Source organism: Pristiophorus japonicus, chromosome 3, assembly GCF_044704955.1.
Source record: "Pristiophorus japonicus isolate sPriJap1 chromosome 3, sPriJap1.hap1, whole genome shotgun sequence".
Lineage (NCBI taxonomy): Eukaryota > Metazoa > Chordata > Chondrichthyes > Pristiophoridae > Pristiophorus > Pristiophorus japonicus.
Genome location: NC_091979.1, coordinates 316,199,427 through 316,329,229, shown reverse-complemented (window position 1 = coordinate 316,329,229; position 129,803 = coordinate 316,199,427). Strand labels below are relative to the sequence as shown.

General features: G+C 47.3%; 1 protein-coding gene and 1 long non-coding RNA gene across 2 annotated transcripts; one reads left to right on the top strand and one right to left on the bottom strand.

Annotated features, from left to right (window-relative positions):
- Positions 1-10,572: 10,572 nt before the first annotated feature.
- On the bottom strand, positions 10,573-43,086 carry LOC139260368 (uncharacterized). The gene is made up of 2 exons (XR_011592785.1): positions 42,696-43,086; positions 10,573-13,316 (listed from the first exon to the last, which is right to left on the bottom strand). It is a non-coding gene; the product is annotated as an uncharacterized lncRNA (long non-coding RNA).
- Positions 40,410-101,415, top strand: LOC139260367 (solute carrier family 35 member G1-like). Its single transcript, XM_070876911.1, has 3 exons — positions 40,410-40,673; positions 79,364-79,544; positions 98,477-101,415. The coding sequence occupies exons 1-3, from the start codon at positions 40,448-40,450 to the stop codon at positions 99,222-99,224; spliced, it is 1,155 nt and encodes a 384-aa protein (XP_070733012.1). The 5' UTR covers positions 40,410-40,447; the 3' UTR covers positions 99,225-101,415.
- The last annotated feature ends 28,388 nt before the right edge of the window (positions 101,416-129,803 follow it).

Here is a 129,803-nt window from a genome sequence, read left to right as displayed (position 1 = left end):
TTCTCTTTTTCCCACGGCAGCTGGTGATGGCTCCACCATTCACACCCCATCTCGACTCATCTTTTGTTTCCTAACTTGTGCCATTACCATCTCAAGTCGGCCCATCATCCCTGTTGTCTCTCTAATCTCTCCTGCCTCCCACCCCATCACAGATCTTCCCTTTTGTTCCCCCTCCCCTCCCCCTTTCAGTGCCCCTGAAGAATCTGTTACATCGTGAACTTTCCGCTTCTGGCGAAGGGTCACAGACCCGAAACGTAAACTCTGTTCCTTTTCACAGACGCTGCCTGACCTGCTGAGATTTCTAGCATTTTCGGTTTTTATTTCAGATCCCAACATCTGCAGTATTTTGCTCTTTTATTGGCTGTTTTATTTGTTTCCCCTTGGAATCTGAAAAAATTCAGGTGTTTTCATACTTTCTACTCTCTCAACAGTTCAAGAGCAGTTCTCATAAATTGACCCTGCCCTTACGACGCATAATATGGAAATTTCCCATATAATGTCTTCACAGTGATGGCTAACAATGGGGGTAACAATAACCCCAGTTGCAGTAACCATATTCAATGGATTTACATGAGATAACTTTCAGCATCAAGAATGGATCAGCTGCACAATATATACACGTTCGATTTTCCTTTCCATTGAAGTCAGTAGAAAGGAAAATCAGGCAGAGTGCATAACAGGCCCCGATCCATTCGCACCTGCATTGCACCCCTGCTGAAGTTGAATGTTACCCCCACAGTCTCGTGCTACACTACAGGACTTGGTTAGGTTCAATGTGAAAATAGAAAAGGCTAATGAAGAGTGAAAGATGGGGTGCTGGACTGCAAAAAGGTAACGTTCAGCAAAATAAGAAGTGATCTGCTTTGAATTAACGAGACAGAAAGTTAACAAACAGAATGATGAAGCTACAGGCCAGTCAGCCATGGGTGGAGCGGAAGTTTTTGGAAATCATTATCGCAGACAAAATAAACTTTCGTTTGGAAAGGCCTGGTTTAATCAATATTAAAGGCAAATTGAGTCTGACTAACTAGAGTGATTTTGTTGATGCAGTAACAGAGAAGTTGATCAAGGTAGTGCAGTAGATGTTGCATAGATTGACTTTTGCATGGCATTTGACAAAGTGCCACATAGGAAGTTTGCTAAGAAGATTGAAGCCCATGGAATTGAGAGGAAAGTGTCAGCATGGATGCAGAATTGGCTACGCAACAGGAAGCAGAGGGTGGTGGTGAATGGATATTTTTCAGACTGGGAGATGGTCTGCAGTGGTATTCCCCAAGGGTCAGTTTGGGGTCCATTCGTTTTTCAATTTTTATAAACGACCTAAACTCGGGTGTAAGAAGCAGCATTATAAAGTTCACCGATGATCTGAAACTTGGCAACGTAGTTGATAGCAATAAGGATAAGAACAGAAGAAATAGGATCAGGAGTAGGCCATACGGCCCCTCAAGCCTGCTCCGCCATTCAATAAGATCATGGCTGATCTTGACCTCAACTTCACTTTCCCACCCTATCCTCATATCCCTTGATTCCTTTAGTATCCAAAAATCTATGCAAGGCTCTGCCTTGAATGTACTCAATTACTGCGCATCCTCTGAGGTGGACAATTCCAAAGATTTACAATCCTCTGAGTAAAGAAGTGTCTCCTCAATAGCCAACTCCCTCTCCTGAGTCTATGGGCTAGACTTTCCCTAAAGGCCCTCAACGCTGGATTGCCTGCTGAGAAGAACTGCTAACGTTTGGCAAGAAAAGCTGGTGAGAATTTCCATTTTTATGTTTAAAGTAAGTAAAACTAATCACCCGGTGAGAAAATGGGCATTGCACACTCATTGGCGGTGGTGTTCTCGGCGGGTAAGTGGAAAGCTAGCAACATGGGCGGTGGTTACCGGAATGGACGGGAAGTACTAAAATTTAGTCTGAGGCTGCGGTTGGGCCTAGGGGAGGGAGGAAATTTTTTTTTCAATTGTCATTAAAAAAAAATAGAAAAAATGTACAAAGCATTCCCAAGACAGTTTTAAACCTAATCGTCATTTTAAAAATTAAAAATAAATAAATAAATAACCTCTCACTTACCTTTCTGTGTAGGGTACCCCCTTACTGCCCTGTTTAAGCAGCTTTTACAGGGCGGTTCCCTCGGCGATCTGGACGTTGGCGGTTGAGGCCAAACTTACGCCCTGGCAGTTGTTCTTGGCATTGCATGTGGGCGGTTTGGTCCCGGCGGGCATTTTCAGATGTGGGCGATACCATGAAGAAACTTAAGTGGAAACTTTCGCCGGGCGGAAAAACAGCGGTACCACTGAAACAATCGCCGGCAATGAAGACGAGAGTCGAGCCCTATGACCCCTAATTCTAGACTCCAGCCAGCTTCCCAGCAACTACCTCTCAGAATCCTTATGTCTCAATGAGATCACCTCTCATTATCCTAAACTCCAGAGAATATAGCCCATTCTACTCAATCTCTCCTCATAAGCCAACCCTCTCATCCCAGGATTCAACCCAGTGAACATTTGTTGCACCCCCTGTAAGAAAGTATATCCTTCCTTAGGTATGGAGACCAAAACTGTATAAAGATGTGGTCTCACCAAAGTCCTTGCTCTTGTACTCCAACCCCTTGCAATGAAGGCCAACATTCCATTTGCCTTCCTAATTGCTTGCCACACATGCATGTTAACTTTCTGGTTTCGTGTTCAAGGACACCCAAATCCCTCTGAACACCAACATTTAATAGTTTCTCACCATTTAAAAAATATTCTGTCTTTTATTCTTCCTGCCAAAGTGAATAACCTCACATTTCCCCACATTAACTCCATCTGCCACCTTATTGCCCACTCACTTAACCTGTCTATAATCCCTTTGCAGACTCTTTGTGCTGTTCTCACAGCTCACTTTCCCACCGAGCAAACTTGGATACACTACACTCAGTCTCTTCATCTAAGTCATTAATACAGATGGAAGACTTCAGGATGACATAGACGGGATGGTGAAATGGGAAGAAGCGTGGCAAATGGAGTTCACTGCAGAGAAGTGTGAAGTGATGTACATTGGGAGGACTAATATGGAAAGACAGAGCATCCGAAATCCGGAAACCTCGGGACCGAGGCCGTTCCTGATTTCGGATATTTCCGAATTTTGAAACGTCTTTCCGACGTCCCGAATCCGGAAACGCCCGGGCCAAGGTTCGGGTATTTCCGGATTTCGGAACGTCTTTCTGACTTCCCGAATCAGGAAATGCCTGGGCCGAGGTAAGAGGGAAGTGGGGTGGAGGATAAACGGAGCGGGGATTGATGGAGCGGAGGGTCAGCAGTGAGGGATCGGCAGTGAGGGATCAGCAGTGAGGGATCAACAGCGAGGGTTCGGCAGATAGGGTTCGGCAGTGAGGGATCGGCAGTGAGGGATCGGCAGTGAGGGATCGGCAGTGAGGGTTCGGCAGTGAGGGATCGGCAGTGAGGGATCGGCAGTGAGGGATCAGCAGTGAGGGATCGGCAGTGAGGGTTCGGCAGTGAGGGATCGGCAGTGAGGGATCGGCAGTGAGGGATCGGCAGTGAGGGTTCGGCAGTGAGGGATCAACAGCGAGGGTTCGGCAGATAGGGTTCGGCAGTGAGGGATCGGCAGTGAGGGATCAGCAGTGAGGGATCAGCAGTGAGGGGTCGGCAGTGAGGGATCAGCAGTGAGGGGTCGGCAGTGAGGGTTCGGCAGTGAGGGATCGGCAGTGAGGGATCGGCAGTGAGGGATCGGCAGTGAGGGATCGGCAGTGAGGGGCCAGCAGTGAGGGATCGGCAGTGAGGGATCGGCAGTGAGGGATCGGCAGTGAGGGATCGGCAGTGAGGGATCAGCAGTGAGGGATCGGCAGTGAGGGGTCGGCAGTGAGGGATCGGCAGTGAGGGATCAGCAGTGAGGGGTCGGCAGTGAGGGGTCGGCAGTGAGGGATCAGCAGTGAGGGATCGGCAGTGAGGGGTCGGCAGTGAGGGATCAGCAGTGAGGGATCGGCAGTGAGGGATCGGCAGTGAGGGTTCGGCAGTGAGGGGTCGGCAGTGAGGGATCGGCAGTGAGGGATCGGCAGCGAGGGATCAGCAGTGAGGGATCGGCAGTGAGGGATCAGCAGTGAGGGATCGGCAGCGAGGGATCAGCAGTGAGGGATCGGCAGTGAGGGTTCGGCAGTGAGGGATCGGCAGTGAGGGTTCGGCAGCGAGGATCAGCAGTGAGGGATCGGCAGTGAGGGATCGGCAGTGAGGGATCGGCAGTGAGGGATCAGCAGTGAGGGATCGGCAGTGAGGGATCGGCAGTGAGGGATCAGCAGTGAGGGATCGGCAGTGAGGGATCGGCAGTGAGGGATCAGCAGTGAGGGATCGGCAGTGAGGGATCGGCAGTGAGGGATCAGCAGTGAGGGATCGGCAGTGAGGGATCGGCAGTGAGGGATCGGCAGTGAGGGATCGGCAGTGAGGGATCGGCAGTGAGGGATCAGCAGTGAGGGATCGGCAGTGAGGGATCGGCAGTGAGGGATCGGCAGTGAGGGATCGGCAGTGAGGGATCGGCAGTGAGGGATCAGCAGTGAGGGATCGGCAGTGAGGGATCGGCAGTGAGGGATCGGCAGTGAGGGATCGGCAGTGAGGGATCGGCAGTGAGGGATCGGCAGTGAGGGATCGGCAGTGAGGGATCAGCAGTGAGGGATCGGCAGTGAGGGATCGGCAGTGAGGGATCGGCAGTGAGGGTTCGGCAGTGAGGGATCGGCAGTGAGGGATCAGCAGTGAGGGATCGGCAGTGAGGGATCAGCAGTGAGGGATCGGCAGTGAGGGATCGGCAGTGAGGGATCGGCAGTGAGGGTTCGGCAGTGAGGGATCGGCAGTGAGGGATCGGCAGTGAGGGTTCGGCAGTGAGGGTTCGGCAGTGAGGGATCGGCAGTGAGGGATCGGCAGTGAGGGTTCGGCAGTGAGGGATCGGCAGTGAGGGTTCGGCAGTGAGGGATCGGCAGTGAGGGATCGGCAGTGAGGGATCGGCAGTGAGGGATCGGCGGCGGAGAGTGGGCGGTCGGGAGAAACCTGCGTTGAAGACCAGCTAAAAAGGTAAGTTAAAATGTTTATTTTTAAATTATCTTTCAGTGATTTAGTAGGTAAGGGTTTTGTGAATTTTTATTTTTTGTTTTTTGGAATTTTTGGGGGATGCTTTTCCCCCTTACAGCGGTAATCGGTTGAAAAAAATGCCTGGATTTCGGAACATTTTCCAGATTCCGGACGACCCCGCCACGGATTGGCCTGGTGTCCAGATTCCGGAACGTTTCGAATTTCGGAACTCCAGATTTCAGACGCTCAACTTGTACCAGGTAATGACTATCTCCTACAAGGGAGAGTTTAACCACATTCAACAGCATTGCCATCACTAAAACCCCATCAAGAAAAAAAATCAAATAGCAAGTTACTATTTAAATGGAGAAAGATTGCAAAGTGCTGCAGTACAGTGGGACCTGGGGGGTACTTGTGCATGAAACACAAAAGGGTAGTATGCAGGTACAGCAAGTGATCAGGAAGGCCAATGGAATCTTGGCCTTTATTGCAAAGGGGATGGAGTATAAAAGCAGGGAAGTCTTGCTACAGCTATACAAGGTATTGGTGAGGCCACACCTGGAGTACTGCGGCAGTTTTGGTTTCCATATTTACGAAAGGATATACTTGCTTTGGAGGCAGTTCAGAGAAGGTTCACTCGGTTGATTCCGGGGATGAGAGGGTTGACTTATGAGGAAAGGTTGAGTAGGTTGGGCCTCTACTCATTGGAATTCAGAAGAATGAGAGGTGATCTTATTGAAACGTTTCAGATTATGAGGGGGCTTGACAAGGTGGATGCAGAGAGGATGTTTCCACTGATGAGGGAGACTAGAATTAGAGGTTTGTATCCTCTCTCTCTCTCTCTCTCTCCACTTCTCAATCTCTCTCTCTTTCTCTCTCGCTCTCTCTCTTAGGGCCCGAAATTGATGACCCTACCGCCGGGTACTGCCGGGTTGTTTGCCGGTATTTTTTGGTTTTGGTATTCCATTCATTGGAAGTTTCATCAGGGCCTTTCGCCGGTGGTTTCAAAATACCGCTGGGGAGCAGACCGCCAGCGTGCAATGCTGGGAAAACTGCTCCCGTCCGAGTTTGGTGGGAGCGGTGCTCCGTACGTCTTGGAAAAAAAACGTCCAGTCGGACCAGCCTCTTGATGGATGGTAGGTATGAAACCCTGCCAAAAAAGGTAAGTGAACGTTTTTTTTTCTAATTCTTTTGCAGCTGTTCAGTGGGAAAGGGTCCTCGGCATGTTTTCCGATGTTTTATTTTTTGAAAAAATATTTTTTGTGTTTTCCCCCCCCCACCCCTCCCTAGGCCGACTCAACCCTCGGACTTAATTTGACCCAGACCGCCGAGAATCCACATGCAATGCCCATTTTTCCTGCTGGGCATTTTTTTTCCTATTTTTTTCACCAAACTTCCGCCCAAAGTACTGTCAAGATCATAGCGGTCTTTTTGACGGTAAATGGGCAGAACATGCCTCTGATCAATTTTGGGCCCATATGATTCTATGTCCAAAATTATAGCATTCATAATTCAAGATCAAATTAGTGTAAACTTGGAGCTGCATGGAACAATCAAGGACAGTCAGCCTGGATTTGTTAAAGGCAACTCAATTTGACAAATTTAATAGGTTTTGTTGAATAAAGTAATTGCATTAATAAAATAAATGGAGTAGTTGTACTTCATATGGATTTTCAGAAGCATTCATAGGATGCATGTTACTTAAGATGGAAGTGAAATAAATCATGTAAGATCCCAGAGGAACCCGAGTTCTGAATGATTCAAAGTTGACCCGTATTAGTGACAATGATTTCACTTTATTCAGCATAAGCAAGTATTCGAGCAGCAGTTTACAGAGTATAATTGAGATTTATATTATCCCGTTATGCTCTGGGTAGAAATTGCAGCTGTGAGCTGCACCCTGTGTCTCTTGTGTCTCACTTTATCTTTCGGGTGTCTTGTTGATTCCTCCTGAAATCTTCTACCCTTTGTGGCTGTCGAGACACCCTTCTTATACTCTCATTCAAAACCAATGGAGTCCTCCTGAATCAATCATTGGCTTCCACCCAATTCCTCAAAATCCAGTCATAAAGATGCCACGTCTCTGCTTACTCAGGTCCTGGTCTACGACCCCCTTATTTTTGACCACCAAGACTCATTTCTGGGGTAGTTATGGCACCCAAAAGAACAAGTCTGAATACTGTAGAGATACTGCACCCTTGGTGGTCCTGTGAAAAGGCCTATGTTTTAGCTCACTGCCAGACATCATGACATTCCAGCATAGTTGCTTGCATCTGCAACTGACCTTGGTTCCCAGGCTAGCTCCAATCAATGCCTTATCTTCATTGTTGGCTAATATCCAACTTTCACCAACAGCTCCAAGCAGCCCACCAACTTTACATTTCATGATGTTTTCTTACAGCATCTGATGCATAGCTTTGTGGCCTGTTCTGGCTCTATTTTAACCCACTGATTAGTTGCCCATTGATGGAAAGGTGTGCTTTACTCCATTTTAGGAATATCTTCCTCGTTCAAGGAGCATGTAAGGTTCATTCTCATCCCAGACCGCCTGGGTTGTGACTTAGTCACAGACTATTAATTATAAGCAGAAGTGTTACATGTCAAATATAATTCAAGTTATCATTGCATACAGTCGATGATCACAGATTTTTATAAATAATTCTTAAACACGATTATAAATTTGTTACTGATGATTATATGACACTGTTGTTTATAAGATAATTTTTATAAAATAATAAAACAAGCATTCTAAAAACTCAACTCATCCATCATAATCTTAGTCTCCGGTTCGATGGGGAGGAGGTCCTGCTCCTGCAACTCACTTAGTTTCTTTTTTAAAATTGCAACCCTTAAGAAAAGGCTGCCTTGCTCCAGGGATGTTGCAGCCGCGTTACATTGGGCCACCTGCTGAGTGCATAGCCCGAGGCAGCGTGTTCCACACCAGGTTTATCACTGATCATTCATTTCAGCTCTCAGCACCAAAATAACGGTGCTGCCTGCGATCTTTTTACGGGTGTGAGTAAACCTTGCCCATGGTGACACCGCCTGTTTTCGGGCCTTATTGGATTTCTAGGCCTATGGGCTAGACTTTTCACTTTTGTGCAGATCGCCCAAAAATGGGCGTTATTTCCAGCGTGGGCGGAAAAATAGGTTTTGAGATCGCCGGATTATCGCCCATTTTCAAAACCCTAACTTTCCATTTTTTAAAACGGGCGTTACTGCGAGCGATCTGAAATGGACGTTAGCGTTAAATTTTTTTGACCTACTGTCGTAAAGTGTCACCGTCCATAGCAGCGGCATGGCAACACTCGTTTCCCGCGTTTACAGAGGTCAGGGGTCATCATTACATGCGCAGAAGAGGAGACAGAGATAGAGGGAGCAGAGAGGAACTGAAAGCATGTGTGGGTGTGGTGTGTGCTTGTTTGGCTGTTTTGGGAGGCTGGAGGGAGATTTTCGATCAGCAGAAAGAATTCTGAGCAAAAATTAAGTTGTTCCCACTGAGATATTTGCGGAAATGTAGTTGTTATAATGGAAGGGATGGAGCAGGCGAAAACAGTGAGCTGGGAGAAGAACAATTGGGAGGATGAAAAAGAGTGAGGAGATTCCCGGATGAGGCAAATGTCTCCCTCATGCAGAGGTCGAGTCACGTTGGGGTCAATTGACCCAGGGTGGCCGTGGGAAACCCACCCCAAAGGCCTACCAGAAGATATGGGCTGACATAGCCGAGGTGGTCTCGTCGGCGACCAATGAGGTGCATGAGGGCAACCAGTGCCACAAGTGCTGGAATGACCTTGTTGGACCCGCCAGAGTATTACATTTATTTACATGTACTTATATATTTATATAGTTTGATATGTAAGTGTAATGAGTGATTAAAATCAGATGTGATGTCTTGCACTTATACCGAGAATGTTGTACTCAAAGCTTGCATTCACGTTGTACGTCTTTAGCTAAAGAATGAAAAGATTCATCATAACCATGATTACATTTGTTGGTTATGTGTTGTATCAGTCTCTGTGATAGTACCTAGCAATGATATCACGCAATGATCTCACACCATGTCGTGCTGGTGTTACCTTTTACAGAAGGAGCTTTCCAAGAATAGGGCCAAGCAGAGGCGAACGGGTGGCAGGTCACCAGTCATCATCGAGCTGACAGACATCGAGGAGCGGGTGCTGGCACTAGTGGGGAGCCACCCCCGGTTGGCCATGCAAGCAGCAGCAGAACCTGATGTGATGCCACGTGAGTAAAGTATACACCATTGCGTAATGTAAAGTCAATAGATGCCACACCCATAGCCAACCAATAATATATGATAGATGATTGATAAAAGTGTTCTCTAAATAATGATGGCCTCATGAGAATCATTGCAATGCAGAATTTGGTGATGGTCATGAAATGTCTGTGATGATTTTGATAACAGTGATGCTTTTGTCACGCATATGCTGCATATGCACACCTTGTGACCCTAGCACCCCCTTCTCCTCTAATAACCTCATTTGTGTTTTGCAATTCAGCCAGCAGTGCGGCCCCAGGCAAGACCACCGAGGCCAGAAGCTGGGGGCCGGACTCGCTGGACGATTGGACACCTGGTGCTGAGGAGCACCGATTCTCGCCCATGGATCTGCTGGGTCCATTCTCCACAGACGATAGTGCGGACTTTGAGGAGCCTGCATTCCACCCCAAGGCCATCTAGTGCTCCTGCGGCTATTCCCAACTCCACGTGAAGGTACCGGGCCCAAGCACCTCGCCACAGGGCACCCGAGGCGTCTCCAGGACGGCGCCGACCAAGCGGAGGTTGGTTAGATGCGGCAGGTCTGCTCCACGGGTGGCAGATCTGAGCGGGGACATGGTAGACTTGTCCAGGAGGAGTGTTGACATATGTCAGCAGATCCAACAGTCAACGTGGGGCATATCCCAACAGCTGGCCAGCATGTCCGCCACCATGAAGTTCCGCGGATGGCGGAGGCCCTGGAGGCAATAGCCAGGAACACTGGTGGCAGAGGCCTCCCAGTGGTCCCGGAGCACGGCACTGCACCCCAAGGTGCCGCACCCCCATTGCCAACCACACATGCAAGGCAGGGGGAAGAGCTTGCTTCTGGCTCAGAGCATGTTCCCATCTTGGGACCGTCCTCTCCCGTATCCGTCCAACCACCAGATCTGCTGTCATTCCCCCCCCCTCCCCAATGAAGCAGTGCCTGAGGAGCTCCTCGGCCAGGCAGCATGGAGTCAGGAGGGGAAGGGGTAGAGGTGGGGAAAAGAAGGGGGGGAGAGGGAAAGTGAGGTGCATGGCCGCAGGTGATGGCTTGGTAATATTTCCAAGTTGTTGTAGCAATTTGGTTGGGAGGTTTGGGGGAAGGCGGGAGGGGCTACCTTGTTGGTTTGCATTTGCGTTCTGTGTTGCTGGAAATGTTGACCATTTGATTGATGTAAATGTGATAAATTTGTTGCATGGTGGGGTGGGGTGGGGTGGTGTGGGTGTTTTTTACAGTTATAATTATGATTTCACACAAATGTATGGATTAAATTCTTTTTTATTTAACATAACCTTGTTGCGCATTGTCTCTGATAGGTGCACCGTTACACACTGGTGATTCCTTAACATGAAAGGGTATAATTAAACTTAACTTGAATCAACTTAAACTTTAACTGTCACCAAGGTGATGCTCACCATTGATGTATGAGCTGCACACACAGCAGTGTTGCAGCTTTGTAAACACCAACAACGTTCTTTTAAGCAAAGCTCTCATTTATGACGTAAGAGTCTTGCAGTATGTAGCTATGCGGTCTAGAGGGGAGCGGGGACATAGTTTCAGCATCAGCCTGATTGTCTGACCCGAGGTCAGCGTCCACCTCCTAGTCCTCCTCTTCCTCTCTCTCCTGAGGTGCACCATCAGTCCCTTCTGGCAAGTCTTGTCCCCTCCTGATAGCCAAGTTGTGCAACATGCACAACAGTGTGCACCACCACGAATTGAGCTACCTGATCAGGGTGGTATTGTAGCTCGCCTCCTGAGTGGTCCAGGCATCGAAAGTGCTGCTTAAGTACGCCAATGGTTTTCTCGATGATATTGCGTGTGGCTCTTTGGCTCTTGTTGTATTGCTTCTCAGCTTCTGTCTGGGTGTTACACAGGGGGGGTCATCAGCCAGGTGGCGAGGCCATATCCTTTGTCACCAAGCATCCAGCATTGACCTTGTGACTGATTGTTAAACATGTCAGATACAGTGCACTCATGCAGGATGTGAGCATCATGGATGCTGCCCGGAAATTTGGCATTCACTGCCAGAATAATTTGCTGGTGGTCGACAATGAGCTGCACATTCAGTGAGTGGAATCCCTTTCGGTTCCGACAAGCTTCTGCATCCTGAAAAGGTGCCCGCATTGCGATATGCGCACAGTCTATTGCTCCCTGCACCTTGGGGAAGTTTGCAATTCGGTAGAATCCTAGAGCCCTCTCAGTCTGAGCCTCTGTGGTCAATGGGAAGCTGATAAAGTCCGTCCTGCATCCGTAAAGGGCTTCAATGACCTGTCGAATGCAGCAATGTGTGACATGCTGAGATATAAAGAAAATGTCGCCAGCTGAGGCCTGAAAGGAACCTGACTCGTAGAAAGAAAGTGCCGCAGTGACCTTTACCTCAACAGAAAGTGCGGTCCTGATGGTGCTGGCGGGTTGCAGATCTCCCCTGATGAGCTGGCATACCTCACTGATAACCTCTTTGTGGAAGCGCAGTCTTCTAAAGCAGGTGTTATCAGACAAGTTGAGGTAAGACCGCTTCTCCCTGTAAGTGCAGGGGGTTTAAGGTCTCATCCTCCTCAGCAGTCTGGCACATCTTAGATTGGGCACATAATGCTGTTGAATATATCTTCTGCCAGCTCTAGTCTGCAGCATGTGCGTAGTCATCAAGACAGGCTGAGAAATGACAGGCCCCATTACAAGAACAATCAGTATTATATCTATTGTTCACAAACATTACATTTCCCACTAAGACACCTAAAGTAAACTCCAATCGTCCACAGTATGATAAGATGTTTGTTCAGATATTCACATCACCTTAAAAGAACTCCAGAGTACATCAAAACTCCCCAGAAGTTGAAGCAACCTTTTCAATGAAGCAACCTGCGATTTAAAAAATGGTATCCATACCGCTGTGTGAGAGCAATTTTTTCACAGCGTTTTTTTCGGTGAGCGAGATTTTTGGCGATATTTTGGCCGTTAGTTTCGGCAAATCTGATCTTTATGATTAAAAAAAAGTGGGCGGGCGGTATTATTAAATCTCGTCGTTAATTATATGTTGAAAGTAACGCTGGCCGATATTATGGCCGTTGGTTTCGCCCATTCTGATCTTTCCGCCAAAAAAAAGTGGGCGGGCGGTATTATCTTTTATCGGCATTAAGTACATGCCGAAACTAACACTCGGCAATAAGTGACCGAGATAGGGGCGTTAGTTTCCATTTTGTGGCCAAATTGGCGATATGGGCATTATACCTCATTTCAGCGTTAAAATGAACGTTAACTGGGAGGTGTGCATTCAAAAATAATGGCAGTCTCGCCCACAGTCTGTTGCAATGTGAATCGGCAATAATGACAGCAAAACACTACTGAAGATTAATTCTGATGAGATCATGTCTAATTTCCTGATTAGTGTACTGAAAAATAAATGCAGTCAATGTTTGAAAATACAGCATTCTAATTGGCTGATGCTCAGGTCTGAGTGAAGGGTACCTCAGATCTGAGGTACAGGTCATCAGCAGACTTCTTTGCCACAGCTTTGGGGCCAGTCAGTAAAAATGCTACAAAGACCCACAAAAACAAGGCTGTGATTATTTGAATAACAGAAGGGTGATTGTGCTATATTCATTAATAATACCGTGGGCCGCCCCGACTTGTGTGAGACCATCACCGCAGGTCGGGGCTATAAATAGAGCTGGAGCGCTGGGCCCTGGAACATCATGGCAGAGGTGCGGCGAATGAGGGTATGGGGCCCAGAAGAGCCCAGGGCCCAGGGGCAGCACGGACCTGCCCACACTGCGATATGTGTGCGCATTAGGTCCGTGCAGCAGAGCAGGTCTCCAGTCGTCCTGGTTAATCCTTGCCACTGTCAAGCCCGTGTGGTGGCTGATGTGCAATGGTCACGACACGTTAAAAAAATCCAGGCTCAGGCATCTTCCACCCCGCTCTAGAGTTCAGGACTGGAACATCGGGTCCTTCATTGAAACATCTGTGAACTCTCGTGGAAGCAAGTCATCCTTGTTCGAGGGACCACCTATGATGATGATAATTAATAATAATATAATTGTGTTATGTTTAATAACAGGGTGATGGCATTATGTTTAGTAACAGAGTCATTATGCTTTATGATGATGCTTTGTTTAATAAGAGGGTGATTTTACACAAAATTCCTTGGTATTTGCGCCCAGAGATACATGTAACCGGGCTGCAAATCATTTATGTGGCCTAAAAGATTGTGGACTTTTGAGAATAAGTGATTCAAGTGCGTAAGTACAATAATCCCAAATCTCCGTGATCTTTTACAGCCTTCTATCGATCCCTCTGCCCGAACACATCTTTGCCCATAAAACTGGTGCCGTCCCAAGTTAACAGAGCCTCATTTATGAGTTTCCAGCAATTGCACTTGCTGAAATACTTTCTTAAAATTACGGCCAGATTTTCAAGCGCAGCAGGAAACAATCATTTTTCTGGTGTTTTAATGCAATTCTTTGTTTTAAAAAGTATATTATTCTCACTGTCACCTGCACTATATTTTCTATTTCTTTTAATGCATTTTTATAGCATAAGTTGCATTAGAAAACTTTAATTTTCATATTTAAAGAAAGTAAGGGCCCAAGTTTGCCCCGATGCTTAGAATGGTGCACAGGTGCACCGACTTTCTGGAACAAAAAGAGAGGCTAAATCTCCCCGCTCCTCTGGACGTCTTCGGGCTCAGCGTAGCACACCACATCCAGTGGGGGGTGGAGGCAGGTCCCGGCGCTGAGAACAGTGCCGGGACCTCTGCACATGAGCGCTAGCGTGTGCGCGCATGTGCAGTAGCTCCTCGCCCCCAAATCTCTACAGGCTGTGTGGGAGGGGCCCGAAGCACGCCGCCCCTAGCCCTGGCCGAATGGGCTCCCTAGAGAAGGAACTAGGTAAGAAGTGACTCCAGGCAGTGGGATCGAAGATCAAGCAGCAAGGGAACGATCAGGGCAACGGAATGGAAAATCAATCAAAGAGGGAGTAATTGAAGATAACAGGGGTCAGCCTACACATCAATTTAAATTTCCCAGTTGCATTGTGAAATTTTCCTGTGAATATCACAATTCACGCATTCAAACAAACAACTGGATGAGTTTATAATGGCCTCTGACGCACCTCCCCTGGCTGTCGGGTGGGTAGGCCTGCCCCCACCTCCTCCTCCCCCCCTCATCTCCCCCCTCCTACACCCTCCTTCCCCCTCCTCACCCCTCCTTCACCCCCCCCTCCCCCTCCTTCCCTCCTCCCCTCTCCTTCCCCCTCCTTCCAACTCCTTCCCCTTTCCCCCCTCCTTCCCCCTCCTCCCCCCTCCTTTCCCCCCCTCCTTCCCCCTCCTACCCCCTCCTTCCCCCTCCACACCCCCCCCTCCCCCTCCTTCCCTCCTCCCCTCTCCTCCCCCCTCCTTCCACCTCCTTCCCCTTTCCCCCCTCCTTCCCCCTCCTCCCCCCTCCTTTCCCCCCCTCCTCCCCCCTCCTTTCCCCCCTCCTTCCCCCCTCCTCCCCCTCCTTTTACCACCTCCTACCCCACTCCACCCCCTCCTCCCGCTCCTTCACCCCTCCTTCCGACCCCCTTCCCCCTCCTTTCACCACCTCCTCCCCCCCTCCGCCTCCTCCTTTCCTCCACCACCCCCTTTCCCCCCTTCCCCCCACCCCTTCACCGATGCCGCGTTGAGCCTAGCCTCCTGGTGTGCATCTTACCGTCCCTAGCCCTGGCTGAATGGGCTCCATTATAGGCGGCCCGCTGCCTACCCTTCACATAAAGGTAGGACTTCTATTTTTTATTTGTTATTGATTGATTGATTGATTGATTGATTATTACTTTGGTCTTGGTGCTTTAGGTGCAGGGTTCTTTCTATTTTTTATTTGTTAATGAATTGCTTATTATTTTTTGTGCTTTGTTTAGTGCTTTGTAAGTCTTGGTGCTTTCCTTGTATTTTTCATTTATCATTGAATGCTTATTTTTGTGCTTTGTTTAGTGCTTAGTGCTTTAAATGTACTTATGCTTCTTTAATGTTGTTGTGAAGGTGTTTAGTGCTTTGGAAAATCCTCTAACATCCCTTCCCCCACCCCCCACATCTCTGGCTACCTGCGCTGATATCTTCAGTCTCCGCAAGGTTTTACTGAGCGGACACATACGCTGGCTTAAGTTAGTTTAGAGTAACTTTTCGCTGGCTAAACTTGCTTAAATGGCCAAAATAGGCGTAAGTGGCTGGTAACGCCCCCTTTCGAGAAAATAACTGAACTAAAAAGAAACTGAACTAACTCACTTAAACTGGAGCAAACTAAATGGGGAGAATTGTGATTTTTAATGATACTCCAAAAAAAACTAGTTGCTCCAAAAAAAAAATAGGAGCAACTCCTGGGGAAACTTGGGCCCTAAATCTGGTAGTGAGTTTGGTGTTTTCCAATTGTTTCTGCTGATTTATGCCCATTTTTATGTTCAGATCTATTCTAATGAGATTGGCAGGAAATTTGATCGTAACTTGACATTAGTATATTATATTAGTAGAATGAGCCTGGGATTGAGCATATTTTCAGATCTAACTTCTGGTTTGGGTTCACAGAGGAAATTCTCGGCTACTATGTTTAATAACAGGGTCATTATGCTATGTCTAATAATGGGATTAGTGTATTATGTTTAGTAACTGGGTGATTGCAGAATGTTTAATGACATCGGGTGATTGTACTATGCTTTAGTATATTATACTATATTTAATAAGGGGACTATTGTACCATATTTAATAACACGTGAATTGTACTAAGTTTAATAATAGCATGATGGCGCTATGTTTAATAACAGAGAGTGATTGCATTATGTTTTAATAATGGAGGGTGATTTCCACTGTGTTTAATGACAGGGTAATCACTATATTTCATAATAGATTGAGCACTTTGTTTAATGCAGTGTCAGCTGTGGCTCAGTGGGTAGAACATTCACCTCTGACTCTGAAGGTTGTGGGTTCAAATCCCACTCCAGAGACTTGAGCACATAAATCTAGGCTGATACTCCAGTGCAGTGCTGAGGGAGTGCAGCACTGTCAGAGGTGCCATCTTTCGGATGAGATGTTAAACCGAGGCCCCGTCTGCCCTCTCAGATCCCACGGTGCTATTTTGAAGAAGGGCAGGGGAGTTATCCCCGGTGTCCTGGCCAATATTCATCCCTCAATCAACACAACCAAAACAGATTATCTGGTCATTATCACATTGCTGTTTGTGGGAGTTTGCTGTGCACAAGGTGGTTGCCACGTTTCTCACATTACAATAGTGACTACGCTCCAAAAGTACTTCATTGGCTATAAAGTGCTTTGAGACGTCCGGTGGTCATGAAAGGCACGATATAAATGCAAGACTTTCTTTCTTTATCTCAACAATCCAGGTGATTCCAGGCTAGATGCCCTCCGCTTTGATCCCCTACTCCTTCGGCACCTTTTCCATCCTATTCCACCCCTCTCACCTATTTAAAATTCTCATTCTCTACTGCCTACCAAAGTACCATAAAAATGTTATGACCGATATTTCTTCACTACTTTCCTCCCTGTGCCTCTGCATCGAACGGACTTCTCATCCTCGGTGTTTTCAACCTCCATCTCAATTCATCATGGTCTTTCTCTGCTGAGTTCACTCGCCTCTTATCCTTCTTAATCTCTCCCTCCACGTAAACTCCCCAATCCATATTCACAGCCACCTCCTCGACCTTGCCATCTCTTATGGCCTCGCCACTCCCATCATGTCAATCGCAGATAAGGCCACCTCTGACCACTTCCTCATGTCATAGAAACATAGAAATTTACAGCGCAGAAGGAGGCCATTACGGCCCATCGTGTCCGCGCCGGCCGACAAAGAGTCGCTCTCTTTCCACATCCCCCTTCCATCACCTCACCAATCCTATCTCCTTCTGTGTCCCCCCTGGAAAAGATGCTCTCCCGACTCTCTTACAACTGCACTTATGAACTCCCAACTGTCGAGCCTTTGGCCCTCCATTCACCACGACATTCTGCAGCTACCCATCTGCTCAAACTCACCCTCACCACCACCTTTGATGCCCTAGTCCCTGTTAAAACCATTACTCTCTCTCACCCTGGCCATTCCCCCTGGTACAGCCCTGATCTTCACTCCCTTAAGTCCAAGGGACGCAGACTTAATTAAATATGACGGACAATTGGTTTCACCATTCATCGCAAGGTCTGGCTGGACCATATAAAGCATTAACGGGTTCTACTCTCGTCTGCCAAAATTGCTCACCATTCCAGAATCATTCTGGAATGTAAAGATAAACCCTGGATTCTATTCTCCACTGCTAACCATCTTTTTTAAACCCCTCTGCCTAGTCTCCACCCTCACCTTGGACAATAAGTGTGAGGAGCTTACGGGCCTCTTTGTCTCTCGGATTGAGACCATCCATTCAGCTGCCTCTGCCTCTTCCCTTCCTTCACCTAGACAATGGGCCAAATTTCCTCTAAGGAACCCCATGCCCTAGCCCTGACCTCCCACCTTTCTCCAGTTTCTCTCCGATCTCTCCTCATGATCTTTCCGAGCTCATCCTGTACACTGGAGAATTGCTTTCAGGTCAGGGACAGGGTGGAATTGGGTGACCAAAGTGAACCACTGATCTTAATGCTCCCACTTGGAGAGGTAATTCTAGTTGTATCTCAGTAACATTATGTTGATAGGCTCATGACAGTACCTAGCCTCCAAACCTAACAAGTATTCTAAAAATTCTAATCCATGATAATTAGATTAAATGATTCATCTGGTCACTTTCAAAATTCAGAAAAACCCCAGTCTTATTTCATATGAGGAAGAATAGATGTCTGAGGTACAGCTTATCCTACAAAATGTAATCCTTTTTGCGTGCAGGGACAAATATAGATGTCGTAATCTATACAATTGAGCAGAAACATTTAATTACATCAAATCTGTCTGAAGTATAATTTACATGAGAAAAACAATTCACACTTTGTGATGCTGCTGATAATGTGGGAAGCAGAGAAGCTTCATAATTATCACACTGAACACTGGTTTAAAGTATTTGAACTAAGATCCAGCAAGCAGTTCTGTTTTGTAGTAACTTTGGTGTCCAGAAGTAATATAGTTACAGTAAGCAGTGTGCATTGCATTGAGATGTACACAACAATTGTGTTTCAACAAGGAGCATGTTTAAGAGACACTTACATTATATCTGTGTTAGTGAGGAAACCATGTGCGTTATATTAGATGACTATATTTCAAAACATTAATGTTAACAGTTATTGTGAGCTACTCCCTATATTTAACCAGATCACTGTTGCTCATGTTCATGTCTGCTCGAGCCGAATGGCCTTCTTCCATGCTGTAACCATACTATGGATCCGAACTTGGTGAAAGCCAAGGCCTGCCCAAGTGCTGACCAATGGACCACCGAGAGACCTGGCGGTACTTTGCCAGGATGATTTCTTTGAAAGATATGCCAGTACCGCCCGGCGGCAATAAAATGACTTACACCATGAATCTGGGCGGCAAATGCGATCCTCGCCAAAGTACTGCTGAGGATTGAGTGGGGCCCAGGGAGGGGGAACAGCTAAAAATAAAAATTTAGCCACAAAAAAACCCCCCCACCTTCAGGGGACCCCATCCATGTAAATCGCTGAAACAAAATAAATAAAAGTTCGCAAACCTTTTTTTGCAGGTCTTCTTACTTACCATCGCGGTTAGACCTGCCTTCACTGCAGCAGTCCTTCTCCCTGCTGCCGCTGACTCCCGCCCGCACCAAAATGGCAGCTCGGTGGGCGGGAGGTCACGTATGTGCCTTGCGCACCAGCGGCTGTCAGTGGGTGGTTCCCAGCGGTCCTTCCCTCCTGCCGGCGGGAGGCCTAGAGGAAACTGGCACCGAGGGGAGACTGTCCAAAAAACACGGCGGCAGCCAGTAACAGTGCTGCAGTAAGGCCACCAAGTTCGGGCCCATATGATTCTATATACTAAAGATGAAGAATTGCACTATTTTTTATTGTTAATGCATATTGTAGGTCCTTAGATGCTCTGATAATGACTCCACGAGGCAATGTGTTGTACTTGAACTGTCGTGACCTTAGCCCTTTATTGCTAACTCCAGAGTGAGGATCACACCTGGTGGCCTGCCTTTTATACTAGGCCAGGCACACCTGTACAGGTAACCTACAAGTCTCCCACTGCGGTGCCCTCTGGTGGTACACCTTGTAATAGTACAAACACTAACCATGTAGGATACATGACAGTAGCTTTCAAGAAATTACTGTGAGTTTGGAGACTTTAGCGAGTCTGAGACTTGCTTTTCAATATCTATGCAGAAGGATGGAGGGAGTTGTAGTACATTATTGCTATTTAGTAATGGCACTGGGTATCTTGATGCATTGCATTGACATCAGGTACATGTTTCTTCTCTTCAACCTCTGACGCTTTGGAACTTCTTGTACAACCTGTGTTACTTTTAATGGAAGATAATTTTAACTTTATTTTTTTATAGCACTGATCTACCATATTTTACTTTCTTTGTTGGTGAATAGGTGGATCAAAATGGGGGAAAAATCTCAAAAAATTAAAGTACAGAAATGTGTTCTTTAATATTTAATTTTATGTTCATCTTATCCCAAGAGTATTTCTAGTTTACAGTGACTGAAACACCCAAGCACTTAATTCCTTTCCCCTCTCCAATGACAATCATAAATTTAAATAATCCAAACCAGTTAGACAGATTTGAAGTTTTGTAGCAAGCCATCTGTGGAATATGGAACATATAATGCAGAATAAGCATTGCCGTTCTAGACTACTTGCTCCAATTTCATTTCAGTTGTACTGGACTGTCTATGTGCGAAGTGCACAAAGGCTGATGAGAATTTGGTTTATCAAATTACAGATGCCACATGTTCATGGGAGTTGGTGATAAACAATGCTCGCCACGATCTATTTTGAGCAGGGCACACAACACACAATTTATTTTTGTTCTGAAGCACCACAATGCTATTTATGACCTTGACCTTTGCAAATGTTTGAGATCTCAGAATATGTTTTGGGCATGAAATCTTCTGCTCATTGAGACAGCTGCCATTTTGTAAAAAATGCTACCTTTTTTTATGTGACCAGCTGCTTTCAATTGAATGGACATTATCAGCATTATCAGCACCTTGGCTTATATTTCCTTTACTATTTAAATTCCAACTGCAAAATCATTGTTTAAATAAGTATCTTTACATATGTAAATAATTAGTGAAGGATTATAGCTGAAAATGATATCCAATTACATAGCTGTAGCAAGATCGGAAAGTATCTGGGAGCCATGGTGGCGGGCGGTGCATTGTTCGGGAGGGTAGCTGGGCTCTCGGGGGCGCTGGCGGTCGGGCTCAGCGCCGATGGGGCGCATGGTAAGTCGGCCTTCACACTCACCCCCCCCCCCCCGGTGGTGGTGGTGGTGGTGGAACCCGAGTGGTGAGGGCCCGCTGGATATTTGGCCATGGATGGCAGCACTGCATCCTCCATTCTCTCCTCCCCAGTGGGGACTAGGTCATCCTGACTCCCCCCCCCCCACCCCCCACCCAACAACTGTCCAACCCTATAGTCACTCCTGGATATTCGGCTATGGGTGGCAGCACTGAATTCCCCCAATCCGTCCTCTGCAGTGGGGACTGGGTGGCCTGATTTCCCCCCCCACCACCCCCATTTTACCTTCTCTTCCCCTCCACCTCCCCCAACAACTGTCCAACCCCTTGTGGTCGATCCTGGGTGGTGGGTGCCAGCTGGATATTCGGCTATGGGTGGCAGCACTGCTTCCCACTTTCCTTCCATCTCCCGTGGGCGGGGGACTGGGTCATCCTGATTACACACCTTCCCACAACCCCCCCCAAACAACTAGCATATCCCCTGTGGTGAAACCTAGATGGTGAGTGCCCTCCGGGTATTCGGCTATGAGTGACAGCACTACTTCCCCCTTTCTGTCCTATCTATTGGTGACTGGGTCGCCCTGATCCCCTCCCTCCCTTTCTCTTCCTTCAGCACCTGTCATACCAAATGTCACAATTCTTATCCTTGTTTACAAATCCTTCCATGGCCTCGCCCCCTCCCGATCTCTCTGATCTCCTCCAGCCCCACAACCTCCCCCCCCCCCCCCTCGAGATGTCTGTGCTCCTCTAATTCTGCCCTCCTGCGCATCCCTGATTATAATCGCCCCACCATCGGTGCCCGTGCCTTCTGTTGCCTGGGCCCCAAGCTCTGGAACTCCCTGTCTAAACCTCTCCGGCTCTCTTTCCTCCCTCGAGACACTCCTTAAAACCTACCTCTTTGACCCAACTTTTGGTCACCTGCCCTAATTTTCTCTCCTGTGGCTCGGTGTCAGATTTTTGGTTTATACTACTCCTGTGGGACGTTAAAGGCACTATGTACAAAATACAAGTTGTTGAATGTGAAAGATCCTGCGACCACTATTTTGAAGAAGAGCAGGGTGGGGGTTACCCCTTGGTGTCCTGACCAATATATATCCTTCAACCAACATCACTGAGAAACAGGTGATCTAGTCATTATGTTTGTGGGAGCTTGCTGTGCGCAAATTGGCTGCTGCGTTTCCGACATCACAGCAGTGACTACACTCCAAAAGTACTTCATTGGCTGTAAAGTGCTTTTGAGTGCTTTGTGAAGGACTCTGTGGAGATGCAAGTCTTTGTAGGATCAGCGGGCACTCCCCAGGTGGTTATCAACCAGTGCATTGACCCACTTTGACTCCATGGGTAGCACACTCACATCTCAGCTGATTCTACTTGTGGCCGTTAAACAGGCCCTGTGCTTGTCTAGGTGGATGTGAAAGATCCCGTGGAACTCTGTGAAGAAAATCAGGACATGTTCCTGGCACTCTCTCGCCTCCTGAGTCAGAAGGTCGTAGGTTCGAGTCCCACTCCAGGAACTTGAGCACAAAAATCCGAGGGAGTGCCGCACTGTCGGAGGTGCCGTCTTTCGGATGAGACGTTAAACCGAGGCCCCGTCTGCTCTCTCAGGTGGACGTAAAAGATCCCACGGCCACTATTTCGAAGATGAGCAGGGGGAGTTCTCCCCCGGTGTCCTGGGGCCAATATTTATCCCTCAACCACTATAAAACAGATTATCTGGGTCATTATCACATTGCTGTTTGTGGGAGCTTGCTGGGTGCAAATTGGCTGCCGCGTTTCCCACATTACAGCAGTGACCGCACTCCAAAAGTACTTCATTGGCTGTAAAGCACTTTGGGACGCCCGGTGGTTGTGAAAGGCGCTATATAAATGCAAGTCTTTTTATCATTGCTCCCATCAACTAAAACCGACCTGGTCATTCATCTCATGTGCTGGTTGTGGGATCTTGCTGTGCGAAAATTGGCTGTCGTGTTTCCCTGCCTTACAGCAGCCACCGTACTTCAAAACGTACTTGGTTGGCTAAATCGTTTTGGACCGTGGAAGGTGCGATTTAAAAAAAAAAATGTAACCAAAGCGAAAATAGTGGAAATCTGAAATAGGAAACCGAAAAAAAGTTTGGAAGTATTCAGCGGGTCATGGCATCATCTGTGGAGGGAGAAACGGGGTTAACTTTTCGGGCCGATGACCCTTCGTCAGCACTCTGTAAATGCAGGGCTGTTTGTGTCTGAACCAAGGTCTTCCAGGCATCTGTGTCAATGGTCCACGTAAATGGCCCATTTATTAAGTCCTGGATTGGGAGTTTGGAGTGCGGACGGCTTGCTCTGAGCCCTGTGGTGTCTTTTTGTGTCAAAATTGAGTTTGAAAGAGCCTTTGAGAGGGAGGAGGGAGGTTTGCTCAGTGACGGTGTTGCAATGTCGTTGAAGGTCACATTACAGGAAGGACGTGATTGCACTGGAGAGGGTACAGAGCAGGTTTACCAGGATGTTGCCGGGACTGGGGAATTTTAGCGATGAGGAAAGATTGGATAGGCTGGGGTTGTTTTCTTTGGAACAGAGGAGGCTGAGGGGAGAGCTGATTGAGGTATAAATTATGAGGGGCCTGGCTAGAGTGGATAGGACGGACCTAGATCCCTTAGCAGAGGGGTCAACAACCAGGGGGCACAGATTTAAAGTAATTGGGGGAGGTTTAGAGGGGATTTGAGGGGAAATTTCTTCACCCAGAGGGTGGTGGGGTCTGGAACTCACTGCCTGAAAGGGTGGTAGAGGCAGAAACCCTCACCACATTTAAACAGTACTTGGATGTGCACTTGAAGTGCCGTAACCTGCAGGGCTACGGACCGAGAGCTGGAAAGTGGGATTAGGCTGGGTGGCTCTTTGTCGGCCGGCACGGACACGATGGGCCGAATGGCCTCCTACCGTGCTGTAAATTTCTGTGATTCTCTGTGATTCGATCATTTCTGATCAGCAAAGTTCACATATGAATGCTTAACACACTTCTACCACGTTCCTGGAGGTTAACCCGTTTATTTTAAATGTGACCTTTACTGATGGAGAGCTCTTCCCTCTAGTATATAAATGCTGAGCAAATGTGGAATTCTCGACCACAGAAAGTTGTTGAGGCCAGTTCGTTAGATATATTCAAAAGGGAGTTAGATGTGGCCCTTACGGCTAAAGGGATCAAGGGGTATAGAGAGAAAGCAGGAGTGGGGTACTGAGGTGAATGATCAGCCATGATCATATCGAATGGTGGTGCAGGCTCGAAGGGCCGAATGGCCTGCTCCTGCACCTATTTTCTATGTTTCTATGTTTCTATGTTAATGCTGTCATTATAGTCAATTTAATGATGTTCAATGATATGCAGCAAAAGATAGTACAATTCATTCAGCATTTTAACTAACTGCTGATCTGTAATCAAAATATTGAATACTGACTAAAAATTAAAGATTCAAATAGTAAAATAATGGGGTGGGTCTTGCTGGAGTGGGGCATAGCATGCCCCATTAGTTAGACTCCTTTCTGTACCCTTCAGTTCAAAAAATTATACACCATAACTTGCTGGAAGTGCGAGATGATAATGGCATGGAGAGATCAATGGAGCATCTGGAACCTTAGTGAATGGCAGGATCAAGAGTGTATCTGCTTAACCAATGAGATTTAAGGATCGAAAAGGCAACAGAGAATGACGGAGAAGGGGATAGGGTGAATTAGAGTCAAATCAGGTACAGAAAGAGGGAAAGTAAGATTGGATTAAATGAGAGAGTAAAATGTGACAGGAAGGAAAAGTAAGAAAAGACATTTACATTTAAAAATTGAAATGTTTAAAAGCTAACAACAATTAGCGTCATTCAGGAATGAGATTAAACATTTTAAATTGTTCCATTTCTGGGCAGAGAGATTGATTGGCATTGCATTAACAATGATCACATCTTTAAAATGGTGCGCTGTTAATTACCAAACTCAACTTTCGGTGGCGAGTTTAATGGGCAATTAATGGGCAAATTCAGCAAGTTCTTAAAAGTAACGGGGAGGCTAATGGCGAGATGCCGTTTGTGCGAAGCAAGTTCTGGAGACTCGCAACTCACGGCATATCTCTTAATCCCCTGAACTTGCTGGCTGATTTGCGCATTAATAACGGCATGCGACATTAACACACTGTTATTTTTTCACTAAGGTCCGGTGCAATAAATTTACTTTAAAAAAAAAAGAATAATTTTATTTATTAGTCACTTTTTATCTAATCAAATAATTTAGTAAATGATTAATATATTAATTGATTTTACTATAATTTGTTACATTGGTCTAATTCTGTCTCTTTGCTCTTTCCCCCTTTTTATCAACCTCTCTTTCTCTATCACCCTCTCTTTATCTCTTTCCACATATTGTTGTCTTTCTATTCTATCCAAGCCCTGACTTATAGCACATCTCATGTAGTAAAATGTTCCAAGGCGCTTTACGGAAATGTTAGCAAAACAAAATTTGACACTGAGCCACGTAAGGAGATAGTAGGACAGATGACTAAAAACTTGATCAAAGAGTTAGATTTTAAAGAGCATTTTAAAGGAGGAAATAGAGGTAGAGACATGGAGAGGTTTAGGGAGGGAATTCCAGAGCTTAGGGCCTTGGCAGCTGAAGGCATGGCCACCAATGGTGGAGCGATTAAAATCAGGGATGAGCAAGACGCCAGAATTAGAGGAGTGCAGATACCTTGGAGGTTTGTGGGGCTGGAGGAGATTACAGAAATAGGGTGGGGCAGGGCCATGGAGGGATTTTAAAACAAGGATAAGAATCTGAAAATCGAGGCGTTGCTTTACCGGGAGCTAATGTAGATCAGCAAGCACAAGGATGATGCGTGATCGGGACATGGTGAGAGCTAGGACACGGGCAGTAGAGTTTTGAATGACCTCAAGTTTGCGGAGAGTAGAAAGTGGGAATCCGGCCGAGAATGCTTTGGAATAGTCAAGTCTAGAGGTAACAACGGCATGGATGAGGGCTTCAGCAGCAGATGAGCTGAGGCAGGACGGAGTCGGATAGATATGTGGGCAGAAGCTCATCTTGGCATCAAATACGGGGTGGAGTCGGTGGCTAGGGAACGGAGTTTGTTGCGGGGACCGAAGAAAATGGCCGGAATATTCAGAGGTAAGAATGGGTGAATTGGAGCCATGAGGGGGATGTGAAAGTTGGAAAAAATGTGAAACCCGAGTCCAAACCGCCTCCAACCTGCCCACTTTCACCTTTATCACAGGAAGGATGGGGGTGCGGGCTACCTCGGAGTCGAGGATGACTTGCTTCCACACTAACAATGAGTTCTCAGGTGACTGATGAGTCCAATGCAGAACCTACAGTCACTGTCACAGGTGGGTCAAACGGTGGTTGAAGGGACGGGTGGGTGGGGTGCTTGGGTTGTCGTGCGCTCCTTCCACTATTTGTGCTTGGCTTCCGCGTGCTCCTGACGAAGAGACTCGAGGTGTTCTCCACCTTCCCGGATGCTTCTCCTCCACTTTGAGCGCTCTTGGGCCAGGGATACCGAGGTGTCGGTGGGGATGTTGCACTTTTTCAAGAAGGCATTGGGGCTGTCCTTGAAGCAAACTCGCTTGCCGTGTTGGAGCTCTGAGTAGAGCGCTTGTTTTGGGAGTCTCGTATCGGGCATGCGGACAATATGGTCCATCCATCGGAGCTGATCGAGCGTAGTTAATGCTTTGATGCTGGTGATGTTGGCCTGAGCGAGAACATTAACATTGGTGCGCCTATCCGGCCAATGGATTTGCAGGATCTTGCGGAGGCAGCGTTGGTGGTACTTCTCCAGTGTTTTGAGTTGCCTGCTGTACTTAGTCCATGTCTCTGAAGCATATAGGAGGGTTGGTATCACTACTGCTCCCTGAGCTTGGTGCCAGGTTTGAATTCCTGGTCTTCAGACGATCGAAGACTGCATAGGCATACTGAAGGCGGTGTTGGATTTCGTCATCGAAGTCTGCCCTTGTTGACAGTCGACTCCCGAGGTATGGAAAATGGTCCGTGTTGTCCAAGGCCTCCAAGGGCTGCCAACCGACTGCCAAGAGGCGGATTGAAAATGTGAATATTATAATGAGGCTTGATGCCTCCACTTTAACCCGATTTGCAGGTTGTATTGCAAGCGGCCGGGGATCTCGGGGCTCGGTATTCTGGGAGCTGCAACGATGCGGTCTCAGCCTCGGGCAGCAAAGCCCAAGCTCCCTCACCATAAGCCTGGTCCTCCTCGGGTTGGAGATCGAATGCTCCTCCCAGGCTTGAGGAGAGGGAAATGACGGCAAATTTGAAGGAGAGTGGTGTAACAAAGACAGTTATATCATAGAATCATAGAAATTTACAGCACGGAAGGAGAGCATTTCGGCCCATCACGTCAACGTCGGCCGACAAAGAGCTATCCAGTCTAATCCCACTTTCCAGCTCTTGGTCCGTAGCCATGTAGATTACGGCATTTCAAGTGCACATCCAAGTATTTTTTAAATGTGATGAGGGTTTCTGCCTCGACCACCATTTCCGGCATTGTGTTCCAGACCCCCACCACCCTCTGGGTGAAGAAATTTCCCTCAAATCTCCTCTAAACCTCCTACCAATTCTTTTAAATCTATGCTGTCTGGTTGTTGACCCCTCTGCTAAGGGAAATAGGTCTTTCTTATCCACTCTATCTAGGCCCCTCATAATTTTATACACCTCAATCAGGTCTCCCTCAACCTATGCTGTTGCAAAGGAAATAAACCCAGCCTATCCAATCTTTCCTCATAGTCCAAATTCTCCAGTCCAGGTAAAATTCTTGTAAATCTCCTAACACCCTTTCCAATGCAATCACATCTTTGCTGTAATGTGGTGACCAGAACTGCACGCAGTACTCCAGCTGCGGCCTAACCAGTGTTTCATACAGTTCAAGCATAACCTCCTTGCTCTTGTATTCTGTGCCTCGGCTAATAAAGGCAAGTATTCCGTATGACTTCTTAACTATCTTATCTACCTGACCTGATACCCAGGGATGTGTAGACCTGCAGCCCAAGGTCCCTCTGTTCCTCTACACTTCTCAGTGTCCAACCATTTAATGTGTATTCCCTTGCATTGTTAGCCCTCCCCAAATGCATTACCTCACACTTCTCTGGATTAAATTCCATTTGCCACTGTTCTGCCCACCTGACCAGTACATTGATATCTTCCTGCAGTCCGCAGCTTTCTTCTTCATTATCAACCACATAGCCGATTTTAGGATCATCTGCAAACTTCTTAATCATACCCCCTATATTCAAGTCTCGATCATTGGTGTATACCCCAAAAAGCAAGGGACCTAGTACTGAGCCCTGCGGAACCCCACTGGATACAGCCTTCCAGTCACAAAAACACCCATCGACCACAACCCTTTGCTTCCTGCCTCTGAGCCAATTTTGGATCCAACTTGTCACTTTGCCCTGGATCCCATAGACTTTTACTTTCGTGACCAGTCTGCCATGTGAGACCTCATAAAAAGCCTTGCTAAAATCCATATACACTACATCAAATGCATTCATTGGCCCTCCTTGTTACCTCCTCAAAAAACTCAATCAAGTTAGTCAGACACGACCTTCCCTTAACAAATCCATGCTGACTGTCCTTGATTAATCCGTGTCTTTCTAAATGAAAATTTATCCTGTCCCTCAGAATTTTTTCCAATAATTAGCACATTGCTGTTTGTGGGAGCTTGCTGTGCGCAAGTTGGCTGCCGCTTTTCCCACATTACAACAGTGACTACACTCAAAAAGTACTTCAAAAGTGCTTTGAGACATCCGGTGGTTGTGAAAGGCGCTATAGAAATGCAAGTCTTCCTTTATTTAAATTGTTACACCACCGAGGTTAGGCTGACTGGCCTGTAATTACTTGGTCTATCCCTTTCTCCCTTTTCAAACAAAGGTACAACGTAAGCAGTCTTCCAGTCCTCTGGCACCACAGCTGCAGCCAGAGAGGATTGGAAAATGATGGTTAGAACCTCTGCTATTTCCTCTTTTGCTTCTTTTATCAGCCTGGGATATATGATTGTAATGTCTCCTCCCTGGATGCAATGTCTGCATCTCCCCTCTCTTGTGAAAACACGCAAAGTATTTGTCATGTATTCAACCAGCATTGTAACCCATGTATAATCTGACCTAAGTTGTACACTGTGAGAACAATGACCACTAGGTGGGAGACATTCTTAACCTGGACCTTCAGGTATAAAAGGGGAAGCTCCACCCACCTTGATCACTTGAGTGCTAAGGAATAAAGGACAGGTCACAGACTGACCTTCTCTCAAGCATGGGCCTCGTGTGCATTTATACTGTATAGTAAGGACGTATCAATGGCGACGAGAAACTGGGATTTCAACCACGCGAGCATGGCCACGAGCAGAACAGACGAGAGGTATTGTGTTAAGGAATGGTTGGGACAGAGATTCAACATTGTTAAAGAAGCACACGGTTCTCCAGGCAGACAAGGGCAATCGGGTATGCCCCAACATGTAGTCGAACCCAGAGGGCGAGTTCGACAGAGACAATGGCAAGCTGAACGGTGATTCATGCCATTGCAAGGGACAATGCGGCCAGTAAGGGGGCCATCAACATCTGTTAATGGCGCATTCAAGGACAGTCACAGGGGCAGTCAGGGACGATCGACTGGCAAGGGACGTTTTCTTTCAAACAGCAGCTCATGTTGGAGGCATGGAGGCACACACTCAGCCGGAGTTTGCAGAGATGAGCAAAATACCTGCAGAAATTGCAGAAGTGAACGCTGGGGGAAATCGCTGGAAGCTGAAGTTCAACGAGTTCATATGGAGCACGTATACAGTTCATACACCAGGACGCCACCGATAATGATGAAAGTGCTCCTCAATGGCATCCCAGTATTAATGGAGCTAGACATGGGGGCCAGCCAGTCCCTGATGGGTATCAAACAGTTCTAAAAGTTGTGGGTGTCCAAGGCCAGGAGGTCAAAATTATCGCTGATTGATGCACAGCTACGAACTTACACAAAGCAGATCATTCCGGTGCTAGGCAGCGCCATGGTAGTCGTGACCCACAAATATTCGGAGAACAGACTGCCACTCTGGATTGTCCCAGGGGACGGTCCCGCACTACTGGGGAGGAGTTGGCTTGCTGTCATGAACTGGAAATTGGGCGATGTCAATGCAATTTCCTCTGTGGAGCGAGTATCATGCTCACAGATCCTGGACAAATTGGACTCATTATTTCAACCCGGGGCCAAGGTAGTAATTCATATAAACCCGGATGCCAGGCCAGTACACCACAAGGACAGAGCGGTGCCGTACGTGATGCGGGAAAAGATAGAAGGCGAATTGGACCGCCTGCTGAGGGAAGGCATCATCTCGCCAGTCGAATTCAGTGACTGGGCGAGCCCGATTGTGCCGGTGCTCAAGGCGGATGGGTCGGTCAGGATATGTGGTGATTACAAGGCCAGCATCAATCAGGTGTCACTCCAAGACCAGTACCTGCTACCGAGAGCGGAGGACCTCTTTGCGACGCTATCCGGTGGCAAACTTTTTTCAAAATTGGACCTGACCTCAGCTTACATGACCCAGGAGCTGGCGAGTGAGTCGAAGAAGCTGACCACCATCACGACACACAAGGGTTGTTTGAGTACAACAGATGTCCGTTCGGGATTCGCTCGGCCGCCGCGATCTTCCAACGAAATATGGAAAGCCTCCTCAAGTCGATTCCAGGGACGGTGGTTTTTCAGGACGACATCCTCATCATGGGTTACGATACTGAAGAACACCTCCACAACCTGGAGGAGGTGCTACGCAGACTGGACCGGGTAGGACTGCGACTGAAAAAGGCGAAGTGCGTCTTCCTAGCTCCAGAGGTAGAATTCCTGGGGATGAGGGTAGCAGCAGACAGGATCAGCCCTACTGCGTCCAAGACGGAAGCGATCCAGAGAGCACCCAGACCCCGTAACACGATGGAGCTGCGTTCGTTCCTGGGTCTTCTAAACTATTTTGGTAACTTTCTTCCCAAATTGAGCATGTTGCTACAGTCGCCACACGTGCTCCTACGCAAAGGTCGCGAATGGGTCTGGGGGGACAGCCAGGAAAGGGCTTTTAATAGAGCACGCAATTTGTTATGTTCCAATACTCTGTTAACACTATACGACCCATGTAAGAAACTTGTGTTAACGTGCGGTGCGTCGTTCTATGGTGTCGGGTGTGTGTTGCAGCATGTCAATGCCAAGGGTCAGTTACAGCCGGTAGCTGATGCCTCCAGGAGTCTGTCCCAGGCAGAAAGGGGTTACGGGATGGTAGAAAAGGAGGCGCTCGCATGTGTATATGCTGTAAAGAAAATGCACCAGTACCTGTTTGGCAGGAAATTTGAGCTGGAGACAGATCACAAACCCCTAACGTCCCTTTTGGCCGACAACAAGGCCATAAATGCAAACGCATCGTCCGGCATACAGAGGTGGGCACTCACGTTAGCCGCCTATGACTATACAATTCGGCACAGACCGGGCACCGAAAACTGCGCCGATGCACTCAGCAGGCTCCCACTAGCCACCACTGAGGGGGCGACCGAGCATGATGCTGAGATGGTCATGGCTGTTGAAGCTTTCGGAAGTGAAGGCTCACCCGTGACAGCCCATCAGATTAAAGTCTGGACAAAAAGAGACCCGCTATTGTCTCTAGTCAAGAAATGTGTCCTGAATGGGGACTGGGCAGCCACGTACGGGGCATGCCCTGAGGAATTTAAACCATTTCACAGGCGCAGGGATGAACTCTCGATTCAGGCTGATTGCCTACTGTGGGGAAACCACGTAGTCATGCCCCAGATGGGCAGAGAGGTGTTCATCAGAGAACTCCACAATGAGCACCCGGGCATTGTCACGATGAATGGCAATTGCCAGGTCACACGTTTGGTGGCTCGGGATAGACGCAGATCTGGAACTTTGTGTTCGCAGGTGCAACACGTGTGCCCAGCTGGGCAATGCGCCCAGGGGAACCCTCCTTAGCCCCTGGCCATGGCCCGCCAAGCCTTGGTCGCGCATCCATGTGGACTACGCAGTTCCTTTCACGGGGAAAATGTTTTTGGTTGTAGTAGACACCTACTCCAAATGGATCGAGTGTGTCATTTTAAATTCAAGCACAGCCTCTGCCACGGTAGAAAGTCTACGGGCAATTTTCGCCGCCCACGGTCTACCGGACATCTTGGTCAGCGTCAATGGCCCGTGCTTCACAAGCGCTGAATTCCAGGACTTCATGGCAGGCAATGGAATTAACCATGTTAGAACGGCACCGTTCAAGCCGGCCTCAAACGGCCAGGCAGAACGAGCAGTGCAGCTAATCAAACAGGGGATGCTCAGAATCCAAGGGGGTTCTCTACAAACCCGCATTATCACGCCTCCTGTTGGCCTATAGATCCCGACCACACTCGCTCACAGGGGTTCCACCCGCAGAGCTGCTAATGAAAAGGATGCTCAAAACCCGGCTATCCCTTATACACCCCACCATGAAAGAAATTGACGAGAGCAGGCGCCAGCCACAATATGACTACCATGACAGGAATGCGAGGGCGTGATGTATTGATGTCAATGACCCTGTTTTTGTCCTCAACTAAGCTGCAGGGCCCAAATGGCTCGCAGGCACTGTGATTGCCAAAGAGGGAAATAGGATTCTGGTAGCTAAACTTACCAATGGACAAATCTGCCGCAAACACATGGATCAAACAAAAAGGAGGTTCAGCAACCCCATAGAAGAAGCAGAGGAAGAACACGATGTAAAGTTCATTCCACCACAAGTGACCGAACACCGGAACCAAAGGGAGGCGAGCCCAATCACTGTGGGCAGTCTGGATAGGCCTGAGGCACCGCAAACAGCAGACACTCAGGCCAGCGCCCAACAACCGGAGCCCCAACTCAGGCGCTCTACAAGAGAGCGTAAACCACCAAGAGACTCAACCTGTGATCCCAATAAGACTTTGGGGGGGAGGTGATGTCATGTATTCAACCAGCATTGTAACCCATGTATCATCTGATCTAAGTTGTACACTGTGAGAACAATGACCACTAGGTGGGAGACACTCCTAACCTGGACCATCAGGTATAAAAGGGGAAGCTCCACCCACCTTCATCGCTTGAGTGCTAAGGAATAAAGGACAGGCCTTCTCTCAAGCATAGGCCTCGTGTGCATTTATACTGTATAGTAAGGACGTATCAGTATTCATTAAAAACCATTACAGTATGAGAGGAAGCTTGCTGCGAACATAATAACTGACTGCAAAAGCTTCTATGGATATGTGAAGAGAAAAAGATTAGTGAAGACAAACGTAGGTCCCTTGCAGTCAGATTCAGGTGAATTTGTAATGGGGAACAAAGAAATGGGGGACCAGTTAAACAAATACTTTGGTTCTGTCTTCACAAAAGAAGACACAAATAACCTTCCGGAAATACTAGAGGACCGAGGGTCCAGTGAGAAGGAGGAATAGAAGGAAATCCTGATTAGATGGGAAATTGTGTTTGGAAAATTGATGGGATTGAAGGCCGATAGAAACATAGAAAATAGGTGCACCATCTTTCAACAAGAACATGGCTGATCTTTCACCTCAGTACCCCTTTCCTGCTTTCTCTCCATACCCCTTGATCCCTTTAGCCATAAGGGCCACATCTTACTCCCTCTTGAATATATCCAACGAACTGGCATCAACAACTCTCTGCAGCAGGGAATTCCACAGGTTAACAACTCTCTGAGTGAAGAAATTTCTCCTCATCTTAGTCCTAAATGGTTTACCCCTTATCCTTAGACTGTGTCCCCTGGTTCTGGACTTCCCCAACATCAGGAACATTCTTCCTGCATCTAACCTGTCCCGTCCCGTCAGAATTTTATATGTTTCTATGAGATCCCCTCTTATCCTTCAAAACTCCAGTGAATAAAGGCCCAGTCGATCCAGTCTCTCCTCATATGTCAGACCAGCCATCCCGGGAATCAGTCCGGTGAACCTTCGCTGCACTCCCTCAATAGCAAGAACGTCCTTCATCAGATTAGGAGACCAAAACTGAACACAATGTTCCAGGTGAGGCCTCACCAAGGCCCTGTACAACTGCAGTAAGACCTCCCTGCTCCTATACTCAAAACCCCTAGCTGTGAAGGCCAACATACCATTTGCCTTCTTCACCGCCTGCTGTACCTGCATGCCAACTTTCAATGACTGATGTACCATGACACCCAGGTCTCGTTGCACCTCCCCTTTTCCTAATCTGCCACTATCCAGATAATATACTGCCTTCGTGTTTTTGCCCCCAAAGTGGATAACCTCAGATTTATCCACATTATACTGCATCTGCCATGCATTTGCCCACTCACCTAACCTGTCCAAGTCACCCTGCAGCCTCTTAGCATCCTCCTCACAGCTCACAACGCCATCCAGTTTAGTGTCATCTGCAAACTTGGAGATATTACACTCTCTTCCTTCATCCAAATCGTTAATGTATATTGTAAAGAGCTGGGTTCCCAGCACTGAGCCCTGCGGCACTCTACTAGTCATTGCTTGCCATTCTGAAAAGGACCCATTTATCCCGACTCTCTGCTTCCTGTCTGCCAACCAGTTCTCTATCCACGTCAGTATATTACCCCCAATTTCTTGTGCGGGACCTTGTCAAAAGCCTTCTGAAAGTCCAAATACACCATATCCACTGGTTCTCCCTTGTCCACTCTGCTAGTTGCATCCTCAAAAAATTCCAGAAGATTCGTCAAACATGATTTCCCTTTCATAAATCCATGCTGACTTGATCCAATCCTGTCACCGCTTTCCAAATGCACTGCTATTTCGTCCTTCATGATCGATTCCAACATTTTCCCCACTACTGATGTCAAGCTAACCGGTCTATAATTACCCGTTTTCTCTCTCCCTCCTTTTTTAAAAAGTGTTGTTACATTAGCTACCCTCCAGTCCATAGGAACTGATCCAGAGCCGATAGACTGTTGGAAAATGATCGCCAATGCATCTACTATTTCTAGGGCCACTTCCTTAAGCACTCTGGGATGCAGACTGTCAGGCCCCGGGGATTTATCGGCCTTCAATCCCATCAATTTCCCTAACACAATTTCCCGCCTAATAAGGATATCCTTCAGTTCCTCCTTCTCACTAGACCCACTGTCCCCTAGTACCTTCGGAAGGTTATTTGTACCTTCCTTCGTGAAGACAGAACCGAAGTATTTGTTCAACTGGTCTGCCATTTCTTTGTTCCCCATTATAAATTTACCTGAATCTGACTGCAAGGGACCTACGTTTGTCTTCAAATCCCCGGGGCCTGATAGTCTGCATACCAGAGTACTTAAGGAAGTGGCTCCACAAATAGTAGATATATTGGTGATCATTTTCCAACAGTCTGTCGAATCTGGATCAGTTCCTATGGACTGAAGGGTAGCTAATGTAACACCACTTTTTAAGAAAGGAGGGAGAGAGAAAACGGGTAATTATAGATGGGTTAGTTTGACATCATAGTGGGGAAAATGTTGGAATCAATTATTAAAGATGAAATTGCAGCACATTTGGAAAGCAGTGACAGGATCAGTCCAAGTCAGCATGGATTTATGAAAGGGAAATCATGTTTGATAAATCTTCTGGAATTTTTTGAGGATGTAACTGGTAGGGTGGACAAGGGGGAACCAGTGGATGTGGTGTATTTGGACTTTTAAAAGGCTTTTGACAAGGTCCCACACAAGAGATCGGTGTGCAAAATTAAAGCACATGGTATTGGGGGTAATGTACTGACATGGATAGAGAACTGGTTGGCAGACAGGAAGCAAAGAGTCAGGATAAACAGGTCCTTTTCAGAATGGCAGGCAATGACTAGTGGGGTGCCGCAGGGCTCAGTGCTGGGACCCCAGCTATTTACAATATACAGTAATGATTTAGATGAAGGGATTGAGTGTAATTTCTCCAAGTTTGCAGATGACACTAAGCTGGATGGTGATGTGAGCTGTGAGGAGGACGCTAAGAGGCTGCAGGGTGACTTGGACAGGTTAGGTGAGTGGGCAAATGAATGGCAGATGCAGTATAATGTGGATAAATCTGAGGTTATCCACTTTGGTGGCAAAAACTTGAAGGCAGAATATTATCTGAATGGTGGCTGATTAGGGAAAGGGGAGGTGCAATGAGACCTGGGTGTCATTCGTCATTGAAAGTTGGCATGCAGGTACATCAGGCGGTGAAGAAGGCAAATAGTATGTTGGCCTTCATAGCTAGGGGATTTGAGTATAGGAGTAGGGAGGTCTTACTGCAGTTGCACAGGGCCTTCGTGAGACCTCACCTGGAATATTGTGTTCAGTTTTGGTCTCCTAATCTGAGGAAAGACGTTCTTGCTATTGAGGGAGTGCAGCGAAGGTTCACCAGACTGATTCCTGGGATGGCAGGACTGATATATGAGGAGAGACTGGATCAACTGGGCCTTTATTCACTGGAGTTTAGAAGGATGAGAGGGGATCGCACAGAAACATATAAAATTCTGACGGGACGGGACAGGTTCGATGCAGGAAGAATGTTTCCGATGTTGGGGAAGTCCAGAACCAGGGGACACAGTCTAAGGATAAGGGCTAAACCATTTAGGACCGAGATGAGGAGAAACTTCTTCACTCAGAGAGTTGTGAACCTGTGGAATTCTCTACCGCAGAGAGTTGTTGATGCCAGTTCATTGGATATATTCAAGAGGGAGTTAGATATGGCCCTTACGGTTAAAGGGATCAAGGGGTATGGAGAGAAAGCAGGAAAGGGGTACTGAGGTGAATGATCAGCCATGATCTTATTGAATGGTGGTGCAGGCTCGAAGGGCCGAATGGCCTACTCCTGCACCTATTTTCTATATTTCTATGTTTCTAAAGCCATGTCTTCTGCCGCCACACAGATTACCTTGATGGTCTCTAATAGCCCCTAATCCTTAAAGGGGCACACCTTTTGCACACAGATGCACTTTAGTGCTAGAATTGTTTATCACATGGTATAACATTCATGTACTTAAACACTGAGCTACCGTGGACTGCCCCATTTAATAATTAATATCAAAATACAAATGACTGGGCAAAGTGTATATCATGGTGTTGTGGCACATAGAAACATAGAAACATAGAAAATAGGTGCAGGAGTAGGCCATTCAGCCCTTCTAGCCTGCACCGCCATTCAATGAGTTCATGGCTGAACATGCAACTTCAGTACCCCATTCCTGCTTTCTCGCCATACCCCTTGATCCCCCGAGTAGTAAGGACTTCATCTTACTCCCTTTTGAATATATTTAGTGAATTGGCCTCAAATACTTTCTGTGGTAGAGGATTCCACAGGTTCACTACTCTCTGGGTGAAGAAGTTTCTCCTCATCTCGGTCCTAAATGGCTTACCCCTTATCCTTAGACTGTGACCCCTGGTTCTGGACTTCCCCAACATTGGGAACATTTTTCCTGCATCTAACCTGTTTAAACCCGTCAGAATTTTAAACGTTTCTATGAGGTCCCCTCTCATTCTTCTGAACTCCAGTGAATACAAGCCCAGTTGATCCAGTCTTTCTTGATAGGTCAGTCCCACCATCCCGGGAATCAGTCTGGTGAATCTTCGCTGCACTCCCTCAATAGCAAGAATGTCCTTCCTCAAGTTAGGAGACCAAAACTGTACACAATACTCCAGGTGTGGCCTCACCAAGGCCCTGTACAACTGTAGCAACACCTCCCTGCCCCTGTACTCAAATCTCCTCGCTATGAAGGCCAACATGCCATTTGCTTTCTTAACCGCCTGCTGTACCTACATGCCAACCTTCAATGACTGATGTACCATGACACCCAGGTCTCGTTGCACCTCCCCTTTTCCTAATCTGTCACCATTCAGATAATAGTCTGTCTCTCTGTTTTTACCATCAAAGTGGATAACCTCACATTTATCCACATTATACTTCATCTGCCATGCATTTGCCCACTCACCTAACCTATCCAAGTCACTCTGCAGCCTCATAGCATCCTCCTCGCAGCTCACACTGCCACCCAACTTAGTGTCATCCGCAAATTTGGAGATACTACATTTAATCCCCTCGTCTAAATCATTAATGTACAATGTAAACAGCTGGGGCCCCAGCACAGAACCTTGCGGTACCCCACTAGTCACTGCCTGCCATTCTGAAAAGTATCCATTTACTCCTACTCTTTGCTTCCTGTCTGACAACCAGTTCTCAATCCACGTCAGCACACTACCCCCAATCCCATGTGCTTTATCTTTGCACATTAATCTCTTGTGTGGGACCTTGTCGAAAGTCTTCTGAAAGTCCAAATATACCACATCAACTGGTTCTCCCATGTCCACTTTACTGGAAACATCCTCAAAAAATTCCAGAAGGTTTGTCAAGCATGATTTCCCTTTCACAAATCCATGCTGACTTGAACCTATCATGTCACCATTTTCCAAATGCACTGCTATGACATCCTTAATAATTGATTCCATAATTTTACCCACTACTGAGGTCAGGCTGACTGGTCTATAATTCCCTGTTTTCTCTCTCCCTCCTTTTTTAAAAAGTGGGGTTACATTGGCTACCCTCTACTCCATAGGAAATGATCCAGAATCAATGGAATGTTGGAAAATGACTGTCAATGCATCCGCTATTTCCAAGGCCACCTCCTTAAGTACTCTGGGATGCAGTCCATCAGGCCCTGGGGATTTATTGGCCTTCAATCCCATCAATTTCCCCAACACAATTTCCCGACAAATAAAGATTTCCCTCAGTTCCTCCTCCTTACTAGACCCTCTGACCCCTTTTATATCTGGAAGGTTGTTTGTGTCCTCCTTAGTGAATACCGAACCAAAGTACTTGTTCAATTGGTCTGCCATTTCTTTGTTCCCCGTTATGACTTCCCCTGATTCTGACTGCAGGGGACCTACGTTTGTCTTTACTAATCTTTTTCTCTTTACATATCTATCGAAACTTTTGCAATCCGCCTTAATGTTCCCTGCAAGCTTCTTCTCGTACTCCATTTTCCCTGCCCTAATCAAACCCTTTGTCCTCATCTGCTGAGTTCTAAATTTCTCCCAGTCCCCGGGTTCGCTGCTATTTCTGGCCAATTTGTATGCCACTTCCTTGGCTTTAATACTATCCCTGATTTCCCTTGATAGCCACGGTTGAGCCACCTTCCCTTTTTTATTTTTACGCCAGACAGGAATGTACAATTGTTGTAATTCATCCATGCGGTCTCTAAATGTCTGCCATTGCCCATCCAAAGTCAACCCCTTAAGTATCATTCGCCAATCTATCCTAGCCAATTCACGCCTCATACCTTCAAAGTTACCCTTCTTTAAGTTCTGGACCACGGTCTCTGAATTAACGGTTTCATTCTCCATCCTAATGCAGAATTCCACCATATTATGGTCACTCTTCCCCAAGGGGCCTCGCACAATGAGATTGCTAATTAATCCTCTCTCATTACACAACACCCAGTCTAAGATGGCCTCCCCCCTAGTTGGTTCCTCGACATATTGGTCTAGAAAACCATCCCTTATGCATTCCAGGAAATCCTCCTCCACCGTATTGCTTCCAGTTTGGTTGGCCCAATCTATGTGCATATTAAAGTCACCCATTATAACTGCTGCACCTTTATTGCATGCACCCCTAATTTCCTGTTTGATACCCTCCCCAACATCACTACTACTGTTTGGAGGACTGTACACAACTCCCACTAATGTTTTTTGCCCTTTGGTGTTCTGCAGCTCTACCCATGTAGCAACAATACCAACAAGTGAGGGCAGCCTGTTATATGAATGTGAGGCTGTCAGTGGATGAGGAAGTCTTTTATTGCTTCCGTTCCTGTTCAAGGACTGAGCTATGGATTTACATTTATGGTCCTTGCTTCCTGCAACCTTCAGGGTAATTCAGTCAGAAGCCATGTTGTTGGTAAGTTCCGCCCCTCAACATCATTCAATGTGAGACCAGGCCAGTGGGGACAGTGTTTGAACATCTCACCGTGCCAGCGGGGCGCTGTGCGGGGTGCTGTGCGGGGCATGCCCTGGGCGAGCGCTGTGCGGGGCGTGCCCTGGGTGAGCGCTGTGCGGTGTGTGTCCTGGGCAGGTGCTGTGCTGGGCTCTGTGCTGGGCGCTGTGTGGGGCGCTGTGTGGGGCGCTGAGTGGGGTGGGCACTGGGCGGGGCGCTGTGCGGGGCGGGCGCTGTACGGGGCGCTGAGTGGGGCGGGCACTGGGCGGGGCGCTGTGCGGGGCGGGCGCTGTGCGGGGCGCTGAGTGGGGTGGGCACTGGGCGGGGCGCTGTGTGCGGCGCTGTGCGGGGCGCTGTGCGGGGCGCTGTGCGGGGCATGCCCTGGCCGAGCGCTGTGCGGGGCGTGCCCTGGGCAGGCGCTGTGCTGGGCTCTGTGCGGGGCGCTGTGCGGGGCGCTGTGTGGGGTGCTATGCGGGGCGCTGTGCGGGGCGCTGAGTGGGGTGGGCACTGAGCGGGGCGCTGTGCAGGGCGGGCGCTGAGTGGGGTGGGCACTGGGCGGGGCGCTGTGCGGGGCGCTGTGTGGGGTGCTATGCGGGGCGCTGTGCGGGGCGCTGAGTGGGGTGGGCACTGAGCGGGGCGCTGTGCAGGGCGGGCGCTGAGTGGGGTGGGCACTGGGCGGGGCGCTGTGCGGGGCGCTGTGTGGGGCGGGCCCGGGGCGGGGCACTGGGCGGGGCGCTGTGCGGGGTGCTGTGTGCGGCGCTGTGCGGGGCGGGCCCGGGGCGCTGTGCGGGGCGGGGCGGGCCCGGGGCGCGGTTTGAACAGCTCACATTGCCGGACTATGGCCCAGGAGCAGGCTGGTGCTGTGCTGGCGGCCGGTGAAGTGGTGGCGGTGAAGCCCAGCGGAGCAGCAGCGAGCCCCGAGTGCGGCGCTCCGGCCACAGGAAGCAAACACTTTCATTGTCACTGTAACTTTGTGTGTTGCGGCCAGTCTCGGGCAGTCGGACACTCCGCTGATGAGGGGGGCTCGGGCCCGGGCCCGGGGCCGGGGTCGGCCGCTCCCCCAGGTACTGTGCCCAGGGGCTTCTCCTCACCAACTCTTTGAGAACTTTTATTTTGTGTCGTGTGGATAAAACTCTTTGAATGGACGAATCATTTGTTTAAAATCTCACAATGACTCTGCAAAATGTGTAGCATTTTAGCAATAAATCTTGATGTGCCAAGGGGCTTTGGGGGATAAGGTTACTTGGCAGCAGAGCTCTGGCTCTGTTTGTGCAGAACCTTCTGTCACCACCATGACCCTGTCCCTGCAGGAAGCTGCATTCAAAGGGAGCACAAGTCACATTTCTTCCCTACCTTTGAGAGTGACTCCGCACTGGGAGCACAGGATTGTTGAAATTGCCCCACTATTTACAACTGTCTTTTCTCTCACTCCCTTTTGTTTGTATGTGGTGGTGGTGGGGGTGAATCCTCTCCAAATTTTAAAGCGTTCTTGAGGACCAACATCCAAACTTTTGAAAGACACTGACAGTTACCAAATGGAAAATAGTGTCATCGCGCAGACCGACAAGTGTTGACAGCGGAGGCGACAGTATTTAAACCGAGCAGGACCTGAGGACCTCTTTGTACCATCAGCAAACTCGGCTACATTACACTCGGTCCCTTCGTCCAAGTCATTAATATAGATTGTAAATAGTTGAGGACCCAGCACCGATCCCTGCGGCACCCCACTAGTCACTGTTTGCCAACCGGAAAATGACCCATTTATCCCGACCCTCAGTTTTCTGTTAGTTAGCCAATCCTCTTATCCATGCTAATATATTACTCCCAGCCCTGTGAGCTTTTATCTTGTGTAGTAACCTTTTATGTGGCACCTTATTGAATGCTTTCTGGAAATTCAAATACACCACATCCACTGGTTCTCCCTTATCCACCCTGCTCGTTACATCCTCAAAGAACTCCAGCAAATTTGTCAAATATAATTTCCCTTTCATAAAACCATGCTGACTCTGCTTGACTGCATTATGCTTTTACAAATGTCCTGCTACTGCTTGCTTCCTTAATAATGGCCTCCAGGATTTTCCCAATAACAGATGTTAGGCTAACTGGTCTATAGTTTTTTGCTTTCTGTCTGCCTCCTTTTTTTAAAAAAAAGGGGTGTTATATTTGCAGTTTTCCAATCCACTGGGACCTCTCCGGACTACAGGGAATTTTGGTAAATTGCAAGCAATGCATCCACTATCTCTGCAGCCACTTCTTCTAAGACCCTGGGATGCAGGCCATCAGATCCAGGGGACTTGTCCACCTTTTAGTTCCATTATTTTACCGAGTACTTTTTCTTTGGTGATTGTTTCAAGTTCCCACCCTATAGCCCCTTGATTATCTATTATTGAGATGTTTTTAGTGTCTTCTACTGAGAGAAAATATTTGTTCAAAGTCTCTCATTTCCCTGTTCCCCATTATTAATTCCCCAGACTCATCCTCTAGGAGACCAACATTTACTTTAGCCACCCTCTTCCTTTTTATATACCTGTAGAAGTTCTTAATATCTGTTTTTATATTTCTTGCTTGTTTACTCTCATAATCCATCTTCTCTCTCTTTATTATTTTTTTAGTTGTCCTTTGCTAATTTTTAAAAATGTCCCCTTATTATTTATTATCTCCACCTAAACGGATTCTACATCTTGATCTTCTGAGCCAATATAATTTCTCACTGTTGCCCTGATCGCGTCTGTTAGTAACAGAGCTACTCCACCAACTTTTCCTTTCTGTCTGACCTTCTGAATTGTCAAATACCCTGAATATTCAGTTCCCAGCCTTGGTCACCTTACAACCACGTCTCTGTAATGGCTATCAGATCATACCCATTTATATTTGTTTGTGCGATGAACTCCTCTATCTTGTTACGAATGCTGTGTGCATTCAGATAAAGAGCTTTTAATTTTGTCTTTTTGCCATTTTCCCCTGCTTTGACCCCATAATCTGATTCTACATTCTGTCCCTTCCTGTCACGCTCTGGTTACCATTTCCCCCAACGCTGCCCTGCTCTATTGTCGCTTTTGTCCTTGCCTTTTAAAATTTCCGCTCACCTGAACCAGAGTAGGGCAATGATTGTTGATCCGATGGCAAAGTCCGCAGGGGTGGTGCTCGGTGGGATGGGAAGGCTGGTGACAATAATGCTCCTGAGTTGGAAAGTCGGCAAGAGAAGATGGGGTTGCTGCTTGAAAGGTGACTGTCCGGAGCCTCGATGGGCTAGTTGACGAATGCTAGCAGAGGGTCGCTGTGATTTTATTCGAGGGATTTAAGCCTGTAATGGGGGCAGGAGAGTAGGAAGGTGAAGGTAGGGATTTGAGGGAGTCAAAGTACCTGAGAGGGGAGAAATAAAAGATGGCAGGACAAAGGGTGATGAATTGGAGGAGACAGGAAAGGGGGTCCAAGAGAAGAAAAATGGGATTGAATTTAATGAGCTTGGATTTGATGCAGCACCCAAAAAGCACATGTGAATGGACACAGGGAATTTGTGTTACATAAATGTGACAGAGTTTAGATTAGACATGTCCTGGTCGTAAACACAGGGCCGACTCCTTTCCCCCCCCCCCCCCCCCCCACCTGCTCCCGATGCATTGTGTTGACTAGATCAACAACTGTTACATAATGGTACAGAGAGTACAATAAATATTACAATATTTAATCAATCAACTGTCAGCCCACAGGTGCCAACATTTCACTGGATCAGTAACATCAAATACTAAAGCACAATGCTCAGAAATTCAACAGAAGTTGTTTTGTTTAGAAGTTTCTCCCTCTGTCTCTGATCCTTCAGTGAATCAATCCCTCTGTCACCGACTATTAAGTGAGTCTCTCCCTCTTTCCGATTCTTCAGTGAGTCTGTCTAGCTCCAGAAATAACGATTACAGATGGAGAGCTGCCAATATAAGTTAGAAAAATGGAGTATCAGGATAGCCTTGGAAACTATAGACTTGAGCATGACCTCAATAGTAAGTAATATAGTAGAACAACTAGAGTCTCTTCATCGGGAGCAAGCGGAAGTCAAACGCGAACAGTGGAAGGAGCGCACGACAACCCAAGCACTCCACCCACCTGTCCCGCGAACCACCGTCTGCCCCACCTGTGGTAAAGACTGTAGGCTCCACATTGGACTCATAGAAACATAGAAAATAGGTGCAGGAGTAGGCCATTCGGCCCTTCGAGCCTGCACCATCATTCAATATGATCATGGCTGATAATTCTTTCAGTACCCCATTCCTGCTTTCTCTCCATACCCCTTGATCCCCTTAGCTGCAAGAGCCATATCTAACTCCCTCTTGAACATATCCAGTGAACTGGCATCAACAACAACTCTGCGGCAGGGAATTCCACAGGTTAACAACTTTCTGAGTGAAGAAGTTTCTCCTCATCTCAGTCCTAAATGGCCTATCCCTTATCCTAAGACTATGTTCCCTGGTTCTGGACTTCCCCAACATCTGGAACATTTTTCCTGCAGCTAACCTGTCCTGCCCCGTCCCTTCAGAATCTTATATGTTTCTATGACATCCCCTCTCATCCTTCTAAACTCCTGTGAATAAAGGCCCAGTTGATCCAGTCTCTCCTCATATGATAGTCCAGCCATCCCTGGAATCCAGTCTGGTGAACCTTCGCTGCACTCCCTCAATAGCAAGAATGTCCTTCCTCAGATTAGGAGACCAAAACTGAACACAATATTCCAGGTGAGGTCTCACCAAGGCCCTGTACAACTGCAGTAAGACCCTCCCTGCTTCTATATTCAAAACCCCTAGCTATGAAGGCCAACATACCATTTGCCGCCTTTACCACCTGCTGTGCCTGTGTGCCCACTTTCAGTGATTGATGAACCATGACACCCAGATCTCGTTGTACCTCCCCTTTTCCTAGTCTGCTGCCATTCAGATAATATTCTGCCTTTGTGTTTTTGCCCCCAAAATGGATAACCTCACATTTATCCACATTATACTGCATCTGCCATGCATTTGCCCACTCACCTAACCTGTCCAAGTCACCCTGCAGCCTCTTAGCGTCCTCACAGCTCACACCGCCACCCAGTTTAGTGTCATCTGCAAACTTGGAGATGTTACAGTCTATTCCATCATCCAAATCGTTAATGTATATTGTAAAGAGCTGGGTTCCCAGCACTGAGCCCTGCGGCACTCCACTAGTCACTGCCTGCCATTCTGAAAAGGACCCATTTATCCCGACTCTCTGCTTCCTGTCTGCCAACCAGTTCCCTATCCACGTCAGTATATTACCCCCAATACCATGTGCTTTGATTTTGCACAACAATCTCTTGTGCGGGACCTTGTCAAAAGCCTTCTGAAAGTCCAAATACACCAGATCCACTAGTTCTCCCTTGCCCACTCTGCTAGTTACATCCTCAAAAAATTCCAGAAGATGCGTCAAGCATGATTTCCCTTTCATAAATCCATGCTGACTTGGTCCGATCCTGTCACCGCTTTCCAAATGCTCTGCTATTTCATCCTTAATGATTGATTCCAACATTTTCCCCACCACTGATGCCAAGCTAACGGGTCTATAATTACCCGTTTTCTCTATCCCTCCTTTTTTAAAAAGTGGGGTTACATTAGCCAACCTCCAGTCCATGGGAACTGATCCAGAGTCGATCGACTGTTGGAAAATGATCACCGATGCATCCACTATTTCTAGGGCCACTTCCTTGAGCACTCCGGGATGCAGACTATCAGGCCCCGGGGATTTATCGGCCTTCAATCCCATCAATTTCCCTGACACAATTTCCCACCTAATAAGGATATCCTTCAGTTCCTCCTTCTCACTAGACGCTCGGTCCCGTAGTACATTCGGAAGGTTATTTGTGTCTTCCTTCGTGACGACAGAACCGAAGTATTGGTTCAATTGGTCTGCCATTTCTTTGTTCCCCATTATAAATTCACCTGAATCCGACTGCAAGGGACCTAAGTTTGTCTTTACTAATCTTTTTCTCTTCACATATTTATAGAAGCTTTTGCAGTCAGTTTTTATATTCCCTGCAAGCTTCCTCTCGTACTCTTATTTTCCCCCTCTTAATTAAACCCTTAGTCCTCCTCTGTTGAATTCTAAATTTCTCCCAGTCCTCAGGTTTCTTGCTTTTTCTAGCCAATTTATATGACTCTTCCTTGGATTTAACACTATCCTTAATTTCCTTTGTTAGCCATGGTTGAGCCACCTTCCCCATTTTATTTTTACTCCAGACAGGGATGTAAATTTGCTGAAGTTCATCCATGTGATCTTTAAATGTTTGCCATTGCTTATCCACCGTCAACCCTTTTAGTATCATTTGCCAGTCTATTCTAGCCAATTCACGCCTCATACCGTCAAAGTTACCTTCCCTTAAGTTCAGGACCCTAGTTTCCAAATTAATTTTGTCACTCTCCATCTTAATAAGGGATTCTACCATATTATGGTCACTTTTCCCCAAGAGGCCTCGCACAACAAGATCGCTAATTAGTCCCTTCTCATTACACAATACCCAGTCTAGGAGGGCCAGCTCCCTAGTTGGTTCCTCGACATATTGGTCTAGAAAACCATCCCTAGTATGGTATGTAACAGCGAGGATATCTATAGCATTAGGTAATTACGCAAGTTACAATTAACACATGATGATAGATTGATACATTGGTACACCGTTGGCTTCCGTGTGCCTTAAATGGCAAATCCGGAAAGTTGCTTGTAGTGTCCATGTCTATTCAACCCTTCTCTTGTTATTTAGTTCAATTTCTATGTTATCTCTGTGTGCTCGCCTCCCTAGGCCTTGGTCTGTGAACTAGAACATTTGCTTTTCTGTGGAATGTTCCCACAGTCTGTAACCCAGCCGTTGTGGGTTCCATTTTAAAACCTGTTAACTCCATTTTAAAATGGCACAATTAATTAATATTAAGAATTTACCTCTTCAGTCCCTCCTGTTGGTCCCTGATTATTTCTAAATAATCAGGCGACCACATATATATGTTCTGAGCCATCTGCTGGAAATGGTGATCAAATCCATGTCCTTGAGATCGCTCGCAGTTCCGTCTTTTAACGGAGGCTTTACATACTATACCCGACCATTTCCCTGGGATTATTGGCAAGCTATTTATATTTGTTTTTGTACATACAGAGCATAAGCTTGGGGGTCTTGGGGAAACAACTAACTTGTTACAAAGTCATTCGCCTCCCTATCACACCTACATTACATAGTTAACAAGGCTGTTTGCTGTTCGGCTAGAACCACGCGGTTGTGTATCCCTGGGATCTTACACATCAGATATAGTTGGATCACGACGCATATCCCTACCACTACTATTATTACCACAATTGGGTGCCACATCAATTTGAGGACCGCGTAGGTCTTGGGTGACCAGCCCTTAAAAATGTCCCACCAGTGGTGAACCGTGAGGTCACTTAGTTCCTCTGTCACTCGGATCAGTTCTTGTTTTGTGCAACTCATCTCGACCTTTTGTCTGAGTAACCGTTCCCGTTCTTCTCCCAGGTACTTGGTCACCTGACTGTGTTTGTTTTTTCAAAAAGGCCCTTAACTTCCTCAAGTCCACCAGTGGGGGTAGTACGGATAGTCCTTTGGTGCTCCTGTGTTGTGCGATATTTTCCCATTGTCCTATTTGGCAGGACTTAGTTGTTTTAACGTCGAAGATGACATATATTTCCTTCCGGCATTCATTTACCGGAGGTTCCAATCGATCCGCGTTCAAATATACCGTGTGGGTTACTGGTTACACATGTAGTTTTGTCCGATTTCATGTATTATGGTATAGTTTAACGGTTGCAGCTGCCATTCACGAGCCCCTGCTGTGCTTTCCATGCTGCATGGTTCCACCACTGGTGTATGTCGTGGGCCCTTTACACAGTCCATCCCGTTGTGCATTTTATTCTTTGGGGTTTATCCATTGTCCGTAAAACTGTGGCTTCCATAAGTTTTTACCGACTAGCTGTGGTAGAGTCACAAACTCACACCATATCTGACTGTTGGTAACATTAGCCAACACCATAGTCACATTACATCCCTCTTTATCACATCTCATATGCTTCATATCTGGCCTGAGTGTTAGATTTCGTTGGTCAAACTGAAACAGTTTAGCCCATCCCAGAGAAAGCTTTCCTTTCTAATTCAGCATGTTGTCCTTCCTTAATCAGGCCCATTATAAGGCAGTGAGTCTTATTGGCTTCTCGCGTTAAATTGGCCGATACCTGTTTTTGTTCCCAGTTAGTTTTGTTTGCCCACTGCCATATCATGTTGTCTGACAGCCATCCCCGCAGGCTATCCCTGTGTGGGTTCCTGCCACACATCTGACAGCCTTATGGCATCTAGTCAATTGTCCTGCTTTCTGTATTTTATTCTGCAACGTTTCGATAGCCATTGAATTTAATGCTCCTAGTCCCATTCCTAACCCATCTAGTACGTTTTGCCAATAACGAGCTTTGGTTATCTTTAGAGCAAAATCCGGGTTCTTACAATACCTGGGTACCATCTTTCGGTCATACTGTATATTTATTACATTTATTATTGAAGAGGCTATCCGTGTGCTCAGACACGTATCGTGCAGCCTTTCTCGGTGTGGCATCCGTTGCTGGTTTGGGGCGGGGGGGGGGAATATTATCATGATCAGCCATGTCTGTGAATTATTCACACACACCACCCAGTTTCCGTCTCCCAGGGGTGCCTGTCCCCACTCTATGGGCCCAAGTTTCCACACGATAAAAAACGGGCGCCCCTCCGAGCTGGGCGCCCGTTTTTCGCGCCTAAAACGGGCGCCTAAAAAAAACTCGGGAGTCTGGAGCGTTCTGCAGCTCCTTGTCTGCCTGGCGCGGCACCCAGGAGGGCGGAGCCTACACTCGCGACGATTTTGTGGGAGGGGGCGGGTACTATTTAAATTAGTTTTTTTTCCTGCCGGCAACGCTGCGCGTGCGCGTTGGAGCGTTCACGCACGCGCAGTGTGAAAAAAACATTGGCACTCGGCCATTTTTGTAGTTCTTTGTAGCTGTTTAATTTTTGAACATTTTTTAAATAAAAGCACATTGCCATCAGCACATCAGCACTTGTAGCCTTCTCACTGTCTCCTTCCCCCCCCCCCCCCCGGCGGGAAGAACGGGCGCCTCAGGCTGACTGCAGCATTCTCCGTGCCTTCACACAGGTAGGAAGATGGTTTATTTAATCTTTTCTTTGCTTCTAAATGTTTATTCAGGTTGGATTTATTTGTATAATATTTGTAGAAGTATAAATAAGGATTTATTGTCGAATTTAATGACTTCCCTTCCCTCCCCCTTCTCCCCCTTCCCCCCCCCCCCACCTCGTTCTGGACGCCTAATTTGTAACCTGCGCCTGATTTTTTTAATGTGTAGAACAGGTTTTTTCAGTTCTACAAAAATCTTTACTTGCTCCATTCTAACTTAGTTTGGAGTACGTTTTCACTGTGGAAACTTTGAAATCAGGCGTCAGTGGCCGGACACGCCCCCTTTTGAAGAAAAAATTCTGTTCCAAAGTAGAACTGTTCTACCTGACTAGAACTGCAGAAAAAAAAATGTGGAGAATTGCGATTTCTCAGATAGTCCGTTCTCCACCAGTTGCTCCGAAAAAATCAGGCGCAAATCATGTGGAAACTTGGGCCCTATTATTGGTATACTCCATGTAATTAGCATTCTAGGCTTCTTTCCGTATTTTGGTTATATTCTGGGGAGTATTATTGCAATATATGTCGAGGAACCAACTAGAGAGCTGGCCATCCTAGACTGGGTGTTGTGTAATGAGGAGGGACTAATTAGCAATCTTGTTGTGCGAGGCCCCTTGGGGAAGAGTGACCATAATATGGTAGAATTCTTTAGATGGAGAGTGACACAGTTAATTCGGAAACTAGGGTCCTGAACTTAAGGAAAGGTAACTTCGATGATATGAGGAATGAATTGGCTAGATTAGACTGGCAAAGGATACTTAAAGGGTTGATGGTGGATAAGCAATGGCAAACATTTAAGGATCACATGGATGAACTTCAGCAATTGTACATCCCTGTCTGGAATAAAAATAGAACGGGAAAGGTGGCTCAACCGTGACTAACAAGGGAAATTAAGGATAGTGTTAAAACCAAGGAAGAGGCATATAAATTGGCTAGAAAAAGCAACAAACCTGAGGACTGGGAGAAATTTAGAATTCAACAGAGGAGGACTAAGGATTTAATTAAGAGGGAGTAAATCGAGTACGAGAGGAAGCTTGCAGGGAACATAAAAACTGACTGTCAAAGCTTCTATAAATATGTGAAGGGAAAAAGATCAGTGAAGACAAACGTAGGTTTCTTGCAGTTGGATTCAGGTGAATTTATAATGGAGAACAAAGAAATGGCAAACCAACTGAACAAATACTTTGGTTCTGTCTTCACGAAGGAAGACACAAATAACCTTCTGAATGTACTAGGGGACAGTGGGTCGAGTGGGAAGGAGGAACTGAAGGATCTCCATTAGGCGGGGAATTGTGTTAGGGAAATTGATGGAATTGAAGACCGATAAATCCCCAGGGTCTGATAGTCTGCATCCCAGAGTACTTAAGGAAGTGGCCCTAGAAATAGTGGATGCATTGGTGATCATTTTCCAACAGTCTATCGACTCTGGATCAGTTCCAATGGACTGGAGGGTAGCTAATGTAACACCACTTTTTAAAAAAGGAGGGAGAGAGAAAACAGGTAATTATAGACCAGTTAGCCTGACATCAGTAGTGGGGAAAATGTTGGAATCAATCATTAAGGATGAAATAGCAGAGCATTTGGAAAGCAGTGACAGGATCGGTCCAAGTCAGCATGGATTTATGAAAGGGAAATCATGCTTGATGAATCTTCTGGAATTTTTTGAGGATGTAACTAGCAGAGTGGACAAGGGAGAACCAGTGGATCTGGTGTATTTGGACTTTCAAAAGGCTTTTGACAAGGTCCCGCACAAGAGATTGGTGTGCAAAATCAAAGCGCATGGTATTGGGGGTAATGTACTGACGTGGATAGAGAACTGGTTGGCAGACAGGAAGCAGAGAGTCGGGATAAATTGGTCCTTTTTCAGAATGGCAGGCAGTGACTAGTGGAGTGCCGCAGGGCTCAGTGCTGGGACCCCAGCTCTTTACAATATACATTAACGATTTAGATGAAGGAATAGAGTGTAATATCTCCAAGTTTGCAGATGACACTAAACAGGGTGGCGGTGTGAGCTGTGAGGAGGATGCTAAGAGGCTACAGGTTGATTTGGACAGGCTAGGTGAGTGGGCAAATGCATGGCAGATGCAGTATAATGTGAATAAATGTGAGGTTATCCATTTTGGGGGCAAAAACACGAAGGCAGAATATTATCTGAATGGCAGCAGATTAGGAAAAGGAGAGGTGCAACGAGACCTGGGTGTCATGGTTCATCAGACATTGAAAGTTGGCACGCAGGTACAGCAGGCGGTGAAGAAGGCAAATGGTATGTTGGCCTTCATAGCTAGGAGATTTGAGTATAGGAGCAGGGAGGTCTTACTGCAGTTGTACAGGGCCTTGGTGAGGCCTCACCTGGATTATTGTGTTCAGTTTTGGTCTCCTAATCTGAGGAAGGATGTTCTTGCTATTGAGAGTGCAGCGAAGGTTCACCAGACTGATTCCAGGGATGGCTGGACTGTCATATGAGGAGAGACTGGATCAACTGGGCCTTTATTCACTGGAGTTTAGAAGGATGAAAGGGGATGTCATAGAAATGTATAAGATTCTGAAGGGACCGACAGGTTAGATGCGGGAAGAATGTTCCCGATGTTGGGGAAGTCCAGAACCAGGGGACATAGTCTTAGGATAAGGGGTAGGCCATTTAGGACTGAGATGAGGAGAAACTTCTTCACTCAGAGTTGTTAACCTGTGGAATTCCCTGCCACAGAGAGTTGTTGATGCCAGTTCATTGGATATATTCAAGAGGGAGTTGGATATGGTCCTTACGGTTAAGGGGATCAAGGGGTATGGAGAGAAAGCAGGAAAGGGATACTGAGGGAATGATCAGCCACGATCTTATTGAATGGCAGAGCAGGCTCGAAGGACCGAATGGCGTACTCCTGCACCTATTTTCTGTGTTTCTATGTGCACCTATTGAGGGCTGTGTAGTCGATTATTAATCGGTATGAGCCATCTGGTTTTACCACCGGCTATAACAGGGCTATTGGTAGTGGACGTGGTTTCCCTGATTATTCCGGAGGCTTCCAACTGCCGGACTATCCCCTTTACCGCCTCCTCTTTTATGGGGTATTGCCAGTGGGCTTTGTAGCTTTCCCCTGGGATTACTAATCCACAATCCTGTTTATGGGTGGCCCATACATCGGCAAATTGGTGGCATACCCAGCCCGCTGCCTTCTCCTGGTCCCAATCGTGTTTTATTGCTGTAATCCTGGCCATCTCTCTCATGTCTAATCGTGGTTCTCCCTTACTGTCTGTCCAGCCGATTGCCCATCTCAAGGTTGTATTAGTAGATTCAGTTCCCTCAATAGATCTATTCCTAAAATTGTGCTCTCTGGGTTGGGGCATACCTAGAAACTTACTGGTATTAATCGCCCCATTATTTCCACTAGTTGGGGTTGTTGAAGACACCGATTCAAGGTAAGACTCTTAACACAAGCAGACCGTCAGATTGTTAGTTTATTTTTACTTGTATGCAAGGGGAGATTGCCCTAGACAAAGGCTTAGGGTACCAACTCCGACAATCTACAGAAATGTTGGTATATTTATACACTCAAGTAAACAACTCCTATCATATGTGATGGTTCCTCTTTTTTCTGTAATTGTGCAGAGTCTAGCAATTAATGTAATTACCTCATCAGTGTTATCCAATGGCTACTTGTCTTAGCTACCCGTTCCTTATTTTGGGCTAACCTCTCCTTGCCCCCTGTGCACATTGTCTGTTTTTTATGGTTTACACATCCTTATTGTGATTAGAATTAGACAGAGAAGACAGATAACCTTAGCTGCCGTGAGGTAATGCAACCCGTGGTTTCAACTGTTGACAACTTGTCTGGTATAGTTGCTGAAGTAAGCTCTAATTCTTAAGATTGACCAAATATAATGTCCCAGCAAGCCTTGCAATCTATGGTTGCTCTTTTTCTATCTTTCCACATTCCTCCCTTTTGTCTCTATTAGGGACAATAACTTTAGTCCAACTGAATTTTAGAGTCTCTCCATCTCCATGGTTTCTGCCTTCTCTGAGGCTTCTGGGGTTGTGGCTACCATCATGGTAGTCGCCCCCGCTGGTACGGCTGTAGCCCCTAGTCACGCACAGCAACATTTTATCAGAACAAATACCAAATATAGAGCAAAGATAATGACCAGGAATATGATCAGCCCTTGTACTACGGTTTGACCTATAGGCCCGAACCATTCGCCTGCCCAATCAAACTTGCCCCAGGGACCTGGTTTCTTTAACTTTTCAACTTCCTTCCAGATGTGGTCCACTAAGTTACCTATTTCCTCAGAATTGTCAGGAATGTACGTGCAACACTCGGACCCCATTAGTGCACATGTTCCACCCTTTTCTGCTAGCAGATAGTCTAGAGCCATTCTATTTTGCAAAGCTACTGTTCTTATAGCCCGTTTAGTCTCATCGTTTAATCCGCTTATAGCTTCTGCAGTGTCGTTTGCTACCTCTTCGAATATTCTCGTCACTTTTCTTATTTCTCTTATGGCAAAAGCTACCCCTAGAGGGGGAACAAGGATAGAAAAGAATCGTTGTGTTTCTGTAATGGCTTGTCTGGATCGATAATGCGGGTGATTTGCCAGAGAGGATAAGTGACAAATGTATGGTACCACATATGCCAGGTAACATGATCCTGTCCAGCCCCTTGGCAACCAGGGGTAGGCCTTGTGGCCACAAACAAAGTAAGTTCCATTGTACGAGGTGGTTTTATCCACATCAAACCCTGCGGATACCAGGGAATAGTTGAAAGTACCTATCTGGTTGGCGTATGGGACATTCAATGTACAACCATAAAACTGAGAGGACGTATAAAGGGGTAACTCGTCAAGCGTACCCATCACTAAAATTTATATTCGCACTGACTCGTGCCTACGAATATTCCCCCGGTCAAGTTCCATACCTGTGGCCCTGGTAAAGGTGAGGAAGGGAGGCTGTTGGGAGTGGTCATACCTCGGTTAGTACCACCCTTCAAAGGTATTCAGATGATATCCCCCCCTTTTCCCAGGGCTCAGCAGATATGGGGTAAAATGATAAACTAGAGGATTCCATCATCTTCCCGTCGCCCGATGGTGGGTATACTACCACCGACGCAACTCTTATCATCCTAGGGAATTGGCGTGTGCCGTTCTGGTAGATATACCATTCTACTATTTCTGACAGGTGAAGTGGGATAGGTCTAAGAGGAATCCCTCCCTTAGAGTGGAGAGGGGTTTGGGTACATATCCAACAACCTCCTTCCTTGTTGTTTTCCGTAGCGTATTTGTGGGACATATACAAGAATGTGTTTACATGCAATTCGGGCATTATAAGTGCCACAAGGAAACATAGTCCTAATGTCCATTTCCCTTTACTGATGGAGTTGGTGATTCCTTTTCTTCGTGTCCTGGAGCTGTTTTGCAGTGTGAGGCGTGGATCCACGTTGGTCTCTCCTTTATCTTCACGCCAGTATTGGTGGTCAACAGGATCTGGAATGGACCTTCAAACCTTGGGTGAAGACTATTTTTCCTCTTGGACACCTTCACGTACACTAACTCGCCAGGCTCCAAGCTATGGCATCTTCTTTCAGCAGGATCAATTTGGGCTTCCTTTACCTGGGAAAGCTAGAAATATATTTTGTTAAAGCAATGCAATAGTTTAGCATATTTTCTTCCATTTTGTGGACATCCATTTGTTTAGCAGTAAACGGTGCAGAAAAAGGCAAACGTTGGGGACGTCCCATGACGATTTCATGTGGTGATGATCCTGTCGTTCTATTTGTTGCTGATCGCATTACCATTACTGCCAAAGGTAACAGTTCGACCCATTTGAGTCCAGTCTCATCACATAACTTTGCTAGTTTATTCTTCAACATTCCGTTGTATCTCTCCACCAATCCAGCTGACTGGGTGATAATTGCAGTGGGAAATGTTGGTCGATTTGTAACGCTCAACACATTTCTTTCACAACTGTCCCAGTAAAATGTGACCCATTGTCACTTGAGAGTTGTACAGGTATGCCAAATCGTGGCACAATTTCTTTTAACAAATGCTTAGCTACAGTAGTTGTGTCATTCTTTTTACATGGAAAAGCTTCAACCCATTTAGAAAACACATCTATAATTACTAATACATACTTAAATTCCATGCATGGGGGTAATTCAATACAATCCATTTGCAAATTTACAAAAGGCCCCATTGGGTTTGAGCGGGAGGTAGATTCTACCTTTTCTGTTTTACCTGGCTTCATTGTCTGACAGGTAACACAATTTTCACAGATTTGTTTTGCAATTGCCAAAATACCTGGTGCATACCAAGTTGCCAAACTATAATCTGCCACCCCCCCTTTTGTATTTGTATCTATTGTTGCATTATAAAATGTCAAATATGGTAATACTGTTTTTTTTTAAATCGGACTTCTCATTTATACTTATAGTGATTCACAGATCACAGAATGCAAAGTACTTGTTTTATAAGTGTGTGCCCAACTCCTGGTTTAGAAGCTGAACATCAAAAACTCCAATATTTTGCTCTAACTTCAATTTTATGATAGTGTCTCATAAATTACAACCTTTTAAGCTTCAGCTCCTGACTCAGTAGTTGTGTAATTTTATTAAAAAGGCTTCCAAACCCAAGATTTTTCCAATACAACCAAAATGTTTATCAAGGAGAATCACCTGAAATATCTCAAAATCCCAATTCAGATATTGTACTGCCAATCTTTTATTTAAAATCTGAGCTAGAAGCTTTCGCGTCAAGGTTTTACACAAAGGGCAATGGGAGCGTACTCCCCCAGCCTGCAGCCTCGAGAGACCAAAAAGGCTTTTAAAAAAAAAAATGCATTACAACTTCCCTTCTCAGACCACGCAGGCTTTTTTAAAAATGCATTATAACTTCCCTTCTTAGACCACGCAGGCTTTTTAAAAAAAAAAAAAATCTTTTGCTCAACAAACCTATCCTTTGTTCATTTCCTAGCTCCGTAACTTATCATCCGAATAAATCCACACCTTCGTTTCTAACTTAAAATGTAATTCAATAAGGTTCACACTCTTAAACTTCCCACATACAGGACAACACTATGAAGGGTTTTAAAAAAAAAACTTCACTCTTTGGAAAAAGTAGGTGGAGCTAAAACAAACAGACAACTCCCCAGTTTCCCAAACAGGCTTTCATTCATTCCGCAGACAAAATCACAAGTACACTCAGTCAAAAACAGACATTCACAAAAGTCTCTCTTCATTCAACAAAGCTTTTTGTTTGGCCAGCTCTATATTTTGGATCCATATACATCACTATAAGGTTTTCTTTTTTTTTCTTACATATTGATTTACTTCCTCTGTTAATTTTACGTGGGCTCGAAGAATCTGAACCCAGGCCTTTTTCTTTTATTACTTTCTTTTTCCCCTGGGTCTCTGTTTATAAGACACTCCTCTACATGTTGTTCTCTCTAAATTAAATGAACCATCGGGTGGAAATGGCCTGTTTTCACCCTTGGTCCACTTTACCCATTTTTTTTTTTTAGGTGATCAGTTGAAGCCTGACGACAATTCTGGAGCATGAAAAAGGCTGGTGTGCCCTTTGGTGGTGCGCTTTGCTTGCTCCAGCACCCATATTTAACTGGTTGAGATATCTCAGCTCTCCGTATCACAGTCCTCTCGCTCCAACCGAGTTCCCTACGCCCAATTCACCTGCCCGTCACGTGACCCATTTGGGTTCTTAATTCGGGCTCAGTCTGGGTGTTTGAGATATTGTTGGACACGAGTCACTCGCTGCTAATCCAACCGATCGCTGTTTTGTCTCAACCAATTTATACGTTTCTGAAACACAACCTCCCCTGTTGATTTCTCTGTTATGTCTTCCTAAGAGCTCATAGACAATTGATAAACATCATAATATTATGAAGACAATAAAAAAACGCGAAAACCCAAAGGGGTACACCGATCATAATCCTTATGCTTTAACTAAACAAATAATCAATTCTTAGTCTGCGTTGTACGCCCCTACAGACTGAGTCCTTAACTTATTCTAGATGACCCATCAAACAAGGGTCCTCATCCTATCACACAAGGATGACATCCTATCACACAAGGATGACATCCTATCACACAAGGATAATTTCTATGATCCTATCACACAAGGATCGCGTCCCATCTTATTTCTCCCTATCACACAAGGGTATTTGTTTCTATCACAAGAAACAGGGACCTTTTAATGACGTCTTGTTACCTTTCCCCCCCCCCCCCCCCCCCCCCACCCCCCATTACAATCTGCCAGCCCGCTTCAGGGCTGAATTTTTTTGCTTTTCGGAATCTGTCCCCTCTTGCTGTCAAGCTGAAAGAGGAAGTGATTACAAAAATTTAACTCAATCCTGAAAGGAGTCTTACAATCGCAGTACTTCTGCCGAGACAAACAGACTACACTCGCACTCTCTCCAAGGAAGGGCTCCTTTAGTAACAAAAAAATGTCACTGATAACTGGCCAGTTAGAGTCCTTCCCTAGAGAGTCACGGTGTTCTTGTCCGTTTATTCACCGGCAAGTAGTAAGCGATCTCGGTGGAACCTCCAATGAATACTGTCGAAGACACCGATTCAAGGTAAGACTCTTAACGCAAGCAGACCGTCAGATTGTTAGTTTATTTTTACTTGTATACAAGGGGAGAGTGCCCTAGACAAAGGCTTAGGGTACCAACTCCGACAATCTACAGAAATGTTGGTATATTTATACACTCAAGTAAACAACTCCTATCATATGTGATGGTTCCTCTTTTTTTTGTAATAGTGCAGAGTCCAGCAATTAATTTAATTACTTCATCAGTGTTATCCAATGGCTACTTGTCTTAGCTACCCTTTCCTTATTTTGGGCTAACCTCTCCTTGCCCCCTGTACACACTGTTTTTTTTGGTTTACACATCCTTATTGTGATTGTAATTAGACAGAGAAGACAGATGACCTTAGCTGCCTTGAGGTAATGCAACCTGTGGTTTCAACTGCTGACAGCTTGTTTGGTATAGTTGCTGAAGTAAGCTCTAATTCTTAGGTTGACCAAATATAATGTCCCAGCAAGCCTTGCAATCATCAGTTCCCTCAATAGATCTATTCCTAAAATTGTGCCCTCTGGGTTGGAGCATACCCAAAAACTTACTGGTATTAATCGCCCCATTATTTCTACTAGTTGGGGTTCACCTAATCTTGCCGTCATAGTGCCCCCTCCCACTCCGCTTATTCTAATCTGCTTGTTTGTGGTCGGGAGGTCGAGGTTGGTTATCGAGTTCAAGGCCCCTGTATCAATTAACATTTGGTACTGCCGACCCCCTAACAGTCCTGTTGGATACACCCGCGGATTCTCGGTACCAGCCCCGGGGGTCGAGGCCACCTAGTCCTCTTGCTCTTCGGTCAGTCCCCCGCCCTGTTTACCTCCCTGACTGTCTTCCCCCGGTTTTCCCTTCTGCTGCCATGGGTTTTTCCCCTCCTGTCCCTCTCCTTTTCCACAGCATTGCGTTTCCGTTTGTCCCTTCTTCCCGCAATTGTTACACGTTACTTCCCCTTTTGTCGCCTTATTCCTTGCCCCCCCCCCCCCTGTTTATCGGGACAATTACGTATTTGGTGGTTGTCGGAACCACACCCGTAGCAGGCCCAGCCCTTCCCTTCTGCTCTCTGGCTCCTGACCGGCTACTATAGCTTCCAGGGCTGCTGCTTTTACCTTCCCCTTAGTCTCCCGGTCCCGAAAACTCTTTTTGGAGTTTATCTGAAAAACATAAAACATTAATCCGTGCCACCCGACCTGGATGACACACCAGACATTTCCAAGGCCCTTTTTTTTGGTGTTTTTTTTTTGTTTGTTTTGTTTTGTGTTTTTCTTTTTTTTGGGCACTAAAATCACATTTTTTCCTCCAGTGCCCCCTATAAAAGGGGAGGGGGACACTAAAAGCACCGGCAATTAAAACAACTTAAACTTTAAAACGTAAAATCAAATTAAAATTTGGTTGCCGGGCGTGATTCCCGGTCCCGGAGCCGCCGCTGGTCTATTTCACCTGCCCAGGCTAATTACTTCTCCGTAATTAGTTCCTACGGGGAGTCCAAGGTCCAACAGGGCTTGCAGAAAGGACGAAAGTAACAGAGGTTCACAAGCCTTTCAATCCTGGCGGAAAACCGATGATACTGACGCTGGGAGCTTAGCCCTTTAAGCATTTTCACAAAGACTTCTTCATCCCTCCCGGGCCGCGCTACACCAGAATATTGCTCACGAGCTTTAAACTTTCGTTCTGCACAATCTGTCACTACCTCATCCTTACCCTGGATTACCCCACAATACTTCCCCAGTTGCTGCATCCTTGTCCCAGGGCAGCCTTTACTGCTGTACAGAAGTTCTGGATCTTCACATCCTGTGCCTGATCCCCATCGGCCCATCTTCCACCCTGCATATCCGGGGGTGGGGGTGGGGGGCAGACCTTCCCACTTATTCTGCGGGCACTTGGCCATTACCAATGCATGCACATCTTTCTCATGCATCTGGTGCAGCCCAATCATTCCCGCTAGTTTAGTCCAGAACGCGGGGTTGCCATGCGCCGGTTTTAGCATGGGCAAATCTGCCAGTATCATCTGTTTCTCGCCGGGAGTGAAAGGCTTGTGAACCTCTTGTCACTTTCGTCCTATCTGGAGCCCCGTCCGCTCCGGGGATTTTTGTTCTACGGACAGTGATTGGAGGAGTCTCGTCAATTCTTTAGTTTCCTCGGGTCCTAATCCTGACCTTGTTAGTGGGGGATACAAATTTGGGCCAAATTCCTCTGTCCATTCCCTTTTGTCATCTATATTTATTTTTATACCTACATCCTCTTGCCTTTCATCACCACCTCTGTCCGTCTCACCTTCGGGTATCTTTCTATTCGTCTGTACGGTTGCTAAAATTATCTTTTTCCTATCCTCACTTACCTTAGTGAGCTGGCTAACTTTATCTACCAGCTCCTTGCATTTTTCCTGACATTTTACCAAATCCTCTGTTCGTTGCTTAATGCGCTCTGTTCCTCTCTACACCTGTTCTTCCACCACATCTTCGTTTCTCCTTGCGTTTGTGAAATCTCCCCACACACTACAACCGCTTCCCTCCCTTTGTTTCCCTTTCTTTGGTAACCACCACTTGAGTTTCCAGGGTATCTTTTTTTCCTTCTTCATATCCTGCCTTAACCATTTTCCTCTGAACATTTTCAAATTTATCTCAGAAACTCTTCTGGTAGTTTATACCTCACCCCTCCAAGGGCCTTGGCAGTTTCCTTTGCCATTTTCTGACACCGGGGCTTTTCCCCCCTGTTCCCGTTTTTCCGCCTTTACTTATGCGGAGCCTCGTTTCTGGCTGGATAGCTAGTCCGCCCTCACCGGGAATTCCCCGATATCCCGTGTAAGTACTTATTCTCCAGACACACGTATTTACTTAGTGTCCTGACATGCCCCTCATCTGGATTTACCGGCTGCACGGATTCCGCTTCAGATTCGTTGGATCTCTGGCCGGGCCTCCTGGGAGGAGAATTTATCTCGGTAATTCTCTACTCACTCGGTTTTGGGTTTGTTCGGCTTTTGAGTTGAAATGCCCGTCCGGTAGATCCTGCCGACTACGCCATGTTGTTAGGGTTAATTTCAAACCACCACTCAGAGTCCATTAGCCTTAAAGTAAATGCAGTTTTTATTAATAGATACAAGCTGGCAGGGGAGCTATTCTGTAAGGAATGCTCAAATAAGTAGTCGGGTACATCTTTTATACAGTTTCAGGTTATAGCATTACGTAATTCCGCAAGTTACAATTAACACGATGATAGATTAATACATTGGTACAGCGCTGGCTTCTGTGTGCCTTAAATGGTAAATCTGGACAGTTGCTTTTAGTGTCCATGTCTATTCTACCCTTCTCTTGTTATTTAGTTCAATTTCTATGTTATCTCTGTGTGCTCGCCTCCCTAGGCCTTGGTCTGTGAACTAGAACATTTGCTTTTCTGTGGAATGTTCCCACAGTCTGTAACCCAGCCGTTGTGGGTTCCATTTTAAAACCTGTGAACTCCATTTTAAAATGGCACAATTAATTAATATTAAGAATTTAGTCCTCGACCCAACTGACTGGGGTTTTATTGAGTTTTGTGAACATCACGTGACTGGCTAAGCCACTCACAATGCAACAGCTCTACAACTATTTCTGTCGAAACCATAATCAAATGCCCCCTGATTAAAGGGGGGAGGACACTAAAACCGACAATTTAAACAAATTTATAGGCGGTCCCTCGAAACGAGGATTACTTGCTTCCACGCCAAAAAAGGATAAGTTCGCAGGTGTTTCGAAAGAAGAACCCGAACTACATCCTCAAGGGTGGAAGATGCCTGTGCGTGGATTGTTTCAATGTGTGGTGGCCGTTGCACACCAGCCACAAATTAACTTTTTATTGTAAAACTTAAATCAAATTAAAATTTGGTTGCCCGGGGCTGATGATGCAATCCAGGCCTTCTGGCGCCCACCTCTCTCGGAAGGCCGCGACAATGTGTGCTCCATCTCGAGGGTCACCCTGGCCCGGATGTAACCGCAGAAGAGAAGCAGGCAGTCGGGCTGAACGACCCCCTCGACCGACCGCCCGCTGCCTGGACCACCTTGGCCATGCCCAGGAGCAGTCCTACGAGGAGGACTTCCGACCTGCCCGCTCTCCTCCGCACAAGGTACCCAAAGATCAGGAGTGTGGGACCAGAATTTGAGGAGCAGCCCCTTCAAATATTGGAAGAGGGGCTGCAACCTGACACATTCAACATAAATGTGGAACACGGACTCCTCCAGACCGCAGAAATTGCAGGCGGCCTGGGAGTCCGTTATCTGACTTAAAAACCGATTGCACGAGACTGCCCCGTGCAACACCCACCAGTTCCGTGTAGAGTGCATTCCATTGGGGCTCCCCGCCTCCTCCGGACAACAAGATGGTGCGCCATGGCGTGTCCGGACGGCAGACAAGAATGGCAAGGTAGAGAGTGCAAGAGCAGCCCGTACAGGAATCCCCTCCACGCAGAACTGGAAGGCACGGAGGGGATTTCCCGGAGGAGGCTCCAGTTGTGAGGCGCCGGCTCCTGAGGGAGGTTTCGGGGCTTGGTCAGCAGTTCTACAACTATTTTAGTTGCACCTATAAATCAATTGCCCCCTTATTATTAAAGGGGTAAATTAGATGGCAAACTTTAATATAAGTGACCCCTGGCTAGAAGGGGGGGGGGCACTAAAACCGACAGACTTGAACAAATTAAACTTTAGACATGTGGTTCAAATCAAAATTTGGTTGCCGGGGGTGATGATGCACTCCAGTCCCTCTGGCGCCCACCTCTCGCGGAAGGTCGCGAGTGTACCAGTGGACACCGCGTGCTCCATCTCCTGGGACACCCTAGCTCGGATGTAACCGCGGAAGAGAGGCAGGCAGTCGGGCTGAACGACCGCCCGCTGCCTGGACCGGCTGATGGCCCCCTTGGCCGTGCCCAGGAGCAGTCCTACGAGGAGGCCCTCCGACCTACCCGCTCCCCTCCGCACAGGGTGCCCAAAGATCAGGAGTGTGTGGACTGAAGTGCAGCCAGAATTTGTGGAGCAGCCCCTTCAGATACTGGAAGAGGGGCTGCAACCTCACACATTCAACATAGACAGGGAACACGGCCTCTTCTCCCCCAGCATGTGGTGAATACCATGGCTGTGACCAACCTGACCTTCCACACTGAACTCCAGGCATTGACTCTCTCAATGCCTGCCCCCCAACCAAGTAGCAGGCCACCTACCATCAAGGGAGCTACTCAGTGCCGAGCCTGCGGCCAACATCTCGCCGTAGACAACTAGACCCATACAGCAGTGCCTGGTCTCCAGTCGTCTTGGACCCCCTTGCCACTGGACCAAGACCTTGTTCAGCTAAGCCCGTGTGGTAGCTTGTGTGCAACGACCACCCCGCGTTAAAAGAATTCGCACACCGGCATCTTCCATTCATTTAATATGAAGTTCGGGGCTTGGAACGTCAGGACCCTAATGGACAAATCCAACAGCGACAGGCCGGAGCGCCGCACCGCCATAGTTGCTCGGGAACTTAGACGCTTTGACATCGTCATTGCCGCTCTAAGCGAGACCCAGCGGGCAGGGGAAGGCCAGCTCAAGGAACAAGGTGGAGGTCACACCTTTTTTCTGGAAAGGAAAACCAGAGGAAGGATGCCGCCTTCATGGAGTTGACTTTGCCGTTAAAAATGAACTGGTCAGCCATCTCAAAGACTCTCCCTGCAGGATTAAGGAACGCCTGATGACCCTTTGCCTTACCCTATCCCGGAACCAATGCGCCACAGTCATCAGTGCGCACGCCCCAACACTCGATGCAACGGATGAAGCAAAAGAGGGTTTTTATTCCAACCTCGAGACATCCCTGTCCTGCGTCTCCCACGGGCGACAAATTGATCCTCCTAGGAGATTTTAATGCCAGGGTCGGCAAAGACGCAGCCCACTGGCAGAGAGCGGGTAGGGAAAGCCACCTCCACTGGTACCCTACTCCTGACAAAATGTCCAGAACACGAACTCCTCATCACCAACACCCTGTTCCGCCAGAGGGACAAATATAAGGCATCGCGGCAACACCCTCGCTCCAAACACTGGCACCTGCTCGACTAGGTCATCGTCCGAGCCAGGGATCGCAAGGATGTGCGCATTACCCGGGCCATGGCGGGAACTGACGACTGCTGGACGGACCACCGCCTAATCTGATCCATCGTCAATATTAGCCGAGGGGACAGCAGAAGCAGTTCCGCAAAATAGTTAATGCCGGGGCACTTGGAGACCCAGCTAAGAGAGCCCTATACAGCCAGCGCCTCGCAGCCAATCTGGCGTGCCTTGATGACCCGGAGATGCTCAATGCCCACAGCGCTTGGTCTGCCCTCCAGGCCTCTATAACCAGTGTCTGTGAAAAGACACTTGGATACTCATCCAGAAAACATCAGGACTGGTTTGATGAAAATGATCAGGAGATCCAAGAGCTAATGGGTCGTAAGCGCAGAACATTTTTGAGCCTCAAGCAACAACCAAACTCTAGCTATACAATGCAATGTTACAGACGGCTCAAGGCTGAGATCCAACAAAAAAACCCGGGACCTAAAGATGGTGGATGGAGACAGCGCAGGTCATACAACAACTGGCCGACAGCCACGACATATGAGGATTCTTCACTACAGTCAAGGCCACCTACGGTCCAAACTCCCAAGGCCCCACCCCACTCCTGGCAAAGAACAGGGAAACACTCATCAAGGACACTGAGGCTGTCGGGGCCTGCTGGAAGGAGCACTTTGAAGATCTCCTCAATCGAGACTCTGCCTTTGACTTGAGTGTTCTCGACTCCATCCCGCAGCATGCGACCCGTCACCCACTCAGTGAAACCCCAACGCTGCACGAGGTAGGCAAAGCCATAAAACAGCTCAAGAATAACAAGGATACGAGTGAGGATGGAATCCCTGCTGAGGCGCTAAAGTATGGCGGAGAGGCGCTGTTGGCACGGATACCTGACCTCACCCCTCTCATCTGGAGGGAGGAGAGCGTCCTGGGAGATTTGAGATTCAGTGATCATGTCCATTTTTAAAAAGGGGAACAAATCCGACTGCGGCAACTACAGGGGAATCTCCCTACTATCAACCACTGGGAAGGTTGTCGCTAGAGTCCTCCTCAACCGTCTTCTCCCTGTGGCCGAGGAGCTCCTCCCGGAGTCGCAGTGTGGATTTCGTCCCCTACTCGAAACAACGGACGTGATCTTTGCAGCACGACAACTGCAGGAAAAATGCAGGGAGCAGCGCCAGCCCTTATACATGGCCTTTTTCGATCTTACAAAGGCCTTTGACACTGTCTACAGTGAGGGCTTATGGAGCGTCCTCCGTTTTGGGTGCCCCCAAAAGTTTGTCAACATTTTTCGCCTGCTCCACGACGACACGCAGGCCGTGATCCTTACCAGCGGATCCGTTACAGACCCATACCAGGGGTCAAACAGGACTGCATCATCGCTCCAACCCTCTTCTCAATCTTCCTCGCTGCCATGCTCCACCTCACAGTCAACAAGCTCCCCGCTGGAGTGGAACTAAACTACAGAACCAGTAGGAAGCTGTTTAATCAACGCCGCCTCCAGGCCATGTCCAAGTCCACCCAAACCTCTGTCATTGAACTGCAGTACGTGGACGACACCTGCGTCTGCGCACATTCTGAGGCTGAACTCCAGGATATAGTCGATGTATTCACCGAGGCATATGAAGGCATAAGCCTTGCGCTTAACATCTGTAAGACAAAGGTCCTCCACCAGCCTGTCCTCTCCGCACAGTACTGCCCCCCCCCCCCAGCCATCAAGATTCATGGCACGGCCCTCGACAACATGGACCATTTCCCATACCTCGGGAGCCTCCTGTCAACAAAGACGGCCATTGATGCGGAGATTCAACATCGCCGCCAGTGCAGCCTTTGGCTGCCTGAGGAAAAGAGTGTTCGAAGACCTGGCCCTCAAATCTACCACTAAGATCATTGTCTACAGGGCTGTGGTAATACTCTCCCTCCTATATGGATCAGAGGCATGGACAACTTACAGAAGACACATCAAGACACTGGAGATATATCACCAACAATGTCTCCAAGATCCTACAAATCCCCTGGGAGACAGGCGCACCAAGATCAGTGTCCTCGTCCAGGCTAACATCCCCAGCATTGAAGCACTAACCACACTCGATCAGCTTCGCTGGGCAGGCCACTTAGTTCGCATGCCAGACACGAGACTCCCTAAGCAATTGCTCTATGTTGTGTTCGTTCATGGCAAAGATGGGCAGCAGAAACGTTACAAGGACGCCCTCAAAACCTCCCTGGTGAAGTGCGACATCACCACTGACACCTGGGAGACCCTGGCCGGAGACCGCCCTAGGTGGAGAAAGTGCATCCCGGGAGGGCGTTGAGCTCTTCGAATCAACGCTGCGAGTGTGAAGAGGTCAGGCGCAGGCAGCGGAAGGAGCGCGCGGCAAATCAGTGCCACCCTTCCCCTGATGAATATCTGTCCCACCTGTGACAGGGTCTGTGGCGCTCGAGTGGGACTGTTCCGCCACCAAAGGACTCACTTTAGGATTGGAAGCAAGTCTTCCTCGATTCCGAGGGACTGCCTATAATGATATGATGGTGGTAACACTGACTCCTCCTAGACCGCAGAAATTGCAGGCGGTCTGAGAGCCCGTGAACCAACTTAAAAACTTATTGCACGGGACTGCTCTGTAAAACACCCTCCAGGCCAAGTCCCCAATGAATAGAGGGAGGACTCCCGCGTAGAGAGCACTCCATTGGGGACCCCCGCCTCCCCCGGACGGCAAGCTGGTGCACCATGGCGTGTCCGGACGGCAGATAGGATGGCAAGGTGGAGAGTGTGCAGGAGCAGCCCGTACAGGAAACCCCTCCGCGCAGAACTGAAAGGCACGGAGTGGATTTCCCGGAGGAGGCTCAAGTTGTGAGGTGACGGCTCCCGAGGGCGGTTTCGGGGCTTGGTCAGCATTTAAGACAGAAATAGACAGTTTCTTAACCGATAAGGAGTTATGGGGAGCGGAGCTGAGTCCATGATCAGATCAGCCATGATCTTATTGAATGGCGGAGCAGGCTCGAGGGGCCGTATGGTCTACTCCTGTTCCTATTTCTTCTTTTCTTATGACACATAAGTAGACTTACAACAATAGCCACTTGGATGTTTTATTCAATGTTCACGTTAAGTTTCCATTAATGTGCTGTCACAGATAAAAAATCATTATTTTCACCACTTTCCGGTCTTGGACAAATTTGTGTGCTGCTTTGGAGGTGGCTTAGTGAGTTGGAGTAAATGGTGAGACAACGTTACCTCCAGCAATGGTGGTCCATGTGAAAGGAATGGCTTGGTCATTGTAGGGATGCTTCAATTGTAGGGAACAGTTAATTCAGAGACCATGGTCCAGAACTTAAAGAAGGCTAACTTTGAAGGTATGAGGCGTGAATTGGCTGAGATGGATTGGCGAATGATACTTAAGGGGTTGACTGTGGATGGGCAATGGCAGACATTTAGAGACCGCATGGATGAACTACAACAATTGTACATTCCTGTCTGGCATAGAAATAAAAAAGGGAAGGTGGCTCAACCGTGGCTATCAAAGGAAATCAGGGATAGTATTAAAGCCAAGGAAGTGGCATACAAATTGGCCAGAAATAGCAGCGAACCTGGGGACTGGGAGAAATTTAGAACTCAGCAGAGGAGGACAAAGGGTTTGATTAGGGCAGGGAAAATGGAGTATGAGAAGAAGCTTGCAGGGAACATTAAGACGGATTGCAAAAGTTTCTATAGATATGTAAAGAGAAAAAGGTTAGTAAAGACAAATGTAGGTCCCCTGCAGTCAGAATCAGGGGAAGTCATAACGGGGAACAAAGAAATGGCGGACCAATTGAACAAGTACTTTGGTTCGGTATTCACGAAGGAGGACACGAACAACCTTCCGGTTATAAAAGGGGTCGGGGGGTCTAGTAAGGAGGAGGAACTGAGGGAAATCCTTATTAGCCGGGAAATTGTGTTGGGGAAATTGATGGGATTGAAGGCCGATAAATCCCCAGGGCCTGATGGACTGCATCCCAGAGTACTTAAGGAGGTGGCCTTGGAAATAGTGGATGCGTTGACAGTCATTTTCCAACATTCCATTGACTCTGGATCAGTTCCTATGGAGTGGAGGGTAGCCAATGTAACCCCACTTTTTAAAAACGGAGGGAGAGAGAAAACAGGGAATTATAGACCGGTCAGCCTGACATCGGTAGTGGGTAAAATGATGGAATCAATTATTAAGGATGTCATAGCAGTGCATTTGGAAAGAGGTGACATGATAGGTCCAAGTCAGCATGGATTTGTGAAAGGGAAATCATGCTTGACAAATCTTCTGGAATTTTTTGAGGATGTTTCCAGTAGAGTGGATAAGGGAGAACCAGTTGATGTGGTATATTTGGACTTTCAGAAGGCTTTCGATAAGGTCCCACACAAGAGATTGATGTGCAAAGTTAGAGCACATGGGATTGGGGGTAGTGTACTGACATGGATTGCGAACTGGTTGTCAGACAGGAAGCAAAGAGTAGGAGTAAATGGGTACTTTTCAGAATGGCAGGCAGTGACTAGTGGGGTACCGCAAGGTTCTGTGCTGGGGCCCCAGCTGTTTACACTGTACATTAATGATTTAGATGAGGGGATTAAATGTAGTATCTCCAAATTTGCGGATGACACTAAGTTGGGTGGCAGTGTGAGCTGCGAGGAGGATGCTGTGAGGCTGCAGAGCGACTTGGATAGGTTAGGTGAGTGGGCAAATGCATGGCAGATGAAGTATAATGTGGATAAATGTGAGGTTATCCACTTTGGTGGTAAAAACAGAGAGACAGACTATTATCTGAATGGTGACAGATTAGGAAAACGGGAGGTGCAAAGAGACTTGGGTGTCATGGTACATCAGTCATTGAAGGTTGGCATGCAGGTGCAGCAGGCGGTTAAGAAAGCAAATGGCATGTTGGCCTTCATAGCAAGGGGATTTGAGTACAGGGGCAGGGAGGTGTTGCTACAGTTGTACAGGGCATTGGTGAGGCCACACCTGGAGTATTGTGTACAGTTTTGGTCTCCTAACCTGAGGAAGGACATTCTTGCTATTGAGGGAGTGCAGCGAAGGTTCACCAGACTGATTCCCGGGATGGCGGGACTGACCTATCAAGAAAGACTGGATCAACTGGGCTTGTATTCACTGGAGTTCAGAAGAATGAGAGGGGACCTCATAGAAACATATAAAATTCTGACAGGGTTAGACAGGTTAGATGCAGGAAGAATGTTCCCAATGTTGGGGAAGTCCAGAACCAGGGGTCACAGTCTAAGGATAAGGGGTAAGCCATTTAGGACTGAGATGCGGAGGAACTTCTTCACCCAGAGAGTGGTGAACCTGTGGAATTCTCTACCACAGAAAGTTGTTGAGGCCAATTCACTAAATATATTCAAAAAGGAGTTAGATGAGGTCCTTACTGCTAGGGGGATCAAGGGGTATGGCGAGAAAGCAGGAATGGGGTACTGAAGTTGAATGTTCAGCCATGAACTCATTGAATGGCGGTGCAGGCTAGAAGGGCCGAATGACCTACTCCTGCACCTATTTTCTATGTTTCTATGTTTCTATCACCTCCCATTCTCCTGAACTCAGAGTATAGGCTCAACCTACTCAACCTATCCTCATAAGTCAGCCCCCTTATCTCTGGAATCAACCTAGTGAACCTACTCTGAACAGCCTACAATGCAAGAATATCCTTCCTTAATACGGTGACCAAAACTGTACGCAGTACTCTAGGTGTGGCCTCACCAATACCCTGTACAGTTGTAGCAGGACTTCTCTGCTTTTATACTCTATCCCCTTGCAATAAAGGCCAACATTCCATTTGCCTTCCTGATCACTTGCTGTACCTGCATACTAACTTTTTGTGTTTCATACACAAGGACCCCCAGGTCCCTCTGTACTGAAGCACTTTGCAATTTTTCTCCATTTAAATTGTAATTTGCTTTTCTATTTTTTTTTTCTGCCAAAGTGGATAACCTCACATTTTCACACATTATACCCCATCTGCCAAAGTTTTGCCAACTCACTTAGCCTGTCTATGTCCCTTTACAGAACTCTTGTGCCTCCTCACAATTTGCTCTCCCACCTATCTTTGTATTATCAGCAAACTTGGCTACATTACACTTGAACCCTTCATTCAAGTCATTAATATAGATTGGAAATAGTTGAGGCTCCAGCATTGATCCCTGCGGCACCCCACTAGTTACTGTTTGCCAACAGGAAAATGACTCTCTGTTTTCTGTTAGTTAGCCAATCCTTTATCCATGCTAATATAATACCCCCAACCCCGTGAACTTTTATCTTGTGCAGTAACCTTTTATGTGGCACCTTATCGACTGCCTTCTGGAAATCCAAATACACCACATCCACTGGTTCCCCCTTATCCACCCTGCTCGTTACATCCTCAAAGAACCCTAGCAAATTTGTCAAACATGATATTGTTTCCTAATTCTTTACTGAAGGCTGTTCATCAATTACTAGTTTGCATATAGCATAAACATTGACGTAGCTGGTAAATTAATAATTGTACTGCAACTTAAAGGCAAAACATTTATCTGGGCCTTTATTTTTAAATGTAATGCATACAAATACACTAGTTGAGTATATTATAATTTATGTACATCAGTGCAATACAAGTAATTGTGCTGCCTTCTAATTTACTATGCAAAGTTGTGAAATGGTAAGGGACTAAGCTGAGGAAAATAGCCCCATCCATTCTACAGTTTAAAGAACTCCAGCAAATTTCATAAACCATGTTGACTGTGCTCGATTAAATCATACTTTTCTAAATGTCCCGCTACTCTTTCCTTAATAATGGACTCCAGCATTTTCCCAACAACAGATGTTAGACTAACTGTGCTATAGTTTCCTGCTTTCTGTCTGCTTCCTTTTTTAAATAGGGATGTTGCATTTGCGGTTTTCCAATCTGCTGGGACCTCCCCAGAATACAGGGAATTTTGGTAGATTACAACCAATGTGTTTATGTATGTAAACCTGTAAATACCATGTCTAACCACCAGAGGGCTTATCCCCTGGAGTCCCAAGGGATCCCACAATCCCTTGGGAGCACCTGTAGATAAGGAGGCCTCACAGGCTGGAGAGGCACTCTGAGATCTGTAATAAAAGACTACGGTCACACTTACTTTGAGCTTGCAGTATCTAGTCTGACTCTTTATCCAAGACATAACACAATGCATCCACAATCTCTGCAGCCACTTATTTTAAAACCCTACGGTGCAAGCCATCAAGTCCAGGGGACTTGTTCGCCTTCAGTCCCATTATTTTACCAAGTATTACTTCTTTAGTGATTGTATTAAGTTCTTCCATCCCTATAGCCCATTGATTATCCACTATTAGGATGTTTTTAGTGTCTTCTGCTGTGAAGACCAATACAAAATATTTGTTCAGAGTCTCTGCTATTTCCCTGTTCCCCGTTATTAATTCCCCAGTCTTATCCTCTAGGGGACCAACATTTACTTTAGCCACTCTTTTCCTTTTTATGTACCTGTAGAAACTCTTACTATCTGTTTTTATATTTTGTTCTCGTTTTCTTTCACCAAGTATCTTCCCTCTCTTTTTTTTAATTTTTTTTTAGTCGTTCTTTGCTGGCTTTTAAAAGTTTCCCAATCCTCTGGCCTCCCATTAGTCTTGGCCACATTGTATGCCCTTGTTTTCAATTTGATACCATCCCTTATTTCCTTAGTTAGCCACGGATGGTTATCCCTTCCCTTACAGTCTTTCCTTCCCATTGGGATATATTTTGTTGCATGTTATGAAATATCTCCTTAAATGTCTGCCACTGCTCATCAACCGTCCCATACTTTAATCTATTTTCCCAGTCCACTTTAGCCAACTCTAGCTACATACCTTTTGTAGTTTCCTTTCTTCAAGCTTAGGATCCTAACCCAACTTTCTCACCCTTCAACTGAATTTGAAATTCAACCATGCAATGGTCACTCATTCCTAGAGGATCCTTTACTAGGAGATTATTTATTGATCCTGTCTCATTACACAGTACCAGATCTAAGAGAGCCTGCTCCCTGGTTGGTTCTGCAACACACTGTTCAAGGAAACTATCCCAGATACACTCTCTGAACTCTTCCTCAAAGCTACCCTGGCCAACTTGATTTGTCCAATCAATATGAAGGTTAAAATCGCCCATGATTATTGCCGTTCCTTTTTACAAGCCTCCATTATTTCTTGATTTATACTCCATCCAACAGTGTAGCTACTATTAGGGAAAAAATTCGCTGATGGGCGTAGACCCCTATTATTCCTTATCTCCACCCAAACTGCTTCGACATCATGATCTTCTGAGCCAATATCGTTTCTGACTAACTCATTGATCTCATCCTTTATTAACAGTGCTACCCCACCTTCTTTTCCTTTCTGTCTGTCCTTTTAAATTGTCAAGTACCCCTGAATATTTAGTTCCCAGCCTTGGTCACCTTGCAACCACGTCTCTGTAATGGCTGTCAGATCATACCCATTTGTATCTATTTGTGCTGTCAACTCATCTATTTTGTTACGAATGCTATGTGCATTCAGATAAAGAGCTTTAAAATTTGTTAATTTACCATTTTTTCCCGCTTTGACCCCACTTTCTGATTCTGTCCCTTTCTGGCATGCTCTGGTTATCATTTCCCCCAGTGCTACCCTGTTCTATTGCCTTCTCCTTATTCTTTGACTTTTTAAATTTCTGCTCACCTGAACTCTTTTCCCCCCCCCCCCCCCCCACTAATTAAATTTAAAGCCCTCTCTACAGCCCTAGTTATTTGATTGGCCAGGAGCCTAGTCCCAGCACGGTCTAAGTGAAGCCCGTCTCAACGGAACAGCTCCTTGTTACCCCAGTACTGGTGCCAGTGTCCCATGAACCAAAACCCATTTCTCCCACACCAGTCTCTGAGCCACGTGTTTAACTCGCTGATCTTATTTACCCTATGTAAATTTACTTGTGGCTCGGGTAGTAATCCAGAGATTATTACCTTTGTGGTTCTGCTTTTTAATATGGACCCCAGCTGCTCATACTCTCTCTCAGCAGAACCTCTTTCTTTGTCCTATCTATGTCGTTGGTACCCATGTGGACCACGACAACTGGATCTCCCCCCTCCCACTCCAAGTTCCTCTCCAGCCCAGAGGAGATATCCTTACCCCTGGCACCGGGCCGGCAACACAACCTTCAGGACTCACGCTCTCGGCTGCAGAGAACTGTATCTATCCCCTAATGATACTGTCCCTACCACTACAACATTTCTTTTTACTCCCCCCCCCCCCGACTTGAATGGCCCCCTGTACCACGGTGCTGTGGTCAGTTTGATCATCCTCCCTGCAGTCCCTGCACTCGTCCACACAGGGAGTAAGTGCCTCGAACCTGTTGGACAAGGGCAAGGGCCGAGGCTCCTCCATCACTACATCCCGAGTCCCCATGCCTTCCTCACTCATAGTCACACCCTCCTATCTAGCTACGCTCCCTCGCTGCTTCCCTTCCAAGTCCACCTTACCCAAGTCACTGTTGTAATATAGGAAATGCAGCAGCCAATTTATGTATAGCAAGATCCCACAAACGACAATGTGGTAATGACCAGATAATCTGTTTGTGATGTTGGTTGAGATATAAATATTGGCCAGCACACCAGGGAGTACTTCGCTGCTTTTCTTCGAAACAGTGCTATGTGCTCATTTATGCCCTCGTGAGAGAGCAGACGCAGCCCTGGTTTAACATCTCACCCAAAAGACAGCACCTACAACAGTGCAGCACTCCCTCAGTAGTGCCCTGACGAGGTAGTCTGGATTAAAGTCTCTGAATAGGACTTAAACCTACAAGCTTCTGACTCGGGCGAGAGTGCTATCCACTGAGCCAGGGCTGGCATCAGAATATCAGTACAACTTGCACCTTCAGTCTCTGTGGTGAATCCCCACACACCTTGCAGTGCAGAAGAAATTTTCGCAGCACCCTGGGGGTGACTGAGGTAAGTGGCCAGGCAGGCAGCACAGCAAGTTTCAATCCTACCCGCATTGCTAACTCTCCAATTGATCAAGTGACACCCGATGTTTAATGAAAATTTAGCCTCACTCATGATCTCGCAATTCAGCTCTCAAAACTCATGCTTTTTTTTCCTACTGTATTGGTCTGCTGAAACGTCAAATCTTCATCAGGCCTCCTGTGATTGGCTGCTGCTGGGACATGTGGGTTGGGTAAGGCCTATAAGGAGACAGTTGTTTCAACTTATGGTGGGAGGGTGGATCCTTTTTTACACATGGGACTGGATTTTACCAACCTCGGGGGGGGGGGGGGGGGGGGGGGGGAGGGGAGAGATCCGGAGCGGGTGACATGGGCCAGGGAAGGTCATGTCTGACTAACTTGATTGAATTTTGCGAGGAGGTAACCAGGCGGGTCGATGAGGGCAGTGCGTATGATGTAGTGTATATTGATTTTAGCAAAGCTTTCGATAAGGTCCCACATGGCAGCCTGGTCACAAAAGTAAAAGCCCATGGGATACAGGGCAAAGTGGCAAGTTGGATCCAAAATTGGCTCAGAGGTAGGAAGCCAAGGGTAATGGTTGATGGGCATTTTTGTGACTAGAAGGATGTTTCCAGTGGGGTTCTGCAGTGCTCAGTACTAGGTCCCTTGCTTTTTGTGTATACATCAATGATCTAGACTTGAATATAGGGGATATGATTAAGAAGTTTGCAGATGATACTAAAATCGGCTGTGTGGTTGATAATGAAGAAGGACTGCAGGAAGATATCAATCAATTGGTCAGGTGGGCATAACAGTGGCAAATGGAATTTTAATCCAGAGAAGTGTGAGGTAATGCATTTTGGGAGGGCTAACAAGGAAAGGGAATACACATTAAATGGTAGGACACTGAGAAGTGTAGAGGAACAAAGGGACCTGGGAGTGCATGTCCACAGATCTCTGAAGGTAGCAGGCCAGGTGGATAAGGTGGTTAAGCAGACATACAGAATGTTTGCCTTTATTAGCCGAGGCATAGAAGATAACGGCTTGACCTGTATAAAGCACTGGTTAGGCTACAGCTAGAGTACTGCGTGCAGTTCTGGTCACCGCATTACAGGAAGGACGTGATTGCACTGGAGGGTACAGAGGAGATTTACGAGGACGTTGCTGGGAGTGGAGAATCTTAGTTATGAGGACAGATTGGATAGGCTGGATTTGTTTTCCTTGGAACATAGGAGGCTGAAGGGAGACCTAATTGAGCTGTATAAAATTGTGAGGGGCCTAGATATAGTGGCTAGAAAGGGCCTATTTCCCTTAGCAGAGGGGTCAACAACCAGGGGGCATAAATTTAAAGTAATTGGCAGAAGGTTTAGAGGGGATTTGAAGGGAAATTTCTTCAGAGGTTATGGGTGGTAGAGGCAGAAATCCTCTCCACATTTAAAAAGTTCTTGGATGTACACCTGAAGTGCTGGGATATATATACTGGTTACAACATTGAAATGTAAAATGATGCAGAAGTAGTTGCAAATGAGCAGTTCGTGGATTTGTTTGTTGACATCGGACTTCTCAAAATGAGGAATAAAGAAGCGGATTTAGAGAATTCTGTTAGAACCATTAATTTTAAATAAAATTCGAACTCTGAATTTATTTTTAAAGTTGTTTGTCCTTCAAGACAGTGGTTCTTAAGCTGGAAAAATCACCAGTAACATTAACCCAACCGAGTAACATTAATGAAACTTGTTATGTGCTTTAGCACGTCTCGGATCCTCTGTCTGTTGTGGTGAAAGTTGTTATGTCTTTAGCTGCTATGATCAGGACTCCACGAGGCAAAGTATTGCACTTGAACTGTAGTGACCTTAGTCTGTTTAATATAACACCTGAGTGATGATCACACCTGGTGGCCTGCCTTTTATACTAGGCCTGGCACACCTGTACAGGTAACCTACAAGTCTCCCACTGCAGTGCCCTCTGGTGGCACACCTTCGTGACCATACAGCTGGTGTACAAGTTTCCCATAGTAGTGCCCTCCGGCACATCATGTGTCATAGTACAAGCAGTAAACATGTCTGGATACATGACCAATGTTGTTCTCTCAATTTGGATCCTGACAGTTGTGCGCAGAATGCCTCTGTACAGCTTCAGGCAGCTTCTGGATCGTGGGCAGGAGCTACTCCGAATGTGAAAACGAGTACAAGTTGAACCTCCTTTCATCCGGCACCCTCAGGACCTGGCCTGTGCCGAATAAGAGATTTTGCCAGAAGAGGGGAGGTCAGTGGCCTGAGGTCGGTGGGAGGAGGAGGAGGTGGAGGTCGACGCCCCGGGCAGGCCCGAAGTGTTGGCGGGCCGTGAAGGCAGTGTCAGTGGGCTGGGTGTCGGAGCGGCCCCAAAGTCAGGGTGGAGGTCGGCCGTGTTCTGCCCATGCGCCCCCAGCCGCCAGAATCATGCCGGACGAGGGGTGGTGCGGGATAAGGAAGATCCAACCTGTACATGCAATCGTTGGTCCTTATCTGCACTGCCGTCAATGTCTGCTTATTGACAGACGCAGTCTGCCCGTGACCAAATCCACTGCCTTTGTTCTATAAGGCTGGCTGACTGCACGCAATACTTTTAAAGGTACAGCTTGCACAGCAAAATAAATTGAAGTGGTCCCTGAAAGTTACTGGTACCTCTTTATTGTCTCGTAAACACACAGCCCTGCCCGTGGACGCGCTGGCTGATGTCCTCCTGAGTTACATGCATACATTAAATCCGCCAATTCAAATCATGTCTGAAGCAGTGGCAGGTCGAATAAACCCGTCATTTACAGAGTACTTTGCATCAATAGCTTTCTGCAGACCTCCTAACCAATCAGAACATTATTTTTTTATATCTTGTCCAAGTATGTGCAACTATTCAAATGTGCATTAACCCATGCAACAACTTTACATTGTGGGGTCATCTTTCTCATCACATGACCTTCAGGAAAAAAAAGGTGTTTTCAGAAATGTTTAGTTGAACCTCGCCCATTTTCCTATTTTAAATAACTTACTGGCCCGTACAGGAATCCAGCCTATGGCCTTGTCGTTATTAATATCACGCTCTAACCAACTGAGCTAACTGGCCCCAGTCTCGCAGTGCTAACTCATAAGAATGGCTACAGCACAGAGGGAGGCCATTTGGCCGGTCGAGCCCGTGCCGGCTCTCTGTAAAAGCACTTCAGCTAGTCCCATCCCCCGCCCTTTCCCCATAGCCCTGCAATTTTTTCCCTTCAGGTACTTGTCCAATTCCCTTTTGAAAGCCACGATTGAATCTGCCTCAATCGCCCTTTTCAGGTCGTGCATTCCAGATCCTAACCACATGCTACGTGAAAAAGTTTCCCCTCGTGTCGTCTTTGGTTCTTCTGCCAATCACCTGAAAGCTGTGTCCTTTGGTTTTTGACCCTTCCGCCAATGAGAACACTTTCTCACTATCTACTCTTGTCTAGACTCATGATTTTGAATACCTCAATCCAATCTCCTCTCAATCTTCTCTGCTCTAAGGAGAACAACCCCAGCTTCATCAGTCGAGCCACTTTAAGGACAGCCAGCTTTTGTAGTACCTTCTCTATCAATGTTTAGCCCAACCAGTATCTCCACTACCTCCTCTTTCACTGACTTTGGCAGCATCTTCCTTTGTGAAGACTCATTTAGTACCTCAGCTACATCCTCTGCCTCCATGCGTATGTTTCTATTTAGTCCCTAATCGGCCCCACCCCGCCTCTTGTTACCCGTTTATTATTTATATGCCTACAGAAGACTTTTGGATTCCTTTCATGTTAGCTGCCTATCTATTCTCATACTCTCTCTCTTTGCCCCTCTTCTTTCCTTTTTTACTGCCCCTCTGAGCTTTCTATATTCAGCCTGGTTCTCACTTGTAGTCTCAATCTGACATCTGTCATACACCCCCTTTTTCTGCTTCATCTTATTCTCTATCCCTTTTGTCATCTAGGAACCTCTGGCAAAGGTTGTCCTATCTTTCCTCCTCATGGGAATGTACCTCGTCTGTACCTGAACCATCTCCTCTTTAAAGGCAGCCCATTGTGCGATTTATAGTTTTGCCTGCCGATCTTTGATCCCAATTTACCCGGGCCAGATCCATTCTCAACCCACTGAAATTGGCTCTCCTCCAATTAAGTATTTTTAAATCTAGCTTGCTCCCTGTCTTTTTCCATAGCTAGTGTAAACCTTATGATACTATGATCGCTGTTCCCTAAATGTTCCCCTACTGACACTTGGTCCACCTCATCCCCCAGAACCAGACCCAGCCCCAGCAATGCCTCCTTCCTCGTTGGGCCGGAAACGTACTGATCAAGAAAGTTCTCCTGAACACACTTCAGAAACTCTTTCCCCTCTCTGCCCTTTACTAGCCCAGTCTACATTAGGATAGTTGCAGTCGCCCCAGGGGCGAGCGGTGCTGTGGCACTGGCTGCTTTACTTCAATGAGAATGATTGACTAAGAGACCCTGGGGTAAAAATTCACCTCCGCCCGAAACGGGGCGCACCTTCCGTTTTTGGCTGTTTTTTTTTTGCTCGGGCGGATGTAGTTGCGGCTGAGGGGCGGAGGTGCCCTTGCAGCGGGCCGGCTTCCCCGATGCCTCATCAGCATATCGCTGACTATGTCAGCGCAACGCGGGCGACATCACTTGGCGCCGACGTGTCACAATGTCTCTTCCCTTCAGTTTAAAGGGGAGGGCCACTGTGAACTCTGTGTGTATATTTTTAAGTTCGGTCCGCTGGGCCACCAAGGGAGGGTTTCGGCCGGGCCAGCGGCCTGGCGCCCGAGAGGGGGGTGCCAGGCTGCCTGTCGGCGGCCCGACCGAACCCGGGGGCATAATTGTCGGGCCGACCTGGCAGTCAGCTGACAAAAAAATAAAATGGCGCCCCCGGCAGTGCCCCCTCCCCTTGGACCAACAAGGAAGTGCACCGACACAAAAAGCTGTTGGGGGGGCACTGCCTGGCGGCGGTGCCAACCCCAAGGGGCAATTCCGCAAAAGCGATGTTTCCCGCGGAGCGATTTCGGGAAACAGTCGCCGCCGGTTGGTAAGGGGTCGGCGCGTGCACGCCGCGGCGGGAAAACGGGCGGAGCCATTACCCCTACAACGCTCCACCCCTGATGAAGGGCAATTTTCAAAATGGCGGCTCCTCCGTGGAGAGTCGGTGGCCATTCCGCACCGCCCTCTGGCCACCGCTTTCAGGCGGCCAGCGGCCTCATCTGGAGGGGCAACTTAAGGGGCTGAAGTTTTATTGGCTAGGAGGGGAGCTCTGGGCAGGACAACTGGAATTGGAGTCCAGCAGTAGAAATTAGGTACTGCCGATTGGAATCCAGCTCTGTATAAATTTACGGTAAAGTTACTATTTACAATGAATGATATTAGTTATGCTGATAGGGTTAGATGAAGTAGAGTAGAAGGAGGCTCATGTGGAACACAAACAATGGCATAGTCCTGTTGAGCCGATTGGCCTGGTCCTGTCCTGTGCTTGCTGTGCTGTGCCGTGCTGACTCCATTCAGGACAAAGCAGCCCGCTTGATTGGCACCCCATCCACCACCTTAAACATACACTCCCTCCACCACTAGCTCACCGTGGCTGCAGTATGTACCATCTACAAGATGCACTGCAGCAACTCACCAAGGCTTCTTCGGCAGCACCTCCCAAACCCGTGACCTCTACCGCCTAGAAGGACAAGGGCAGCAAGCGCATGGGAACACCACCACCTCCAAGTTACACACCATCCTGACTTGGAAATATCATCGTTCCTTCATTGTCGTTGGGTCAAAATCCACTGTGAGTACCTTCACCATACGGACTCCAGAAGCTCACCATCATCTGTTCAAGCGGTGGGCCATAAATACTGGCCTTGCCAGCGAGACCCACATCCCATGAATGAATAAAACAATTATATAATACTCCTACATTGTAGATGTTATTTATTGCTAAAATATTTTGGTAACTTAGTTTTCTTCTTCCTTTTAGCTACAGGGAAGAAGCCCAAATGGATGGGCCTTGGTTTATGCTACGCGTTGTTATCCAGTGTATTCTTTGCAGTCGTTTCACTCTTGGTGAAGAAAATTGAAGGAGTTCATGCTCTGGAAATCAGTGGGATTCGATGTTTATTTCAGTGGATATTTATATGTCCCATCATTATATACAAGGAGTAAGTACAAAATAAGCATCTTGTGTTATGTTTGGAGTTACCATAGCATAAAGAAATAAATATCCAATATGTGAAAAAGTCTGTTATAAAAGGCGTATTATTAATTTCACAACTCTCAAAATTCCATAAATTACCACACTGTGTCTTTTAATTCCCATTAATATAAAGTTGTTATATTTGTTTACCTACACTGTATACCTGTGCAGTTATCAAATTCAACCAATTTGATTGGTTAGTTACAAGCTGAGACTAACCGCTAAAGCATCAATTGATTTAGAATTGTTTGCATCTGTGTGTAATGTTCCTTTAGACAATGGTAATCTTTTATCTTCTTTTTACCATGTATGCAATTCAAAGCTCTGCTGATGCGTTAATGGGGTAATTGTTCCGACTGGGTAATTGTGGTAATTAAGATCCCATGACACTATTTCGAAGCAGAACAGGGGAGTACTGGCCAATATTTATCCTTCAATCAACATCACTTGGGAAGAAAAACACATTATCTGGTCATGATGTTTGTGGGATCTTGCTGTGTGCCATTTGGCTGCTGTGCGGCATACATTACAACAGCGACTACACTCCAAAAGTTCTTCATTGGCCCTGAACTCTCATCTTTGTCTAGTTTCTCTCTCTCTCCCCTGATGCCTTTTCTGAGCTCATCTATTCCATGAGACCCTCCTCCTGCTCCCTCGACCCTATTCCAAGCAAATTGCTGACTGACCAACTTCCCTTCCTGGCTCCCATGTTAGCTGATATTGTTAACTGTTCTCTCTCATCAGGTACTGTCCCCTCCCATTCAAAGCTGCCATCATCACACCTTCAAAAAATGAAATCTTGATCCCTCTGACTTTGCAAATTACTACCCCATCTCCAACCTCCATTTCCTCTCCAAAGTCCTTGAACGAGCTGTTGCCTGCCAAATCTGTTCCCTCCTTTCCCGAAACTCCCATGTTCGAATCCCTCCATCAGGTTTCTGCCCCAGCCACAGTACTGAAACGGCCCTTTCCAAAGTCACAAATAACAACATCCGATGTGACTGTATCCCTCCTCCTCCTCCTTCTCGACCTGCCTGCAGCCTTTGACATGGTTAACCACACCATCCTCTCCACCGTCATCCAGCTGGGTGGGACTGCACTCGCCTGGTTCCATTCTTATCTATCCAGTCATAGCCAGAGAATCACTTGTAGTGGCTTCTCTTCCTGCTCCCGTTACCTCTGGTGTTCCCCAAGGATCTATCCTTAGCCCCCCTCCTATTTCTCACCTACCCGCTGTCCCTCGGCGACATCATCCAAAAACACAGTCAGTTTCCACATGTAAGCTGACGACACCCAGCTCTACCTCACCACCACCTCTCTCGATCCATCCACTGTCTTTAGACTGCTTTTCCGACATGAGCAGAAAATTCCTCCAACTAAATATCGGGAAGACCGAAGCCATTGTCTTCCGTTCCCACTGTTCCCGAGCCACCGACTCCCAGACAGTTAGTTGTCTGTTCGCAACCTTGGTGTCATATTTGAACCCGAAATGAGCTCCTGATCACACATCTGTGCCATCACCAAACCGCCTACTTTCACCTCCGTAACATTGCCCGACTGAAACCCTCATCCATGCCTTTGTCACATCGAGACTTGACTATTCCAACGTTCTCCGGCCTCCCATCTTTCACCCTACTTAAACTTGAGCTAATCCAAGACTCTGCTGCCCGTATCCTAACTTGCACCAGGCCCCGTTCACCCATGACTCCTGCACTTGCAGCCCTGCATTGGCTCCAGGTCCAGCAACGCCTCAATTTTAAAATTATCATCCTTGTTTTCAAATCTCTCCATGGTCTCGCCCCTCCCTGTCTCTGTAACCTCCACCAGCCCCACAACCCTCCGAGATCTCTGCGCTCCTCTAATTCTGGCCTCTTGTGCAATCCCCTGTTTTAATCGCTCCACCACTGGCGGTGGCTTTCAGCTGCCTGGGCCCTAAGCTCTGGAATTCCCTCCCTAAAGCTCTCCACTTCTGTACTTCTCTCTACTCCCTGAAGACCTACCTTAAAACCTACCCCTTTGACTAAGCTATTGATCATTGTCCTAACACCTCCTTATGTGGCGACCTGCCAAATTTTGTTTGATAACACTCCTGTGAAGCGCCTTGGGACATTTTTGTTAAAGGCGCTATATAAATGAAAGCCGTAGAAAAGCGCTTTGGGACATCCTGAAGTCGTGATGGGTATGTGCAACATTTTCTTGCTTTCTTTGTTTTCTCTTGCTTTCTCACTCTGTTAATGGAATAGTTGAATCTGGAAGCAACAAAGGCACGGTTGAGAATTTCTTCAGCACATGGGCTGAAGTAGGATAGAACCGGGGGTAATAAGAACATAAGAATTAGGAACAGGAGTAGCCCCTCGAGCCTGCTCCACCATTCAACAAGATCATGGCTGATCTGGCCATGGACTCAGCTCCACTTACCCGCCCGCTCCCCATAACCCTTAATTGCCTTATTGGTTAAAAATCTGTCTATCTGTGACTTGAATACATTCAATGAGCTAGCCTCAACTGCTTCCTTGGGCAGAGAATTCCACAGATTCACAACCCTCTGGGAGAAGAAATTCCTTCTCGACTCGGTTTTAAATTGGCTCCCCCTGTATTTTGAGCCTGTGCCCCCTAGTTCTAGTCTCTCCGACCAGTGGAAACAGCCTCTCTCTCTGCCTCTATCTTGTCTATCCCTTTCATTATTTTAAATGTTTCTATAAGATCACCCCTCATCCTTCTGAACTCCACCGAGTAAAGACCCAGTCTACTCAATCTGTTATCATAAGGTAACCCCCTCATCTCCAGAATCAGCCTAGTGAATCGTCTCTGTACCCCCTCCAAAGCTAGTATATCCTTAAGTAAGGTGACCAAAACTACACACAGTACTCCAGGTGCGGCCTCACCAATACCCTATACAGTTGCAGCAGGACCTCCCTGCTTTTGTACTCCATCCCTCTCGCAATGAAGGCCAACATTCCATTCGCCTTCCTGATTACCTGCAAACTAACTTTTTGGGATTCATGCACAAGGACCCCCAGGACCCTCTGCACTGCAGCATGTGGTAATTTCTCCCCATTCAAATAATAATCCCTTTTACTGTTTTTTTTCCAAGGTGGATGACCTCACATTTTCCGACATTGTATTCCATCTGCCAAACCTTAGCCCATTCGCTTAACCTATCTAAATCTCTTTGCAGCCTCTCTGTGTCCTCTACACAACCCGCTTTCCCACTAATCTTTGTGTCATCTGCAAATTTTGTTACACTACACTCTGTCCCCTCTTCCAGGTCATCTATGTATATTGTAAACAGTTGTGGTCCCAGCACTGATCCCTGTGGCACACCACTGACCACCGATTTCCAACCCGAAAAGGACCCATTTATCCCAACTCTGCTTTCTGTTAGCCAGCCAATTCTCGATCCATGCTAATACATTTCCTCTGACTCCGCGTACCTTTATCTTCTGCAGTAACCTTTTGTGTGGCACCTTATCGAATGCCTTTTGGAAATCTAAATACACCACATCTATCGGTATACCTCTATCTACCATGCTTGTTATATCCTCAAAGAATTCCAGTAAATTAGTTAAATATGATTTCCCCTTCATGAATCCATGTTGCATCTGCTTGATTGCACTATTCCTATCTAGATGTCCCGCTATTTCTTCCTTAATGATAGCTTCAGGCATTTTCCCCACTACAGATGTTAAACTAACCGGCCTATAATTACCTGCCTTTTGTCTGCCCCCTTTTTTAAACAGAGGCGTTTCATTCGCTGCTTTCCAATCCGCTGGTACCTCCCCAGAGTCCAGAGAATTTTGGTAGATTATAACGAATGCATCTGCTATAACTTCCGCCATTTCTTTTAATACCCTGGGATGCATTTCATTAGGACCAAGGGACTTGTCTACCTTGAGTCCCATTAGCCTGTCCAGCACTACCCCCCTAGTGATAGTGATTGTCTCAAGGTCCTCCCTTCCCACATTCCCGTGACCAGCAATTTTTTGGCATAGTTTTTGTGTCTTCCACTGTGAAGACCGAAGCAAAATAATAGTTTAAGGTCTCAGCCATTTCCACATTTCCCATTATTAAATCCCCCTTCTCATCTTCTAAGGGATCAAAATTTACTTTAGTCACTCTTTTCCGTTTTATATATCTGTAAACGCGTTTACTATTTTGTTTTTATGTTTTGCGCAAGTTTACTTTCGTAATCTATCTTTCCTTTCTTTATTGCCTTCTTAGTCATTCTTTGCTGTCGTTTAAAATTTTCCCAATCCTCTAGTTTCCCACTAACCTTGGCCACCTTATACGCATTGGTGCGAAGTTTGTGGCAGGGGCCGAAATTGCTCACTGCCCGAAACAAGTCGCACCTACTGCTCCTTGAAGTGTTCCGGCTGCCCCACTGCATGGGGCCGCCAAACCGGAGAAATTCAGAACCTTCTGGGGTTTTTTTTGGGGAGCGGGACAGGAGCGGCCTCATCATCCGGGCGGAAATGGTCGTCACTCGAGGGGGTGGGGCAGAGTGGCTGAAGCTGTAAGCCATCAGCGTGCGCTGGTGCCTCACAACGTCCCTCCCCATCCGTCAACGGGGAGGGCCTGCTGCGGACTCTGCGGCCACCTTCGTGGCAAACATTGGGCCACCGGGGAGGGTTTCAGCCAGGTCAGTGGCCTGGCACGCAAGAGGGGTGGCAGGCTTCCTGTCGGAGGCCCGGCTGAACCCGCGGCCATAATTGTCGGCGCGACCTGGCAGTCGGCTGACAAAAGAAAATAAGATGGAGTTGCTGGCCGTGGCATCAACCGGCGGCGGCGGCGGCGCTCACACACGGGGCAATTTTCGAGAGACAATTTCCCACACGGCAATTTCGGGAAGGGGTCGCCGAGGCAGGAAAATAGGCGGAGTGGTCCCCTACACCACTCGCAAACCGAGGAAGGGCAATTTCTAAAATGGCAGCCCATCCGCGAAGACTCGGCAGCCGTTCCACACCGACCCCGTGACCTCCGCTCTCAGGCCACGGGCCTTTATAGAAAGGGGCAATTTTGGCCCCAAAGGCTTTGGTCTTCCTGTTAGTTAACTGCAGGAAATAGCAGCTCACCCGAGACTGGATGTTGGACCACACTGAGGTAGTGGAGGGGATGGGAGAGATGGTGGCTAGGTGGAGCTGGGTGCCATCAGCCGACATGTGGAAGCTGACCCCATGATGTTGGCAAGGGGGCAGCTTGGAAATGAGCAATTGGAGGAGCCCAAGGCCCGATCATTGGGGACTCCAGAGGTAACGGTGCAACGGTTCCCATTCACAATCTTGCAATAAAGCTACGTTACTGTTCCTTAGAGTTTGTGGAAAACTCTGGTCTTTGTAGCTTCTGTTGCTGCCTGCTATGGTCTAGAAATGCGGCCCCATCAGAAGCACAATTATAACGTTCCTGGGGGGAGGTTTTCACTGGCTCCACAGGTGTACACCAGGTGGGAGTGCCTCAAAAATTGCAAGGGAAAACTTACCGGCCTTGTACTGTTCCCCATCCAGCTGGCCCCACCCTGAAAGAGGCCTAATGGAAGTGCTTCTCTGGACGCCACAAGAATAATATGGGCCAGCACCGCCCCAGCTCTCACCGTGACCCCCGCACCACGACCTCTTCATTCACCCTCCCTCTGACCTACCTTGCCAGGTCAAAACCCCCCGAGACATGGCGGGAACCCCGTTTTCTGTCACAAACCGCGGGCGACATGGCTATACGGTCTGATCCTCTCGATGGACTTGTCCTCCTGCCGGCCCCATCGGGCGGACAGCGGGTGCGACCCACCAATAGTTTAAAATCTATCGTTGTCTGCTACCGGAGACCAGCTCTGCTGTACAGACCTAGTGCGCACACACATTGAAGTGTGGTCCTTGCCTCTTCTGGGCCCCGATCACCTTGCCACTGGACCAAGATCTAGCTCTGTCAAGCCCGAGTGGTGGTTGGTGTGCAACGGCCACCACACGTTTAAAAAAAAATCCACGCACAGGCATCTTCCACCCTTCAACATGTAGTTCGGGATCTGGAATATTAGGTCCTTCATTGAAACACCTGTGAACTTATTCCCTTTTTGGCGTGGAAGCAAGTCATTCTCGATGGAGGATTTCCTGAAGTGTGTCTATGGGATGATTTTCTAGACCAATATGTCGAGGAACCAACTAGAGAACAGGCCATCCTCGACTGGGTCTTGTGTAACGAGAGAGGATTAATTAGCAATCTGGTTGTGCATGGTCCCTTGGGAAAGAGTGACTATATTATGGCAGAATTCTTTATTAAGATGGAGAGTGACACATTTAATTCAGAGACGAGGGTCCTGAACTTAAAGAAAGGAAACTTCGATGGTATGAGACGTGATTTGGTTAGGATAGACTGGCGAATGATACTTAAAGGGTTGACGGTGGATAGGCAATGGCAGACATTTAAGAATCACATGGATGAATTACAACTATTGTTCATCCCTGTCTGGCGTAAAAATAAAACGGGGAAGGTGGCTCAACTGTGGCTAACAAGGGAAATTAGGGATAGTGTTCAATCCAAGGAAGCGACATATAAATTAGCCAGAAAAAGCAGCAAACCTGAGGACTGGGAGAAATTTAGAATTCAGCAGAGGAGGACTAAGGGTTTAATTAGGAGGCGTATGAGAGGAAACTTGCAGGGAACATAAAAACTGACTGCAAAAGCTTCTACAGATATGTGAAAAGAAAAAGATTAGTGAAGACTAATGTAGGCCCCTTGCAGTCAGAATCAGGTGAATTCATAATGGGGAACAAGGCTAGGCTTATACTCTCTGGAATTTAGAAGGATGGGAGGGGATCTCATAGAAACATATAAAATTCTGACGGGACTGGACAGGTTAGATGCAGGAAGAATATTCCCGATGTTGAAGTCCAGAACCTGGCGTCACAGTCTAAGGATATTTAGGTACTGAGATGAGGGGAAACTTTTTCACCCAGAGAGTTGTTAACCTGTGGAATTCCCTACCACAGAAAGTTGTGGAGTCCAGTTCATTGGATATATTCAAGAGGGAGTTAGATGTGGCCCTTACGGCTAAAGGGATCAAGGGGTATGGAGAGAAAGCAGGAAAGGTGTACTGAAGTTGCATGATCAGCCATGATCATATTGAATGGTGGTGCAGGCTCGAAGGGCCGAATGGCTTACTCCTGCACCTAATTTCTGTGTTTCTAAGATACGAGGGACTGCCTACGATGATGATGATGTCTGCTACAGTTACACTGCAGCACCACATGGTGGCAGATTCCTTCTTGCACAAGGGCAGGTTTTTAAGAGATCTGCTTCAGAATGCCAGACTCTTGATATCGGTTCTGAAAGACATTTAGAACCAACTGTTAATTTACTCCAACAGGGAGCAAGGAATTAGTTCTTCTTGAGTGCTGAGAGGTTTTACAGATGCAAGGTCATACCTAGCGTAGGCTTGTATTCCCTGGAATATAGAAGGTTAAGGGGTGATTTGATTGCGGTGTTTACTATTTTGAAAGGAATTGATATGGTAGATAGAGAGAACCTTTTTCCCCGGGTTGGGAGTCTGGGACAAGAGGAAATAACCTTAAAATCAGAGCCAGGCCATTCAGGAAAGAAGTTAGGAAACACTTCTTCATGCAAAGAGAGGTACGTGTGGAATTCTCTCCCACAAAAAGCAGTGGATGCTAGCTCAATTCATCATTTAAATCCGAGATCGATAGATTTTTGCTAGATGAGGTTATAAAAGGAACTGGAGCCAAGGCAGGTGGATGAAGTTAAGATGCAGATTAACCATGATATCATTGAGTGGCAGAACAGGCTCGAGGGACTGAATGGCCTATTCCTGTTCCTATGTTAGATTAATAAATAATCATAAAACTATCAGCTGAATATTCAGTCGCGAAACCCAATTATTTTCTCGCGTCACAGTGTGGGACTACTGTAACTGCTTCTCTCAACATTTTCAACATTCCAACTTCCATTCCGCATTCCTGTAGAACAGGTGTATGACTCCCACATTTTGGGGCCGAAATTCACCCCCGCCGGAAATGGGACACACCTACCGTTTTTGTTGTGTTTTGGCTGCTGCAATGGATGCGGCGGCCCAACCCTGCAACAGTCAGCTCTTTGCCATTTTTTTGAGAGCGGGGCGGAAGTCAGTCATAATGGGGCAGAAGTTCGTACTCAGTAGCTTGCACAGCATGGACCGTGACTGCATCAAACTCCTCCTTAAGCTTCTCTAATTCTGTCTTCAAGACCCTATTTTCAGCCTGTGTCTGAGCATGCTTTCTCCTCAAGACAAAGCCTATATCCAGGCAAAGCCCTTGCAATAGGAATGCACTCTGTCTACTTTCCTTTTTGTTTCTGCTGAAACAGGAACATTTTCTACCTGCTATCTTTTTGACTCTGCAGACACGCATTCTCCAGTGCTTGTTCAATTTTCTCCCAGCTCCTGTTTAAAATTTCCTTGGAAAAACTGTAAGAACCCCCATTACTTTTAATCCAGTCATAAATTTTCAAAGGGACCAACTTGGTCGAGAAGCTGACTATGTTGAATGATTCCATCCTATTCCCTAGATCGCGATTCCCAGGAGCTAGTTATACCCACTATCGATTATTAATTCATACTTGCCGTCCGCACATTTGACAGTCGAGTTCACAGCACCATTTCTTAAGCAACCTCTGGTTCACAACAACACGTTTCGAGTAAGCAAGAGACGTCATAGTAGAGTAAACAGAAAGACTTTATTGATGCACAATAAAAAGGTGATCGGCCATTAATTGTATACAGAGAGTGGGTATTTGGTTTCTGTATCTTTTGAGTATATTCTAAGAAGCTATTAAAAACCATGATCCTTTACGCACTATATTTTGACTACATCAAAGGAAAATGTCAAAATGATATATCTATTTCCTAAATCCTCTGAAAACAGATTATGTAAACAGTTCGCAATTATTTACCTCCGAACCACTTCCCTTAAAGACTTCCTTTGCCGACTGTTATCTTAACAAATGGACTCGTTACTCCTGTTTTATTAGCCTAAAACGAAACCACTCGTGGGTGACGTCATTACTAACACTTAGGGGCTGAAATTGCTACCCGCCCAAAACGGGGCGCATGCACTGCATTTTAGCTTCCCTTACCGCTGAGATGGATGGAGTGGTGTTGTTGAGAGGGACATTCTGCTTTCTCGGGCCCATAACGGCGTGGAGTGGTACTGACTGGGGTAATGGGCTGGTTTCAGCGGTGTGTCAGCAGAGCGGTGTTTGCACAATGCAATTCCGCCCCAGCCAATTGACGCTAACGGTGCAGCTGCGGGGTTTGCAGCTGTATCACGACTTTGTTCTCACCTGTATCCGAGGAGATGGCTGCAAGGGGAGGGTTGAGGAGGGCCAGCCGCTTCAGCGACGCAGAGCTGGAAACTAATGGAAGCTGTGGAGGGAAGGAGGCGGCTGCCTACTCTTCCCTGAAAGTGGTAGGACACCGAGTCGGAGCGAGCGTCTTCACAGATGCCTGGAGGGCGCTTGCGGAGGAGGTTTCGGGGACCTCAATTCACCGGCGCACCCCCAACCAATGCAGGAAAAGGCTAACTGACCTTATTCGAGTGATGAAAGTGAGTACATCTTTCCCTGAGTCGTCACATTATATCTGCCACACTCCTCCGCCTTAACTTGTTTCTCACCAACACGACATACTAGCTGACGTAGCTGTTGATTGCTAGGCCTGTATGTGTGCCCGCTCACAATGGAGGATCCCGAGCATCTCGGAATCACAGCTGCATGTAATGGACCCAGATTTGCACTCATTGCCGAGGCCTCTTGAAACTGCCACTTCGTTGCTTTGCAGGCCAAGGTGCCGCACAACCATGCCGACCAGCAAGCCACTGGTGGTGGTGACTGGCAGAATGTGCCGCCCACCGATCTTGAGGAGCGGGTGCAGAGGCTAGTGGGCGCGCACGTTGAAGTCCCTGTGGCTGGTGGCTGCTCCAATGTCGCTGGGGGCAGCATGGTTAAGTGAAGGCCTTTGTGCACTGCCATCTCTCCCTCACCGTGCAATGGCCTACCTGGCGATTGCTCATGCTGCTGTACAAGCTGCTTGCTGCATGGTGCAATGTGCTGCTCACTCTCACGGCACCCCTGCTTCCTTTTATGATTGCAGATGAGACCCAGAGTGTCATCCTGAGCGTAACACAGAGACCCTTGACGCGACTGGCAGCCACAGTCATGAGGAGACAGTTGACCCCCTCGATGTTGTTGGTGGCATTTCAGATGAGGGAGATGGAGAGCGGGAGAGTTCTGCCAGCAACACTGCGTCACTGCTTCATACAGTCCCACACACCAACTCGGATACTGGGAGTCCGCAGTCGGGTAACCTAGAATTAGGAGAAGGGTCTGCACTGGGTGAAGCACCGGGGCCTAGCGGACTGCAGCATGGTGTAAGGCTAAGAGAACCTCGGGTACCATCGCTCCGGGAGGCGAGTGCGCAGCCGAGTCCTGCTGAGGAGGAGTCCGACTAGCCCATCGATGTTGGGGCTTATGAGCAAAGGGTGGATGTCATGTATTCAACCAGCATTGTAACCCATGTATAAACTGACCTAAGTTGTACACTGTGAGAACAATGACCACTAGGTGGGAGACACTCCTAACCTGGGCCTTCAGGTACAAAAGGGGAAGCTCCACCCACCTTCATCACTTGAGTGCTAAGGAATAAAGGACTGACCTCAAGCATAGGCCTCGTGTGCATTTATACTGTATAGTAAGGATGTATCAATGGCGATGAGAAACTGGGATTTAAACCACGCGAGCAAGGCCACTAGCAGAACAGACGAGAGGTATTGTGTGAAGGAATGGTTGGGACAGAGATTCAACATTGTTAAAGCAGCACACAGTTCTCCAGGCAGACAAGGGCAATCGGGCATGCCCCAACATGTAGTCAAACCCAGAGGGGGAGTTCGACAGAGACAATGGCAAGCTGAACGGCGATTCACACCATTGCAAGGGACAATGCGGTCAGTAATGGGGCCATCAACACCTGTTAATGGTGCACTCAAGGACAATAACAGGGGCAGTCAGGGATGATCGACTGGCAACAACAGCTCGTGTTGGAGGTGTGGAGGCACACACTCAGCCGGAGTTTGCAGAGATGAGCAAAATACCTGCAGAAATGAACGCTGGGGGAAATCGCTGGAAGCTGAAGTTCAGCGAGTTCATGTGGAGCACGTATACAGTTCATACACCAGGACACCACCGATAATGATGAAAGTGCTCCTCAATGGCATCCCAGTATCAATGGAGCTAGACACGGGGGCCAGCCAGTCTCTGATGGGTATCAAACAGTTCGAAAAGTTGTGGCCGTCCAAGGCCAGGAGGCCAAAATTATCGCCGATTGACGCACAGCTACGGACTTGCACAAAGCAGATCATTCCAGTGCTAGGCAGCGCCACAGTAGTCATGACCCACAAAGATTCGGAGAACAGGTTGCCACTCTGGATTGTCCCAGGGGACGGTCCCGCACTACTGGGGAGGAGTTGGCTTGCTGTCATGAACTGGAAATGGGGCGATGTCAATGCAATTTCTTCTGTGGAGCGAGTATCATGCTCACAGATCCTGGACAAATTTGACTCATTATTTCAACCCGGCATCGGCACTTTCATGGGGGCCAAGGTAGTGATTCACATAAACCCGGATGCCAGGCCAGTACACCACAAGGCCAGAGCGGTGCCGTAGATGATGAGGGAAAAGATAGAAGGCGATTTGGACCGCCTGCTGAGGGAAGGCATCATGTCGCCAGTCGAATTCAGTGACTGGGCGAACCCGATTGTGCCGGTGCTCAAGGCAAATGGGTCGGTCAGGATATGTGGTGATTACAAGGCCACCATCAATCGGGTGTCACTCCAAGACCAGTACCTGCTACCTCTTTGGTGGCGCACATTTTTCAAAATTGGACCTGACCTCAGCTTACATGACCCAGGAGCTGGCGAGTGAGTCGAAGAAGCTGACCACCATCACAACACACAAGGGGTTGTTTGAGTACAACAGATGTCTGTTCGGGATTCGCTCGGCCGCCGCGATTTACCAACGAAATATGGAAAGCCTCCAAGTCGATTCCAGGGACGGTGGTTTTTCAGGACGACATCCTCATCACGGGTTACGATACTGAAGAACACCTCCACAACCTGGAGGAGGTGCTACGCAGACTGGACCGGGTAGGGCTGCGACTGAAAAAGGCGAAGTGCGTCTTCCTAGCTCCAGTGGTAGAATTCCTGGGGATGAGGGTAGCAGCAGACGGGATCAGCCCTACTGCGTCCAAGACGGAAGCGATCCAGAGAGCACCCAGACCCCGTAACACGACGGAGCTGCGTTCGTTCCTGGGGCTCCTGAACTATTTTGGTAACTTTCTTCCCAAATTGAGCACGCTGCTAGAGCCGCTACACGTGCTCCTACGCAAAGGTCGCGATTGGGTCTGGGGGGACAGCCAGGAAAGGGCTTTTAATAGAGCACGCAATTTGTTATGTTCCAACAATCTGTTAACACTATATGACCCATGTAAGAAACTTGTGTTAACGTGCGATGCGTCGTCCTATGGGGTCGGATGTGTGTTGCAGCATGTTAATGCCAAGGGTCAGTTACAGCCGGTAGCTTATGCCTCCAGAAGTCTGTCCCAGGCAGAAAGGGGCTACGGGATGGTAGAAAAGGAGGCGCTCACGTGTATATGCTGTAAAGAAAATGCACCAGTACCTGTTTGGCAGGAAATTTGAGCTGGAGACAGATCACAAACTCCTAACGTCGCTTTTAGCCGACAACAAAGCCATAAAATGCAAACGCATCGGCCCGCATAGAGGTGGGCACTCACGTTTAGCCGCCTATGACTATACAATTCGGCACAGACCGGGCACCTTTTTCAGTCGCAGCCCTACCTGGTCCAGTCTGCGTAGCACCTCCTCCAGGTTGTGGAAGTGTTCTTCAGTATCGTAACCCGTGATGAGGATGTCGTCCTGAAAAACCACCATCCCGGGAATCGACTTGAGGAGGCTTTCCATATTTCGTTGGAAGATCGCGGCGGCCGAGCGAATCCTGAACGGACATCTGTTGTGCTCAGCAGGCCCCCACTAGCCACCATTGAAGGGGCTACCGAGCATGATGCTGAGATGGTCATGGCTGTTGAAGCTTTCGGAAGCGAAGGCTCACCTGTGACAGCCCGTCAGATTAAAGTCTGGACAAATAGAGACCCGCTATTGTCTCTAGTCAAGAAATGTGTCCTGAATGGGGACTGGGCAGCCACATACAGGGCATGCCCTGAGGAATTTAAACCATTTCACAGGCGCAGGGATGAACTCTCGATTCATGCCGATTGCCTACTATGGGGAAACCGAGTAGTCATGCCCCAGATGGGCAGAGAGGTATTCATCAGAGAACTCCACAATGAGCACCCGGGCATTGTCCTGATGAAGGCAATTGCCAGGTCACACGTTTGGTGGCCAGGGATAGACGCAGATCTGGAACTTTGTGTTCGCAGGTGCAACACATGTGCCCAGCTGGGCAATGCACCCAGGGAAGCCCCTCTTAGCCGCTGGCCATAGCCCGCCAAGCCTTGGTCACGCATCCATGTGGACTACGCAGCTCCTCTCATGGGAAAAATGTTTTTGGTTGTAGTAGACGCCTACTCCAAATGGATCAAGTGTGACATTTTAAATTCAAGCACATCCTCTTCCACGGTAGAAAGTCTACGGGCAATGTTCGCCGCCCACGGTCTACCGGACGTCTTGGTCAGCGACAATGGCCTGTGCTTCACAAGCACTGAATTCCAGGAATTCATGGCAGGCAATGGAATCAACTATGTCAGAATGGAACCGTTCAAGCCGGCCTCAAACGGCCAGGTGCAACGAGCAGTGCAGATAATCAAACAGGGGATGCTCAGAATCCAAGGGGGTTCCCTACAAAGATGCTTATTACGCCTCCTGTTGGCCTACAGATCCCGAACACACACGCTCACAGGGGTTCCACCCGCGGAGCTGCTAATGAAAAGGACGCTCAAAACCCGGTTATCACTTCTACACCCCACCATGAAAGAAATTGTTGAGAGCAGGCGCCAGCCACAATATGACTACCATGACAGGAATGCAAGGGCGCGATGTATTGATGTAAATGATCCTGTTTTTGTCCTCCACTACGCTGCAGGGCCCAAATGGCTCGCAGGCACTGTGGTAGTTAAACTTACCAATGGACAAATCTGCCACAAACACGTGGATCAAACAAAAAGGAGGTTCAGCAACCCCATAGAAGAAGCAGAGGAAGAACACGATGTAGAGTTCACTCCACCACAGGTGACCGAACACCGGAACCAAAGGGAGGAGAGCCCAGTCACTGTGGGCAGTCCGGACAGGCCTGAGGCACTGCAAATAACAGACACTCAGGCCAGTGCCCAACAACTGGAGCCTCAACTCAGGCGCTCTACAAGAGACTCAACCTGTGATCCCAATAAGACTTTGGCCGGGGTGGGGTGCGGGGGAAGGTGATGTCATGTATTCAACCAGCATTGTAACCCATGTATAATCTGATCTAAGTTGTACACTGAGAACAATGACCACTAGGTGGGAGACACTCCTAACCTGGGCCTTCAGGTACAAAAGGGGAAGCTCCACCCACCTTCATCACTTGGAGTGCTAAGGAATAAAGGACAGGTCACAGACTGACCTCTCGAGCATGGGCTTCGTGTGCATTTATACTGTATAGTAAGGACCTATCAGTGGAGGCCATGCAATCGGAACTCTTGGCGGCAATGCAAGGGTGCCCGAGAGGCTGTGGCAAGTGGCCAGGAGCATGGAGGAGTCCGCCTCGCGCATTGTAGACAGCTCTGCGCACATCATGGGGACCAACATTGCCAGTGTGCAGACGATGGTGGAATCCCAGAGTGAGCGTGTGAATCCAGCTGCGATGATGCGTCTCTTGGCGGAGGTGACAGCTGCCATTGCAGCACGGGTGTGAGGGAGCGAGCGAGGCTCTGCTTCTTTGCACAGGATGGCCGCTGCCCTGGAAGCTCAGAATGCTCTCATGCACTCTGGGCAACAGGACACACAGCGTCTGACTGCTGTCGTCTCTGATGGCTTCCAGAGTGTGGCTGCTCTCATGCAGTCTCAGCTGGAGGCTACGTGAGACTGGACTGCTGCCAATGCGACTGGGTCCACCGGGGGCCTAAGGGTGCCAGCACATCCCACCGACCTGTGCTCCAGCAGCTTGGTGGGGGAGGTAGGGTGCTGCCCCGGGGGGGGGGGGGGGTGGTGTTGGCTCCTCGGAGACTGATCTGGGCTCTCAGATTCACAGCAGCCCTGAGCCGAGACCTGCCACTCCACAGTTGCTGCCATTCATGGATTCGCCCCAGCTGCTTCTGACTGAAGGCGCACAGGAGGGATGCGGCCCCAGTCTGCAGCCGGACCTTCCAGGGCCAGAGCTGGTCGAGGGTGTCCGAGAAGGACATCTGTAGCTTCCTCTACAGACACATAGCAGCCTTCGCAAAGCCATGAGGCAGGTACAGCATAGTGTATGAAGAGATCTGCGTAACGTGTAATAAGGAGTTGCGCAAGGGTGATAATTAATTACATGTTTTGCAAACCCATTGTTTGGGTTCTAATAAATCTTTATTTTGTGTTTGGAATTTGTGTTGAGTTCTCTCATTTGACTGATGTGTGAGAGGGCTCACAGGTTGGCCCAAGGACATTGCCAGATACAGGCTCAACTGGGCATTGAGTTATGTGTACCGCGCAGCTATCAGACGGCTTTGTGCTTCCCTTCCAGGGTCACGATGGCGATGCCCCCTCCTGCGTGGCTGCCCACCCACATCCTACTCCTCCTGTGCCTGCTCCTACTCCTCCACACCAGTTGTTGAGGCCAGTTCGTTAGATATAGTCAAAAGGGAGTTAGCTGTGGCCTTTTACGGCTAAAGGGATCAAGGGGTATGGAGAGAAAGCAGGAATGGGGTACTGAAGTTGCATGATCAGCCGTGATCTTATTGAATGGCGGTGCAGGCTCGAAGGGCCGAATGGCCTACTCCTGCACCTATTTTCTATGTTTCTTTCTATCTCCTCCAATGGCTGTGCCCTCATGATAGCCAGGTTGTGGAGCGTGCAGCACACCACCACGAATATGGAGACACGTTCAGGCGAGTCCTGCAGCACACCCAGAGTGGTCCAGGCAACGGAACCTCTATTTGAGAGTGCCAATTGTGTGTTCGATGATTGGTCCTGGGTGGCTGTCAGACTCTCATTGTGCGCGAGCTGCCCGTCAGGTCTAGGGGTGCGCAGAGGAGTCATGAGCCAAGTGCTCAGTGCGTAGCCCTTGTCACCAAGGAGCCAGTCACAGCCTTCATTGGGACCAGTGAAGGGGTGTGGCACACCGCTCTGACGCAGTGTGAGTCGTGGCTACTGCCAGGAAACCTGGCATCCACTTCCATAATCTTTGTAGTCACAAAGGTTGTAGTCGCAAACAAGTTGAACATTGAGGGAGAAGAAGCCCTTGTGCTTTCGAAATTGCTCGGGAATTTGTTGGTGTCCGGAGACCGATATGGGTGCAGACAATGACCCCCCCCCACCCCCGGACCACGGGGAAGCCCACAATGCGCAGGAATCCAGCCTGCTGCTCCAACTGCTTGTCCCTGGTCATGGGGAATGAGATGTAATTGGCTCTCCTGCTATACACAGCATCTGTGACCTCCCGTATCGATGTATAAGCTGCAATCTACGAGATGTTGCACATGTCCACAGTGGCAGCTGGGAAGGACTCAGTCGCATAAAGGTTCAGGGTGATGGTCACCTTGGACACCGCGCTCAGGGCTGTCCACGCCCCGTGTTTGAGGCTCCAATTCTGCCTGCAGGAGATTACAGAGCTCAGTCACAACGTCCTGGCGGAATCTTAATCTGCACAGGCATTGATCATCATTCATATCCCTGCATGAGAATTGTTGCGGGAAGACCCTGTGACGCTATGGCCTGGCACCCCCACATCTGTGCAGCCATCTTGCTCTGTGCTGTGACTCGTTGGCTTCTCCCTGCTGCTCTGCCTCTGCAGGTTGCTGCTGCTCAGCATCTGGCTCCCCTGCAGGCTGTGTCCTGGCCTGCTGGCCCAGTATCTGGTGTGGGTGGGGGGAGGGGGGAGGAGGGGGGGGGTCCGGGTACCTCACTCTCCTCCTTGGGGGACGCTGAGGGCCTTCCTGTGGCAGCTCTCTGGCCTGTTCTCTGACGCCACCTCTCTGTGATGGGCCGCAATGGTGCCTGCGGCCGTTGCCCACTGCCTCTGCAGCCGTTGCCCACTGCCTCTGCGGCCGTTGCCCACTGCCTCTGCGGCCATTGCCCACTGCCTCTGCAGCCGTTGCCCACTGCCTCTACGGCTATTGCCCACTGCCTCTGCGGCCGTTGCCCACTGCCTCTGCAGCCATTGCCCACTGCCTCTACGGCCATTGCCCACTGCCTCTGCAGCCTTTGCCCACTGCCTCTACGGCCATTGCCCACTGCCTCTGCAGCCGTTGCCCACTGCCTCTGCAGCCGTTGCCCACTGCCTCTATGGCCATTGCCCACTGCCTCTGCGGCCGTTGCCCACTGCCTCTGCAGCCATTGCCCACTGCCTCTACGGCCATTGCCCACTGCCTCTGCAGCCGTTGCCCACTGCCTCTACGGCCATTGCCCACTGCCTCTGCAGCCGTTGCCCACTGCCTCTGCAGCCGTTGCCCACTGCCTCTACGGCCATTGCCCACTGCCTCTGCAGCCGTTGCCCACTGCCTCTACGGCCATTGCCCACTGCCTCTGCGGCCATTGCCCACTGCCTCTGCAGCCGTTGCCCACTGCCTCTGCAGCCGTTGCCCACTGCCTCTACGGCCATTGCCCACTGCCTCTACGGCCATTGCCCACTGCCTCTACGGCCATTGCCCACTGCCTCTGCAGCCGTTGCCCCCCGGCGCCGCCCTTTGCGTTTGCCACCGAGGCGTGCAGGAGGCGGCCTGCCTGCACTGTCCCCATTTCAAAGCCCTCGCCAAGCCCAGTCTCCTCGAGGTGGCCTCCCTGTTCTGCAGGTGGAGACTCGCAAAGCAGCGCGCTCTGTGTATCCTTGCACTGTGCGTGAAACAACGGGAAACAGTCGCCGACACAAAATCAACGCAAAGCAGCAGACCTTTAAGGCACTCTGGCGGTGTGCATCAGGAGCTATGCGCCACCCAAAAACAACTTACTCTTGGCAGTCGGACGACTTTTAGAGCGGAATTTCACTTCCGGCCCAGGACGCATTTAGGAGTGCGGGCCAGCACCGCCACTGAACTGGGGGAGAAGCGGTGCGGGAATGGTCACTGCCGCGGAAGGGCAATTGGGCTATCGGCAGCCGTTCCACGACAAGTCAGCGGCCACTCCACTCCGCCGCATGGCCGCCGATTTCTGGTGGTAAGAGGCTTTAAGAAACGGGGCAGTTTTGACCCCTTAGTCCCTAAGCACTTGATATTTCAGAAAACAAGCAGTGCCTTCTCACGACCTTTCCAAGTCATCCTGTTTATAATCGGAAAGCTTGGAAAGCCTCTTGCTTTAAGATGCAAAGAAATTCAACTGTTAACATTTTAACTCCCCAGGATGTCCAACATGCATCTCTCCAGAACAGTGGGGTTTGGAATTAAGATGGGGAGAGAGTTGGGAAAGATGATTGGTGATCCCACGTCGCCCGTCGGGAGCAGTGCAGGTACGGGAGCTGCGGGAAGCACACCTTCACAATCGTCCATCCATTCATTTGAAAACGAATGGAAAAGTCGGCCCGTGTACATAAAACTTAAGCCTCAAAATAGTTCCTCTTTCATCTCTCTAACTAAACTAAGAACCAAAAGTAAAATAAAATGTATTAAGGGTAAGAGAAACACTTGCACTAAATGTTAACGCTTTAATCTGTCAAATTGCTTTGCAGACTGGACATTCTGGGACCACGGGGCCAAAGAGGTTTGCTTCTCATGCGAGGGATCCTTGGTGCTTCAGCCATGATGCTGCTTTTCTATGCCATTCAACAGATGCCTTTGGCTGACGCCACTGTCATTCTATTTAGTAACCCGGTCTTCGTTACCATATTTGCATGGATTTTTTTGAAGGAAAGATGCACTTTGTGGGATCCCGTATTCACCATCTTTACTTTAGCCGGGGTGATCCTTATCGCCAGACCTCCGTTTCTCTTTGGAGCTCACGTTTCTGGATTTGAAAGTGACTACAGGGATCATATCAGGGGGACTGCCGCTGCTTTCGGCAGCGCAATCTGTGCAGCAATGACGCTGATTGTGATCCGGAAAATGGGCAAATCCGTCAATTATTTCCTTTCCATCTGGTACTACTCGGTGATCGGATTAGTTCTGTGCGTGATTGTAGTCTCAATCATTCAGGAATGGAGCCTGCCCCACTGCGGTGTGGATCGAGCATTTCTAATCCTGATCGCCATCTTCGGGATCGCAAGCCAGGCCTTTATCACCAAAGCTTTGCAGATAGAGAAGGCTGCACCCGTGGCTGTGATGAAGACATCGGAAGTGATCCTGGCATTTATATTTCAGTATTTTTTCCTGAATCTTACCCCTACCTGGTGGAGTTTGGGAGGAGCACTTTGTGTGACAATTGGTACCACCGGAGTTGCTTTCCAGAAATGGTACACCAGCACCAGAAAGGCGAAATAAAGTCAGAACGAGCCCTGGCCTATTATGAACCCTGGCCTATTATGATTTGAAATTTAGAGGGTCTGCTCAGGAACATAGTTGAAATTTGAACGTAGTTGCTGGTAGAACATTTTAAACAACTCATTCTAGGCCAAGGCTGGTCAATGACCTGCTTTGTGAATATACGGACTGAATACTCACACTTTTAATTAAGGTTTTCTCAGGATGATGCAGTCATTAGTAAGAGCAATTATTTAAATTGTGGATTTAAAAATTTTTTTTTTAAGCATCAAAATAAACATTTTTGTAATATTTTATGCTTCCGACAGATGAAACCTAGTTGCGACAAAGTTGTCTGAATAGCAACGTATGAGATTTCGCACTATGTACTAACTTCGGAAAGTGCATTCATGTTCTTTCAGACCTCAGGAAACTGTCCTTGAAATACGCGGGTGTCAGTCGTGGCTCAGTGTCACCTCTGTGAGTCACAGGGTCATGGGATCAAGCCTCTCTCCAGAGACTTGAGCACATAACCTGGGCTGGCACATGAGTGCAGTGCTGAGGGAGTACTGCTTGTTGGGGTTGCCATCTTGTGGATGAGACTTTAAACCGAAACCCCATCTGCTCTCAGGTGAAGTGAACGTAAACGATCCCACAGCACTATTTAAAGAAAGGCAGACGAGTTCTCCTCGTGCCCTAGTCAACATTTAACCCTCAACAATCATCACCAAAAACAAATTATCTGGTCATTTATCTCATTGCTGCTTGTGAGACCTTACTGTGTGCAAATTGGCTGCCGCCAATGACTACACTTCAAATGTAATTCATTAGTTGTGAAGCTCTTTGAGACTCCTGAGGTCATGAAAGGCGCACTATAAATGCAAGATATTTCTTTCTTCGTATCCTGACGAGGGCTCTAGAACAATACTGATCACAAGTACTTGTGGTGAGCGATTGTTTCATAACACTTTGTTTACTCGGTTTCTAAAGTTGTACTCTCGCCTTTTCTGTTTAGCTGTGTGATTTTATTCATTTATAATTCAGTACAGAATTATTTATTCTTAAAACGTTTAATAAAAGTAGATCCTTCTGAATTTTCTCATTTTCAACATTTAAAAAATACTTTCGTACAGCAGACATCAGAAGGTGAAATATATTAGTTTAATCTAGAGTAACCAAGTTAATTTAGTTTACACAATGCAGCCACTCTGTACATGTCCAACAGTTATCCAGCAATGTATAATATAAATGCACTGATAAAACTAATGACTAAAAGGGCTAACCCATAAGCCTTCTGTAGCATATCCCAAACAATAGTCAGAAGTGCTGACTAAAGAGTTGTTTCAGCTTTCTCCACATACAGCACAAAACACATTCGAAATACAGCATAGCGTATTCGAAATAATCAATCAGGCCACTGTGGCCCACGTAGAAAAGGGCAGTTTCATTTTCAAAAGAGCCACTACTTTTGGCCAATTCTACAACTATATTTTGTAGCAAACACCAACATGTGCATAACATTTGAAGCCAGTTATATTTGCACTTAAATACTTGCACTGAATTGCTTGTTTATTATTTCTTCTAATGTTAACTAACCTCAGTTCATAGAGCATGAAAGAGGTTTGCGTAAATTTCAGTAATATATGAAGGTTTCAAAGTGCTAAAGGACTTAAAAGTACTGCACTATTGTTTTGTTGTTTTTTTTTCAATTTGACATGAGCAAGAAATGACTGGATTTGACATTATCATACAGATGCTTAACACATTATATCAAATTCCTCTCCACTATTTTTAATGCAAGTGTTAATCCTTTAAAATAAACAAATTAATACCTCCATTAAAATAACAGCAAGAGAAATTTGATACGAGTTCACCCTCAGTAATTTCCAAGCTTTGGTCTCTGTTTCTCCTGTCATAGTATGCCACAAACTAATTGAAGTACAGGCTAAGCTAGAAAACGGTTCCCATATTTAGGAGATAGATGAGAGATATGTGATGAACTTGTTAAGAGAAGCAAGGTCTTATTTACCAAAGATTATAGACGTGCTGTCAAATATCCAGCCACATAGAATAATTATGTGTTGTTACATGACACACTGTTTGCAGTTTGTAGTGAATTTTGTTGTACGAACCTTTTGACTGTTGAACTATTTACTGGTGTTACTAGTCAAGACTTTAACTTTTCACAACTACATTAAAAAATATATCTGTTTGCCTGGCTGCCTTTCCCATTTCCTCAGCCACGTTGTTTCTGCAAAGTTTCATGTTGCACATGGCATCAAACACTCTGCTCCCCCAATTCCAGCCTCTTGCACATTCCTGATTTTCATCGCTCCACCATCGGTGACCTTGGGATAAGTTGTATAGGTCCTAAGCTGTGGAATTTCTTCCCTAAACCTCTCAACCTCCTTTAAGTCACTCGTTAACACCTACCTCTTTGTCAAGCTTTTGATCACCTGTCTTAAAGGCTCGGTGGCAAATTTTGTCTGATAATCGCTTTTGTGAAGCGTCTTGGGACTTTTTACTAGTTTAAATGCACTATATAAATACGATTTGTTGTTCTTGCACGGTCTAGTCCGTGTCCAGGTGGCCTCGGAGAGGGAACATGTAAACTTGGGGCCTTCCGATACCGCTGGGCACTGCAGGGAATAATGTCCATTGACACTGATAATACATTGTGAGGTTATTTAAGTTTGATTTAGATGTTATGTTTAATTATGAGTGATGCCTCCTCAGTTTGAGGGGTGCAGTTGCCTTTCTGTTAGTGACACTGAGGCGACCAGCGTCCATCCTATTGGTTCATTTAAAATAGGCAACAGAAGCCCCTCCTTCTCTGCAAATTCCACAGTTAATAGAAACAGAAAATAGGTGCAGGAGTAGGCCATTCGGCCCTTCTAGCCTGCACCGCCATTCAATGAGTTCATGGCTGAACATGCAACTTCAGTACCCCATTCCTGCTTTCTCGCCATACCCCTTGATCCCCCGAGTAGTAAGGACTTCATCTAACTCCTTTTTGAATATATTTAGTGAATTGGACTCAACAACTTTCTGTGGTAGAGAATTCCACAGGTTCACCACTCTCTGGGTGAAGAAGTTTCTCCTCATCTCGGTCCTAAATGGCTTACCCCTTATCCTTAGACTGCGACCCCTGGTTCTGGACTTCCCCAACATTGGGAACATTCTTCCTGCATCTAACCTGTCTAAACCCATCAGAATTTTAAACGTTTCTATGAGGGCCCCTCTCATTCTTCTGAACTCCAGTGAATACAAGCCCAGTTGATCCAGTCTTTCTTGATATGTCAGTCCCGCCATCCCGGGAATCAGTCTGGTGAACCTTCGCTGCACTCCCTCAATAGCAAGAATGTCCTTCCTCAGGTTAGGAGACCAAAACTGTACACAATACTCCAGGTGTGGCCTCACCAACGCCCTGTACAACTGTAGCAACACCTCCCTGCCCCTGTACTCAAATCCCCTCGCTATGAAGACCAACATGCCATTTGCTTTCTTAACCGCCTGCTGTACCTGCATGCCAACCTTCAATGACTGATGTACCATGACACCCAGGTCTCGTTGCACCTCCCCTTTTCCTAATCTGTCACCATTCAGATAATAGTCTGTCTCTCTGTTTTTACCACCAAAGTGGATAACCTCACATTTATCCACATTACACTTCATCTGCCACGCATTTGCCCACTCACCTAACCTATCCAAGTCGCTCTGCAGCCTCATAGCATCCTCCTCGCAGCTCACACTGCCACCCAATTTAGTGTCATCCGCAAATTTGGAGATACTACATTTAATCCCCTCGTCCAAATCATTAATGTACAGTGTAAACAGCTGGGGCCCCAGCACGGAACCTTGCGGTACCCCACTAGTCACTGCCTGCCATTCTGAAAAGTCCCCATTTACTCCTACTCTTTGCTTCCTGTCTGACAACCAGTTCTCAATCCATGTCAGCACACGACCCCCAATCCCATGTGCTTTAACTTTGCACATCAATCTCTTGTGTGGGACCTTGTCGAAAGCCTTCTGAAAGTCCAAATATACCACATCAACTGGTTCTCCCTTGTCCACTCTACTGGAAACATCCTCAAAAAATTCCAGAAGATTTGTCACGCATGATTTCCCTTTCACAAATCCATGCTGACTTGGACCTATCATGTCACCTCTTTCCAAATGCGCTGCTATGACATCCTTAATAATTGATTCCATCATTTTACCCACTACTGATGTCAGGCTGACCGGTCTATAATTCCCTGTTTTCTCTCTCCCTTTTTTAAAAAGTGGGGTTACATTGGCTACCCTCCACTCGATCGGAACTGATCCAGAGTCAATGGAATGTTGGAAAATGACTCTCAATGCATCCGCTATTTCCAAGGCCACCTCCTTAAGTACTCTGGGATGCAGTCCATCAGGCCCTGGGGATTTATCGGCCTTCAATCCCATCAATTTCCCCAACACAATTTCCCGACTAATAAGGATTTCCCTCAGTTCCTCCTTCTTACTAGACCTTCTGACCCCTTTTATATCCGGAAGGTTGTTTGGTTCGGTATTCACTAAGGAGGACACAAAGTACTTATTCAATTGGTCCGCCATTTCTTTGTTTCCCGTTATGACTTCCCCTGATTCTGACTGCAGGGGACCTACGTTTGTCTTTACTAACCTTTTTCTCTTTACATATCTGTAGAAACTTTTGCAATCCGTCTTAATGTTCCCTGCAAGCTTCTTCTCGTACTCCATTTTCCCTGCCCTAATCAAACCATTTGTCGTCCTCTGCTGAGTTCTAAATTTCTCCCAGTCCCCAGGTTCGCTGCTATTTCTGGCCAATTTTTATGCCACTTCCTTGGCTTTAATACTATCTCTGATTTCCCTTGATAGGCACGGTTGAGCCACCTTCCCTTTTTTATTTTTACGCCAGACAGGAATGTACAATTGTTGTCGTTCATCCATGTGGTCTCTAAATGTCTGCCATTGCCCATCCACAGTCAACCCCTTAAGTATCATTCGCCAATCTATCCTAGCCAATTCACGCCTCATACCTTCAAAGTTACCCTTCTTTAATTTCTGGACCATGGTCTCTGAATTAACTCTTTCATTCTCCATCCTAATGTAGAATTCCACCATATTATGGTCACTCTTTCCCCCAAGGGGCCTCGCACAACGAGATTGCTAATTAATCCTCTCTCATTACACAACACCCAGTCTAAGATGGCCTCCCCCCTAGTTGGTTCCTTGACATATTGGTCCAGAAAACCATCCCTTATGCACCCTAGGAAATCCTCCTCCACCGTATTGCTTCCAGTTTGGTTAGCCCAATCTATATGCATATTAAAGTCACCCATTATAACTGCTGCACCTTTATTGCATGCACCCCTAATTTCCTGTTTGATGCCCTCCCCAACATCACTACTACTGTTTGGAGGTCTGTACACAACTCCCACTAATGTTTTTTGCCCTTTGGTGTTCTGCAGCTCTACCCATATAGATTCCACATCATCCAAGCTAATGTCCTTCCTAACTATTGCATTAATCTCCTCCTTAACCAGCAATGCTACCCCACCTCCTTTTTCCTTTTATTCTATCCTTCCTGAATGTTGAATACCCCTGGATGTTGAGTTCCCAGCCCTGATCATCCTGAATCCACGTCTCTGTAATCCCTGCTTTCTGAATGCTGGTGCGGGCTCGAAGGGCCAAATGCCCTACTCTTGCACCTATTTTCTATGTTTCTATGTTTTTCTCAAGGACATGTTTCAAAAAATAATTCAATTAAATTGGGGATTAAGTGACTCACTCTCAACTTTAGATAAAATCAGTGAACTTCTGATTTTATTTAAATATTTTTCCCCTGCGAAAAATCCAACATGGCATCAGTGTAGGGGCGATGTTCACCTTTGGCAGTGGTGGAAAACTGGCTGCCTATTATATAATCTATCTGATTTTCCTTTCCACTTAAGTCATGGAAAGGAGAGTTGGGCTGGGTCGCTAATGGGTGGCTGATCCACATGGATTCTGTGATCTGATTTGCCTGTGTTAACCACATGATACTGTTTGCATGGCCAGCACAGACCAACCAGCAACAGAGAGATGCTACAGCCATATATATGTGGGATGGGGGGAGGTCATAAATATTAGATAGTCACTAATAAATCCACCAAGGAATTCAAGAGAAACTTCTTTACCCAAAGAGTGTTAATAAAGGATGATATCAGGGCAGTTGTGAGAGACGATATTAGCTCTAATGAACAAAATGTTGAATCATTGTGGATGGAGATTAGAGATAGTAAGGGGAAAAAGTCACTAGTGGGCGTAGTTTATAGGCCCCCAAATAATAACTTCATGGTGGGGCAGACAATAATCAAGGGAATAATGGAGGCATGTGAAAAAGGAATGGCAGTAATCATGGGGGATTTTAAGCTACATATCGATAGGTCAAATCAAATCGCACGGGGTAGCCTGGAGGAGGAATTCATAGAATGCGTACAGGATTGTTTCTTAGAACAGTATGTTACAGAACCTATAAGGGAGCAAGCTATCTTAGATCAGGTCCTGTGTCATGAGACAGGAATAATAAACGATCTAGTAAAAGATCCTTTCGGAATGAGTGATCACAGTATTGTTGAATTTGTAATACAGATTGAGGGTGAGGAAGTAGTGTCCCAAACGAGCGTACTATACTTAAACAAAGGGAACTACAGTGGGATGAGGGCAGAGTTGGCTAAAGTAGACTGGGAACACAGACTAAACGGTGGCACAATTGAGGAACAGTGGAGGACTTTTAAGGAGCTCTTTAATAGTGCTCAACAAAAATATAGTCCAGTGAAAAAGAAGGGCGGTAAGAGAAGGGATAACCAGCCGTGGATAACCAAGGAAATAAAGGAGAGTATCAAATTAAAAAACCAATGCGTATAAGGTGGCCAAGGTTAGTGGGAAACTAGAAGATTGGGAAAATTTTAAACGACAGCAAAGAATGACTAAGAAAGCAATAAAGAAAGGAAAGATAGATTACAAAAGTAAACTTGCTCAAAACATAAAAACAGATCGTAAAAGCTTTTACCGATATATAAAACGGAAAAGAGTGACTAAAGTAAATGTTGGTCCCTTAGAAGATGAGATGGGGGATTTAATGAAGGGAAATGTGGAAATGGCTGAGACCTTAAACAATTATTTTGCTTCGGTCTTCGCAGTGGAAGACACAAAAACCATGCCAAAATTGCTGGTCGTGGGAATGTGGGAAGGGAGGACCTTGAGACAATCACTATCACTAGGGAGGTAGTGCTGGACAGGCTAATGGGACTCAAGGTAGACAAGTCCCCTGGTCCTGATGAAATGCATCCCAGGGTATTAAAAGAGATGGCGGAAGTTATAGCAGATGCATTCGTTATAATCTACCAAAATTCTCTGGACTCTGGGGAGGTACCAGCGGATTGGAAAGCAGCTAATGTAACGCCTCTGTTTTTTAAAAAAAAAAAAAGGGGGGTGCAGACAAAAGGCAGGTAACTATAGGCCGGTTAGTTTAACATCTGTAGTGGGGAAAATGCTTGAAGCTATCATTAAGGAAGAAATAGCGGGACATCTAGATAGGAATAGTGCAATCAAGCAGACTCGACATGGATTCATGAAGGGGAAATCATGTTTAACTAATTTACTGGAATTCTTTGAGGATATAACGAGCATGGTGGATAGAGTGTACCAATGGATGTGGTGTATTTAGATTTCCAAAAGGCATTCGATAAGGTGCCACATAAAAGGTTACTGCAGAAGATAAAGGTACGCGGAGTCAGAGGAAATGTATTAGCATGGATCGAGAATTGGCTGGCTAACAGAAAGCAGAGTCGGGATAAATGGGTCCTTTTCGGGTTGGAAATCGGTGGTTAGTGGTGTGCCACAGGGATCGGTGCTGGACCACAACAGTTTACAATATACATAGATGACCTGGAAGAGGGGACAGAGTGTAGTGTAACAAAATTTGCAGATGACACAAAGATTAGTGGGAAAGCGGGTTGTGTAGAGGACACAGGATGCAAAGAGATTTAGATAGGTTAAGCGAATGAGCTAAGGTTTGGCAGATGGAATACAATGTCGGAAAATGTGAGGTCATCCACCTTGGGGGGCGGGGGGGGGGGAAAACAGTAAAAGGGAATATTATTTGAATGGGGAGAAATTACAACATGCTGCGGTGCAGAGGGACCTGGGGGTCTTTGTGCATGAATCCCAAAAAGTTAGTTTGCAGGTGCAGCAGGTAAGCAGGAAGGTGAATGGAATGTTGGCCTTCATTGCAAGAGGGATGGAGTACAAAAGCAGAGGGGTCCTGCTGCAACAGGGTATTGGTGAGGCTGCACCTGGAGTACTGCGTGCAGTTTTGGTCACCTTACTTTAAGGAAGGATATACTAGCTTTGGAGAGGATACAGAGACGATTCACTAGGCTGATTCCGGAGATGAGGGGGTTACCTTATGATGATAGATTGAGTAGACTGGGTCTTTACTCGTTGGAGTTCAGAAGGATGAGGGGTGATCTTATCGAAACATTTAAAATAATGAAAGGGATAGACAAGATAGAGGCAGAGAGGTTGTTTCCACTGGTCGGGGAGACTAGAACTAGGGGGCACAGCCTCAAAATACTGGGAAGCCAATTTAAAACCAAGTTGAGAAGGAATGTTTTCTCCCAGAGGGTTGTGAATCTGTGGAATTCTCTGCCCAGGGAAGCAGTTGAGGCTAGCCCATTGAATGTATTTAAATCACAGATTTTTAACCATTAAGGGTTACGGGGAGCGGGCGGGTAAGTGGAGCTGAGTCCATGGCCAGATCAGTCATGATCTTGTTGTATGGCGGAGCAGGCTCGAGGGGCTAGATGGCCTACTCCTGTTCCTAATTCTTATGTTCTTATGGTTCGAATGTGGAATACGCTACCACAAGGAGTAGTTGAGGTGATGAGCATAGATGCATTTAAGGGGAAGCTGGATAAACACAGGAGGGAAAAAGGAATGGAACGATATGCTGATAGGGTTAGATGAAGTAAGTTTGGAACATAAACACCGGCATAGACCAGTTGGGCCAAAACATTAAGTCCTAGTTCGGGTGGTCAGCTGCATTCGACAATAATTGAGTCAGATACCTTCAATCTTTACGTCTTTATTGAAGCAGCTTCGGACCTGTTACCAAACTGCCAGCACAGAGTCTACAGATTCCGGGGCAGGCAGACAAAAGGTCTGCCTATCCTCACAGACGCATCCTTTTTATTCTTACAAACTAGAGGAGGTATGGCCTGCTTCATCAATCACAGTGTGTTACTAGGGCTTCATGAATTGACAGCCTGTTTATCTTTAGAACACTTTATGCTTTTACGAGCGGAATTGCAACAAACAGAATTGCTCAGGGACACCAAAACCTCCTACGTGTTAGGATAACTTAGCTTAATCACGTGAAGCAATTGTGCACCTTATCAAGTCATGGCCATAAACCCTTGTTTATCAGTGATGGTCACACAAGCTACTTTGTCCACTACTTTCTCACGGGAAACCAAGTCTGTCTGTTCTTATTTTCTTCTTGATTCCTAGAACCATTTTATTAACCCTTTCATGATTCTTCCACATACATTCACAACATCAGTTTCTGTGCTATAAATTCTATGTAATATCTACAATCGTATAGTCATACAATCTTACAGGTACAAAATGTTATTAATGCTAGCACATCTAAGCTAGCATGTCAAGATGGACACACAGGAGTGAGGAAGAGGATGGGCTTGAGGGAAAATGGGGGTTGAGACTGATCAGAGTGGGATGCTCAGTGAGAAACCATGGAGACACATAGGGCCTGAGAATCGGACTGGGAAACTGAGCGGAGAATAGGGGAGCAGAGCAAAATGGCTGTATGCTGTGTTTTTGTGGATATGATTGGTCTCTGCTGACCATGTGACTGATAGCATGGTAATTATACATTGCAGAATGCTCCAACATCACACACCCACTCCACTTTTACAATATTACACTCTTTTATAGATAGAAAGCTTTTAATAGTTCCCTATCTTTCAGTCCTGACAATGAAAGTTATTTTAAGGTACTTCCAACAGTTTGTTTTTAATCAATATATTTTCAAATAATAATTTTGAGGAAAATGTGAGGTATTTTCATTTAATACTGTTTGTTAGAAGACTTTATATTTGAATAAAACTTTTCAATACAAGAAGCCTATTTCTAATTAGTGGGTATTAATACCTGTAATAAAATGTAGTTGTGTTTATTTTTCTCAATAAAATTGGAACATTTATAGCAGACATTATGTGGTTGATTTGGTTGCTTTGTTTGTGGAATGGTATCACATGGTTGGAATGTTTCTTCTTCTGGCGTTCTATAATATCACATTTGCCATTGTAGCATTTGTATTCTGCACCTCCCTCTGCGTCACTTCCTCTGTTAGCTTTGTGACCTGAGAAATGCCATCTCTCTGGATGAAGCAGCCTATGTAGTGGACCATTTAGCCTCTCAAACCTGTTCTGCCATTCAATGAGATCATGGCTGCACTGTGACCTAACTCCATGTACCCGCCTTTGCCCAATATCCCTTAATCCCTTTTGGTTAATAAAACTCAATTGACCCAGCATCAGTTGCTGTTTGTGGAAGAGAGTTCCAAACTTCTACTACCCTTTGCGTGTAGAAGTGTTTCCCAATTTCACGCCTGAAAGGTCTGGCTTTAATTTTTAAACTATGCCCCCTAGTCCTAGATTCACCAACCAGCAGAAACAGTTTCATTCTATCTACCTTATCTGTTCCCCTTTTAATATCTTGAAAACTTTGATCAAAACACCCCTTAACCTTCTAAATTCCAGGGAATACAACCCTAGTTTGTGTAATCTCTCCTCGTAACTTAATCCTTGAAGTCCGGGTATCATTTTGGTAAACCTACACTGCACTCCCTCCAAGGTCAGTATATCCTTCCCAAGGTGTGCCCAGAACTGCTCACAGTGCTCCAGGTGTGGTCTAACCAGAGTTTTGTACATCTGCAGCATAACTTCTACCCCACTGTATTCTAGTTGTCTAGATATAAAGGCCAGCATTCCATTGGCCTTTGATTATTTCCTGTACTTGTTCATGACATTTTAATGATCGATGTACCTGGACCCCAGGTCTCTTCAGCCCTCCTCTGTTTTTAGCTTTTTACCAGTTAGATAGTAACCTGTTCTATCCTTTTTAGCTCCAAAGTGGATAACCTCATATTTGCCGACATCAATATCTCTGGAATTTTATGCTTTCATCTACAATGCCGCCTATCTTTGTGCCATCAGCAAATTTGGATATATGACTTTCTATGTCATCATCCAAGTTATTAATAAATACTGTGCATAGTAGAGGCCCCAAAACAGATCCCCGTGGGACACCACTAGTCACATCCTGCCAATTTGAGTACCTAGCCATTATCCCTACTCTCTGTCTCCTGCTGTTCAGCCAATTTCCTTCCCAGGTCAATAATTTTTCCTTCAATTCCATGGGCCTTAGTTAACAGTCTGTTATGAGGCACTTTATCAAATGCCTTCTGGAAGTCCATATAAATAACATCCATAGATATTTCCCCTGTCCACTAGTCGTCTCTTCAAAAAATTCAATCAGCTTTGTCAGGCTTGACCTGCCTTTCACAAATCCACGCTATCTGTCTCTAATCAACTGAAAATTTGAGGTGTTCACTCATCCTATCCTTAATTAGAGACTCTAGCAATTTCCCGACAACAGATGTTAGGCTGGCTTGTCCCTGGTTTCCCTCTCTCTCCATTCTTAAATAGTGGAGTGACCTGCACAATTTTCCAATCTACAGGAACGGTTCCTGAATCGAGAGAACTTTGGAAGGTTATAGTTAGGGCATCTGCAATGTGCTCACCCACTTCCTTTAAAACCCTCCTGATGGAAACCATCTGGCCCTGGGGATTTGTCACTCTCTCGTGCCATTATTTTCTTCATTATTGTTATTTTGCTCACATTAATTTTGGTGAGCTAATAAGTGGCCTGCAGAATTAAGGCTGCAACCCTTTTAAATGTTTTCTGTCCTGTGGTTCCTTCCTCTCTTCAGGACACTGGACTCTGGAGCCTGTTCCACCTCGTCATACTTTTTACATTATTTAACCTTTGCGTCTTTTAATGCTCAGATTCACTGGATCGTGTCTGGACTTCACCAGATATTCGATTAACATTCTCCGATGTACTCATAGCAGACGCGCTGTGCCCGAAACTCTGCAACCCTTGTGGCAAACGCCTACCATAACTCCAGGCTGCAGATGAGGCGAGGGGCCCGGACCCCCCAGGCTCCGTCATTTCCCCAGAGTTTCCTATTTGCGGCCAGCCCAAGTAAGGCCTTTTGACACAGGAGAGGTTGGGCCTGGGGCGGGGACAGCCTATGTTGACTTCATCCCTGGCCCTCGGAGGGACCCCATGGGGCACTGGAAGTGGTACAGCCTGGCCTAAAGGTGCAAGTGGACCCCAATTCCCCTCATAATAGGAGGTGGCTACTGGGGGCGCTTTAAACTTATTTCCAGGGGAGGACCCAGTGTCCCCGTCCCCATCCCGCCTGGAGCCAACAAACCCCCAACCACCCCCCGGGTTTTCCAGTCCATGGGATGCGGTAGGCTCTCTAGCTGCGCCCTAGTGTTGCAGGCCCCTACCATTGGTATTAAAATAAATAGCCTCCTCACCCCGTATAGCTTGATGGAGATCCCAGGTCCAGTATTTACACCAGGATGTGTCATCTGCCCCACTGTACACCTTTTGATTCCATCCAAACTGCAATCCTTTCTTCAGCCTTGTGTCAGTTTGCTGCTCCTTGTCACTCTTCCTAGTCTATGCTGCAAATTAGTGCTTCTTTTGGCTTAATTATAATGGTGATGTAATTGTCAGCTTGGCTCAGTTTGGTAGCACTCCCATCGCTGAATCTGCGGCTTGTGGATTTGAGCTCCACTCCAGGACTTGAGCCCATAAATTCAGCAAATGGTGAGAAGTGGTTCTTCCACAAGGATCGGTGATGGCACCAGTGTTGGGCACCTTTTACATAAACGATTTGAACTCGGGAATCGGAAGTACAATTTCAAAATTTGCGGCTGACACCAAATTTGGAGGGGGGTGGGGGGGGGAGCGGGCAGGAGTGGTGTAGTTAATACCGAGGAGCACACTGACAAAATGCTGGAAGACATTAATAAACTTGCAGAATGATTGTGTAATTGGCAACTGAACTTCAATAAAGATAAGTGTGGTGGGAAGAATAAGGAGCCTTAAATAAAATAAGGCAGGAATTTTCTGTACCTGGACGGGTTGGATGCGACGGTCGCTGTGGCAGGTCGTGACCCCGTTCCTGATTCCCTGATGCTCCTCAGATTGACTTTGTGTTAATGGAGCCTATTAAGGCAGCCCTGCGTGTTTTCCGGCCCAATTAAATACGGGTCTGATAACGTCAGCAATGACATGTTTTCAACCAGGCTATTTAAAGGAGCCATGGCCCCATTGCATGTGAAGGTTCATCTAGCCGATAGCACACTGCACAATTGGACTGCTGCAAAGAGTGGCAAATATGACTGCACTGAGACTGAGGGTGCACCCATATGCTTGTGGAGGGAGTCAGAGCATACAGAGAGGTCCTCTTCCCTTCTAATGGGCGGAACCGACCTCCACAGGAGACCAAAAGAGCTTGGGTCCAAATAGCAGAGGAGTTAAACAGCATGAATGTGGTCAGGAGGACCTAGGTGCAGTGCTGGAAATGTTTCAATGATCTTGTTAGATCTGGAAAGGTGAGTACAAAGCCACACTCAACTTCACCCTGCTGTGCCTCTCATCACATCCCCATCACTCTGCCTTCCCACCCCTGCTGCTGCACATCCTTACTTACACCAGTATATCTTCTACGCTCACCATCCCTCTCTCTCTATCTACATTATCATATCCGCATCTGACTGATCACCCCAAACACTCACCCACATCCTAGTGCAATCGTACCAACAAACAACACACAAGGCAATGACACCCCACTCCATCATAGTTACCCTCGAAAGATGTAACCCATCCATTGTTTACACTCGGTACATCACTCTCACTCAACCTCTTCTTTCTCTCCTTGCAGGAAAAGAGCCCACAATAAGAGGGAGAGGGATAGAACCAGAGATGGCACTCCATCATTGGCGAGGCTAACATCAGCAGAGCAGGCTGCCGTGGAAGTTTCGGGAGTCACTGAGCAGCTGGAGGCGGGAGACAGAGAGGGGGACATCCCAGCAATCTGGTGACAGAATTACCTATCACACGCTACATGGCATACAGCAGTCACTCATATGGGGACTGATAGCAGCAGCTACTGAATGGTCATCATGCGCATAATGGTATCTGTACCCATTCTTCATATGGCATATCTAACTCATCTCTTTATTCTCTCACAGGCCTATCAAGAGCCCCCTCCCCACCCCCACTGTCCAGGAGGAAGAAGGTCGACTTCCCAGAGGAGCCTCCGGCCTCTGAGGACGCACCGTCACCAGACATAAGCGCGCCCAGCACCAGTGCAGAGACTCTCACCTGGGTGGGTCCCACGTGAGATAGAGTCATGTTGTCACCTGGTGTCTCACAACGCACAAGTGAGCAAGAGCAGGCGGTAGAGACAGGGACAGTAATGGAAGTTCCTCGCCGGAGGGCGCAGGGCGTTCCCAGCTCTGCTCGGCAGCATGCAGACACTGAGCCAGTAAGAGGGCGATCCTGGAGGGGCAGCAAGAAGTGCAGGAGGTTCTGACAGATTTTGTGAGCCAGTGTTCAGAGAATGGAAGAGTCCATCTCCAACAAGAGCACCGCCGTGTCGCAGGTGATGGTGAGTGTGCGCTCTTCAATGGAAAGGGTGGCCACCTGCATGGAGTGGCAAATGCATCACTCACAGAATCACATGGTCTCTATGGACACTAGATGGCAGACGGTCATAGACCACCTCTCTAGGAGGGATGCCAATGCAGACGTGGGTCCTCGTGGAGCAAGGTGCTCTCCAGGTCCTTGCTAGCAGGGAAGTGCAGCTGGCCCATGAGAAGGATGATGGTGAGAGGAGGCACGCAAGCGGGGGCTCCTCCCAAAGCGCTCACACTTCTCCCCCGTTGCCACCCCCAGTCAGAGTCCCAGATGCCTCCTTGGATCGCGATGGCCGAGTCTGGTAGAGAAACGGGGGATCGTGGGTCCAGATACACAAAATTGCCCCTTATCGCCCCGTTAGTGCCTCCTGGACACGCAATGGCGTTTTTGCCCGGGGGGGTGGGCGCTACTGTCTCCCGGGAAATTGCCCCCGAGTTTTGGGGGGGGGGCGCTGTCTCGGTAACGCCATGCCCTGTGATTAGCGCACCGGGCTGGCGCACAACTGCCAATGACATAATTGCCATGCACGTCGACCCCTCACCACCCTGAGGTGTAAATTGGCCCGCGGGCCGCTAGGCTGGCACGGGCGGATGTCAACACCGCCGGGACGCCCCGCGTCGACCAGGCCGCCATCGTGCAGCCCGGCACTCCATTTTTGGGTGCCGGGCTCCTGGGCCAGTTGATCACGTCCCTGGTGGTCCAGTGGCGGCCACCAAAGGGCCTGCAGAGTGCGCAGCGGCCCTGCCCTTTAATTGAAGGGGAGGAGCATTGTGGTGCATCAGCGCTATGTGGATATTCCGTGTAGCGCTGGCCTCAGCCTGGCTCTGGACCCAGTGCCACGCTGCTGCCCCGGGAGCGCCCCGCAAAGGAAGCAGAGTGCCAGAGACAGCATTCCGCATCCTTGGAGGGGCGCATAGCCCAATTCCGCATCGGGGGCGGGACTTCCGGGCCGGGCACCGGAAGCTTACCGTCCTCAAACAGGGTGAGGGGCAATTGCAGCCCTTAAAAATAGCGACACAAGTTAATAAACATTGAAACATAGAAAATAGGTGCAGGAGTAGGCCATGCGGCCCTTCGAGCCTGCACCACCATTCAATAAGACCATGGCTGATCATTCACCTCAGTACCCCTTTCCTGCTTTCTCTCCATACCCGTTGATCCCTTTAGCCGTAAGGGCCATATCTAACTCCCTCTTGAATATATCCAATGAACTGGCATCAGCAACTCTCTGCGGCAGGGAATTCCACAGGTTAACAACTCTCTGAGTGAAGAAGTTTCTCCTCATCTCAGTCCTAAATGGCTTACCCCTTATCCTTAGACTATGTCCCCTGGTTCTGGACTTCCCCAACATCGGGAACATTCTTTCCTGCATCTAACCTGTCCAATCCCGTCAGAATGTTATATGTTTCTATGAGATCCCCTCTCATCCTTCTAAACTCCAGTGAATACAGGCCCAGTCGATCCAGTCTCTCTTCATATGTCAGTCCTTCCATCCCAGGAATCAGTCCGGTGAACCTTCGCTGCACTCCTTCAATAGCAAGAACGTCCTTCCTCAGAATAGGAGACCGAAACTGAACACAATATTCCAGGTGAGGCTTCACTAAGGCCCTGTACAACTGCAGTAAGATCTCCCGTTCCTATACTCAAATCCCCTAGCTATGAAGGCCAACATATCAGTTGCCTTCTTCACTGCCTGCTGTACCTGCATGCCAACTTTCAATGACTGATGTACCATGACACCCAGGTCCCTTTTCCTAATCTGCCGCCGTTCAGATAATATTCTGCCTTCGTGTTTTTGCCACCAAAGTGGATAACCTCACATTTATCCACATTATACTGCATCTGCCATGTGTTTGCCCACTCACCTAACCTGTCCAAGTCACCCTGCAGCCTCTTAGCATCCTCCTCACAGCTCACACCACCACCCAGTTTAGTGCCGTCTGCAAACTTGGGATATTACATTCAATTCCTTCATCTAAATCATTAATGTATATTGTAAATAGCTGGGGTCCCAGCACTGAGCCCTGCAGCACCCCACTAGTCACTGCCTGCCATTCTGAAAAGGACCCGTTTATCCCGACTCTGTGCTTTCTGTCTGCCAACCAGTTCTCTATCCACGCCAGTACATTACCCCCAATACCATGTGCTTTAATTTTGCACACTAATCTCTTGTGTGGGAGCTTGTCAAAAGCCATTTGAAAGTTTCCAAATACACCACATCCACTGGTTCTCCCTTGTCCACTTTACTAGTAACATCCTCAAAAAATTCCAGAAGATTTGCCAAGTATGATTTCGCTTTCATAAATCCATGCTGACTTGGACCGATCCTGTCACTGCTTTCCAAATGTGCTGCTATTTCATCTTTAATAATTGATTCCAACATTTTCCCTACTACTGATGTCACACTAACCGGTCTATAATTATCCGTTTTCTCTCTCCCTCCTTTCTTAAAAAGTGGTGTTACATTAGCTACCCTCCAGTCCATAGGAACTGATCCCTAGTCGATAGACTGTTGGAAAATGATCACCAATGCATCCACTATTTCTAGGACCACTTCCTTAAGTACTCTGGGATGCAGGCTATCAGGCCCCGGGGATTTATCGGCCTTCAATCCCATCAATTTCCCTAACACAATTTCCTGCCTAATAAGGATTTCCTTCACTTCCTCTTTCTCACTGGACCCTCGGTCCCCTAGTATTTTCAGAAGATTATTTGTGTCTTCCTTCATGAAGACAGAAGCAAAGTTCTGTCAGGCCATAAAAAAGCAAACAAAGCACTATGGTTCATTTCTAGAGAATTGAAAAACAGTGAAGTTATGTTAAACTTGTATAGAACCTTGGTTAGATCACACATGGGGATAGAAATTCAGTCACGCCCAGTTTGTGGGGCTAAATTTTGAAATCTTGAAAAATTAGCAGCAGGTGCTAATGATTCTCAGCTTCCAGTAAATTGGCTATTAGCGCTCCAGGAAAGAACTCGAGCGCTAAATCAAGCAATAATGACCTCAGTAAGCTGCTACAAGGGTGCTACCAGCAGAGTGATGATGAATTTTGGGTGCAGTGCAATCGGGAATGATCATTCAACTGGCTCCATCCAGCTCTTAAAGGGAAGGCTCCATCATTAACTCACCTTTCCTGATCGAATGAGATCATTGAAACGTTTGCGGCATTGCACTCAGGTCCTCCTGACAACATCCCTGCTGTTGACCTCCTCTGCTATTTGGAGGTAGGCTCCTTTGGTCTGCTGGGGAGGTCTTTTCTGCCCATCGGAAGGGGAGAGGACCTCCCTGTGTGCACTCATTCCCTCCACAAATATATGGAGGGAGTCATCACAGAACCTGGGTGCAACCCTCTGTCTTTGTGCAGTCATGTTTGCCACACTTTGCAGCAGTCCAATTGTGCAGGGTGCTGCCTGCACACTTGTGGAAGAACCTTCAAATGCAATGTGGCCCTGGCTCCTTTAAATATCTCGACTGAAGATGCGTCGTTGAAGACGTCATCAGACCCACACTATTTAATAGGGCCGGGAGAAGTGCAAGGCGACCTCAGTAGGCCTCATTAATGGAAAGTCGATGTCAGGAGCGTGAGGGAATGAGGAACAGATCATGACCCACCATGGCAACCGCCCACACCCGACCCGCCCAGGTGCAGAAAATTCCGGCCTGTGATTCTCTGAAGAACATGGGCGCATAATCTTAAAATTAGAGCGAGGCTAGTTAGGGACGAAATCAGGAAGCTATTTTCACACAAAGGGTCGGGGAAATATGGCGAGAGGGAGACTGGGGCAGAAAGAAAGAAAGAAGGAAAACAGGAAGGAAGGAAAGAAATACATGAATCCATATTGTGTAGCCTTGCTGATGAGGGGGCTTGACAGGGTAGATGCAGGGAGGATGTTTCCCCTCGTGGGGGAATCTAGAACTAGGGGGCATAGTTTCAGAATAAGGGGTCGCCTATTTAAAACGGAAATGAGGAGGAATTTCTTCTCTCAGAGGGTCATGAATCTTTGGAATTCTCTACCCCAGAGAGCTGTGGAGGCTGGCTCATTGAATGTATTTAAGATGGAGATAGACAGATTTTTGAATGATAAGGGAGTCAAGGGTTATGGAGAGCGGGCAGGGAAGTGGAGTTGAAGCCAATATCAGATCAGTCATGATCTTACAGAATGGCGGAGCAGGTTCGGGGGCCAAATGGCCTACTCCTATTTCTTATGTTCTTTTTATGATCAAAGTTTGTGCCTGCCATGAGGATTGAGAAAGTGAATCAGTGCAGGAAGGATAATAATAATTGGGGCATGCTTACTGGGTGCTGATTCCATGCTCCAAAACTCTCCTTGCCAACAGCCACCATAGATTTACCACAAAAAATACCAGGGGCATCTCCTCAAACTGGTTACTGCTTCAACCTGCCCTGTTCTCTTTTCTGTTGGTTATGGAAGTCCATTCCAGATCACAACAACTCACGAGGCAAAAAGAATTCTCCTCATCTCTACCCTAGTTCTTTTGCAAATTACCTTAAATCTGTGTCTCTGGTTACCGACCCTTCTGCCACTGGAAAGAGTAAACTGGTATCCAGTCTGAAAAACAACTGTTCACCACCAATGTTCCCTCCAATTGGCACCGTGCGGCCCACTCCAAATAGCGCACATGCATGGTTTTGGCTTTGAAAAGCCAGCTGTGCGGGATCCCTGGAGCGCTGCACGGCCTCGCAGCTGAAAGGAAACATTGTTCACTACTACTCTCTGCTTTCTGTCCTTAGCCAATTTTGTATCCAGCCAATTACTGTCCCTTTATGGTTTAAATTTTGCTAACAAGTTTACTATGTGGTACTTTTTCAAACACCCTTTGAAATTCCATATATACATCAACCACATTACCTTCATCAACCCTCTCCATTACTTCATCAAAGAACTCAATCAAATTTGTCAGACACAATTTGCCTTTAACAAATCCATGCTGACTGTCAATTATTAACTCATAATTTTCCAAGTGACAATTAATTTTGTCTCCGATTATTGTCTCTAAATTTTTTCCCACATTAGGCTGACTGGCCGAGAGTTGCCAAGCTTATGGGCCCAAGTTTGCCCCCACACCGTGAGCTGCACCGACTTTTTAGAACAAAAACTGCGTCTAAAAGTTAACTTGCTGTTCTCCCTGCAGCTGGAACGATGAAGGCCCTCGGCGTAGCGCAGCACAAGGGGTGGGGGGGGGGCGGAGCCAGGTCCCTGCACTGAAAACAGGGCCGGGACCTCTGCACATGCGCATTAGAGTGTGCGCGCATGTGCAGTAGCTCCTCGCCCCCAAATCTGTGCAGGCTGTGTGGGAGGGGCCCGAAGCACGCCGTCCCGAGCCCTGGCCGAATGGGCTCCTCGCATTCGAAATAAAGTAAATGAGTTGACGGCACAAATCATTACAAATGGGTATGATTTGGTGGCCATTACAGAAGCGTGGTTGCAGGGTGGCCAAGACTGGGAATTAAACATACAGGGGTATCTGACAATTCAGAAAGATAGACAAGAAGGGAAAGGAGGTGGGGCAGCTCTGTTAATAAAGGAAGATATCAGGGCAGTTGTGAGAGACGATATTGGCTCTAATGAACAAAATGTTGAATCATTTTGGGTGGAGATTAGAGATAGTAAGGGGAAAAAGTCACTGGCATAGTTTATAGGCCCACAAATAATAACTTCACGGTGGGGTGGGCAATTATCAAGGGAATAATGGAGGCATGTGAAAAAGGAACGGCAGTAATCATGGGGGATTTTAACCTACACATCGATTGGTCAAATCAATCGCACGGGGTAGCCTAGAGGAGGAATTCATAGAATTCATACGGGATTGTTTCTTAGAACAGCATGTTACAGAACCTACAAGGGAGAAAGCTATCTTAGATCTAGTCCTGTGTAATTAGACAGGAATAATAAACGATCTCCTAGTAAAAGATCCTCTCGGAATGAGTGATCACAGTATGGTTGAATTTTTAATACAGATTGAGGGTGAGGAAGTAGTGTCTCAAACGAGCGTACTATGCTTAAACAAAGGGGACTACAGTGGGATGAGGGCAGAATTGGCTAAAGTAGACTGGAAACACAGACTAATCGGTGGCACAATTGAGGAACAGTGGAGGACTTTGAAGGAGCTCTTTCATAATGCTCAACAAAAATATATTCCAGTGAAAAAGAAGGGCAGTAAGAGAAGGGATAACCAGCCGTGGATAACCAAGGAAATAAAGGAGAGTATCAAATTAAAAACCAATGCGTATAAGGTGGCCAAGGTTAGTGGGAAACAAGAAGATTGGGAAAATTTTAAACGACAGTAAAGAGTGACTAAGAAAGCAACCAAGAAAGGAAAGATAGATTACAAAAGTAAACTTGCGCAAAACATAAAAACAGATAGTAAAAGCTTTTACCGATATATAAAACGGAAAAGAGTGACTAAAATAAATGTTGGTCCCTTAGAAAATGACAAGGGGGATTTAATGCTGGACTGGCTAATGGGACTCAAGATAGACAAGTCCCCTGGTCCGGATGAAATTCATCCCAGGGTATTAAAAGAGATGGTGGAAGATATAGCAGATGCATTCGTTATAATCTACCAAAATTCTCTGGACCCTGGGGAGGTACCAGCGGATTGGAAAGCAGCTAATGTAATGCCTCTGTTTAAAAAAGGGGGCAGACAAAAGGCAGGTAACTATAGGCCGGTTAGTTTAACATCTGTAGTGGGGAAAATGCTTGAAGCTATCATTAAGGAAGAAATAGCGGGACAATTAGATAGGAATAGTGCAATCAAGCAGACGCAATATGGATTCATGAAGGGGAAATCATGTTTAACTAATTTACTGGAATTCTTTGAGGATATAACGAGCATGGTGGATAGAGGTGTACCAATGGATCTGGTGTATTTAGATTTCCAAAAGACATTTGATAAGGTGCCACACAAAAGGTTACTGCAGAAGATAAAGGTACGCGGAGTCAGAGGAAATGTATTAGCATGGATCGAGAATTGGCTGGCTAACAGAAAGCAGAGAGTTGGGATAAATTGGTCCTTTTCGGGTTGGAAATCGGTGGTTAGTGGTGTGCCACAGGGATCGGTGCTGGGACCACAAAACTGTTTACAATATACATAGATGACATGGAAAAGGGGACAGAGTGTAGTGTAACAAAATTTGCAGATGACACAAAGTTTAGTAGGAAAGCGGGTTGTGTAGAGGACACAGAGAGGCTGCAAAGAGATTTAGATAGGTTAAGCGTATGGGCTAAGGTTTGGCAGATGGAATACAATGTTGGAAAATGTGAGGTCATCCACCTTGGAAAAAAAACAGTAAAAGGGAATATTATTTGAATGGGGAGAAATTACAACATGCTGCGGTGCAGAGGGACCTGGGGGTCCTTGTGCATGAAACTCTTTTTGGAGTTTATCTGCAAAACAAAACACATTAAACCGTGCCACCCGACCTGGGTGACACACCAGACATTTACAAGGCCCTTTTTTTCTTTTTTTTGGGTTTTTTTTTTTCTTCTTTTTTTTGGGCACTAAAATCACAATTTTTCCCCAGTGCTCCCTATAAAAGGGAAGGGGACACTAAAAACACCGGCAATTAAAACAAATTAAACTTTAAAACGTAAAATCAAATTAAAATTTGGTTGCTGGGCGTGATGATGCACTCCAGTCCCTCCGGTGCCCACCTCTCGCGGAAGGCCGCAAGCGTACCGGTGGACACCGCGTGCTCCATCTCCAAGGACACCCTGGACCGGATGTAAGAGCGGAAGAGAGGCAGGCAGTCAGGTTGAACGACCCCCTCGACCGCCCGCTGCCTGGACCGGCTGATGGCACCCTTGGCCGTGCCCAGGAGCAGTCCTACGAAGAGGCCTTCGGACCTACCCGCTCCCCTCCGCACAGGGTGCCCAAAGATCAGGAGAGTGGGACTGAAGTGCAGCCAGAATTTCAGGAGCAGCCCCTTCAAATAATGGAACAGGGGCTGCAACCTCGTGCACTCAATAAAAACATGGAACACGGACTCCTCCAGACCGCAGAAATTGTAGGCGGCCTGGGAGTCCGTGAACCGGCTTAAAAATTTGTTGCACGGCACTGCTCCGTGCACCACCCTCCAGGCCAAGTCCCCGATGAATAGTGGGAGTACCCCTGCGTAGAGTGCCCTCCATCGGGGACCCCCGCCTCCTCCGGACGGCAAGATGGTACGCCATGGCGTGTCCGGACGGCAGGCGAGGATGGCAAAGTTGAGAGTGTGCAGGAGCAGCCCGTACATGAAACCCCTCCGCGCGGAACTGAAAGGCACGGAGGAGATTTCCCCGAGGCGGCTCAAGTTGTGAGGCGCCGGCCCCCGAGGGAGGTTCCGGGGTCCCAAAAAGTTAATTTGCAGGTGCAGCATGTAATCAGGAAGGCGAATGGAATGTTGCCCTTCATTGCGAGAGGGATGGAGTACAAAAGCAGGGAGGTCCTGCTGCAACTGTATAGGGTATTGGTGAGGCCGCACCTGGAGTACTGCGTGCAGTTTTGGTCACCTTACTTAAGGAAGGATATACTAGCTTTGGAGGGGGTACAGAGACGATTCACTAGGCTGATTCCGGAGATGAGGGGGTTACCTTATGATGATAGATTGAGTAGACTGGGTCTTTACTCGTTGGAGTTCAGAAGGATGAGGGGTGATCTTATAGAAACATTTAAAATAATGAAAGGGATAGACAAGATAGAGGCAGAGAGGTTGTTTCCACTGGTCGGGGAGACTAGAACTAGGGGGCACAGGCTCAAAATACAGGGGAGCCAATTTAAAACCGAGTTGAGAAGGAATTTCTTCTCCCAGAGGGTTGTGAATCTGTGGAATTCTCTGCCCAAGGAAGCAGTTGAGGCTAGCTCATTGAATGTATTCAAATCACAGATATATAGATTTTTAACCAGTAAGGGAATTAAGGGTTACGGGGAGCAGGCGGGTAAGTGGAGCTGAGTCCACGGCCAGATCAGCCATGATCTTGTTGAATGGCGGAGCAGGCTCGAGGGGCTAGATGGCCTACTCCTGTTCCTAATTCTTATGTTCTTATGTTCGCCGCGACCTGCGGGAACAGTGCCTGCTGCGTTCAGCCGGGAGTACTATAAAGAGCATAAAGTCTGGAATGAGAAAGGGCCATTTGAATCATCAAGCCTGCACCATCCTGAATCCATGCCTTATTATTGTATCATGGAACAAGGAGGGAAGTCAGTGAGCATTTATTTACACAAAGAGGAATGACGTTGTGGAAGTTGCTCGAGAGAGAGAGAGCAATAGAGAATAATAATATAAATGAGTTTACGGTAAGTTTCTGGAGAGAAAATGATTGAAGGGTATGGGGAAAAGCTGGGTTTCTGGGGTTGAGATTATTTAAAAAGGGACGAGCTTGTTCCTAAACATGTGTCTGTTCTCCCCCATCCCATGGAGATGTGTGTTTTTGCATTAATTTCTGATGAAGCTATTACAATGAGCTTTCTCACAGTGGCTCAGCCATTTGGGGGTTTACAATGACAAAGCTAAAAATGTATTGTTGTGCAGACGGCTTCAAATAATTTGATAAACTATACAAAAATCACTTGAGGGTGTAAAGATCCTGTGTTACTGGATGTTTTAAAGTACTTTATGCAGCTTTTATCTCCACCTACCTGTTGTGTGTAGATTTGTGTTTGTTTTTACAGAATCCAAGGTAAACTATCAATATGGTAAAGGAGAGACAGTTCTGAAGCACGTCTGATTTTAGCAATGCATGAAGCAGTAAGCTTGTAATCCAAGATGTACGTTCGGAGGAACTGGCTGAGATAGTCAGTTGTGATTAGGCATGTCAACAGTTAATTAGCAAATTTACTACGTCAAAAAATAGTTATGGTGTGGGATGGTGTAATCATTTTCAAAACATTATAGTGATTGGTTTATTGGTTGATTTATTGATTTATTTATCATTTATTATTGATGATGGCTCTTTATTTGTAAAAGTGAAGTGCTTAATGTTTGTAAACGTCTCTTCCCCTCCACTATCTCTCGTTCCCTACACCTGATTTCTAAAGTGTAGGCAAGGGTTTTCTGAGCGTACAAAAATCTACACTTACTCCATTCTAAGTTAGTTTGGAGTAAGTTTTCGCTGCCTAAACTTGCAAAACAGGTGTAAGTGGCTGGACACATCCCCTTTTGAAAAAAAAACTGTTCTAAAATGAAACTATTCTAACTCACTAGAACTGGAGCAAACTAAATGCCGAGAATTGCAATTTCTAAGATGATCCATTCTAAACTAGTTGCTCCAAAAAAATAGGAGCAACTCAGGCTGAAACATGAGCCCCATCTTTCTCCCCTTTTTTGAACAGGGGTGTAACATTTACAATCCTCCCGTCCTCTGGCACTGGGCTCCCATATCTCAGGAGGATCGGACGATTGTGGTGAGAGCCTCTGCTATCTCCATCCTTACTCCCTTTGGCAACCTAGGTGCATCCCATCTAGACACTGCCAACCATTTAACTACCTCCTTTTTATCTACTGTTATCCTATCCAATTGTTCAGTCAAAGAAAGAAAAGAAAGACTTGCATTTATAAAGCACCTTTCACGACATCAGCCGATGAAGTACTTGTGAATTGTAAACACTTTGACGCAGTGGTTTATCTCAAAGGCCTTTACTCAGGGATGTTTTCACTTGCATGTTGGTTTTTAAATTGTCTGCTTTTTTGGAAACTCTCTTGACCTTTTTTCAGTTCTATTGGTGTGTATGATAATGTGCCGTACAAAACTAAGGTGATACCTTTCACTCTATTTTGTCACAAGATGGCACTGCTTATCAATGTTGAACTTCAAGATGTTCAAGACCAATAAATTACAATTCATTTAGACAATTCCAAACTAAGTCAAGGGACAACTATGATTTAATTTGCAAATATTATTATGATACAGGGTCAATTTATCGAACAAATAACTGAATTCAATAAATGAACAATGAGAACAAGTTAATGCTGCATTAAAATGAGTTAATTAACTGATTGGAATGGACTGATGAGTAAAAGGATGATTCTAGCCAGAGATGATCAAGTACACTGAGATACATTTTCATGAATTTGCTGATTATGGTGAAAAAAGTTAATCTTAGCGTAAAACAGTGTTCCCGCTTTTTTCGCGTGTCGAAAATTTCAATAAAATGGAGAGAAATATATCTCTCTGTGGTTCCCATTCGAGGAAATACTTTCAATGCAAAGAAATGAGCTGGAAGCACAATTTCAGCTTAAAGTGCGTGATGTAATAGCCATTACAGAGCCTTGGCTACAAGCTGGCCATGACTGGGAGTTAACTATTGATAAAAGAGTCGATTACAACAGCAGAAAGATAGGATTTCAGTGAGGGTGATCAAACTATGGAAACATTGTCAGTAGAACTAAGGAACAGCACTTGATGCAAGTCTCAAGTGGGAGTTGGCTACAGACCTCCTGATAGTAGTGATGTAGTGGGGGGAAGTATAAGTATGGAAATCAGAGGAGCATTTAGCAGAAATAATGTTGTTATAACGGGAGTTTTTAATTTTCACATAGACTGGGAGAAACAGAACAGCTCGAGTTGTGAAGGCAATGTTTTGGGTTTTTGGTTGTCGAACGCCTCAGTTAGCGGCCAGAGATAACGTTAATGGGAGAGCAAGAGGATACCGACTGGAAGTGCAGCTTTTAGCGCCCCGATCAAAAATTCATGAGAGGCTCACGGGGGGTGGTAACCTGTAGTGCCTGGCTGCTGACGATCAGTGCGATCCTGACATCAGTCCTGGTGCTACACCCAGGCTTGCGGCCCAGTTGGTGAATTAGGTGCAGACGCCCCATTTAGCGGCCACCAAGAACAACATCTGGAAAAGCAGTTGGTACAGGCTTGCAGAGTCATTAACTGGTGGCTATTTAAAGGGATGGGGTAGTGCTCACCTCGGAGGTCACAGTCAGTGCAACGTTTACACACAACACGGTGGTGAGCCTCCGAGTTTGCAGCAGCAGACGGACATACCAGTTCAGCTTGAGACAAACTTATTTGTAAAACTTTAATGGGGGCATTACTTGTTCGCCAGCATCGCAGTCTACATGCTCTAGCAAGGCATTGTGAAGACAGAAGGGCTGTTGGCCATGTCAGCAGCCGAAGGAGGAGAGCCCCTAGACATCGACGCCGGAGACCTTACCCCCCATGGCTTTACCAGCGGCAATGCTCATACCTGGTCCTGTCCAAGGAGCAGTGTGTCAGAAGAATGCGTCTCTGAAAGGAGGTCATTACAGAGATATGCCATCTCCTGCAGGAAGACCTGCAGCCTCACATCGGCACCAGGACTGCGCTGCCCATCACAGTGAAGGTCACAGTGGCACTCACCTTCTATGCCTCCAGCTCCTTCCAGACTGCATCAGGGGACATATCAGTGTCTCACAGTTCGCAGCACATCGCTGCATCCGCAACGTCACACAGGCTCTTTACAGCCATTGAATGGACTTCGTTGCCTTCCCGATGACCAGGGAGAAACAGGATGAGCGCGCATGTGGGTTTGCCAGGATAGCAGGCTTCCCGAGGGTGCAAGGAGCAATTGACTGCATGCCAGAATGCAGAGGTCTTCAGAAACAGAAAGGGATACCACTCCCTAAATGTGCAACTGGCGTGCGACTGCACGCAGTGCATCCTCGCAGTCAATGCTCGTGCACATGATGCCTTTTTCCTGCAGGGGGAGCACTATGCCTCGGCTGTTTCAGCCACCATGGCAAGGCCGAGTTTGGCTGCTCGGGGACAAGGGATACAGCCTTGCCACCTGGCTAATGGCCCCCTCCGCAACCCCACCACAGAGCCGGAGGAACATTACAATGAGAGCCATGCCGCCACCCGCAACATCATAGAGCAGACAATAGGTCTGCTGAAGCAGCGATTCCGATGCCTGGATCGTTCTGGAGGCAGCTTTCAATACACCCCTCAACAGGTCTCACTATTCATTGTGGTGTGCTGCATGCTGCATAACTTGGCCATCCATCATGAGGGCCCAAGCCTTGCCAGTGGGGATCGCAGGCCCACCTCAGGAGGATGAGGAGGAGGAGGAGGACCAGGAACGTGCCGATGCCCCGAGTGAACTGCAACACAACGAGGACCAACAGCAGCCACGGAGGAGGCAGCGTGCCAATGTTGGCGGTGGCAAGGGAGCGCTTCGCCTAAATGGAGCGAGCTGAGGGATGCAGCTAATAATGAGCACGTATTGAGGCAAGGTAATGCCACCTCTCCATTACACGTCACCAATCATACACCAGAGGCTGAAGGAAACGTTCAACGTTACATTTTATTGCAAACATATCCCTCAAACTACCCCAAAAACCTCACCACCCTCAAAGAAAACAAAATGGGGCACCCCCTCCTTCAAATAATACAACAGGTGAATAACATTTACACCTTTTCTACCTAGGACCCATGGCCACACCTTTCATCAGTGGGTCTTGCGTAGGCATTTCCCACCCCTCTGCCTCACCACCCCCCCCTCCCTCACCTACAGCCCTTCTTCAATGGGTCCTCAGTGCCTGCAGCAAGGTCACCTGAGGGATTCTGTGTGCCTGAGGGAGACAGGAAAGGTGGACTAGCATGACGCTCTGGACCAGCTCCGGGCCTAGAAGGCCCGGCTGCTGACAGCCCTGCTTGAGAATGAGCGGCAGCAGTTTGGGATGGCTGGGGTGCAGACTGCGGCAGGTGCAGAGGCGGAATGGCAGTGCCAGGAGCCCGAATGATGTGCTCCTGAGAGAGGACATCACGTTCCATCTCGACCGATGGCCTGACACTCTCCTGGAGCAGAGCCTCAGCATCCAGAGCAATCTGGTGGAACGTAGATTGCTGGCCTGCTTCAGCAACTTACCTCCCTGTTGGACTGATCGGGCCCCAGACACGATGGAGCAGTCAGTGCTTGCGTGGCATCAAGTTGACCCTGCGTCAGAGAAGACAGCGCATTGATGCCAGCATGCACTGACGACATGGCAGAGTGCAGGTGCTGCGTGGTCTCGGCCTGCCACTCAAGGGCTACTGCCACATCAGCCATGGGCAGCGCCATCATGCCTTGGCCCCCATGGTCACTTGTGGCATCCAGTATCCATTGTAATCGACCAAGGATGGGCTCGCTGGGCCCCTGAACCGCAAATGCCAAGGTGGAGGCGGCCTCCGCCACATTCAGCGCAAGTGCATCGACGCGCGACGGGATCCTCCCTAATGCACCCATGAGCTCGCGGTGCATCTGCATTGACTCCCTGGACATTGCCTGCAAGTCCAGAGCCTCACCTGCCCGTCTGTGAGCAGGACTCACGGGCCGACTTACCCTCTGGAGAGCTGGCTCCCGAGCTGCCCCTCGGCACTGGGCGTTGCCGCAGGCCACTGGGGCCAGGAGCCTCAGGTTCAGCCAACCCCGGGAAGGCGGCCTCTACCACCGAGATGCTCTCCCCACTCGATGCAGTTGTGGACGTCCCGCCCTGTCCCCGGCACACTGCTCTCCACCTTCTCCTCCTCATCTTCCCCGTCGTCTGAAGATGTAGGCTGCCGGGCTGGCTGGCGCTCTTCTGGCTCATCAGCTGCCAGCACAAAGCAACGGAAGTGAAATTATCAGCTGGGAGGAAGGCAAGAAGTAGGGGGGGGCATCATTATTTTGGCTGCAACATCTTGCATGGCATGTGGCCTCGATGCGATGGGGTCTCACACAAAAACAGCCATCTCATTCACACACCGTCACTGTTGAGCAGGGGCTCTGTCTCCCCGCACTCCACCACCGCCACAACTGCAGCGGCCACGAGGGCGGACACGCGCTCCTCCTCGCCCGTCAGGCGCTGGAGTTAAGGCTGACCCTCTCCCCGACAATGCAACGCGCGCATATTGTGCGCGAGTTTTGACCTGCAATGACAAAAGCAAAAAGTTGTTAGCGGCTGTGTCGGCGCTGGTGGGCCAGCCCACACTGCGATGTGTGCGCGTGCTCGGTCTGTGCAGCGGAGCCGGTCTCCAGTTAGCCCTGGGTAATCCTTGCCGCTGGACCAAGACCTCGCTCGGTCAAGCCCGTGTGGCCGCTGGGGTGCAACGGCCACCCCACGTTTAAAAAAAAAAAAAAAAAAAAATCCACCCACTGGCATCTTCCACCCTTCGAGATGTAGTTTGGGATCTGGAAGCCTGGGAACTCATCCCTTTTTGGCGTGGAAGCAAGTCACCTTCGCTTCGAGGGTCTGCCTATGGTGATGCTGGTGCGCCACGTGTGTCTGCAGTCGGGTACGCGCAAGTAATATGGCAAAGTGTGCAGATCTGCCTTTCATCCTGCGTGACATCGCACAGTGGGTGTGTGAAAGGCGGGTGTGGGCAACAAGCAACTGCCAGTATGAGGCTCAGGACCGGGATCACACATGAAGAGCTGAAAGGGGCTGATAGATGGACGCAGGCTGAGTAAGGAGCTAGAAGGTTGAGAGACGCTTAGATGGGCAAGGCATGAATGGTGAGGCGACCGCGAGGCCTCAGGCTGGCTTCAGCAATGAGGAGAAGGAGCAGGCACCGCAAAGTCTTTACATTGTGTGAGAGGGTGAGATATTCACGTGAAGGCATTGGAAGGTGAATGGAATGGGTGCTCGCCCTGACCACCGTGGTCTGGCCATTGAATCTACTGCAACACTGGCTCGCCGTTGTGGGCACTGCTCTCCAGGCTAACGTGCTCAGCCACCTCCCTCCAGAGCCTTCTCAAATCCCGAGGTGCTGGCATTCGTCCCCCTCCAGACTGGGGTGCACTCC

Coding starts and splice junctions, on each gene's coding strand:
- LOC139260367 (XM_070876911.1), top strand. CDS start 40,448: ATGGCCCAGGAGCAGGCTGGTGCTGTGCTGGCGGCCGGTGAAGTGGTG. Junction 40,674..79,363: donor GGGGTCGGCCGCTCCCCCAG/GTACTGTGCCCA, acceptor TCTTCCTTTTAG/CTACAGGGAAGAAGCCCAAA. Junction 79,545..98,476: donor CCCATCATTATATACAAGGA/GTAAGTACAAAA, acceptor ATTGCTTTGCAG/ACTGGACATTCTGGGACCAC.